Source organism: Anarhichas minor, unplaced genomic scaffold (assembly GCF_050575085.1).
Source record: "Anarhichas minor isolate MPS153535 unplaced genomic scaffold, ASM5057508v1 ptg000003l, whole genome shotgun sequence".
Lineage (NCBI taxonomy): Eukaryota > Metazoa > Chordata > Actinopteri > Perciformes > Anarhichadidae > Anarhichas > Anarhichas minor.
This window is the reverse complement of record NW_027466449.1, coordinates 5,880,264-6,024,442: the sequence shown is the minus strand read 5'-3', so window position 1 is coordinate 6,024,442 and position 144,179 is coordinate 5,880,264. Positions and strand designations below refer to the sequence as shown.

The window sequence follows — 144,179 nt, the reverse complement described above, 5'->3', positions numbered from 1 at the left end:
ATGTGACGAATCAATGGGCTGACATGGAATAGCCAATTAATATTAAGTAGGTGTAAAGTGTGTTTTTAATAAAATAGTATAGTTTGTGAAACGCTGCTTCACTGTGATGAAACAAAGTCCAGTTGTGACATAAATAAATCCTGCTCACCTTTAAAGGAAAAACAGGGAGCCTCTAAAAATGTTACCTGGTTGATGTCTAAAGAGGCAAATATTGTACTTTTTACAAGTAAATATTGCTCTTTTTACTGGAATCTACAACATTTGTAGGAAACATGGTCACGGTAAATACAAAACTGCTGGTTGACAGTCGTAGACCTTAAACGTTAGCTAAGTTAATGTTAACTGATATCCGCACGTGTAACGTACAAAACAAATATATGCCTTTCATTCATGCAGGCCTGGTTACGATATTCACGTTGACATAAAGACGGCCAGTCACTACTCTGACATTCAGGTTATATGAAAGTGCAATAACTGGACTGGATATTTCTTAAATGTAGCGTTAGCTAAAGAAACAAGTATTTAGCTTCCTGGATCCTGAGGCCTAACGTTACTATAGCGTTACACTGTATGTGTGTGTGTGAATATCCTGCTACTATAATTACTATTCACACATTCACATCACACATAACAATAAGTATTATTACAATTATAAATACGTAGATAAATAATAAGACAGGTTTTTATAACATGTTTACAACATAAAGAGGAAAGGGGGAGAAAAACCCGTCATCTTCCTCCTGCCTTTTTAAAATCTTCCCATTTCAGCGCCACATTTTTATTCCAGTACGTACGTTTATTTAACTCCTTGAAAAATGACTTTAGTACAAGTATTGGTATTGTTTGAAACAAATTTAAATAAAAATCTGGGAATAATCCCCATTTTGCAGAGCTCAGTCTTCAAAATGACTGTGGAACAATATTTCACCACATATCGAGTCTCTCAACACATAACATACATATTTCAACATTTATGTTATTCTATTACTGTATACATTTCTATATTTCAATGTACTGTATATAGTTGAGCTTTTATTCACAATATCTGTGTCAGTGTCTGAGTAAACATTATTCATATTCTGTGACAGCGGGTAGGTGAGCTGTCTGTTTCTCTCCACCAGATGGAGCGCTAACCAAATGTTTTAGTTTTTGGTGCGTTTGCGCTTGTTGCCATTCAGCGTAGATGATAACCAGGAAACCCTCATGCCAGCATTACAGCACACAGTAGGTGGTGCTGGTGGTTTATCACCTGAGTGAAGACCCTGTAAACTGCATAATTGGAGGTTTCAGCTATGAAAAGGAAAACAATCATAAATGCTTTAAATTTTTTTTTGTTGATTAACTATAATTAGTTGGCTTGAATTCATGAATTGCATTCATCATCACCTTCCTAACCGGTGTCCTTCATGAGTTATAGTAATAGCATGTTGGCTTGTTATTACTGGACAACATTCAAGTGCTTTAACTGTACTGGACTCTGACTGCCAGTTAGTTTCAGCTCTCCCATCCACAGTTCTGTAGCCTAAACATGACTTCAATGGATGGAATTCAACTCAAACGATTCACTTCCACCTATCCGTCATCACAACATCTCGGCCCTTTTTACTCAGCGAACGGAGTATTTGAATTCAAGCTTATCAAACGATGAAAGTGAAGAAATGATTTCCATGCAATAGAATGTGTTCATAACCAAAGAATTGTTATGCATTTGTCTCAAACTGATTGTAACGGGCTTCAATCGACTCTCAGAGGTACATTTTAATGTGGCCACCTCACAGTCGTATGGCTTTTTGCCGAGTCAGAAAATCACCGCTATGCCCAAGAGACAATTACAGTAATTTCCACAAAGATTGGACTGTAGGAGGAAAGCGGGGCGGAATCTGTGTGTGTGTGTGTTTTTTTGCATGTTTATGTCTCTGATGTGTGTGTGGGGGGGATGAGGGTCGTCATCATTGACATTCATTATAGTGAAGTCTTTGCCCTTTCACCTCTCCTACAGTTGCATTGGGAGGAAAGACCAGCTGATCTGACACCTCAACCAACATACATCCTAATCTAGATGGCTGTCACAAGGTACAGTAAGATACATTTATATATATATATATATATATATACACAGTATATATTACCACTAACAATTTGTTTCCACATTAGATATGCGATATCAGCGTGATTATCCAATTAATAAGACTATTACTAGGAGACTTCCTGCATCCTTGGCCTCCATTTGATATTTTCCAGCGTGGGCCACTGAGGGTTTTACAAGAAACTAACTATAATCCAGTCCTATTATCAGTTAGCGCTGCTTAATTCACTTGATTCGGTTATATGAAGCAAGCTTGCATTGATTCAACCAGTTGACGTTACATTAGTGACAAATCTTTGATAACATGCCGGATGCCATGCAGGCTTAAAGTGGAGATTAACACCATATTTACCTTTTGCTTCATTACATCAGAACTTTAAAGCTCAATTTTGATCACAGACTGATAGAAGACAATTGATTCTTCCTCTTTTTACTGTATATATATTTAATCCCCAAAATGCTCTATTCACGATTGAATGGTACAAGCTACCATGTTGTTGGTGCTGCTTATATTTCTAATGTAAGTAATTTGAATAGGAATCAAGAGTAAAGTATATATTAACCGTCAACCAAAAATACATCCAAGCATGTTCATGCGTTTGTATAAAGATGATAGCAGGTACCTTCCACACTTTATTGTTTGATTATAAATGCTAGGTTTAATGTTGTTGTCTAACAATAAACAGGCTCAGGCTAATCTAACAATGAAAAGCTGTGCGGCAGTGAGGGGTGAGGGTGATGTCACCTCACACCTGACCAGAGGACACAGAGGTCTGAGTGACCGGAGGTCGTTCTGTGTCAGGAAACCTTTGGAAAGCTCGAGGTAATCATGTGATTGTCTTTGAGGTCGACAATTCCTGGAAGTTACGCTTCAGTTTTTTACTTGAGTGGAAGTTTTTTTGGTGAGGACTAGCGGCAGGCCCTCTCCTCTTCTGAGTGTAATTCTGTTGGATTAAAGTATGACAACAACCCACTGTGTCTCTGACCCGTCCACCCTTCAATGTCTGCAGGGCTGTGTGCGCTCCCTCTAACGGAGCTGAACAAGTTTTACAAACTGTGATTAACTACACAAACTCATAAAAGGTAACACAGAAATATACTCGGGTGAATTAGCTCCAGCTACTTGCTCTCCTGTCTCGGTAATGAATGCTTAAATGCAGCCAATGTTTTTGCAGTGTATCGTATGCATTGTTCTTGATGAGGCCCTGTGGTACTTTAAGCCACAGCTAACGCGACATGTTGCCTTTAGCCACCCAATATCTCAAATAACCCTGGTAGAATCATGCAGACCCTTCAATGATGTTGATCTTTTGTATAATATCTATGTTATTGTCTTCTTTCACCTCAGGTTACCTGACAGCTATTATTGTTTAGTTAGGATAGGATAGTGCTTCTGTGGATGCTGTTTATATTTAGCGTGTGCCCTCACGTCTATATGTCGGCGTATGCGTGCGGCCATATATTGTAGTATGTGTGTGTGTGATGTTAGCTTCCTGAGGCTGATTACCACCCTCTTCCCAGCGCCTTGTTTTTGCCCGTCTCTCCGCCTGTGTGGAAGTTGTGTGGGCACCCTCTGGATTGCCTCACCGCCGAAGCATGCCGGACCCTGTTATCCAGCTATCCATCTGTGTTATTGATTTTTCTTTTCTTTTTTTTCCTTTTCCTCTTTGTAGAGTTTCATCTTTCCTCCACTTTTCTAAAGAACGAGGGAGAGCGAGAGAGAAAGGAGGGGCGAGCAAGGGGGCAGAGCAGAGATCTGAGAGCTGGTAGAAGAGTGGGGGGGGGGGGGGGGGGGGAGAGGAGGGCTGGAGCATTGGAGGAGCGGAGCAGCGGTGGGGCTTCTGAGGGTAGGGGTGTAAGAGGTTGGGTGGGGGGGAGTGGGGGGGGGGGCACTCAGCCTGGACTATGGATGAGCAGAGAGAAAGAGGCGCTCTTGAAGTGTTGGAGCTTTTTTCTCTCTCTCTTCGTTTCTCTCCATTCTCTTGGGAGCGCCCCCTTCCTCCTCCTCCTCCTCCTCCTCTCCTTCCTCCTCCATCCTGCTCCGAGGCGCCTCTGGTACACACGCTCCACTCGCCACCCCCCCACCCCCCCTCCTCTTCCTCCTCCTCCTCCTCTGCCTCTCGTTCCGTCCGCCTGCCTGCCGTCTCTCCTTCCCGGGGGGGCCTGGGCAGTGCTGGCGGCGCAGCCGTGATTTGCAGGAGATTTGTCTAAGTGAGAAGCAATTAGTGCGCCTAAGCACTGCTAATGTATGCATGCTGGGGCCGCCGCAGCCCCTCCTCCTCGGTGGTGCCAGGCCAGGCCAGACCAGGGCACCATTGGCGTTGTTTCTCCCCGTCTTCCCTTGTCTCTTTTCATCTGCTGGCCGTCATCTTGCTTTCACTCTCCTTCAGATGACCCGGTCCTCCCTCTGATTCACTTAGCGCCGTCATTAGTAAACCAATTGCACTGAAGTTTGTGTTATTTTCCGTGTCAGTTCATTGAAAGTATTCAAATGTATGCAACCGTATATATTATTTATTCCAGTCTAGAGGCTTCTCTAAAAAGTGGCGGGGTAGAGTGGGGTTGTGAACGTTTTACCTTGTAAACTCCGTTGAGGCTCATGAAGGTGATTTCGGTCCTTCATCTTCACCTACATGTGCTTCCATTGTAGATTCGGAGGAGGCTTAAGTACGCCTGGAAATTCAAGTCTATCACACACTGATGGTGAGTGGTTGCAGAATTTCAGTGCAGTAATCCTTACACTTGAGTATACACTTAAATGAACACACAAACACACACACACACACACACACAGATGCACACACAGATGCACAACAAAGTGGAACAGTGGTGGGTGGTAGGATTCCCTTTGAAACCTGCGGTGTAGAAAGGCTTGTTTGCGAGGGTGCAAGCGTGAGGGACGTTCTACATGCTGCGACTACTTGAAGATGAACTTTGGCCTTTTCTACACGTTCACTTTCTCTTACTGAGACAAAAACAAGATTAAGTCTGCTCATCTCTACGCCGCACTGACTGCCTTCCAAGCGTGAGCCTACATGGACCGTGGGTGGTTTTGGAGCGAGGTGCTCGTTAATTAAAGATAGGCTAATTACTGGCGCTTCTTAGCCCGGCTTTAGCGGCGCTGATAAGAGGATAATCCTGGAGAGAAAGGCGGAGATCGAACTGGTCCCCGGTAGACCGGGCCTCCTGCTTGACTGGAAGAACCCCCCCCACGCCTCCAACCCCCCCCAAGTATAGAATATTCGAGCAGGCTGCACTTCAGCAAGAGGAAGCCTACATAAAGGGCATTAGCCATTGCTTGTTAGACTGAGGGTTTCTGAGGCTATTTTAAAACTACATGCACTGGTTTAGCTAAATTTGGCTAATAAAAAGCTCGTAATGTAACAATGAGTTTTTGATTCCTGTATGGGATTTCTCTGGTCAGTTTTTCCCCAGTGAGGAAAGTCTTGAATTCAACATCCTCCCTGAAACATGTTTATTTTGTGCCTTGCTCAAAAAAACCACACGTGTGTGTCTGTCTGCTAATTTGGATGCTTGTTTGTGGTTCTATTAACTTGTTTGTCCATTGGAGCCTTTCGCTCATTCCAGATAGACAAACACACATGCGTACATTTAAGTAATCACATTTACAATCCACCACACACTCGCATGACTTAAAGGTTGCATGACCCGACTATCACTCACATGTCTTCAACCCATATATTTCTCATGGTGAGTTAGCCATTAGCACTCGCTGGGCTGTTCCCATATGCTGGGCCTCCACAGATCTATAATTCAGGGGTGGCAGATGTCCCCGTGCATTATTCATGAGTGCCGTTCCATGCCGGGCTATAGCGAGCGAGCCAGCGGCAGAACCGCCACACGGTCCTTGCATATAGGGGGTCTTTTCCATGTTGACCTGCGAGTGCGCCTTCCTTACAACTCCTCCTGCGAACGGACCGCAGTGAGCTTTTCAGGGGCCGAGAGCAGCAAGTTGCTCTTTCAGATGACAGAGAGCATCATGGGATTGGGAAGCCACATAAAGGCTGTTGATATTCTTCTGTTTAGTACGTATAGTTGTGATGAGGTCATGAATTTATTTTTCTTAAACCTAACCCTTTTTTAAAGGGTTAGTCCACCATAATTAAACAAAGGAAAACATGTTTCTCTCTTACCTCTTGTGGTATCTATAGCCATGCAGATAATTCCAGGTTTAAAGGTATCTTTCTCTAAGATTTCTGCTGCCATTCAGTTCAGTGGAGGTTAATGGAATTTAGTTTGTAGTCCTTACGGGATTGAAAAATTAAGAAATCATTGGCAACATGTCTTTCCATAAATAACCTCCCTGATAATCCATCAAACACTCTTATCAACAATTTACATAGAGATTGTTTTTGCAGTAGAAAATAGTTCTGTTAACGGTTGAAGTTTATTTTTTCTCTCCATCTCTTCTTATTTCACCTCGGACTGTGTAACACAGTATAGAATATTCTAGCTGCTTTGGAGCAGAGGAAGAGGTTGGATTTTGCGTATGTGCATGAGTGAGGCATCTACTCTGTAAATCACACCTACATACCTGGAGGAGACGGCAGCGTTGTGTGCTGATACCCTCAAAGAGTGGGAGATAAAAAACACACACACACACACACACACACACACACACACACACACACAGGCACCCAAGATCACAAGCTGCCGCCAGCGCCAAGCCTGGCCGGCGCTGAACTGGCAACCCGATACCTCCTCCGGAGCCGTGCGAAGGGGGAGTGTTGGTGTGGGAGAGAGGCTTCCATAAAGTCTGTCCCGCCGGTCGGCCGTAACCTGAGCTCCAGCAGACAGCCGCGGTGCCTTGCAGTCAGGCACGGAGCTGTGTGTGTGTGTGTGTGTGTGTGTGTGTGTGTGTGTGTGTGTGTGTGTGTGTGAGTGCGAGGGGATGGGTGACATGCTACCACACGCTTGTTACCACGCTTGGGATCAGGCCTATGTGTATATTACGAACACCCCCTTTGACTTTCTATCTTTTTCACAACTTTACACGCACACACCCTGTATTAAAATTCCTTTTCGCAATGTGTTAATACATCCATTCTTTTTCACATGGACCCTTCCTCTCCCTGAAATTGATACAAATGATGGAACCTTTGTCACTGAGCTTTCCTTTCCTTCAGGTTTTAGACCGTTTTCCAATATCTAGTCCCTCTTTACCTTCTGTGAGCGTCCCAACGTGACCGTCATCCAAAACATATAAGACGTCAGCGAGCAGAAAACTGCTGTCAGCTGCCATATTGCTAGCCGTTGCTGCCAGGGCGCTGCCCTTTACGGATGTGAACGTGGTGTGAGCTGGATTGAAGGGGGAGCCCGCGTGTGTGTGTGTGTGGTGGGGGGTGCTTGTCTCTGGCCTGGCAGAGGGACAGGAGCTTTTTGTGCGGTTGCAGTGGGTGAGGAGGTTAACTGAGCCACAGCAGAGCCAAGACGCTGCCTGGGATATTGACAGGTTGGAACCTGAGGGCTCCTGCAGGATAGGAACACACTGCCAGAGGCTTGGTTACCACCACCGCCTGCCTGCCTGCCTCCCAGGGAGGGAGGGAGGGGGTACGAGCTGGAAGGACTGGGTGGAGGGAAGAATCGGAGATTTAGTCTGCCAAAATGACAAGAAAAAGAGGATCATGGGAGTGGTTTGGCTGGGCTGTATGGTTACAGTCAGTATCACTATATTAATAAGAACACTTTTTTCTTATGGTGATGCATATCAGAAAATGTATGCAAAATCAAATCTTAAATATTTTAATTGATGTTTATTGCAATGAAGTGTGTTCAACTGTAATGCTTTACACCAAACAAAACTCTTAACATGTGTCAAGCAGAAACACAATCAGATCAAATCATCACAGTGTGATACACTGGAAGTCAATGAACGATGGCTTTAGACCGAAAGAGTGATGCGGAAAATTGGTGATTTAAAAAAAACAAAAAACAAAAAGCTTATTCCAAGCATGACAACGTTCACAGCGTGTAGTGAAGGATTCGTTGTTGCTCCATCTTTGCTGCTTTCGCGCAGCAAGAAGCTGAGTACATGGTCTGTGTGGTTCAGGGTCATTCGCCATGGTAACGGTGGACCAGGTCAGAAGGTGATTGGCTGAGCTGAGGAGGGTGCTGGCGGCTGTTTGTTGATCCTCTGATAGGGGTCACCTACCCCTGACCTCCACACAAATCAATACTGCCTCCTTAAACTTTCATTTGTCCTTGTTTGCTCGTGCTCACCTCCGATTGGGAGCAATTAAAGTAGAGTCTTAAAAAAACATGTTTGTAGCCTAAATTGAATATGGGAAGGGACGGGTTTGAGCTTTATTACTTCCTGTTAGTTGGGATAAATGCAAAATAACTGCATTATTGACGTGTATATTTTTATACAGCTCTCCTATAAACCTCTAAGAAGAGATTGAACTGTATGCATTTACTGTGTGTCAATATTTCATGCAGCATACCACACGTACGTTTAGACGTGAACTGGCATGGCCTTTGTATTGAAGTAGGTGAAGTTGGTAAATTTCCAGTCACACTATGATTTCAGAGAATGCTCTTTGTACTGTGTTTATAGAGAACCTGTGTGGTGTAGGGAGTCCCTCCAACGCAGGAAAGCCTTTGAGAAGCTCCTTCCTGTCTCTTCACCTCCTCTTCATTGCACTTTTGTTTCTCTCTCTCCTCTCAACCCCCTTGTTCTCACTTTCACTACCCGTAATCCCCGGTGTGGCCTACGAGGTTACTGTGTTCCTGTGCTGAGCAGCAGGGCTGTGTGGGCTCATGACTTCTTTTTTGGGTACCTCTTCTCCATTCTGGGGTCACCCTTTTCAACTCCTCCACACAGGGAATCACCTCACTGAAAGGCATTGGTGCGTAGTTACACTGAAACTGTACAGTCTTCCACAGTGTGAGGGACATGCAGTGCTGTTAGTTCCCGAAACTGACAGGTCAGAATACAATGCAAGCCTCAGAGCATCCTTGTTACCGTGTATCAGACTCAAGCTTCAGTACAAAAAATACAAAAATCACAATCCTCTGGTAACAGTATTTTGGAGGTACCAGACCTAGTGAAAATGCCTGATCCATGCAATCCATCACTTTTCATACAATGTAGGTTTTGTATTAAATGAAACCGGGACAGTTCATACAAATATAGACATTTCCTGTAAGAACAGTTCATTTGTGTTTATTTTTATTCCATCTATAAATAAAGTTAATTTGTGTAAAACTGTAGTAAAAATACAAGAATAAATAGATAGATAGAATAAAATTACAGAAATAATGGAAAATATAAAAATGCTGCCAAAATGCCTCTGTAAATATATAAATATATATATTTAATTATGCTATTACTAAATACATAGTAATGTTTTATGTAAAAAAATAAATAAATACTAAACTGAAAAGTCATCTAAAAACAGACCGCTAACAACATGTACCTGACATGCATCAGTACCTAGTTATCTAACAAACCGACCTTCTATCTGTGCCGTTGAGCAGGAGAAGCACAGGTGTAATTAATAACATAAATAACGACTGCATTCAATTTCGGTGACCCAGTTTCAGGGTCCTGGTGTTGTTTATGCTGGCTCACACTGTCGTGGCTTACTGGGGACACATAATGAAATCGAGCCGTCGTTAATGTTATTAGTGACGCCTGTTCTTTTCCTGCTATAAAGACTCAAATTGTCTGCTGTGAAAATGGTTTATGTAGATTAATAACTGATAGCAGAATTTACAGTCAGGAAATATAATCAAAATAAAATCATTTCCTGGTTAAATGACATTTTTGATTTTCATCTTGTCAGTCTACTTCGGTTCAATCTGTGTTTGTTTTTCACTTTCTAATATATATATATATAGACATATTTATTATTTTCATTTATTTGGAAATGTCAGAGACTAATATTGTAACTCTGGATATGATATCGCTACTCATTGACTTCTTCCTTTAGATCTGTAACCTACGGTCTGAGGACATTTAACTACATCACGGTTTGACTAAATGTCAGAAAACGGCTTCTTCTGGCCTGTTTCAGTAGATGTGTTGTTGATTGTGTATTTGTGTGTGTGTGTGTGAGTTAAAGTAAATGATCTCCAGAGAGTTTGGCTGTCGTGGCGTTGGGAGGGCTGCGTCGTGGCCGTGGCTGTGTGGAGCAGCAGCAGCAGCAGCAGCAGCAGCACAGGAAACGCGTCAAAGCGCTGAGAGCTAACTGGAACCAGATGTATGAGGCTGCCGGCCGGGGGATTCTCACCGTGGAACAAGAGCGTCAGCGGGGGAAGTTCACTTCCCCCTGACTGTCTTGCCGTCTTCTATGTCTGTATCTCTGAATCTTTTGTCTTTGGGTTGGTTCCTCCTTTCTCTCTGTCAAAACTACCTTGATTTATCAGTAGTTTGAGGTTAAAGCAGTTGAGAGACTCCGCAGCAGGAGATGAATAAAATAGCGATGGCCAAGAGAGAATATTTTCTCTTTTTGCACATCCTGCATAATCAAAAAGGCTACACCTTCCATTCTTATGTGGAAAGTAAATACTAGATGGTAGAAACATTGATTTGTATCGTTCAAAAAATACAAATATGCAATTGTTTTCAAGATTCGGTACGTGTGGAAGTTTTTAGTTCCAATACAAAATAACGGCTCATCTCACACGACTGATATAACTAGGCGTACTCGACCATTTCTAGTCTTGCTACCCCATGTCTTTGAAGCTCTCCATAGTGGGAGATGGAGTTGGCCTGCTTTCTATGCCTGGGAGCATTGCCTGCCCTCCTCCGCTTCACTGCCCCCTGACTTTCTCTCACATATACAGTTCAGACACACACGTGCGCATTTAAGCACACGTGCGCGCACACACACACACACATACTCAGGCATACACTTAACTTTCTCACTCATGCACAGCAATCATACATGGCACGTGCACACACATGGCGACCAATGCACCGCTGAGGCTGTATGCGCAAGACTCCAGCTGAGCCTCTAGTCTACCCAGGGCTGCTGAAGGCTCGCCTCGGTCTCACTTCAGTATCTCTGCCATTGGCGGATCCCCTAACACAGGCCACTAGGCAACAGAGACAACAACACACACCCACACACTCTCCTGCGGTGACAAATGTCCTATAATATCAACTTCGAACTGATAGACTGACTAACAACAACAACTTGGGTGGCGCTCTGAAACAAGACAACAATTACAGACCATAAACATAGGCCAGTGTGTTGAGAGCGTGCTTGTGGATGCATGTCTATCATTGGCAGTGAGATGAATGATCCATCACTGTTTGGTCAGAGCTATTTTCTTTTTCTTTGCCGCTTCGAGGTGAATCGGCGCAGCCTGAAGGTCCTCGATAGCTCTGGGTGAGAGCGGCTTTCAGCAGGCTGTTAGTCTTATCATCACACACACACACGCACACACAAAAACGCGCTGTCCCCTCTGACCCAGGCCGTTTCCTGCCCCTGGCTGATCTATTGGCGGATGCCTGCCCTGTGACTGTAGAGAACGAGAGAAAAAGAGGAGGGGAAAGAAAGTGTGTGTGTGTGTGTGTGTGTGTGTGTGTGCGCTTACGGCCTGTCCCAGCGAATCGATATCCGTCTCGTATCCCTGAGCTGTGCCTGACCCCTGGCCGACCTTGCTCAGCATTGGTGGTTGGAGAGTGTTTTTTTTTTTTTGTTGGGGTCTGAAAACGTGAGAGGCACATCGAGTTTTACCCCCTTGCTAATAGAGGTCCGGGGCCACGGAAGAGTGAAAACTCCTGACTTAAATGTGCCGGTCTGACGAGGCAGCGACGACGTATCTGAGAAATGGGGAAAAACAGGAAATACTTGGATTAGTTGCCATCACTTCACAGTTGGTCAACGTATAGTTCGAAAGTGTTTCCCCAGAGATTAGTCTGACGTGATTATAAACTGCAACAATGAATATCAGTAACGTATCTCTGCAGAGAGATTGTGGTTTTAAAGCTAGCAGTGGAATCATTCTTACCTACAGGAAAAAAGCAGAGAAAAGTTTACCTCGATTTTTACCTTAAATTTTATATGACCCTGTTGTGCTCAGGGCTGAGATACTAAAAGCCTCTCAGATTGTGTGTGTGTGTGTGTGTGTGTGTGTGTGTGTGTGTGTGCGAATACGTGCATGTGCCTGTTTGTGTGAGGCCAACATAGAACTTGCTTTGACGTTAGTTTGCTAGTTGGACTCAGCCTTGCGTGTTGTTGGTGCTGATAGAGGCTCCAGCTCCCGGGCTGAGTGGGGCTGCGGGTGCTAGCCGCCGCCGGCACTAATTGAACCCTGCCGCTAAGGTAGGGGGGGGGGGGGGGGGGGAGGCTGTCAGCGAGGGCGAGAAAAGAAAAAAAGAGAGGGAAGAAAAAAAAGCGTGGCGAGGGCGAAGTGCCCCTGGGGGGTTGGGTCCCTGCCTGCTTTTCGTTCTCCAGCTCCTTCCCCCCCCCCTCCCCGTCTAAATAGCCGTGCCGGCGCTCCAGGGCTTCCTGCGCCTTATCTGCTGATAATTGGGCACTGGAGCTCCACAGCTCGCTTATGAAATATAGATTCCTGACGGAGAGGAAGGATGGGGGGAAGGTGGTAGGTTGGTGGAGGGAGTGTGCAGGCAGAGAAAAAGCCCCTGGTCGTATCAGAGAGTGTGCGGAGCCTTGTAGGCTCCTCGTTGTTGCTCTGGCTCGTTTAGCAAGCACACCCCACCGTAGTAAGGGCGAAGGCCTCTGCGCTGAGCAGCCCACACTGTCACAGACAATTGAAAAACAATGCTTTGTTCCTATTGTTCGTTTGCACCCACAGGGTTCAAAGAGCTATAACTTGCGGGGGTGAATGCATGTTGTGTAGTTTGTCACCGAGCATGTGAAACATTCTCAAGCAATTTCAAACGGCGGAGACTCGCCCCATGTGTAACACAAAACTCACTACTCTACAGTCCGCCGCGCTCACAATTCTTTCTTCATACTGGAAATGGTGTGAGTAGCCTGCGTAGTTACGATGTCATTTGAATACCCTGATGAGGGTACAGTATGTTATGAAACTCAGTATTCCTCTGTGTACGAATGGAGGAGGATGTTTTTTCCTGCAGTGAGGTTGGGATGCTATTTGCAGTCTCATGGGGGAATGTCATTGGATCACAACATGGAGACCAATTCCCAGAGAGACAAGAGCAGTGAATACTCTGCTGGGTGCTCAACACATAGATCCCTCTTATCCAAGACTACTTTAGCTTTTTGCTCTGAATAAGGTTGTTCATTTAGAGTTTATAACCGTTATCTATTCTATTTAAGAAATATATCGTTACCTCAATAGTAAGGCAATACATTCTCAGCTGTCATGACTTAAGTCAGTGGGAGTTAGTCTCTCTGAATGCCTCTTTTTGGAATGACATTTATGTTGAAACTCTCTTGGATACAGGACCGAACAGCTCAAAACTGTCGTCTCATATACAGTAATCATTCAAAAGGCTGTATCGCATCAAAAAAACAGAGGTGTTTCTTGTCTTTTCCTCAGACCTATCGTCATCTGTCCTCAGATTCATTTTAAAATACACACCTGCACACACAGGTCTGTGCATGTACCAATTAGTTAGTGAGCGGTTGGGTTAATGAATAGGGAGCTACCTGCTTGGTTGTGGAAACGGGCTGGAAGGCTGAAGTTTTGCAGCACGGTGCTCTTAGAGTACAGTAAATGCACTAAATGCAGGCTATATAAGCACACTTTTTGTTTTGAGGCACTAGAAAAGGAAGAAGTGGCCCGGGCGAAAGCAATCTCAGGAGTGATTCCCCTCTGTAGTCTTACCTTTTGTGTATTTCACATTATCTTTTAAGCAACTCCAGCTCACGTCTCAACTGTGGCCAAAAGTCATAGAAACCTATACCCCGAGTAACGTCTCCATCATCGGAGTAACCACACGGGTTACATGTTTTTCACCCAAACCACCTTTTATTTATGGGTCACAAATACCAGCACTGTGTTACGCATTGATCTTGGCACGGACACGGCGCACTCTCTGTATCATTTCCCTTGGATCACTTGGGCCCTATTGGTCAATAGCAATTGCAATACCCGGCTCTACGGGCCAGACAAATTCATTTCAATTACAATTAGCATGGAGGCCCAGCGGCTGATTTATGGCCTTGTTTTCCTTTCCGTGCGTTCCCCCGCGCATTAATCACCCCTACACCGGCCCGTGTGATCCTCACTTCATCTACCTGCCAAGGCAGCCGCCCTGCCGTGCATTCCTGGATCCCCTCCCCTCTTCTCTCCCCTCCCCTCCCCAACCGTTTGACCGCGGGTAACAGTGGGTGTCCGAAACTTGCACCTGACTCAGACCAGGGAGCAGGGCTGCACTTAACTTAGTGCTGGGGCGTCTGATTGGCACTCATTTATCATGTGAAATGAACAGATGGTCTTTGGGGAAAAATGCATGAAAAGCTGTGGTTTTTTATAAGAACACCAAAATCATCTCAGTACAGTATAATTAGATTTACTTGAATTTGATCCTGACGAATGCAGCATAAAGAAATATTCCTGGTCTTTGCAAACACACATGCAGGACACATGCTTATATAAATACATAAATCAACAAATGAAAGATAAATCAGACGCCAATGCTATCACCTGATTAACGTTTACATTTTTATGGACTCTGGTCATGTGCTGCAGTCCAGAACGCAGGTCTGGAATTTTTCTGTCTTGACTGTGAAATTACGTTACGACACTCTTATCCTGCTTGACATTTGGTTCCCATCAGTTGGGGATTAGCAGGCCTATTTTGGATAGTCTGGAAACTGTTTGGGACAGAGCAGTGTCTCTCCACGCCTCCTGTGCTGTGTCGGAGGCTGAGTCATCTGAGGCTCGACGTTTCCACTGGGACAATGTACCAATCCTTGGTGGCCACACTCAGTCTTGTTTATACGGCCCCGTCCGCGGCCTTGTGGATCTGGCAGCAGCCCTCTTGCTTCCTACCTCTGTCCCCTTCCCTGCTCCTCCACCCTTTGACGTTCTACCTCAAAGGCTTGGCGTGTGTCTTTGTGGGTCGGGACATATTGACCAAGGCAATGGTGTCTCTGTGGAAAGCCAGTGAATTCAGAGGGCCAATAAAAACATAAGGCCGTGCACTGCTCAGGGCAGACTAAACATCTGTTCGCACAACATCCTGACTAGAGCTTCGCTGGTGGGTGGGCTACGTGCAAGCATGTGCATTGACTCTTACCTGTATGAACGCGGTCACCCCAGGTAAATGAAAATCAAGCCTAGATTACCCATTTTTATTGTGTTACTGTAAAGTTAAACAAGTGAAACCAGATGCAAACAGTGTAGAGCTTCTTTTTTAATCCGCTTCAATGATTGTAATAGTGTTAAAGGGATAGATTTTTTGTTTTTGTGGGGTTGTATGAGGTACTCATCCATCGACAGTTAGCGGGGGAATAAGAAACAACAAGGGAAAAGAATCTGGGTTTTATTAAATCAACTACAAGAGCACTTCAAGAACACTGAGGTAGATTCACTTTATGAAATGACTTCACATACATTAGCTAAATAAAGAGGACCAGCCTACACATTGCTGACAATTGACTTTGTCCCTTAGACAACTTACAAACTGAACTGCAAATCTCAGGTTTGTTTGCATCAGGTAGGGTGACGCACAAGACCGTTCACAATGTTGGAAAAGCTACTCGGAGAGTGCAGTGAGCTACCTCTCACTTACTTACTCGCATTAAATGAAGCTTCACTACACTGAAGCTACTCCTCAGGCAAGCTAGGCTACAGCATCATGGCTAAAGCAGGTTTTTTTATAGGTCTAATATAAATAAATAATCATTTCGTAAAATAATTAATAATATATAAATTAGTTGAATATACATTACATCCATGCACACTTAATTCTAACATCCATGGATAATCATGCACCTACCATAGCAGGTCCAGACACCTTACACAAATGTATAGTTTAGGCCTACCTCACTGTAGTGTATACATATAATTAAACAGAGTATGTTCATGGCCGTATATGTGTTGACCTACAGCCACGGCGGCTACCTGAGGATCAATTCCACTCCGTCCTCGCCCTGTGCCACCTTTCCATCAAGTAAACACAACGCTTGTGTGTCTATTCCCTGCAGCAGAGATCTCAGATGCATCAGCCTGAAGATTGGTACGCGATGTCATCGTTAAATGGAAGTGCTTCTGTCGGCCACTCAGACTTTACACGTCTGCATATGATCCTTAACAGTTTTATTTCAGACCGCAGCAGACAGCTCCGCTGTGCTTGAGCTTCAGAAATGCTTGGGGAAAATGTAGCTTGTGTGGACACTACCTCACTACTCGATCAATAAAACAGCTAAGCTACTGAGAAAAGCTATTTGATTTAGAAAACAGCGACGCTACTGAGAAATGTAGTTAAACTTGTATCGCTGCTACTTTAAGTGCTGCTACTGCCCAACACTGACGCTATATTTAGAATATTTGCACCGCTTCACCCCTGGCCTCAGACAGACATTTCCGACAGCTAACTGAGGCCTTCATATCAATCCATGCTCTCTTCAAAGCCACACGACTCCTTTGACAAAAACAGTAATTATACCTTGCAGAACACGGGAGTTGCTGGTTCACCACTGCCGCCATTGGTTAGTTCTGATTCCGATGGCCTAATAGTTGTTTAGCTCGCTTGCTAGATACGCATTAGCACTCGACAAGAACCGTTTACTAATGACGCACTCGTATCTATTAACGACATGCTTGATGTCTTATTGTAAAGGGGAAAAAAAGATATAATGTTTTTTAGTTTTTTCCCTCTTTAGATAAACCAGTATGGTATGAGTGTTGGTAAATAGAGCAGGAGACCCAACGGTATACGGGAGGATCCTTCCTGATTAAAGAGCTACTTAAAAAGAGAAAAAGGATGATACATCAAAAATTCACCAACATTGCTGTTATTCTAAAATAGCTTTTGTTCCTTTATGGTTTATAAATTATCTGTAAAGCACTTATAACAAGGGCTCTAAAAATATATTCCGATATGTAATAAATAAAATGTGACTAGCGTCGTGGAGTGTGAAGTGAATTTTCAGATCATTCTGAAGTGGTTTTGATTTTAAATTTACCAAGAATTCTAGTTTGACATATTTTCCTCAAGACCCTCTACTTTCCACATTTGTATCTGTACATTTATTGAGTAATGCAACACCATTTAAATTAATAATTCTTTAGATCAAATATACCAAATAGGGCATATATGAATCTATTCTGATCCATGCCACCCCTAATTATCACCTCAATCTTTACCAAACTTAACAGCAACACACATTTTCTGTGTAAATTGTGGTTTGTGGCAAACATAGTATTCATACTGATCTTTGGTTTGTCTTTTTCACAAGCAGATCTTTATCTACATCTAACCTAAATCAAATAATCATAAATATATATATATCTTTATTTCATATACTAGTTCAACACAAGTTATTTTCGATTTGGGTCATATTTATATCGGCTTGTTTGAGTTTTTAGAATCCATCTTGATTGAGGGTACGTGTGGATACAATGTTTTGGGCCCGCAAGGACCTCTGTTTTTAAACCCTTTTTGTAAAACGGTATCAGTCGTCCACATGTGGCACCTTTTTGTCCCGGGAGGTGGTGGTCTCACCTGACCTTGCTGTGACCTAAGCAGCCTCTCCTGTTTAACACCTGGGTGCTGAGTGAGGAAGTCCAGTCTCTCCCTCTCCCACACAGGAAGTTATTCCCCCGAGTTAAGACCCCCAATGCTCCAACATCACCGGAAGCCGTTGGATAAGCTGAGCATAAAATGTCGAGAGTGAAATAAATGTTGCCTCTCCTGCTTCTGAAGTATTTATGAGGATGTTCCACTAAGACTGAACTTCTCTCTCACAGACATGAGCATCAGCCCAGGTAGGATTCATTTCACCCACTGCAGCTTTAGGATATTCATGTTTGGGCAGCAACAAATTGACCTTTCAAATGAGCGTGGAGGATTTTTCTCTGATTCAAGGTGTCCTGGCGGAGCAATTTTCATATTGCACTGATCAAACAAAACTACTTGTCTCACTATAAGATCACTTCAAAAGTGTCTCAAACACCCATCTAATCAAGCAAACACAATTGTCTTTTGATTCATTAATCATGCGCCAACTCGCACAAAACCTTTCCTTTTCACAAACACACAAACATGTAGACGAGCATCGGTGCATACGCACATGCACACACACTTTTACAGACGGAGAGAATAAGCTACCCTGAGAGGGAGTGCTGTATTGGGTTTTCTTCAGGAAGTGCGGCTCCTCCAAAGCTCTGGTCAGATGAAAGGCGAAGAGCTGTATCGATCGGCCCAGAGCGGGGGTGGGGGTAGATGGAGCGAGTGGTGTGTCTGCCTGATGCAGGGCTGCCTGCCAGGCGAGGAGCAAGAGGCCAGAGGGGTACGGTGGGCTGAGAGGGGGGGGGGGGGGCAGCGAGTTGTCGCTGTGGCTCCGTGGCCCCGTGGCTTCACCATAACCCCCTGGCCCCTCAGTGGAGAATGAACAAACACACACAATGCCAGCACTAGTCTGCTGTTGTTGATGAGAGCTGTCAGAGAATGAAACTACATGGCTATATGAGAGAGAGAGAGAGAACATTTTTAATGCGTTTATCTTGTAGGACTCAGTATAATCTCAGCGGCTGTATACAAACTTTGCCTAAATAAAATTTGGATTTAAACAAATTTACCATTCAGCAGAAATCATTAAGTCTAAATAATTAGTCTGTTGTTGTCCCCCAACTACAGACTCATTTGATGGGGTACTACATGTAATCAATGATAACCTCAGTACTGCAAATGAAACGACCTTACACTCTGTACTCTTACGTCAAAAAATACAAAAGTTCTTCAGAAAAATACAAACGTTTAGTTTTATGAAAGTAGCTGACAGTGAAAATCTGCAAGTAGAGAACATTAAGCATTGAGTAGTCGCTCCTCTAGGTGTTGGATGGCATCGCCATGGGCACATTCTAAGTGAAAACCATTTTCTGGTTGGGCTGTTTAAATAAATAAAAGTTAAACAGTTGACGGACCATTATTTTACATCTCCAAATCATATGATGTGAGCAGCTGCTGGCTCATGTAGCAGCAGTGAAGTCTTATCCCACTGCTCGGTCTGTGACGACCCGTGTCAAACAAACCACACTCGGTGGAGGCTGAGGTTGGTTTGACCTGCGAATACACAAGTTGGTGTTTTTCACTTGGAAAAGACTTAGAAAATAGAGAAGTGCTTGCCTGTGGCATGTATGAATTCTCCCTCGGTGTCTTATCAGATTCATTTGAGCCGACACAGGACCATATGTGGACTCGGGCTGGGCGTGCCCGACCCGCTGCACTTTGTGCCCCGGGGGAGAGATCGGCCAGGGCGGCTTGCTAATTGAAATGTGTTGGCGACTCATCGACGTCTCGGCTCCGGTTTCAGGGCTATTTCGAACCGCAGTGCTGATTGCTGGTTTCACATCACACAGGGAAAAAAAAATCAATAGTAGCTGGGAGAGCGAGGGTTTATTCTTTGCAAGCAGACATTAATGCTTTGCAGAGGAGCGTTTGATATTTATCATTTGTCATTTCGGCTCTGCCGATCAACCTGAGCAGAATATATCTAAATTGCTGAGAGTTCCCAAAAAATAATTCGGTTTCAATGTCCAGATCCACAACAGCTTTCACAGGGTTGGACAGGCCAAGTAATTACGATTTTCTTTTTTTTTTTATTTCCCTCAAAACTTTTCTCGTGTTTTTTTTTGTTATTGCTTGTTTTTAACAGAGATAAACACTCTTGACCTTTGGTGATCACCAATGGGGCCTCGTTGTGGAGAAGTGGCTCATATGATTTACAGGGACTTTGATTGTGCTCTTTGGCGCTGCACGATTCAGAAGGCTGACTCTGTCAGCGTTTTCCGTCAGTGTGCACGTAGACCGTTTTTCTGTGTAGATTAGTCGGCTACTAACACTTTTTTTTGCAGTTCAGTGGACAGAGCATGGCTTAATTACCATCTTAGATTGAAAGACTAGTTTTAGTTTTTAGTTTTTTTAACATAATGCAGTGATACAAATTTTGGCACACACTAGATACCGTTGATTTTCTCAAACATCATTCAATGTCCGAGTCCTTACCACTTTGATCCTCAATTATTCTGCTATGCCTTTCACTAAATAACAGGATAACAATGTCTGCCTTTGTAGTGGTGGTAATGTCGGCCATTGTTTTGATCTTTTGTTGGATTCCATGGGCCTAATTTGGTATTAAGTTATGGTCATTAATGGCACGGCCCGTATCAATGAGTTCTGTTCTCATTGCATTGTTTGAAATCACTAAGTCGGATCTCTTGAAGGCTAATGTAGCCCACTATCTGGGCTTTGGCTGCTGGTGCTGCTACCCTTCAAACACAGAGTGAGCCCTTTGAAAAATGGATTGCGGAAGAGATAAGAAATAATTTATGTTCCTATCACTGCCTCGCACAAATATGGCGGGGAATACTGTGCCAATAACTCCCACAAACTCGGAGAGGCACGCTATCTTTTACTGCACAAATTATTAACGGTGTTGGGGAGGAAGGGGAGACGCTGTGCATTTTTTTTTGCTAGATAAACCTGGCTCATTGCTCGTTGAAGCTTTGAGTTCACCACAGCGCTTAATAATCAAAGATAAGGACCACTGAAGTGAAAACTGAATAAACAAACGTGTAGGATTTTTAATTTTCCATTATTCCCAGCCTAAAGTTTCATTTAGACAAAATGAGAAGCTGTGAAATCATTATTTTCTGTGCGTGTGTGTGTGTGTGTATGTGTTCGTGCACTGTCCATGTGCGGTGTGTTTGTGTGTGAACAGGGAATAGGAGGAGGAGGAGGAGGAGGGGAGGGAGTCCAAAGGGGAGTGTTGAGGGAGGATACTCGGGGTCGGGTGTCCGCTCGCCTCTGTCGGCTGGCGTTGACAGCTACAGACTAAAATGAGAATCCTCTTGGGCCGCCTGCCTGCCCATCCAGCAAGAAAATAAATCCCATGTGGAAGAGCCGCTGTGTGGGATCACAGACAGCCGCCTGACCCCCCAGATCCGCCGGGGGAGGCCAAGGGCGCCGGCACGACAGCATAACCCCCCTCCACTCCACCCCCCCCGCCTGCCCGCCAGGGTCTAATGTTACTCTGCCTGCTTGCCAACTCTGAAATTCTGGAGTTCGAGGACTGCGTTGGTCCCACACTAGTTCAGGTTTAAAACAGATATTTTTTTTTTGGGACATTTTTGGATGAGTGCTTGGGTGAAGATTTAGCTTAAGGCCTAGGTTATACCACAAAAATAGCACCAAGGTCTTTCTGTGCTTACAGAGCCATACACTGTTAAAATGTTTTGAAACCTAAAACGAAGGGGAAATTTGACTTAAACCTCATTGAAAGAAGGGGGCTGGTGCAGTCGCTGGTGTTCAGAGACGGCACACAGTGGCCAAAAAACACAGCCTGCTGAGCAATTAGAGACGCATACTGAGAATATAAAGTTTTGAAATACGATGTGGTGTTTAGCACCACCACCAGATGGAAGGCATTGTAGTGCCAAATTGAGTGCTTTCTCTTGTCAGAATTTCAGCTCTCTGATCAACATTGTTCCCCCTTCTAACGCATGATGTGTCTCCGTGTCTGCTAACTGCTAAGTACACTCAAAGCCCACAGACTGGATCCCCTGAAACATTTTCTGATATTAAATTCCACAAATTCCAATTTAGGAGAGCTAATCTCCCTCCAGGACCCCTGAGAAGTATCATGTCTAGATAAAATGAGAATGAGTCAGCAAAAGGTAGCGGGGGAGCTAATAGAGTTAACGAGTATTAATGACTACAACAGAAGCTTGACCTGAAACAAGAGATGTTGTCCAACTATTTCTGCTCCGATTGGCTCAAATAGTGCGGAAATGAGAAGTGGTAGAGAAAAACATTAAATGGTGAACCATGAAATTGGTCCACTGTAATGGGTATGCGATTCAACATCTTCATCATCTTCACAGATATTTGGTATTGCGTCCATATTGCAAATGCAGGGAGTAATTCTCCCTTTACGTAATAGCAATAGTGTGTCTTTCCCTCACATCAACCGTACCGTAGTGGCCGTGTGCAGAAGTCAATGTTCTTGAGCTGCAGCCCGGCAATTCTTGTACATCTCCAACATCCTTTGCCTCCACATCAATACAATGAAGTCAATGTTCCACAGTGTCTCCTCGTGAAGCCAATTGACAATGTGCTTTTTGCGGATTATCAAGAGAGATATTGAACGTATAAGCACTGTATTCAATGCCGTGAGCACCTCAAGTGAAATTCCATTCTTCTTCATTTGGGTGGTGATAGAAATCTCAAAATCGGGCATAGGCCTATCTCACAACCTCTTCCGGTCGACTAAAACTATATGCGTGGCTCGATAACAGTCAGTACGTGTATGAACACATATCAATGAGTCTTCGGCTAACTTCTTTGCAGACAATATGTCGCTTGTTCAGTCTGTGAACTGAACGGGACAGCTTGAGCCAGCAACAGACAGAACGTACGAATGAACCGCAAGTCGGGCGTACGAATAGTGGCGCGTTCACTTTACTGTTACAGGCTCCATGCTGAACTGCATTTGAACTGTGACGCAACTAATTAGCTCACAGGAGAACAATTGAAGAACTACACAGTCGGCGACGAAAGAAAATCTTTGAACCCGAACAGAATGGAGTGATCAGAGTAAGCAAAGAGATTTGTAATTTCCAGCAGATGAAACAGCCTTCCACTATGATGAGAAAATATGCACATTTCTCATTTGGGTGACGTGGCTCATAAAACTAGACTATGGCTCCTGAAAAGTCTATAGAAGTGGAACTCGTGGGTTAAATTCACACTAATTGGGATCAACCACCAGTCTTCAAGCAAAACTTAAGTTGCTTTTTTTCTTAACTTCCTCGTGCGACTTTATCGGCTCTTGGCTTTATTTCTATTGGGAGAATTGGACTAGAAGTACTGCGTAGGCCTCCTAAAGACATTCATACTCTGCTTTAAATAGTTAATTACTCTCGCCGTGTCTCTGGCGGTGTCTGGATGTGGATAAGGTTTGGGGGGGGGGGGGGGGGGAGAGACGGAGCCGCTTCTGTCTGTCTTCCTTTCTTTTTTTCCAGTAGGGGAAGGCCTATATATTTTGCAGCTCATGTCTGAAAGGCTGGCTCCAAGCGCCAGGGGTGGGCTCTCGCTCTCTGATGGTTTTCCAGTGAGTATTTGTCAGGTCAGACTGTGCACCGCCCGGCGGTCTCCGCTCCTCTCCCCGGGTTATTTATTACCTCTCTCCCCCGCCGGCAGCGCTGCGGCTCCGGGGCCGCTGCCAACAACGGCGCAGAGGCGAGGGCCGCGTTAGGGGGGTTCTCGTCGGACGACGAGGGCAAAAAGGAATGGACGTTAAATGCATTTTTTTTGAGGATGGACAGAGTTTCAGTCTTTATAACAAGGCGAAGTTTGCCGTCCTCGACATTTTTCGTAAACATCCTGTGTAGTTTGCAGACTGACCTCAGAACCAGGAGTGAACTGGTCTGAATTGTTAGATGTATGTCAAGTTCAGTCTTGTGTGTGTGTGTGTGTGTGTGTGTGTGTGTGTGTGTGTGTGTGTGTGTGTGTGTGTGTGTGTGTGTGTTTTTGTGATACCCCAAACTAGTGGCACATTGTATGGCTCAAAGAATCACCATTAGTGCTGAAATAATTACTCAATTAATTGATTCGTAGAGCAGCAGAAAATTAATTTCCAACAATTTTGATACTTGATTCATTATTTTAAGTCAATTGGTAGGATTGGCTGCATCTATCATAGTAGATCAAATATGTTTTTGTGTTTGTCACATTAAACAAGCAATTCGAAGTCAAGTTCAAATCTAAATTATGATGACATTTTTAGTTTTTACCAACATTTTATAGGCTAAATGATTAAGATATTAAGAACCTACAGATGAATCCATAATGACCATAATCACCATAGTTAATCACCATAGTTAGTCCATGATAATGTTGATCCATGGTACTGCCATACAGGCAATTTGCATAATATTGGAAATCAGCCATCTACAATATCTATAAAACCCTAACCCATATATACAAATCTAATTGTCAGTATCCTTGTTAAACGGAAAAATGGACGTCCAAAGTGGAAATAAAGCAAGGATCATTAATTTATTATTATTATCATTATTAGTAGTATTATTTCAGTTTCACTGAGTGAAACGGCTCCTTTTCAGTAGACTTACAGCAACACGAACACCATTTAATTTAATAGTTATACAAACATAAACTGTCAAAAAAGACAGAACAGTTGAGTTAAAGTATCTGGAGATATAGACGAAACATATCGTGATGTTGAAGACAGTGTAACATATCTGTATGTGAACATTAGTGTAATATTAATAACACAATGAAAGGAACCATTCTCGTCTCAATATTTATTATTTGTCTAACCTAAAATCTTAAAATGGATGATTTTATTTAGTTTCTTGATGGATTTGTTTTCTTCCGTGGATATTGAGGAAATCTGCCAATGCTACAAATAAAACATAAACTAAAAATGAAGAGGGTTTACTGATGGTTCTGGTGTCAGACTCAGAAGAGAGACTCAGAGTCCGGGTTTTGTGGACTCACCAGATTAATCACACTTGAAACTGCATTCAGGATTATAAAGAAACTATAATATGAGGAGACACCGGTGTCCCCGCAGTGAGTAGCTTGTATTTTTGTGTTTTGAGTAAAAGGCACCCATTTTCCTTTAATTCATCAGTCTTGCTGTGAACGCTAAAACCACACTTTGAAAAGTCATGTCATAGATATTATTAAAGACACATGTGAGATGTGAGGGACACATGAACAATGCACAGTAAGCAGAAGGAACTGACTGCAGTCATAGAAAGATACCCATTACTGTAATATAGTTATGTATTGATAATAGGCATTTCCTAATTTGTTTTAAATTCATGGGGTGTATGAGCAGGTGTGCGTCATGTGCTTAGTTTTTCTTTCTCTTTAGATACACAGGACTCTGCCACGCAGTAGTAAAATAAGTAAGAAAAGGTTGAGGTAGAAAGGTTAAATAAGGTTTCCCGATCACATCAAACATTCTTATGAACAAAGGCTGATGGAAAAATCGACTCTGTTTACGCCTAAGCGATTTTCGAAGATGGTGGAAGTTGAAGTGTCATCACCGTACAAGTTTGGGGAACCCCTCCGCGATGAGCCATCGAGAATGAGTCACGATCAGGGACGGGGACCGGGTGTAGGAGGGTTAGGGTGTCCCCTTTATGACTGGTTTCACCAGGGCTCTCCCGATGCTGCAACCTCCAGCCACCAACGCACACATCCGCAAGGTTTCCATCGAGACATTTCGATGTGGTGAGGGCTGGTTTGATAAAGAGAGACTCAAAGAGCTTCTCATCTGAAATGTAGTGTTCCACTTCCTAGAAATGGGTTTGTAAACATACGCCATAAAATGTCAGCGGCTCATGATTAATGTCACTGCTTCTGTTGAGAACACTCACCAACATGTGGGAAGTGACATTATTGTTTGGTTGAAAAATGTTGCCTTTCGATTTCATTTTTTTCCAGACTGAGTTCCCTTTGAAGGGGAGCTCTTGGATAAGTGATTTCAGGTCACTTTTTTATTTTTTTAGCTGTGAGTGTAAAATCAGTTTTGGTCTCTTTCTGATCCACAAACCCACTAATTCCATAACATTCCCTTGAGACATCACAACTCCTCAGTTCCAGAAGGAAAAATGTCGATCTTCGAGTCCGTCACTGTCTTTGGTGAGGTTCCTGGCGTGTGTTTTTGTAAATGTCTGCCGTGTCTGTTTGCCTGCCGGCTGTCGGCGTTATACCAGTTCTGGCCAGGCTGTGGTCTCTGGCCTTCCCGTAAACCGCTTCCGCCTGCGGTGTGGCGTGCCTCCTTCCTGTGTGTGTCAGAGGCAGTTTGGCCTGATTTATAGGCTCCTGACACACGGCGTTTTGGACCCCACCTCTGCTGCTGGAATGGCTATTCCATGTGTTGGTGGTGGATCCACCTGGGTGGTTCTCCACTGATGGGGGTCAGATGTGGTCCTGCTCACGAGCGCCAATAGCTCAGGGGAACATAACCTGCAGACAGTGTGGAGAGAAAGTGCCTTCAGAAAATGTGGTTCCAGGCTGAGGAGGTTTTACTTTAGTTAAAGCAACACGTTTGCAGCAACGGTAGCACGTCTTTATGATCTTTTGAAATATTCTGTATCTACACATGCTTTACCCAAACATGAAAATAAAAAAAGTCAAAAGATATTGATAAAGGTTAGCTTTTACTGTAAAGAGTTTAACTTGTTAACGTGACAGTGATATCTCAGGAACACCCGCAGAGAATTTCTTCAAATTGGGCACAAACGTCCACCTGGACTCAAAAATGAGCGGATTCACATTTGGTTATCAAAGGTCAATGTGAAGTCATAAAACACGTTTTTTTGGCCATAACGCTGATTATGACAATTTCACACAAATGTCTAATGGCATAAAATGATGAAGTGGCACAAGTGGACAGACATTGATGTAAACTGCAACACGACTGGTTTGCTGAAGCATACGACCGTGAGGCTTCTTCAAGTTTTGTGACATTGAAGTACAGCTTTCATGTAAAACGTTGACACTGTTAAACAGTTTAAGGCTCGCTGAAGTGGCTGCAGCAGGTGAGTGTAAGTTGGGGGAGAGAGAGAGAGCAAGGTGGTGTCCCTGTAAAACAAAGAGGCGGTTGAATGTAAACGCACCAGGACAACGTAAAACAAACTGTGTGTGGACCTGCGGCTGATGCCATAGGCAGATCATGGTGACCTCTGTAAACCTGACCACCTCTGTGATCAAAGGTGAAGGTCTAATCTAAGGCTGCTTCTGTTAGTATTTGGCTTTTAAATGACCATAAGTCATCAAGTTATTATTTGGTAGAATAGTAAACATGAAGCCATTTGCCTGAAAGCCAGAAGTCTGATATTAATGGTGTTTAAAATAATCATACATTAATTGTTATATTGGGGGGACTTTAAACTTCTAATAACTCAATGTTTGTGCTTTATACGTAAATAAATATGAAGACACGGGTTTTACAACCAGTTTTAGATTAATTTGCATAGGTGGAAATGACTGTTAACTTCCTCGTTCTCTCTAATGATGGTTCCTCCATTTTACGCACTGAAGCGCCGTCCCTCGCAGTCCCCCCTCCTCTCTGTGGCTCTCGCCGAGCCTCCGCTGTTTAAATGGGCCAAGTTGAGAAGCGGCGGAGAGTGCAAATCTTGTTTGGTCTGGGTCTGTGAACTTCAGCGTGACTTCAACGACATACACAGGGGTTAAAAGCAACTCTTTGCAAACTTTCAACTGTATTAATGCTGTGCAAATACTACTCAAGGATATCAAGCCCGGTATGTTCGGCTTGTGGTTCTGATTACTGCCATATGCCACATTGTTTTAGGTAACAGAAGAAATGTACTATTATCAGTTAATTTTTTTATTGTCTTCATTGGCTGTAGATTGGTGTCTTGGCCACGTGTAAACTCCCAATAACTGAATCGATGTGCGTTGTTTTCTAAGACCGCACAGCCGATTCTAATTTTTTGTATCTCGGTGAATATGTATATTAAAAAAAAATCTCCAGGCTACTTCTAATTTCCCCAAAGGCAAATAAATAAGAGACACGACGCGTAGCCGCGAGTGGTAATGGTCACCATAGGTAACATAATGTCCGGGGCTCAGGGCTCACCATGTCAGGTATTAACAGACCGAGTGTGATTAAATGTGGGAGGTAGAAGCTGTGAGGCTGGCGGAGAGCGCTGCTGCCGCTGCGAGCTGGAAACTACTGAATGGGAATCTATCCGGCAACTTCACCAGACCGCTGTCTCACGGCGACACGGGGGCTCTGCGTAAAACCAAGCGGCGCGTCTCCAAGTCTGGCTCAGCCCAACTCGCAGACGGAGAGGACGCTGAAGTTGGATCGGGCGAGCAGCTTTTCACTTGTTACCGGCGCTCGGCACCCACGAACATGCCTGCTATCAAGAAGGAGAGGCTGGATGGAGACGACATGGCATTGACTGCGTTCAACCAGTCCGAATACCTGGCCCCTTTAAATGCCACCGCTATCCCCGTGGTGACCCCGCATCCGCCGCCCTACGACCATATTTTCGCCCATCACCGTGCGTACTTGGGGCTCCACGACTCGGCGCTGCATCACCAGCACCTCCACCATCACACGGAAGACTTAATGCTGGAGAGGTTCTCCTCCATCCCCGACTTTCAGCCCTTCTTCGACAACGGGGAGCCGTGCATCGAGGTGGAGTGTGGGGAGAACAAGGCTTTGCTTTATATCAATAAATTGTGTCAAGGTAGTAAGGGACCCTCGATTAAATACAGGGGCGAGTGGCTTACCCCCAACGAGTTCCAGTTTGTCAGTGGACGAGAGACCGCCAAAGATTGGAAACGCAGTATTAGACACAAAGGTAAGAATAACATTCACTGTCCTCACGGTTCGTTGGAGATGGACACCTCACCATCAATTCAACACTTTTTAGCCGCCGCTTATTCTGGGTACAAAGTTGGGTCTCGTGGTTCGGTGCTGAGTTTTGGAGTGAAAGGGTTACAGCAATCGGTGCGTAAGGAGACCGATGAAAAAAAAGGCGCATACCCTCCGAGGCTTTGACACAGAGTTTGGGCTGCGACCATACACCAAACCGGGCTTTTTGGAGTAGGCTGCACTGGGACCGAGGTGAAAAGTTAGACATAGAGAATTCATCGCGTGACAGTTAAAATGTGTTTTTCCTCAATATGAGATGAATCGTTCTGTTAGGGTGCAGCTGCACTTTTACGCATCGCACGTTAGGTTCGAGATAGGCTATATTTTTTTAATTAGCGCGTTGTTTGTCCACTCAACGCCACAGTTTGTGATACATGTGATGTCTTTGCAAACAATATGTTTAACTAAATATTAGGCTAATTGTAAAGCTGCTCTTATCCACAGACGGATTTTGTAGGTATCTGTTCGTTTTTCCGGTACAATAACCTTGACAGCATTAATGCAGTGATACTGTTCCGGTGTTTTTATGTGGACCTTTTTAGCATAGTATTTTTAAACAATAATTCCGCATGGTGCGCCCCCCCCCCCCCCCCCCTTCCACACAAACTCACGCGCACACACAAGGTTACTCAGGCAGAACTGACACGCGTTAAGATGTGTTGGGGGAGGGTGTCGCCCCCAGGTCAAAAATGGTAGCCTAATAGTTTAATATACCGATTCCTATAGACAGATGACAGTAGGCTGCTGTCTCTCTGGCTCACAACACTTGACCTATGAATAGATTTAAACTTCAATGCAAAAAAAGTCTAGAGATAAGTGAAGTTGTCAGCAGAGACCGACTTCTTCAGAGTTCATGTGTTGATTGGAGGGTTTTTGACAAGATTTTGCCATGAAAACTTTGAGTCCTGAGAGGGTGGGCTGAAGAAAAGGGCCAATTCTCAAGCAAGTTGACAAATACCTTATCGCATGCTGTGTCATGGGGGAGATGAGTTTGATGGCTGGAGAGTATGGTTGGGATTTACTAAAAGCGTTTCTCTTGTTTGTTTGTTTTTCCAGGGAAAAGTCTCAAGACTCTTATGTCCAAAGGAATCTTACAGGTGCACCCTCCGATCTGTGACTGTCCTGGCTGTCGAATTTCATCTCCAGTGGTAAGAACATTGTATTGGTGTTACTCTGTGCTTCTAAAGTTAATATGTTAACTAGGAGAAACTCCGTGGAAAATATAGTTTTAGTTTGACTTCTATGCTGTCGATGTTCATTACATAGAACACGAGGAGTTAAAATATCCCGGATGGTTCATTGTGGTCGTCAAGAATTTATTTGTCTCATTGGTGAAGGTTGTAACTTGTCAAAGGGCACAATGCTCCCAGACAGCGCTGGAAGATATAGAAATATATGTGTGAAAACAAGTATTTGTGATTGTAATATTGTGGTAAAGCCTGAAATTAGTGTTTTTATAGTTACGCACAACAAATGTTTTTTATTGTTTTGACTTGGTGGTGATGACTGCTTGCGCTTAAAGTTATACAAAAATTTATTTAGATTTAGTTCAGCTGGTGTGAAAGCAGGACTAGGCATACTAACATTTCATTGAGACATTTGTGTCGTGTCGCCCAGCTTCACATACATGAAACAGTGGGTGAGTGTATGTTGGAGCGTTGTCTTTGTCTGTAACCTTGGTGATGAAGACCCTACAGGCACACATGTCAACTTTGATGGTAATGTTTCTCAGCATGAATATCAAATCCACTTTCAGCCTTTCACCGATGCTGAGTATCAAACAGCCTTTTAATTCAGAGGCATTGAGCTGCCCAGTGTGGCTGTTGGGTGTTGTTGGTCGGGCTCCTCTGTCCCATTGTATCTGTTTCCTCACCTGGCTGCTGAACTTTTGTTTGCCTAGTGCGTCCCTCAGGGCTCAGGCCAGGGGCACAATGCCAAACCTTGAGGCCTTGCAGGTGTGTCACGATTACAGCATCGCCTCTCTGTGTGTTTGTGTGTCAGCTTTGAGCAAGTACACTGCCGGCTCACCGTCGCCAAATCTGTTCACACAGGTGTGAGTGTGTGTGTGTGTGTGTCTTTGCGCACGTCTGTTTTTATCACCACAGAGCGCATCTGTCGTCGCTCCCAAGCACTAATCTTGAGGGAAGGGTGTAAGAGGCTTAGCGAGCTACTGAGCGTGGCTACTGCTGATTATTGTGGGCGAGGCACGCAAGGCAAAGGCGGTTTAGATAAGCCGGAGGTGTTTGAGTGATACAGGTAAACTGGTGACATTTTTCACAGCCACAAATGAAGACCTGTACCCTGACACATCGGGTTCAGCTAGGCGAATTGGCTGAGGGAGATAGGGTGCAGGGGAAACAAATAGTAGAAATACACACGTTTTCATTTTCACTGAAGGGTTTGAGCCATGTTTGCTAATGTTCAAGGCTCATCGCAGATATCAGTGATTGGCTTGCTAGGGCTTGTACAGTTGCACTTCAATTACAGCTGTAACGTAGTGAAACTTTGTTAGTGACGTAAACGGGGATATGAGAGCTTTAAGGTTGTTGTTGTTGTTGTAGCCCTCTCTCCTTCTCTTCCTTTCCTTGTCCGGTGCTGAAGCTTGAATTCAAACCCATCAAGTGAATACCACCGTGACACGTTCACACACACACACACACACACACACACACACACACACACACACACACACACACACACACACACAGGCTAAGTATGTTGGCAGCTCCGTGCGAGGCGGTGAGGGTGAGGTGGAGGAGGGAGGGCAGAGGGGATTGTATGGCCTGTACTGGCGTCTCCCTCTCTCCCCACTGACTCCCCTCAGGGCATGGCAGCCAGCACTCCCTCACTGATGAGCTCTCTCTCTCTGTTTCTCTCTCTGTCTCTGTCTCTCTCTCTCTCTCTCTCTCTCTCTCTCTCTCTCTCACTACACACCAACAAACACTACTCACTCGCTCACTCTCTCACTCACTTGTTCACTACACACTGTATGCCTGCCTACTCAGACAAATTACCTCATGCAGTCATTGATTTTCAAAGTTTGATGGCTGAACTTTGTGTGATCTTGTTTCGCTATCGGCATGAGGCAAGTGATTATAAAAAAGTGTAACAGCTGGTGGGAAGACTTTTCACCTGCCTGCTCAGAGCTCACGGAAGTTAATATGCTGCGTCGACTCGTTTATAACAACACGACTGTTGTTATACCCAACAGTGTAGCATTTAAATATATTGATGTTGTTTATCCACACTTATTGACACGATGATGATAACTACCTTTGGAGGTGTATTTGCTTGCTATTAAGCATGTTATGTGATTTCTTCACTTAAATTGTTTTTAAAGTTGCCCATTGGTATCTTTAGATGTTGCTTATTTTGGACGGCATGTCATTCTTTTTGCACGTATAATACTCAAGATTATGTATGCAAGTTTCTTTACTTGGCTCCGTATGTTTGTGTTTTTGTCTGTACATACTTATGTGTTAGTTTGTATCCGTGTCTCAGTACGTGCACGTCCGTGATTATTTGTACGCCCGCGATGGCTGGCTTGACTCGCCCGCTTGCTGTGTGCGCACATGTGTGTGTGTGTTCGTGCGTGCGTCTCCTCCCGGGAGAGCTGGGCTTCCTCTGCTCTGTTATTTCAGCGGAACTGGCGGAGGCCGGGAGGAAATTACACTCCCCTCCTCCGGCTCGTAAAGACCTCTTTCAATCAAGGGCTCCTCTTGCAAAGTGGAATTAAATACACACACACACACACACACACACACACACACACACACACACCGACATACATCATTTTACACAAACTTATATTCTATCTCGTCACATTTTCATAATTGTGTTAATGGGGAAAAAAGATAATTAAAATCAAAGTGCAACATATTGAGTGAAATAATAGAAGTTGAGCTGTTATGTGACATGGAGTTGTACCTACTGTCCACTGCTTCTGTTTCACGTGTTTGTGTGTTTGTGCCTGCGCGTGTGTGTTGCTGAGGTTATGTTGCTATGGTAACACCGGAATCGGCCATTGGCCCAGAAGTGTACGGAACTGGTCGCATCGAGTGTGTTTACGCACTTCTGTGTGCATCGGACACATTAGAAATTAAGTAAGACTCTGATGATATGTGCATTGTAGGGCTTATAGAGATCAATACGAATCGGAATATGTGTCAAACATGTAGAAATACAGGGACAGTCGTACACACGCTTTCAAAAAACTCTTTGGAGCCTCTTGTTGATTTTCTATCTATGAATAACTCGGTTAAAATAAACAGTTTAATAAGCCATTAGCTACTAGAGTGCATATCAGCAAGATGTCAGAGCTTAATGTACACACACTGTACATGCTCTGTGTGTGAGCTTCTCAAAGTGTTGCTCACTAAATGACTGGATGCGTGTGTGTGGACCCTGTTAACAGGCAGCTGAAATAAGTTGGAGCATCTGTCTATCGGGCAAATGCAGTTTATCACAACAAACCCAAAAGCGAGATTCCTCTGATAGTTAAATTCATGTTCTGTCACATCAGGCCTTTGCAGGCAGTAATGTCCATGTCATGAATGTCAGTTCATGGTTTTACTCATTCGTCCATCAGTACACTCAAACAGGCACACTTAATGCATACAAATACAGGATTACTAGTCATTAAATGCATTGGTGTTGTACAGTTATATGTACAGTTATATGATCATTTGCAAAGTTTATCAGCGATGTAGTAATAAAGTGGATAAATTCTGAATTAGTTGATCATCATATTCTGGATTTGTATTGTGTATTTAAACCATGGTAAACAAATTTAGCGTACACATTTATTGTGTTTATTTTTGTTTAATAATAATGTGCTAAAAAGTCAGCATGAGAAAGATTAAAGACGCATTAAGGCTACATTTTATAATGGTAGCATAAATGAGGGTCATCTGAGTTCATCTTCATTTTCCCTCCACAACCTAATTTATGCTCATACTTGTTGGGACCAACCCAAGAGAGAAGACATCAGTTGAATTTACCAACCACAACCTCCTGCTCGCCCCCACGTCCCCTGTGTTTGTCTGGGGGGGAGAGAGGCTCAGTCGTTACCTGTCCCCAAAGCTCCCCTGCGGAGGCCTCGGTCGGCCTACCCAAACACAGAGAGAAGAAGGGAGGAGGAAGGAGAGGGAAATAGGAGAGACAGAGGCGCGCTGGCACGCTTGACTGCACCGCCACTGACCTCCCAGCGCCGCCCAAGCAGCCCCCCCTCCTCTTCGCCGCCTCTCGCCCTCTGTGCACCTCTCCCCCTCCCCCAATGCTTACCCATCCCTCCCCCCCTTGCACTGTGCCGCTCCACTGGGCTGCAACTGCCCGCTCGGCTCAGCGCGTGGGGGCTGAGGGTGCAGGAGAGCATGAGTGTATGTGTGTGTCGGTCGCATGCCTGTCCGCCCTACAGTGCTTTCTCACTTTTTTTCTCTTTCTCTCACACGGCCTTGAACAACCAAGTGTTGCCTAAAGTCTGTACATAAATCACACACACACACACACACACACACACACACACACACACACAGTTATCCTGAATCACATTTATTTTGCCAAGTACAAAGTACATTTGCACTTATAAGAAGTTTTTCTTGATAATGTTCGTGCTTGATCTCAAGGCAAATTTATTGAAGTAGCATTTCTGATGTAATGTTGTTTGTGCAATATGTATGGGATTATGCGCATAATGCAGCATGTGGAGCCACTCAGGCAGTACTTTAATATCACAACAGAATCTTAACTACCTCTACATGACTTCCTCTAAACCAGAATTTATTCGAGAATTTTAAAAGAGTCGACTGAAAATATAAAAGCCAAGCTCTGTAGTGTGTTTTAGTTATACATCTTAAATGTACCCATCTGTACGGTAGAGTAACATGGCTGGAGACGCTCTCCATGAAAAATGAAAAATTCGAGTTTTTGAGTCACACCTGTTGACAAAAATGTGTGTTCATGTTGCTTGGTTGGTTGATATATCCTGTCACAAATGTTGAAGAAGATGTTGCCATCTTTGCTTTGAACTTGCAAAATGTGACACGTTGCAGTGATGGGCGTCACAGGAATGATTTTATGCTTGTGTATTCTGCCATCCCTAGTTATAGGATTTTACCTACACGTATATGTGTGTGTGTGTGTGTGTGTAAATATGGAATTAGTATACTGTATAAATGACCATACAGTGTGGCAGTACTAGAATATTTGAGTGTTTGTGGTGGAAGAATGCGTTTATTCCTATACCGCCTGTAAATGTCTATATGAGCATTATATTCTTACGACACAAGAGTTCAACATGTTTCTAATTTCATAGCTGCAGTTTATTTACAGCCGTTAATAATATTTTGCTGTTTTTGCTGATATTGCAGTAAGCTTGTTTCGGTGCACACTAATAATTTGATTATAACCAGATTAGGCAAATATAAGGCTTGTCACTTTTTTCTGTGGCCTGCACAGTATAGTGTGCCTTTGTCTGATTTCGTTCGTTGTTTTGATTCTGAACATGCACCAGAAAGGTCAGAAAGTGCAGCGGATGCAAATGGGTGTTTCTATAAACAAACATTGTCGTGGCTAGTGGAAGAAGAAGAAAACGGCTGAATTATTTTGGGATGACAGCAAAACGGCTTTCATGTCACAACTATCTCAAAGTGAAAGGGGTTGTAGTGAGGTGCATGGTAAATTAATCAAAGCGGAAACTATAAACACCAACCCAGTCTCTCCATCCTTCTTGTTTTGTGGCACTAATAAAGAGGTTTTTCTACCGGCGACTACACATCCTGAGACATTATCCTTCCTTTCAAACACATCATATTAACTTTATTATTGGGTTACTGGGGAAATCTGGTTACTATAAACCATGTAAACACTTTAATTAAACTATTACTTTAACCTGATTATCCACAGTAATCAGGTTTGCGTACTGAGCGATCTCAATTTGACGAAAGCTGACTGAATAGTCGCTAATCACTGTCTATGGGTGCACCTGTGAAAATGTCAGGACGTGTGAGTCAGAGATAAGGAGGTGTAAAGAAAAAGTAAGAATTTGAGTTTTGTGAAGAACTTGATCTCAGACTCACACAAACAGAGCAGGCAAATTGTTTTGGCCTTGTTATGTGAGCACGGTAATGACTGCTTCATCCCCTCCATCTCCCACCCTCCTCTTTCCCTCGCTCCTTCTCTGTCGTCTCCTCATTCCCCCTCCCCCTTTCCCCTACTGCTCGCGCCAAGTCGGCCCGCCATCCCGCCTACACACACACACACACACACACACACACACACACATGCACACACGCTGCGAGGTAACGGCAGACAGGCGCGTGACTCATTAGGCATTCGTCCCCCAGGGAGATTGCTGGGGGGGCGCGTGCGAGGGAGAGAGAGCGCCGCAGCTGCAGGAATGTCACGGCCGGCTACCGCTGTGTGTGTGTGTGTGTGTGTGTGTGTGTGTGTGTGTGTGTGTGTGTGTGTGTGTGTGTGTGTGTGTGTGTGCGCACGCACGCTAATGCTAGTTGGAGCCAGCGGCATGGCACTGCACCTTTCAGGAAAAAACGCAAGGAGAAAGAAGAAAAAAAAACAACACGTATTAGTCCTCTTTTTCCACCAAGAGCTCATTTAAAAGTCTGAAATAAATTTAGAGAGAAAACACTAGATTGCTTTATAATTCCTGCTTGAATTTAACGCCTTCGCTGGCCAATGTGTAGCTGTGATATTAGCCTGTATTGTTTTTCAGTACAAGATAATTTAGTTGCTTTTAAAACCAAAACCTTGCCATGAATTAATTAATTAATTACGCCACCCAAATGACTTAGAGGAGCATATATGGATGTTTAAACACATTGCTCGGCCCAGCTAATCACCACATTGCTTTTTGTTTTCTAAATATTTTAATATCCATATCTACCCCAGCGAATGTGTACAGATTATATGTTTTAGACTGTCTTCAATTGATTTAGTTGACCCAGATGACAGTGTATCCACTACTAGGCTGTTCAATTTATATTGTTAATTCAAGTGTTGTTATCAAGTTCAACTTCTAGTGTTATTTTCAGAGCATTATTTGTGTATTATATGAATATATGATGGGAAGTGTTTCTGAATGTTTTTCGTGTCTGCCTACTGATACGACCATTTCAATTGTCTGTCTAGATTGTGTAAAAAGTTGGTCATTGTGTCCCTATGCATGCGTGTCTTTTTTGAGTGTAGATGTGAAGGCCAGATATATTTCTTGGCTGCCAGAAAGCGTGGGAGGTGATATTCATAGAGGTGCTTTTAGTGGGACTTTTATGAGAGACTTTTTTCCATGGCTGAAAGGAGGTTGACCACACACAGTAAGGTTGCCTCAGCTCTGTGCGCATGCTTGCGTGTTTGTGCGTGCTCGTACGTGCCCGAACGTTCAGGCGCCCTTCCTTTGAGCGCCCTACGTGGGCTGCCAGGGGTGTGTTTTGCTTCGTGTTTTGTTTCGGAGAGCCCTCCCCCGTGCTGCGGAAGTGTTGCCGGAAGCAGTGGGAGCTCACCCCCAGTTCTGCGTCAGTGCCACTAAAGAAAGGATCGGGGCTTTCCGGGAGGAGAGAAGAGGGAGGAGGAGAGGGGGGAGAGGGGCTGTCAGCCTGGGTACGTCACGGCCATGTGGGTGGTTGTCTACACGCTCATACACACTCACACAGCCTCAGTCACGACTGGTCTCCGACAAACTATTCTTGTGTGCACTATTTTGCTGGCATGCTCCAAGTAAAATCCCCCGCTTTAGTTTGGAGGGGAATTCTAAGGAACAGGAACAGGTGTGTGTGTTAGTGTGTGTGAGAGTGTACATGCAAATGTGTGTGTGTACGTAGTGAGGGTAGTGTGCAATTTTATGTTTTCCCTAACGATGTGAAAACAGCGGTAATGAGACTTGTACTTGGAGGTGGAGAATTTGTATTTAACAGATGTGTGTCTCACAGATGAAACTGCATCATTGGAAAAGTGTTGTTCTGATGTGATGTCACGCTCCTGTTTCCTCCCTCTAATGCGCCCGGTTGGAGCCCCAGCAGTAACTTCCTACAGCGAGGTCTTGTGTGAAAGTAGCAGAAGTATCAGAAAGTGATCCACTGTCCTCAAACGCAGGAGCAGAACTTGTAGAAAGCTCCGACAGGAAAGAAGAAGGAGGAAAAAACCCTCTTTTCTGGCAAGGCACGATAAAAAAGAGAAAGGAGAGAAATGTGCAGAACTCTGTGGCCTGCTCATCCTAGGGGATGTTTTCATCTTTCTCTGTCTTCCACCCCCCCAACTCCTTTTAATGTCTGCCATTTGAGAGACTCCAGAGGGGCTGCACCTGTTTGCCTCTTGGCTAGGAGCCCCCAAATCCCTCCTCCTGCCCCCGCCTGCCACTCATGCTGCCGCGCTTCCTGGGATGGAAGGAGTGAGGGAAGGAGGGAGTGGGGAGGAGCGGGGTTGCGTGTGGTGGAAGGGATAGCTGGAGGGCTTAAAGGCGTCCGGGAGGAAGAGTAGAGATGTAAGCACAGAGAGAGAGGAGGGGGGGGGGGGGGATATAGTTTCAAATCCAACTCCACTCCACACCGGACAGACCTTACTTCTGTGGAGCTTTCTCTCTCTCATGTTTTGATTTAATTTCTGTATCTTTTTCTCACCCACTCTCACCTGTACAAAGCCACATCTGCTCTCCCTCTCTTCTCTGTTAACTTTTCTCCTCAGCCTATCCGTCCCTTGTGCCAATTTCCTCCCCCGGCTCAATCTCTTCTACTTCCTCCATCTCTGCTCCTCTACTCCTCTCCCCCTCCTATCTTCTCTCTGTGATAGGACCATGTTAATCTGCAGTGACCTCTTCAGGTCACATTAAAGGTCGCCCAGCTTCACTTCCTGATGCCCCTAGGGCCGCTCTCTCCTCTTTATCCTTTCGGTTCTCGGCCTTATCCTGGCAGCTTTGGAGCAAAATCAACCAACCACCACCAACCAACTTTTCTCCCCATCAGTTTGGTTTTAGAGTAAAAGTATACCGAACGTGAGTTCAGTGTTTTGTGCTGGTGCAAGAAACAGCTTGTTTCTAAAGGAAGCTCCTCTGTTAATGCAGATATACCCGGTTGACCTTTGGACCAGAGTACCTCTTACAAATGTGCTCATGAATTGAACTGATTTACACCAGGATGTTATTTAACACTGTTAATTAAATAGAAGTATATTTTGTTGTAGTAGTTTATCTTCATACAATTGAACTGTCTTAACTGTTAAGGTCATTTTGGTCAAGTTTGCATCCTTGTATCCCTTGAAGTGTCGGATGATTTCGACTGTTTATCAATCACTTCTGTGCTCTTAACAGGAAGTGTTATGTGTTACATCTGACTCAATGTGTGGATATATGATATACATTTTTATCAAATTGCAATCTCAAGAGCTACTCCACAATCTTTCGACATACCAATCATGGCAACTGCAGAAGGTACCCCTGGTTGACAATTACTGATTTAATGTATTTTTTTTACGAGGTGTTTTAGTAAGCAGGACAACAGAACACAAAATATCGTGTAAATTCTGCAAAGTAAAACCAAGATCCGTCTTGATTTGTCCAGTTTACATTTTCAGAGAGAACTCAATGTGCTGCAATACAAATACAAAGGGCTCTTGCAAATGATCAAATCCATAAAAAATGCCAAGCAAATTGAGGAATGCGTTCAACAATCTGACACGTTATACATGAATCCTGTTGCTAAAGTCTCGTTTTTTTTTTGTGCCTTGCTGTGCAGAACCGTGGACGTTTGGCTGAGAAACGCACCATCCCCCTTCCCCCCAACCGGGTGCCCAAGAAGGAGCTGGCCTCCATCTTCAGCAGTGACGACAGTGAAGGCAGCGAGCGAGCCAGTGGGGATCATGCCCACATCAAACAAGAGGACGAGTTGCATTACAGTATCATGAGAAAGAGGTGAGGCACCTGTGACTTCTATGGTCATGACTTCAATGTAGTTTGAAGGACAGCCCAAGCGTGTTTGATGTTTTGGTCCCATGTTGTTATACCAGTTGATATCCTAGACCTTTTAATTTAACTTCTTACATACAATATACAATGTAGCTTTCCTGGCATGAAAGTTAAAAAAAACAATGTTGCCAAAGCATTATTATTTATCGTAATGAGTCCTCTGTTTTGTCAGATTTTGTCTGAAAGCAGAAGGATGGAACTTTATATTTTTGACTCCTCAGAAGTCACTGAAAGTGATTTTTAGGATAGTTTAGAGTTGTTAGGGACACATTTTGAGATGAACAGACAAAGAACCGTGTTTCAAAAATAAACCTACAGCTTTTGCTTTGGGATGTCTTATTGAAGGGTGCGTCCTCCAATGTTGAATGTTTTAATTAGTTTGTTGATTTGTGTTTTGTTGCTCCTCCCAAGTCTCCGTGTATCTGTCGTGACTTGATATTGAAAGACTGAGTCACCTGAGTCACCAGCGTCTGCTTCATTGCATCCCATGCTGTGCTTGGCAGCGGTTTGATCACCGAGTGTTTGATATAAAACATTCATAAGATGTTGCTGTTGCGTTTTCATGTCATGTTATTGCACTTTTTCAGCCTCAGTGTAAAGAACGTTTTGAAATGGTTATGAAATAACTAGCTTTGGAATCTGTGATCACTGTGATATGCATTGTGCAGCACGATTTAAATTTTCAAAAGATTTTAGGGCTCATGGTATGAAATGACTAAAAATAAAACAAGACTTGGTGAGCCAGACTTAGATTAATAGGAGAAGTAGTATATGCTGCCTCAAAAACATGCACGGTCTCTGGATCCTCATCCGTCACACTAGTTTAGTCTTGTTGTTATTTTAATCAAATCAAGAGGGACGCAAAATTCTTGACAGGAACGTCTGTTTTGTGTCAGTGTTGCCATTGTTATTTTTGACAACTAGTTGGCATCAAACCATAAAAATACCACAAATGTTTTCAAAAATGTCAGTGGTTTATTTTGCGAAACCAAACAACGTCGCATCTTCGTGTGAATCAGTAAATTGCTGTTTGACAAATGGACAGAATGGATACAGAGGAGTGCTCAGGAGTTGTAGTAGATTGGGTTTGTCATAAAAATGTGAACTGCTTTTACTCAAAGCCTGTTTGGATTCAAGTGAGTAATCATGTTCATATCTTCAGACTTGCAAATACACACATGCAGGGTTACAGTGAGGTCACCACATTAAGATGAATGAAATAGTTTTGAAAGACGGCGCTCCCTCTCTGATGGCGTACAGTCTGCCTTGTTGGGATTTTTAAAAACATTATTTGCTCCTTTTACAATCATTAGTTTGATCCATTTTAAGTGACAGAAATTAAGACATTTTCAATATGGAATAAACTTGGTATGTACATGACAGACTATGGACAGATATAATGCAGAAGCTGTTCATTGATTAACCTCAGAAAGTCCCCAGCTGTATTATAAGCAGCTCGTCCAACCTCATTACAGGAGGGGATGTTTTTTTATGTCTCGAGACTTGCGTGTGACACGGCGGACAGCACGGCAACTGTGAAGCTTTAAATGGATCCGCTAACCTCATTTAAGAGGGCTTCCCCTCCCCCTGACACTTGTGCCGCTGGCGTGTTAAGATGATAATGAATTTAAAGAACACTTATGACTAATATGTCAGGCTTTTACCCTTTGAAAGGCGACGGACTCGCTGGAGCCGCAGCTCCGGTCTGTCCTGGGCATCCGTCTCAGCCCTGCTTTATCCCCCAGCGCGGGGTCTGGACGAACGGGATAATGGGATGTCCAATCACGGAAATGTGATTTCTATTGACCGCAGCTTCGTAAGTGAGTCGTAGAAGGGTCTTAACAAATTGGATTTGGCCAATGGATGTGAAAAATAAAGGGCCTCTGTATACATGTGTGAGCGTATCTGTGCTGTCTCATCCACACATCATCAAGGCTGGCGGCAGCACAGCGTTACCTACTGTAACTGCACTTTAATCGACATGGGCACATCAAAGCAGCAATTGTTTATCCAAATGTTTTTATCCTAACATAATTCTTCATGCAGAAAATTAACTTCAGGTGGCATTACATTAAGAGATACTTTAGACATTCAGCTCTGCATATAGATATTTGTTATTTTAGTTATAGAGTAGATTGTTTGGTTAGTTCAGGCGGCTGCTTTTGCATCAAGAGGATTTGTATGTCGGTGTCAACAAGTGCTGCTTTCATCGCTCATCATTCTCATCCGGACGTCCTCTCAAGTTCATTATACAGCGGTCCACCTTCTTTTAACCGGATTAATGTTAATATTCGCTGGCTCTAGAGACAATTAGTTTACTTGCTGCTCCATAGATCTGCTCTTGTCCTGCTGAGTAAGCACACGGAGTATCTAGAGACTGAAAGGCTGCCAAATGATCGTTATCACAATAAGTTCTGTACAGAAGCTCCTTGGGGTGTCGGAACCAAAGTCTAATTTAACACAACAACTGCAAGGTGATAACAAAATCTCGTTTTGTTATCACCTTTGGTGTTTTGCCTTGGTATCAGTGCTGCAGATTGTTTGCATCTGGCTTTCGTTAACACTGATTTATGGATTCATCTCAGGGACTAAATATTTAATACCGAACTTTTTACCGTCTTACTCGAGGGCAAAACACTACCTTAGTGTTTGTTTCAGTTGGCCGTAGATAACAAGGCTTTGATTGAAAAGTGCTGACTGAGAGTCTGGGTAATTACCCGGCAACCAACATGGATTTTATAAGTTACGCCCGCTGACGTCTGTCTTTCAGCTTTTGCCTTGTAGAAAGAAAAAATAAATCCACCAAACCAATTATTGTTATCAACATTCACCAAAACAAGCGAAAGCAGTTTTCAGTTTTGCTACTTGATCACTTGCATTATGCAAATGCTTCTTCCTACAAAAGCAACAACATAGGCCGACTGTCAGTGGCAAACACTGGGCCTCCCCATGTCAGGGCCATCTTGTCCTGTGCTCCTCCACTCAGCAGGGAGGAAAGCTGATCGAAACAAGCAACATACTGAATTCACAATAACCTGCTAACATCCCATCTCATTATTTTGGATTGGCGTCTCTGTCTTCAGCAGCAAGGTTATAGTTGGAGTCCTTGTGGGCGTACTTCTGATAGACCTGGTTTTAGCCTTGAATTGTCGTCTGCTTGATTGTGTTTCTCCAGTTTTACCCCCGTGAAATGTTTAGGAAGTGTGAGCTTTGGGGCTCATTGAGAGAAAACCATGGTGTGTTTGCTGCAGGTCCATGCATATAAAAGGCTGATTCGTAAAATTAGAAGCAAACGGAAGCTTACATTCATAAACATTAAGAATAATCTGATATTACTTCTTACCAGCACAGGGTTTTTTTAGTTTCTCTTTACAGCCTACCTATCTGCATGAAAATAGATGTTTTCATGGAGCAGCATTGGCTCGCATTTGTTAATAATGCTCTGTACTTAATCTGTGCAATAACCACAGAGAAGGAGAGACAGTGATGCTGAGTTAGCTGCTATTGCATTTGACATTCTGTCCTCTGGCTTTATTGAACAACTGTGTCATTGCCTTATGCCAGTAGGAGGTCACGGACAGTGTGAAATTACTGGAAATGGCTCTCCCCTAAAGCACTAATTAGTGAGCTTGGAGGTTTTATAGCTTTCTAGAGGAGCTTTCCGCTTCAAGAATTTTTTTGGCTTTGTTTACACGCATGGCAACCATGGCAACAGAGTCACAGCAATTTAGTAGTTGATTGGGCGTTGGCTAGCAGCTAACGTTGGTTGTTTCCACACAGGGAGTCAACGGAAAAAAAAAACACTGCCCTATCAAAACAGCAGCAACAAAAAGATAGTCAGCAGTATTCCAGCAATTTAGTCTGAGATTTGGCATTGGCTGGAAGCACGAGGTTCATCGTGTCCAGTGTTGACTGTCCATGTTCTGTGATACAGTATGTTGAAATGAGCTGGAGACATTAAGAGCTTTAGCCTCATACGGGATCTACAGTACAACAGTTTGCTCTTTGAAAGCTCGAAAGGATTACCTCACACTGTAACTACAACTTCCTTTTTTCATCCAAATGTTCCCTAAAACAGTTGATTTTTTTCAGAATTAGAAAAAGAAGATACAAGTAATAATGATGGCTCATAAAGTGTGAGCCAGAGGAGACATTAACAGTAAAACCAGCAGTGTGTGCATGGCTCAGTGCAGGGGAACTTAAATGCAACATGGCGGACTTACCTCATACTAGTTCTATTGTACTTTTCTTTCCTCCCTTGGCTGCCTTATTGACCTCATGTCAGCCTTTACAGCAGAAGAACAACAAGGAGAAGGGAAGCCCAAGTGAAGCCAGGCTACTCTTAGTTATTTATGTATCTATTTCTCTATTTATTCATTACCCCCTCTGCTTGCAGGGTTCCCAGTTACGGGTTGCCTTTCGATCCAACTGTGAGCAGCATGACAATTGTGTTTACGTTGCTTGTAGGAATCGGACAAAACATAAAACGTATATGGAAGAGATCAATATTCCTGCTTTAAGCTTCACGTGCCTAAAGCGTAGGCATTTCTTAAGTAAAAGACTTTCGTTATATTTTTTTCCCTTCAGAGCATCATAGAAACTTTACTCATTCCTTCTTTATTTCAGCATTTTGCCCAAGTCCATATTTTACCATGCTGTGGTTGTTGAATATTACATATTGCCTGGTACTATTTGAATGTTGCTGTGGGCCAACTGTGCAGGTTGGAGTTGGCTCTGTGTTCGGGCTGTTGTCTTGAGAGCAGAGGAGGGAACACAGTAAACCTGCGAGCACCAGATGTTCACAGTGCTTGCGACCTGTCTCTCTCTCTTCTCTGTCTCTCTCCCTCTCTCTCCCACTCCTCCTCCTCCACTCCTCCACCTTCACATCCCTGCTGTCTGTCTGTCAGCACTTTCCCAGTGGTGGTGTGAGACATGGCGTCAGGGTGCCTGGGCTGCCAGCTTCTGCCAACTCACACTGTGACCTCGAGCCCCGCCACCTCAGCTCCACGTGCCAATGCCACAGCGGGCCACTACTGGGCATTTACACTGAGGCGACAGCCTTTGCCAGGAGAAGAGTTTTTTCATGTTGTTTGGACCATTTTGAAAAGTAGCTCCTACTGTAATAGTAGAAGGGAGCACAACCTTTTCTTAACAAAAGAAAGAGCCCCAACAAATGATCTGGCAGACATTCAGTTTTTACTGAAATAGTTTTTATTTTTTTGGCTTTATCGAAACACATGATTCAGCAATACTGACTTTACTTTCCATCACTGTGAAAAAATAATTTCCATCATTCTGTAATATTGAGTTGCAGGGACTACGATAAGTGATAAGAGTATTTTGAATTCATAGACCAGAAGCATTGAAAAAGCAGTAGAAATTATTGTCTGAAATGTATCGAGTATCTAAGTTCCAAGCATTGAATCCATGGTCTGAATTTTAGACATTTTTCCCTCGATTCTTTGATCCGAAATGTGCTGACCTAAAGCAGTAAAGTTTCTAAGTTTAGACAATATATTCACTTTAATCAACCTTTATTTACCACGGATAAAAAAGGACTTAAAACATGATTATATTCCCCAAACTAAGGTAATGAAAAATGTATTGTTTTGGTATCGGCACCTAAACTTTAGTCTTTTAAATTGATAGCCAGCCCTAGTGGAAATGTGGTTAGTTATACAGGCTTTGCGGTATCATCTCAGTAATACTGCATACCAGTGGTATCCATGACAGACGTTGAGTATTAACACATATTAGTCTTCCGAGTGTCTGGGTCAGTGTGTCTGTCCTGTGGCCGGAGATGAGAGGTGCGGTATTGACCGGTTTAGGGATGAGCTGAGGATGAGATGATTGTCTCCGGCGTGCACCTGGGCGATAAGAAAGCAGCTCATGTCCTTCTTTGCTATCAGGCACGACAGCCACAATACACCCCCCAGCCCAACCCATCTCCATCCTCTCCGAGGCCCCCGTCCTTCCATGCTAACCCCGGCCCTAGGAGCTCCTTAGGGAGCGCTGACTCAGGTGACTGGGCTTTAAACACCATCCACACCCCCCTTCCTCGTCTTCCAGGGCTTGAGTGTGACCTTGCCTCCACCCAGAGAAAGAAGGGGGGAAGGGGTTGTGGGTGGTCAGGGATAGGGCTAGGACCTCATTAGCCCAAGCCGAGGCGGGACAGCTCAGGAAAAGTGTGCTAATTACCCTACTAACAATGTCCTTGCCGTTCATGGCTTAGAGCGGCTACTTCGCCACAGGATAATAACCCCATCACCTCTCTGAGAAGTTCAGGATGGCATTATCATGATCACTTTAAATGATGGACAGAGGGTGGTGTTATAACGTAGCTAGCTGGCTGATGGATTTGGCTGCAGTTTCTCACAGTGGAGCGTGTGGAACTGCAGTGTGTGTGATTTGTGCTTTGTTGTCACTGGGTGACGCAGAACATTATATGACTTTAAACCCTGCACCTCATTTTATTCTTAAAAAAAAAGCATTGGGCTCTCAGACAGACACAGATAGCTACTAATTTTAGCAAGTTACACTCTATAAAAAGAAGTCTATCATTAGTCTGAAAAGTTTGCAGTTACAGTCCAATCAAGCGTCTCCTTGCTTAGCAGCCGGCGGTGTCTGTTTTGTCTGAGACCGTTCTCTGAGTCATTGGTTCTCTGTGACTGAAAGGTGACCGGTGAGGCCGGCATTAGGCCCTCCGAGCTTTCCTCCGTCTTTTCTGTTAGCGTGTGGAAAACAGCTTGGCAACCGACAGCCTGACATTACAGCAGGAGCCTGTAATCATGGGACTGTAAAAACCCAAATCCAGCAGCCGCAAACAGTGTGGCCTCGTCATAGTGGTGGCAGCTAAGAACCATTCACCGCTTCTGTCCCATAAACTGTGCTTGCTGTGTCATACCAGACCCCCTTCATAGATGACTCTGCTTTCAATAAAGTTGCCAGTTACGCCTTTAATCGAGATTCCCACTGAGACGAGAGGATGCTGATACCAACCAACTGACATGTTTAAAACTGCATGTTTTAGGCGTATTATGTGGAGAAAATCACAGTGTACATGAAGTTTCCTGTTCATTTGGGCTTTGGGATGTTCTTCCATGTGGTAAACAGTAAATGATATTCAGACTGTTGCCTAAAACATATTCAACCCTGCACCTCTCCTACCACACAAGCTGTTTGCTATTACCTTGTAACTACATTGGTGCACGGCTGCTATACTCCTCTCAAACGCTAAGCACTTATTTCCCTTCATTGGGCCATTTAATGCAACCAGGATGGTAATCAGATTGCAAATGAAATTCCTTCATGACACGGTTGTTGTTTGAGTCTACTGGTGTGGGGAGGTAAGAAAGGCAGCTGGTGAAGCCTTTGGACAGGCAGCGTGGCTCCAACCAGATCTGGGCCTAATCTGTGAACCCACCTCCTGCTCCTCCTTTGGGTGCTGAAGGACAGGACAGAGGGTTTGAGAGACTCTTGTGGATAGTTTTGTTGTGAAGGGCCTCCTGTTGAAGTGCAGGCGCGACAGTAGAAGAGAAGACCCGAAGCCCAGTGTCATATAACCATATAACACAGATTCATTGCGTTGTCTTTTAGATATTTTATTACTAATAAGTAAGTAAGACATGTTCAAGGATTAATGGATATTTCTTTTTTCATCATCTTTCTTTAAGCATTATTCAATTGCCATTTTTCTCTAAAACAGCAGTTGGCGGCCCGAGTTATAAAGAGCCATAATCAGGTTTTAAGCTGCTAAACTACTTATGAGTTGTGAATATGTTCGTTAATACATCTTAGTGTGGAAGATGAGTAGGGATGAGACACAAAAGTGCTGGGTGCGGTAGTCTGTCAGAGTGTATTACACACCTCGGAGCTAAGAGCCGGTTGATAGGACGGCCACTTGTAGCTAGAGGTATTGTCTGTCTGGCTGGAGGATTTTTGTGGTAAATAGTGCATGAAATAGTATGAATTTATGCGCTGCTGATTTATCACACACTGGTTTGGATTGCGTTGTGGAATTAAGTTTCTTTGGGGCTGCTTTTAACTGTGTTTGTCCTCCCTTTCCTCTGTGTGTGTGTGTGTGTGTGTGTGTGTGTGTGTGTGTGTGTGTGTGTGTGTGTGTGTGTGTGTGTGTGTGTGTGTGTGTGTGTGTGTGTGTGTGTGTGTGTGTGTGTGTGTGTGTGTGTGCGTGCGTGCGTGCACTACAGTCGTGACAGTGACCTCTCTACAATCATCTCCAACCTGCACCACACCAGACAGCACGGCATGCCCGAGGACCAGTCAGCCTCCGACCACAACACCAGTACTGGACACACAGGTAGGACCCCCAGTGACGCTGCGTGTGTGTTTAAAGGTTTGCCAGGATGTTTTCTTACTTTTTATTTTATTTTAAATGTCTCTCTTTCTGCCTTTGCATTTAGACTGATGATATACTCCCCTTTACATCTCCTGTAACATATGTAAATGTGTCATTATCCATTTAATTTACCCTAATTTGTGTGATTTGGGGGAATTTAACATAAGCTTATTACTCATTCCTGGAGGTCGCTCTCAATTTGATTACTTAATGGTCTTCCCACATTCTCTGCCACACTTTTTGTTAAACCCCCTGTTTTAAATTACTTCTGAATAAATAGCTTTGTTTGCCATTAATCCAGTTTCTTGTGAGCAGAGGAACCGTGGTGTGCACGTGCTAAGAGCTTTTCTTACGGCTTACAGACAGAACACAGACAGCATTTAATCACAGCTATTTGTCAAGTAGCTTGTATGAGGATATTGTGTCTCCTTCAAAGACATATGTTTGTAAAACAGCCTCTGTGGATATCTCTATTCAGCAGTCAAGCTACTGTGCTGTACTGTACTGCCACACTGTACCGACTTTCATGACATACGTTTGTGTCATCTACTGTATCGCAACAAGGTATAATTGAGTGCAACAATGCTTCACAAGCAACCCGAACACATTATCATGTCATTGCATATTTAAAAGTATTATATTGTCAATACTTATTGAAACAGCTTTCAACTGATATATGTCACACTTTTTGGATGAGTGTTGTAGGCTCTTGTATTATTATTTTTTCCTGTTCAAAATGTTTGTCAGGATGTCTTTTCTCAAGGTTCAACCCATGAAAGTCAGATGAATTGAATTATAGAAATTATTATCAATGTAAACTGTAATAGTTTATCTTTTTTTTTACATTCTGTTGACTTTTGCAAACAGGAAACATGTAAATCTAAAATACTGATCATAAAAAAAAATCAGCTGAATTATAAACATCCCATTAGTCCCACATTTTAAACAAATACATTCACCCCTTATTAACAAATGAGTTGTCTCGTTATCAGTGAAGACCATACCTCGCTCCAATGGTGCCCTGGGTTTGACCCTGTCCCTTCTTATAACATTAGCCAGAGGCACAGCTAGAACCACAATCAGTCCAGACCCAACACCTCCATACCCTCTCTCTGTGTGCTCATCTCCTCTGTCTGCCAGATTAATTGTCCATACGGTGCCTGTGATATCAGCCGGGGTGGGTGGAAGGTGGAGGGTATTAGACTGCCCAACAGCCAATCCAGCCAGTGTCTTAAACCACGGTTTGTGACGGATTTCCACCCAAATACCGGCCTAATCAGCCGCTAAAGTTAATGGAGAAATCAGAGCCCTGAGTAGTTATTTCAATGGAAGAAAACACAAGGGGATAGAGGTGGGGGTTGATGGAGGAAAGGGTGAGCACAGTGTGGCCTACATCAAGGGGGGTCCAAGACCCTAAAATCTGTCCGTTTGAGCACTAAAGGGAGATTTAACAGGCTGCCTAAGCTGCTCACTCTGCGTCCGTAAACAAGTCCAATCCGATCAGCCACTGGCTCCAACTCTGTCTGCCAGTGAAATTAGACGCACACACGTTCAGAAACGCACAATTACACACAAATAACACATAGTTATACAGATATGTGCCAACGCAAAATCAACACATGTTTAAATTTGCATCCAAATAAAGGTGGGTGTAATGTGTATGAATTTTTAGAGCAGTGGATTATTTCACTTTGAGATAAATGAGACAGTAAACGCAGCTTGCTGTATAATACTGTGTTTACTCTGTTCTGTCAGTCAACTCCCCAATTTGACTTATCCTCCACAAGTCAGTCTGTAAACTGTGGACGGAGAAAATGTGAGAGGCAGAGGAGTAAGATAGGAGAGAAATTAAGGATAACATTAAGGAAAAGTCTGCAGCAGAGAGAGACCGAGATGCATTGATGGAAGAAACATTTGGAAGTGCAGAGAGAGAGAGAGAGGAAAGAGAGATGAATGAGTGCGGTGGTGGTATCAGGGGAGGGCAGGCGGCAGCGATGGCGGCGGACGTCTCTGTGTGTTGTTGTGTGTGTGTGTGGGTCAGGAGGAAAGGGAAGCAGGCTTGCCGGGTCGTCTCTGCGCAGTAGTGGGCCGTTAATTAAATCTGAGGGACAGACAGGAGGCCTGCCTCCCTCCTTCTCTTCTCCCCTCCCTCCCTCCCTCCCTTATTCGCTCTCTCACTCCCCAGCCGCTGGCTATTCAGAGGCTCTGCGAGAGGGGGAGGGAGGGAGGGGTAGAGCCGGGGCGCCGACGCTGAGAGTCTGGCTGCCTGTGGAGACTGTAAACCGTGGTTCTGCGGTCAGACTGGAGACTCAAACGGGCAGATAAGGTGTTTTTGGACCGCCACTCTCTCTCCCTCTCTCTCCTCAGCTCCCTACACTCAGACTCCCAGAGGCAGTTACTGTGTGTGTGTGTGTGTGTGTGTGTGTGTGTGTGTGTGTGTGTGTGTGTGTGTGTGTGTGTGTGTGTGTGTGTGTGTGTGTGTGTGTGTGTGTGTGTGTGTGTGTGTGGTTGGGGGTTGTAGCAGTGGTTTGGGGCTTGAGCACATTTTTGTGTGTGCACCTTTCCGTGTGTGGTTTTAAATGCCTGGTTTTAGATGTTTGCTTGCGTGTGAATCTGCCGCCCAGCATGTTTGTGCAAGACCTGCTTTCTCAAACTGATTGTGAGCGAGGATCGCTCTTAAAATATTACCAGCTAGGTATTACTTGATTAGCATAGAAAGGCAATTCTAAACAAAAGTAAACACTCCAGGATTTCTGATATTAGCTCTGTCATACAGAAGCAAAAAGGGCAATGGGGGTTGTAAATAATTTAAAACATCCCACTACTTAACAGGAATGTAATTGCACTGCCGTACCATAATGCCTTCGCAGGGTTATTGTTCATAAAGACATGTTAATGCTTCTGTCAAGAGATAAAATTCACAGGTGCCAAAATAAAATGCTGAGTAAATAGTGAAAATTCAAATTTCTTCTTTTAAGAGCACTTAAAGGAAACTTAATTTAAGTTTAAATCCAGAAAGTAATTTGTGTTTAGTTAGATATTCAACATAATTATTTGATGGTGCCTTTTAAATTTTATTAGCCTTTAATAACCTGTGACCTTCCTCGAGCACTGATTTGATAAAAAGATTAATATGTATATTCTGGCTTGAACTTTCGGCTACCAAAAGCCACTGTACTGAAGAAATGTTTTATTGTAAGGTGTAAGTTTAACACCGTTCTAATATTACACTGAGGGGGTTCATTTTCTCTCTTTGCTTGTTCGTTCCATTTTGACATGAAAAACTCAAAAGTGACTTGTGCTGTACAAATTATAATTTTAAAGTCATTTGTTATTTACAACTTTTTTCCAAGTAACTATCACAACAATAGATGCCCAGAAACATCTCTTCTTCACTACATGTGCATGAGGTGATCTTTACAGGAAGTACGTACTGCTGTACCCGACAGAGGGCCTATAGAGCAACAAAAATAAAAGCTTGCATAAATAGCCACTAGGTTTAGTTTTTATTGTGTTACATAACTATACTGCATTGCAAAGGGGACATTTATTTATATGTCCCAGATTCTCACGTTAAGGTCAGTCATACGTTAGTCAGTTGACTAGACGTACAAGTCTTCCTCCGTGATTTCCTTTCTCCTTCTTCTTTAGTTGTGTTCTTCTCTCTCTCTTTATTTCTCTCTTCCTGTTGAAAATATATTGAACATGACAAACAGTGGACCAGTGTTACTGTGTGTGTACATTTGCACGTGTTGGAGGTGGCGCATCCTCTCCTCAGCGTGAGCAGAAGCGTGAGCAGAAGCGTGAGCAGAAGCGCCGCTCTCCCCATCCCCATCCCCATCAACCACCCCCATCCCCCCTCCCCCCCCCTCCTCTCCCAGCTGCATCGGCCTGTAAGCCAATCAATGGCAGGGCTTTCAGGGCCGGCGGAGGCCCCGGCGCACGGAGGGGGGATCAATAAGTTATTAGCACCATTCTGTCAGCTGTAATGTGGAGATTGATCGGGGGGCTGCGGCTGGCGGCCCACCCCACGTCCCCGCCTGTCACTCCCCCCCTCCTCTCCGCACAGCCCCCCTTCACCGGCCTGATAAAGATGACAGATTAACGGAGTAAGAGAGGAATTAAGGAGTCTGGCTGTCTGAGCTGTCACCACGCTCCATGGGATGGAGAGTGGAGAGGAAGAGGACTAAAGTTTGAGGGAGGAGAGGAAATCAGAGAGTAAAGAGGAATGCCTGCCTGATGGTTCGCCCTGGTGGTGTCACATGAAAGAGGAAAGGGTTTAATTCCTGCTGTTTCCTCTTTCTCTATCCGTCCCTCTGTTTTCATCCCTCTTTTCTCTGAGTGGGAGGAACCGCAGATAAGGAGGAGGTTAACTAGCAAAGAGTAACTGAAGCAGAGGCTTGAATATTGGGTGGTTGAAACAAAGTTAGCCTGTTTTTGTTGACCAGGAATGATAAAAACAAGGGGCTATATCATAGCAGCTAATGCTGTTTTAACTTCATTATTGCACTCTTTTGATAGTAAAATCACAGTCGACTCCTGACTCCATAACCATTCATTCTTCAGCAGTATTAACAAGCAGGTGGTAGGGAAATGCTCGGGGTAGCAAACTTGACTGTAAGCAGTGTTAGTGGGAGTAAAAGTGTTAGCGTAGACGCTAGCAGAGCTCAGGGTTCGGCATTAAAAGGGAGCGCCGGTGCTCTAAGAAGCCCCATTTAATTGGCTTTAAAAGCTTTCCGCCCTCAAATCTCTGGCCCTCGGGCACTCGCTCAGGAGACGCAGTGTCTTGAGTGAGGTCGGCTCAAGAGACGACTCAAGTGTGTGTGTGTGTGTGTTTGATCATGAGAGAGGGTGTGTGTGTGTGTATGTTTGTGTGTGTGTTAGAATAGGGGGTCTAACTAATGGGGGTTCTCTCTTTCTTTGTTAATATTCCAGTAATAAGAGATCTTTTTGTGTGTTTTTTTTTTTTTTAAAGAAAAGTACTAAACATGATTTAAAATGAGAAGAAAAACAGAATATAAAGGTTCTGACAGAAAAAGTAGAAATTATGAAAGACATTCAATATGTGTGTCTATGGACTTGTCCATTAGCGTCCCCCCTTCCGCCTTCCGCCTTCCCTACACTGTATCCTTAGTATGGTATAGGAGTGGATCTCCTCAGGACCTGAGAGGCAACATCAAACACTGGATCATTAGTGAACCTCACTCTCTCCCTTTCTTGTTTTCTCACTCGCCCTCTCATCAACACCAGGGCTCCTTCAGCAGCCCAACAAAATCCTCTGAGTCCTGTCTAAATGTCTGTCTGTCTGTCTCTCTTTCCCGTCCCTGTCTATCTGTGTCTTGTTATAGTGAAGAAAGAACATAAATTTGGGTGATAGGTTAAGGATTAAAGGTGAGACTCCACTCCAGCTTCACTCCTCTGTTGATGACTGTCCATGCGTTGCTAAGGTGGACACAGAAGTGGACACATGACAGAAATTGCCAAATGTTGTTTGCTTGGGTATTGCTACGAAATTACCTTTTTTTTTTTTTTTTTTTTTTTTTTGTACCTGTTTCTCCACACTGCTGTGCAAATGATGAAAAATTGCTTTGTTGAAAAAGAGAGACAGAGAGAGAGAGAGGATCCATTCTCCTTGAGGGGGAGGGGGAGGGGGGGGGGGCACTCCCCATCCTTAAAAATAAGCACCGAGAAGTGAGAGAGAGAAAGCGAGAAAAAAGAGTAAGAAGGGAAGCAGTTGCTGCTGTGGCTTGGCTGTCTGTGTGGAGGAAGAAACCGAGTCAGAGAAAAAAAGTGTGTGAGAGAGAGAGAGAGAGAGAGAGAGAGAGAGAGAGAGAGAGAGAGAGAGAGAGAGAGAGAGAGAGAGAGAGAGAGAGAGAGAGAGAGAGAGAGAGAGAGAGAGAGAGAGAGAGAGAGAGAGAGAGAGAGAGAGAGAGAGAGAGAGAGAGAGAGAGAGAGAGAGAGAGAGAGAGAGGACAAACAGAAATGACAAACAGCCTTTTCCTTCCTGCCGGCACTGCATGCAATGTGCTCTGCATCCCCTCTCTCTCTGATTAGGCCAGTATTGATTTGAGGTGTGTATGAGGGGGTTGGAGGTGAGGCGATTGGGTGGGAAGGAAAAGAGGGATGAGAGGGGAGGAGGAGGAGGCAGTATGGGGGGGCTATAATTGTACACTAGATGCTCCTCTTTGGTGGCAGGGGAGGAGGGAGAGGGAGAACAGGGATGAAGAGACGGAGGCAGGGAGGGTGTAAATGGGAGGAGAGAGAGAACTCCTAATGGGAGGAGGTTTTAAACACACCAAGAGGAGAGAGAGACAAAGAAATGAGGCAAGAAGATCAGAAGTGTGTTTATGAGGGGAGGACAGCAACAGGAGAGAGGGGAGGAGGAGGAGACTATCTGTCGTGGAGGTACAAAAACTAAAAATAACACCTGATATAGACATAATGTAGGCTGAGAGTGATTTCCCAAGCAGCTGAGAGGCTCTCGTGCACTTAAGTTCAGTCAGAGCCTTTTGTGCCAACATCTGGAAAAAGAGAAGAGAGAGAGGAAGAATAGTGATAACACTTTAAGACAGACTGTTGGAAAGAGACGTTGGAGGAGACACAGAGAGACGGAGCCCTCCTCCCTCCTTCAAATAGACAAAAACACGCACACACGTGAATGAGCCAGGCAGATCTGTCATCCACGGCGGTGCAGGCCCCCTCTCGTATCTGACAGAACAAGCAAATCACCAGATGCCCGTGGCTTGCTTTACTTGCTCTCTTTCTCTCTACCCATCACTTCTTTTTTTCTCTTTGGCTGTTTTTCCACTTCCTCTCTTCTAAATCTGCATTTCCAAAACAGCCGCCATGTATACAGGTAGGCATAGAGCAGAGCTTCAATATCAAGCTTTTACTTTGGCCTTTTTTGCTTACCGCTCTTTCTCTCTTTGTGTGCTTACAGATGACCTTCTAGGAAAGAGAAGAAGCTTCTCTCCCAACAGCAGCAGCGAGTGTCCCTCTGACAGCAAGAAGTCACGTAGCGTATCCCCCAAAGGTAAGACCATGCAGAGTATTTGTGACTTTACAGATGTGCTTGGACGGACATTTTCTGACAGAAAATAAGTGAAAATTGTGGGAAAGACGACAGGATGGCTGAGTTAAAGTCAAAGAGAAAGGATGGAAGCTGCAGAGTGAAGAGGGAAACATGAGGTGGTACTGGTTTAGCTGCTGGTGGTCAGTGTTAGCGTGATACACATCAAGTCACTAAAGGGTCACTTCAATTACCAAAACATAGTAGTTTTTATCTGCTGAGCTTTGTCTGCTAGATTCTGCTGCTAACCCAATACGATGGATGTTTTGAGCACCACAAAAGGAGAATTTGTACTGCTGAAAACATTGAGAAATTACATTTATAAAAACTCTTTTTCTTCCCATGTAAAATAGCGGAATTCCTCTGGTCACTCAACAGGCCTGACTGAACAGTTTTCATTTTGTGACTACATCTCTGCAGTTGAAAATAGTCCCAATTTTAACAAGAAAACAGAACATGAGTGGTAGGGAAATGCCAGGGGTAGCTCCAAACGCAGAACACAAAGTAATATAATATCTAAATGTTATAATACCTTAGATAATGGCCCCTGTTGATTGAATCATTTTTGCTGCTGATTCCTAATATAAACTTTATTGCCTTTTCATCTGCTCTCTATGTGACATGGGAACAACATAAATAACAAATCTTAAAAAGGCATACGTTGGCAAGACAATTCCCCGCTGTAGCGCTGCAATCCGGTCGCCATCCTCTATTATTCATATTTTCCCTCATGTGGCGAGAAACCAGGCGCCCAGCGTGGAGCCGGCACAGCCGTCCCTCTGGGCTCCTGAGGAAGACTTCCTGACTGATGCATTATACAGCAGGCAAAACCGCGAAACCAAGGGCAGCTCACCGCACATCCAGTCTCATCTCTGGAGACGACTGAACAACATGTACACACAGACACACACACTCTCCAGGAGCATGTGTAAGCCAAACATAAAAAAACACGTACAGTGACACAAATTATGTTATTTTATTATGGTTAAATTCAGTGTGGGGGGAGGGAGGGTAAGTGCAGATTAAGCTGTCGAGAGCTCAGCCTGAGCCTAGTGTTGACCTTTTCCCCCTGGGTAACCTTTGACCGACAACAGCCCTGCCTGGAGCCTCTTTCTCTGAGTAGAGAAGCACTCATTCCTGGCCATTATAGTCTTATTTAGACACAACTCAGCTTCTGAAAGATGCATGGGTTTTTATGTGGATGTGAGTTCTGTGTGCGTGTCTGTGTGTGTACTAGGGCTTGGCTTCCTCTTAAGGCAAATGGGGCTTGTGTGTTTTTATTTTGACGTTGTGCTCTTTTGCCTGCGTGGTTAGGTTTTTGGCTTTTAAAGCAAACAACGACTGTATATGGCTTGCAAATATTTTTTATTTTCTGTATATTTGCATGAGGGAGGGTGACTGATAAAGAAGACTCTGTGTGTGTGTGTGTGTGTGTGTGTGTGTGTGTGTGTGTGTGTGTGTGTGTGTGTGTGTGTGTGTGTGTGTGTGTGTGTGTGTGTGTGTGTGTGTGTGTGTGTGTGTGTGTGTGTGTGTGTGTGCAGCCAGAGAAATGAAGTTAAGCCATTTCAAATCATGTGTCTTAACCTTGAGCTCTATCCACATTCAAACCCAGACTCTGTACCTGCATGTGTGTTTCCTTATCTATGCATGTCTTCATGTCCTCCAAGTTCGGCGACAGACACTATCCCTTAATGACTAATGCAAGTCGTGAAGTAAATTGTGAGGGAGGGAGACGGAGTAGCACAGCGTAGGAATGGAGCAGGAGAGATTGGATGCCGCTGTGTAAATGATGTCTGTTTTTCTTTCCGCTGCAAAATCGCCACCCCCTGCTGTGTTTAGAGAGCGAGAAAACTTCAGACAGTCGCAGACTAGTTGCGTGCACACACATACACATACACTTGAGGACCTTGGGTGGATTAGCTAGAGCTTGACAGTGGAGACAGAGATACTTGCATGCTTGCTTCCTCCACCACCACCTCCAACCCACCTCCGCTCCTTAGCGCCACTCCTGCTCGCCTGCCCGGGGCCAGGCTCAGGTTTCAATAAGAAGGAGGGTGGTAAAAATAACCCCTGCTTTCCTCTGCTTCTCCCTCCTCCTCCTCCTCATCCTATTTCTCCCTCCTCTAAGTCCCAAAACACCTCCCCATATCCCCCACCAACCATACCTTAGATCATGTTACTATTGACAGAGAGAGGGAGGAGGGAGGTCAGAGAGAGAGATTAAGTATGGGGACTGACAGCGAGATGGATATCATACACCACATGACCACACACATGATGGAAGAAGCGGGGCCTTTTTTTGTAGTCTGCATAAAAAAATATTTAAAATACAATACAGCAAAACAACCCTACTTAAAACCTTTCACCTTATGCAAACAGTAATGCATAATTCCGTGCTTTCTGTCAGAGCTAGCGAGTTCGTGCTAGGGTCAGGCTCCGACCATTAACAATGCATGGTTGTATGTGTACAGCTTCATCCAAAGGAGTTTCCAGTCCATCAGGGCTGTCTTTGCGTTCTTCTTAATGAATAATCTGTGTACAAGCATGTTTTTCTGGCTGATATTTGAGGAAGCATTCGCGACAGAGTGCAGTAATAATAAAATAAATATGCAAGACAGAAAGATAATATAATTAATTATGGGTAATTCTTTGGTATGTGTGGTTTACAATGGTAATGAGTGCATTCTGTGGTGTTTTTTATTAAAACGGTGTAAGAAATTATTTTTATCCTAAAATTACCAAATTTACCTCCACCCTGCAAATTGTGAATCCGTAGATATCTCAGTGCTCAGAATGACTCAAATTACATTCTGGTGTTTAAATAAAGAACATTTGGACTCACTAGTATTAGTTTTTGTTCTTCTCTTGTTTATTTGGGGTAAACAGATAAGTATACTTTGCAGGGTTGCTAAACTGTAGTGTTCTGTGTTCAGTTCAGTGATCTCATGAAATGGGATTTCGGGTATTCAACTTCAAATTTTGCAAATCTGTGACCTCTGGCTTCTGTTTGAAACTGCGCAGTATCGGGTTAGTAGTTATCCCCTGAAAATGTGGATATTGACAGTCATTGATATAAGTGTCCCTCCTCTCTTCAGAGAACTCCCACAGCCCGGTGGTGGAGGCAGGCGGCAGCCACGGCCACATGAGCCCCGAGGAGCACTACAGGCGCATGATGTCATCGCTCAGTGAGCAGGGGCCCTATGAGGAGCAGCAGCAACGGCTCTACCAGCTGGCGAGCAGCATGGGTCTGCCTGGCCACGGTCAGTCCACGGGCTCTGTATTTGTAGGTGTGTGTACGGTCATCATCATCCTCACTGTCATCATATTGGCTTTCAAATATCTCTCATTTTGTTACACCTTACTGTATATACCTCAGTGCACAGTTGATTTTTATATTCAGAATAGCATTTCCTGCTCTACAAGTAAGAATCGACTGATGAAAGATCTAGAAGTACTTTTCCTTTCAGTTTTTTTTTTTTTTAACTTTGAAATAACTTCAGAGTTTGTTTGAAGTAACTTGCGATTTACTTCAAACAAAAAGAGTTTCCTGTGGAAGCACTTCACCAGCTTCTATAAAAACATCTCCTCCGTCACCTGTCACCAAGTCACTGTGATGCACTGTGTTCAGGGTAGCATGTTAAGGTGTGCCACACTGCTGCCATTGAAACCCCAGCCATGGAGACGGCTGACATTTCTATTTGCGGTGCTTGCCCACCCAGTGTCAAAGTGTCACTCTGGGTGATTTCTGACCACCCTGGCCTCCGTTGTTAACAACACCCACAAGGCTGTGCATGCATCAACATTGCGATTGATCTAGGAGCTTTCATTGGCTGCCTGCCAACCCTCTAAATCTCCCAACACCCTTGAAACCACCAGTGTGTCCCAGTTTTTCTCAATTTCAACAGTCACGTAAAATTGACTGGTTTTAACTTGAGAGAAATGTAGTTTGATTGGGAAAATTAGAAAATTTGCCTCGTTTGGATTTTATAAGTTGGCCTTATATTCGTTTCAATGTGCCTGCCATTAAATGCTAACCTATTTCTCACATTTTTGTAAAGAATGTAACATTAAGTCCTACCAGTCTTTATGAGCTCTTTTGCAGTAGCATAAATCCAATTGATGCCCTGGCCGACTTGTAGTTTGAGCTACTTTTATTTTTATTTGATTAGTAATGATTTTTAATTGCTGGCTGCAAATCTAGGGGGCGAAGCCTATAAACGCTTTAATTGCCTTTTCCTCGTGTCTTAGAGGAGTTAGAGGGAAGATGCAGTGCATTGTGGGGGTTTTTATGGCCCAGGGTGCAGTCTGATCACTGGCTTCCTTTCCCAGAAACCTTGCTGGTATGAGGAAGACGCTCTGGCGCAATATAGACATACTCGATCCCCTTCTTCACTTGCACATTCCAAATCGTTTGATCATTTCCGCAGCGTTCTTTATTCTGCACACGTGCATTCCTCTTCCAAGCTGCACTTAAAAGCAATATATGTGCAGAAGAAGTAGCGAAAGAGGTGAGGAGAAACCAGGAATACAAGTCCAAAAAACCTGAGGAGAGAACTGGGCAAAGAAAATGAGGGAGGAACAGAGTTGAGGGAATACTTTCTCCCAGAGCAAGAAATAAAAAATAAAAACACATACATACAAGTTCATGGTTTATTAATAATGCTAGGGTCACACACATACAACTGCCATTTCAAACACAAATTCATGGTAAGATTTCCTCTTAGCGATGTGTGTGTTTACATTTGCTCTTGTGTTTGTGCGTTTCATATTCTCTAAACGAATGATGAGCCATGGGCATCAGAGCCACGCCTTTGGTGTTGATAATATTACTTTTCTTCCACACCTGGCAACTTCCTCCGTCTATCTACCGACTGCTTACAAGTTTATGTAGAAAACTCAGTATAACACTACCTTCACGTCCTCCCGTCTGCCAATTAACAGTCGGAGCTTGTTAAGAAACTAACACTCTCACACACGAACAATCCAGGAGATGGGACAGATGGACGGCTGTTTTGTCTCTTGAGAGGCTGACGCGAATCACTTCAGCGAGAGCCCCTTGACATTGACCTAGTCTCTGATGGGGCCCTGTGACCCCCTCCTCCCTCCCTCCTGGGCCCCCATCACCAAACATCTCTCCTACACATCTCCATCTCCAGCATTGCTTTCATACTCTCTCCCCTCATCCTCCTCCTTTTCCTTACCCCCACCTCCAACCTTCCCTTTAGCCTTGGTCCCCGCAGAGCATCCTTTCATGTGTTTGAAGTGTCGGGCACAGAAAATTAGAGTGTGTGTGTGCGTGAAAGAAGCAGGGGTGAGGAGGAACTCTGTGTTCATGTGTGTAGATGTGTAGGTGTTGTTTGAGAGGTTCTCTCTGAACCTAATGGGCAAAAGAAGAGTAGGGAAGGGGAGTGGGGGGCTGAAATTGGGGTTGGAGGTGGCAGGATTGTAGAAATGGCCAGGAGGGCTTTCCCTCCCTCTTCATATGATGAAAGGAGAGTGAGGGAGAGAGAAAAGAAAAAGAGAGGTGGGGGTAGATATCCAGATGAAAGTGAAGGGAGGGGTGGTACGGAAGGGGCTTGTGTTTCGTCTTCTGCAGTTTAGTGTGATTTGCACTCAACATCTCTTTATCATCATCATGCCAAAGAGCCTGAAAACTCCAGCACGTGATTGGTGAAAGTACTGGCGGTTAAAGACATTCAGTGTGACAAACTTGCCACATATGTACTGCTTGCTTAGCCTATACTGGCTGAACACCTCTTCCTGAAAAGAGACTTCATTTTCTGATGTATGGTGCATTTTAGCGGATGGTTGTCGGTCTTTGTGTACCAAATCCATCACGAGGCTGGCAAAGCTGCATCAGTGCGGCGCTCCTCTGCATTCTCGCGCCGAGAAAAACCCGGCTTAACCGAGGGGATTTAGGCCCAACACCAGGAATGATGGCGGGGAGAAAAATGGGATGGCACAAAAGAGGGATAAGCGGAATGGGTCCGAGTGGTAAACTGGGACCTCCCAAAATAACTCATGCAACGGAATATATGTGTATGTGTGTCCTCAATTAGGACTTTAATTTGCAGATGAAGGGACTCTCTTCTTGTGTTCTAGCAGCTGCAACACCAAGAGTTTTAGAGGGGAAATTCTAAATCTGAGTACTTACTCTGTGTGTACACACACACACACACACACACACACACACACACACACAGTCTGAAGGTTAGAGCCCCAGGTGACCCTGCTCTTCTCAGTTCACATGAAAGAGAATTAGAGAGAGCGGGGCGGGGGATAGAGAGAGCAAAATATGGAAGCAGTGTTGGAGTGAAGCTTTACAAACACGCATTGGATAAAACGAGAATGGAATAAGATGAGAAAGGGCAGAAATAATAGAGAAATTACATACATTTTTATTGAGAAATTGTCAAGATACTTTTTTATTTTTAAATCTATCAAAGCTTAGTTTGTGGCTTGGGTCGGTGGGGTTCGACTGGTTGAACTGGACTCAAAACCTTCGTGTTTTTCTGGCTCTGACTCTGGTTAAAGTCAATTTAATAAGCACAGTATTACTCAACCTGTGAAAAAGGTTATATAACATAAAGTCTGCGTTACAAACTGGACGTGAAGCGTTTAAAAGACATGGATGTTTACAAGGCAGGGAGAGTCAAGAGAAAGACGCTGTTGAGTTGCATTATGGGAATTGCCGGTTACAGTGTTTTAGAGCTTGACTAATTAAAGTCTGCAGCCTAAAGTTAGGGTTTCTTCCATGTTTCTATGTTGGATGCAATATAGTCTGGATATCTTGGGCTCTGCAGAATCGATCTGTGCTATCCTTTACAAATCTGTTCCTTGGAAGTCCCCAAACTTTATGGAAGTGCAATACTAAACCACTGGAGTACCCCTTTAACACAGTCATACAAAATAATTGGTGAGGTGGGATTGTGACCACAGGAAACTCGTAGAGGTCAGCTCTTCCACCCTGTCACCCCTGCACCGTGTATGCAAGTGCACAACAGACTGTGTGTGTGTTTGTGTGTGCGCTCTATGGCTCCAGTTCCCCTCTGGTCCCTCCCTTATCTCTCCCAACCCCCCCTTACCCACACACAAACCACACATACACACACACACACACACACACACACACACCCTTGTCTGCCGCCAGCCGATTCCCCTGTGGCCTGGCGCAGCAAACAGATCGATACACCGGAGCTAGGCCGCATTAATATCTGTCGCTTCACCCCCCCCTCCCCGGCGCCCACTCAACTGCTTCAGCACACACACACACACACACACACACACAGTCAGGCACTCGCATGCAAGCACCTAAATCACACAGACGCACACAAACACACGTCACACCCGTACCGGCGGCGGAAATGGCCCCTAGCTCCCGAGGGATCTGTCTAATTAAAAAAGAGGGGGAGGCGGAGAGAGAGGATAGATAGATTGAGGCAAGGAGAGGGAGGAGAGAGAGAGCAGGATGGATTTTTCTCTCATTAGAAGCCATGTCTCCTGGTGTGGCCTGGCCTGGCTGATAATGATGAGGCCTCTTCTCCTACGAGAGCGAGAGAGAAACGGGGTTGCTGGGGGAGAGAGGGAGAGGAAGGGAGGCGGTGTGAGCAAAGAAAGAGATGAAATGAGGCGAGTGGTAGAGGGCAGAGGGTGGAGAGAGTGGGCAGGCAGAGATAGAGGGAGAAGGTGCGGAGGTGGGGAGGGGTAAAAACACTTTGCCCCCGATGTGTGAAGTCATTTTTGGCTCGCTTTTACAAGAACACACCTTTTCATTTTTCTGCTTCCTCCTCTTTTTTTTTTCTCCTCACATTTGCTTCAAACTGGTCAGCTCAGTTCCAAAGTGTGACAGATGGACTTGAGCGCTATGTGCTAATTTCATACATCTCTACCAACATGTCTGTTCTTGTTCGGTGTGTGTGTGTGTATGCGCTTATGCGTGTCTGTACGTGTACATGGTGGCGACTGTGGCTGAATGGTGACATGTAGTGTTAAAGCGCTTTGAGTGGTCGGAAGACTAGAAAAGCGCTATACAAGTACAAGTCCATTTAGCATATGGATGAGCTACCGGCATAGTTAGCCCTCACATCCTTCACTACAGGACAACAAACACGTCTTTAAAGGATGCTTCACTTCTACTATTTTGCCCGAAAACTTGTTCACGCTTAAAATAAGCCATCAACTACAAGCTGGTGAAATGTATAGTCAGTAGGATTTTCCTGAGTTTTCTGGTAAAGCCTTTGCATAGACATGAGCCGCTGGATACTAAATTTGTTTTTATCTTCCCCTCTCTGTCTCCACCTCAATCCTTGCCTCCCCTCTGCTTTTTTCCTCTCTTCTCTCATCAACTTAATCCTTCGTCATCTTTGTCATATCAACTCTATCCTCCCATCTCTCCGCCTCCACTTGCTTTGTTTTATTGCCCCTTATTCAGATATGCTGCGTGCTCGCCAGGAGGCGTTGGCTGCGGCGGTCAGGAATCCAGCGGCCTTAGAAGCTCACCTGCCCTCGGCGGGCAGCTCCTCTTCATCCAGCCAGAGACGCAAGCAGGGTCTGCCGCAGCACCGGGACGCACATTACACTGACAGGTAAGAAACGGATGCAGACACACTCACTCGCAAACGAAATCTCTACGTCAGGCCGACCATATCTTGCAATTGAAACGGCAAAGCTGCCGTGCTTGCAATATCCGCATTATTCATCATTAATGAAGCCCAACACCCACATCCTCCTCACCCACCCACACACACCCACACACACACACACACACATATACTGCATACGAGGCCCCAGTTGATGTGAACACAAGTAAATGTGGAAATCACAATGAAACGATGTTCTGTTTTTTCAGAAAAAGCTTGTCAATGGGAGAAATAGTAGAAGGAGTTAATCACCTGCCAGTTAGCTTCACCAACCGCTGCACTTTTCTTCCCATTCTTCCACTCATTCCAAGCTTCCTCAGCAAGATCTGATCTCATATTTGGCTTTTTCATTGTGCTGCAGTGCACGTTTGTGTGTGTGCGTGCGTGCGTGTGTGTGCATCTCCACATACATGGTTAAACTAAGGATCCAATAACCTCTTGGCTACCACTGTGGAGCTGCACGCCTGCATCCCCGGCTATTCCTCCCTCCTCTCCCCCCAGCGCTGGCCCCTGCGCCTCCCAAACAAAGCCGGGGGCAGCGGGAGTGGGCGGGTAATTGCTTGTCGATTATTTATGTGGCGCGGGGAGAGGCGGGGGATCGATAATGGGCCGGCGGTGCGGCAGCAGGGGAGGGAGTGTGTATGTGTGTGTGTGAGACATAGAAGGGGGTGGTGAGGGGTAGGTGTGGGGATATAAGCAGGAAGCAGAGCGGCCAGGCGCTATGTGGTGCAGCTCTGGGAGGCTGTGGGTGTGTGTGTGTGTGTGTATATATATATATATATATATATATATATACATGTGTGTGTGTGTGTGTGTGTGTGTATTGAGGTGAGGAGGGGGGGCTGATTATCCGCATGTGTTTGTTCCATTTTTCAAGCTGGCATTCTGCATGTATGCTCATCTATGCGAATTGAATTTGGGTTTGTTTATGTGAATATGTCTGCTTATTATGTGTGTGTGCATGTCTCTGTGCGTGTGTTGTGTGTGTTGTGTGTGTGTGAGAGAGAGAGGCCAGTAGCGCAGTGTGTGAATGTGGTCAGTGAGCCGCGGCTGTTCTCCGACAGCACAGAGTAATTAGCCACACAGGGCGAGGGAGAGTTAACTAGGCCTCGCCCTTCCTCCCTTCCTCCATCTATCTCTCACTCACTCCGTCCCCCTCTACCTCCACCTGCCTCCTCTTCAACGCTTTTACTCTCAGCATGTTTTTGAGTGGATAAAAAAAGAGGGGTTAATAAGGAAAATGTTGAAGTGCCCTTTCCATCACTTGAACCATTGTCTAATTGAGTGAATGCAACAAAAAAAGGGAAACATACAAAGAGTGATGCAAAACCTGTATAATGTTTCACCTGTACATACTCACGCACTTTTGCTGTATGTATCCACATACTTTCAATACTTAGGCTAATCTTAGAAAGACTATTTTACAGCATGAAAATCTTCATTCAATCTTACATTTTTTTTGATAATAGTGTGTTTTGTGGCAAGAGTTTGGGAAGGGCCCCTCATGTTTCAAAATGACAATCCCCCACAAAGAAAGTTTGTTGTGGCAGAACTTGTTGGCCTAAATAGTGTCCAATCCAACATCTTTTGGGTGAACTGCATTGTAAAATATATGCCAGGCCTTATCACCCAACATCAGACCCTGACCTCACTAATGCACTTGTGACTGAATGGGAGCCCTGCAGCCAGGTTTCAAAATCTTGTCGAAAACCTTCCCAGAAGACTAAAGCCTGTTGTAGCAGCATATTAATGCCAATAGATCTGGAATGAGATCAACGAACTTAAGTGAGTGAAATGTCCAAATGTGTGTCTAAATGTAAAGACTATACTCAACTCCCATGAAATATACAGAACCTGCAAAAAATAGAGACGGAGAAAATTAAGAAGAGACCTGAGAGGGAAATGAGTTCAAAGTGAAAAAAGAGAAAATTAAAATCGAGGTAATTGGTGAATAAAAGCGGAAAACTGAGATAGTATTAAAAAGCCGAGGCTGAAAATGTGAGGAAGCTCTCCTCCTCTCTAACTCTCTCCGTGGCTCACCTTTCCATCGACCCCTCATCATTGATTATCTGGGGCCCATTAGGGCCCATTGTTAAAAACAAATCATTAGGGCTGCTCGATGGGCTTAGAGCCTGGCGCTCCATTTGTCTGGCCTTAAATGGCAAAGCTCACCAAGCATCTGCAAGGCAAATGGGGGAAGGATGGAGAAAAATAAAGAGAGAGAGCGGAAGTGGAAAACATGGGAGCTTAAAATGGGGATGAAGAGAAGGAAGCAAAATAGAAGAAGAGAGGAGATGGCGAGAGGACGAAGTGACGGAGAGAGAGGGAGATAAGGGGAGGGAGGGAGCGAGCGAGCGAGAGAGAGAACGAACGAGCGTGGAGGGAGCCTCATCCATTTTAATGAGCTTCCTGTGTAAATGTGTTCCTGCGGAGAAGGAGCCGAGGGCGGCCGCGCGGCGCTCCTAATCCCCCCACGCTCCCGTCATTAAGGGCAGCCCTGTCACACACACACACACCCCTACACGCACACCAGGACACACACTTACACAGACACGCATACACACTCACACTGCTTGGGCTTTTGCAGGACGGGACTGCTGTCGCCACTCTGACAGGTCGTCACACACCAGTGAATTCCCCAGGAGCCCCTGGCCTCACTGCAGGCAGAGAGAGAGAGAGAGAGAGAGGCAGAGAGAGAGAGAGAGAGAGAGAGAGAGAGAGTGAGAGAGATCATTTTGCGTGGTTATGAGCCCACCTTGCATTTGTGCCTATTTTCTTTTTTAGATATTTTCAGGTCTCATGCAAAGAACTAGGTGAGTGTTTTACCTCATCTTTTTATAGCATGTTAGTGGTTTGCCAACAAAATGCACAGATAGGGTAAAAAGAAAATCACACACAGACAGACAGACAGACATGTTCACACACACTCACACACTCACACGCACACACAGCCCCAGAGCAAAACGACTAATGTCTGCCACTCCTCTCTTAAAATTGCCTCCTATAAAAGGAGGGAGAGATGGAGGAAGGGAGTGGAGGGGAGTGTCAGACGCACACTCTTTCTCCCCTTCTCTCTCTGTCTCTCTCACTCCCCGTGATTAGGCCTAATTATGGTGGCGCAGACGCCTGGCAGCCCCAGTCATGCAGCTTTAATTGACCGTTATTCATCTGCGGGCTAACGCTAGGCAAGGGTAGGCGGTGCAAGGAGAGGGAAGAAAGGGAGGAAGTATCAGAAAGGGGTTTCGGGGGGGGGGGGGGGGGGGGATGAGTGTTTGGCATGCGGGAGCCATGGTGAGGTGGATGGGAGTTTTGCGGGCGCCTTAGCGTAGCCTTGTGGAACTGCGCGTCGCAAGGCTAATTGCTAGCCCCGAGGGATTAGGCCAGGTGATTACACACTGGGCGGTGTAATTACATAAGCAGCGGCGAGCGGGGCCCCGGCTAGCGGCTCCGGGGTCACGCGCCGTAGCCCTCACCCAAGATTAATTGGAGCTGCCACTGGAGTGCGAGGCACCGCCGGAGAGAGCGGTTATACGATTAGCATTAACATTTCAACGGCGGAGGCGATCGATGAATGGTCCCCCCCCCCCCCACACACACACACACACACACACACACACCACTCTCTCAGTACTGGCTACAGCCCCCCCCATCTCATCTCATCTCTCCGCTCTTGTATGCGTGCCCTCCCTCCTTGCAGTTCCTCCCTCTCGCTCCTTTTCCCTCACCATTTAGTGAGGCAGGAGACATGCAGGCGCTAGCTAATTTGAACACAGTTGCAAAACAATATTTGCGGTTGCATACGTCCCAGTGTTGGTTTAGGTTTTGTTGTTTTCCTCAGCTTGTGTCCCGTATGCTTTTGTGCTGCGGCAGTCACACACAGCTGAGCTCTGATTGGTGTGATAGCAGCGGCTCAGGAGGAGAGCAACAGAGAAAGAAGAAGGAATAGCTAGTGAGCTCAGGAAGGGCACTGGAAACAGCTGTGGTTTGAGACACAGAGCAGGCGTAGAGCATCATCTTCCACACATGACACTTTCAAAGGGTCATGGTGCAGATGCCTCACTCTTCTGAAAGCTTTTCTTCTTTCTCAAAATTATGTTGCTGTACCCATGAAGATCTGCACGAAACTGAGAGGAAAAACTGCGAAAGGGAAATAATAATAGAAAGGATTACAGTGAACAAAGAAAGAGGATGAAGAAACAGAAAGAAGGACGGAGAGGCAAGACAAAGCTGGGGTAAAGTGACAGGATGAGATGAAGTGATGAAGAGGGGAGAGAGAAAATACATCGAGAGAGGTGAAAGAAATATAACTGAAGGAAAATAAATGAGTAAACAAGACAGATGTTTTTCAGAGGTCATAGAAAAGTAGAGAGAACAGAAAAAAGATGGTTCAGAAAGAACAAGAGACGGAGAGAGAGGGAGCAAGGTGAGAGGCGCTTTTCCCCCTCAAGGAGGACAAAAGACGAAGCCAATAATGGAGAGGCCTTTTCAGAAGCAGAGGTTGCAGGACGCTCCATCTTTTCACCAGTTTCAATGCAACCCAGAGAGTGAGAAGGAGAGAGGGAGGGAAACGGAGAGGAGGAGGAGGGCGTAAAAAAGGGAGAGAAGAGAGGAGGGATGAGTGTTAATTAGAAGGTCCTTCAGCCCGTGGCCCCGGTCAAGACGCAGGGGCCGCCCCAGCTGTCGGAGCATGACACACTGGCATTGTGCATTCAGCCCTCATTATGTGTGTGGGTCTTGAGGTGTGTGTGTGTGTGTGTGTGTGTGTGTGTCTCTCTGTGTATATGTCGTGTGTGTATGTGTGAGGCGACAGGGGAAGAAAAGGCTGCAGTCCAGGGTACAGCAATGGCCAGCGGCACTTGCTGCGGCGTGACAAGACTGATGAGGCACTGGGGCGACATGGGGGCCCCTGGAGCTCCACTGATAAAAATACATTGCATACATTGGTGTGGCAGCAACCACACACGCACAAAGAAAGAATTGAGACGCACTTAATAACTATTCTTGTTACGGAGGGAATCGCACACTATACATCTCTCCATGCTTAATGCTTTGGGCATAGGAAAGCATCCAGTGAAATCCAATTTGAACTTAACGTTGTCTTTTATCATATTTGTGTCCACAGAGAACTGTCCCACCCTCCACCCCTACTGTCCCCACCAACTGCCCCTCACATCGCCTTAGGACCTCACCTGCGGCCTCCCTTCCTGGGCATGCCCTCTGCTCTTTGCCAGGCCCCTGGTGAGTCATATATCACGCTAAGGCTAATTATTAGTATAATCTAATAATTAGTACCAATGGGGATGCATGGCATGTATATATACTTAAAATAAATGTATATATACTTAAAAATATATATACTTTCACATTTACACGGCTATGAAGAGAATGTTACATGGTTCTTTATCAAACCAGAGGATTAATTTATGTTGAAATGTCATGAAGTTACGGTAGTTGCAGGATATTACTTTAATAGCATTTCGCAGTTTTTTATGCTGACTATCTTTCAGTAACTTTTAAACATGATTTCTCAAAGATTTGCATTTTTCCCTCCTGTTTTTTAACATTTGGGAGCTTCCTTGTCACTTGTTAGATTTTTGCTTACAGGTATGTCTTTTCTTGCTGTTTCTATTCACAGGTTATAGTTTCCTTCAACCAGCTCAAGCTGAGCTCTTTGCTCGGCAACAGGAGATGCTGAGGAAGCAAAATCTGGCCAGGTGTGTATGTGTGTGTGTGTGTGTATGTGTGTGTGTGGGAATGCTACAGTATGTAACAATAGTGCAATTATGGCCACCGTGTAAATAATAACGGCTAAAATCTGTGTTTTATGGGTTCATTGTAACATGAGCAAAAGAGAAGCTTCAAGGTGGGACGTTTTGTTTTGAGAGGGCAAACTTGTGGACACAGACATGTTTTTGATATACTCCCAGAAGCAGTGTTGTGAATGTGAAATACTTTACATTTGTAAACATTTGGCCTGTACGTTAAAGTCCCTGTGTCTTTCATTGTCTTAGACTTGAGATGTCGGCAGAGCTGCTGAGACACAAAGAGTTGGAAAGTCTCCACCAGCGACAGCAGCAGCAGCAGCGTCTTTTGGGCTCTGAACCTTTGGGAGCTCTACCTCCTGGCCTGCCCCCCGACCATCCAGCCCTGCGGAGCCTCCACGACATCCCAGAGGGCCATCCGCTCCGTGAGGAACTGGCCCGTCGCTCTAATGCAATGCTGGTGCTCCGCCATGGGGCTGCCACGCCACTCCCAACCCTCAACCACCACCAGCATCAACAACCAGGACCACCCTCCACACCCAAAGACATCCAGGCGCAGAGATCTAACACTGGCCCAGATGCCGAATTCAGGAAGGCCCCCCGCAGGGCCCCCCAGACGCAGCTCCATGCTGGGGATCACACAGAAGGAAGAGAGAACAGAGGAAGGTTGGGAGACAGGGAGGTGCATGATGAAGAGATGAAGGACTCGGACAGTGACACAGAGATGTGTGAGGAGAGGCGGGACAGTGTCGCTGCCAAGTCGAGCAGGAAACCCAGGGACAGGGAGAGAGACGGGGGTAAAGAGACTGGCAGCAGGGTGTGTGACAGTGCCAAGGAGACTGGAGAGAGCTCAGGCAGACTGAGTGCCCCTTGTAGTTCAACAGGTACGGAGTCACCCAGTCGCCACCTCTTCACCCCTGGACTGGGCAAGGCTGATGTCAAGTACCACCTGCCACCTGGGTTCATGCCACCCCTGCCTGCTCTTCACACCCAGTCACTGCCCTTCGGATTCCCCTACGCCAACCCCTACTTTCACACAGGTGAGATACTCAGTCACACACAAAATACACATAACACACACAGCCGACATGTGAAACCAATTAGCGTCAGGCTTTGTGTGTGCGTGTGTGTCTCCAGTGTGGAGACCTCTCCCTGTTAGTGGCCATACATCTGACCTCAGTGTGATCTTATGCACACCACCAGCAGCACAATCACGTGGGCAGAAAGGAGTAAAAAATCCCACCATGATCAGCTTACAGGGATAAGTCATGTTTTTTGTAGTAGAGTTCTATGAGGTACTTATCCACAGTAGATGACTGTCGGCACACCCCCAGTTTGGAGAAACGGACAGGAATACCAACACAGATACTTCTGTGGGAATCAGTATTTTAAGTGTAGGCTATATTTTAGCATATTTTCACCACCAATCAGTTTGAACTATGAGTCCAAATGGACGTTTTTGCCAAATTTGAAGAAATTCTCTCAAGGTATTCCTGAGATATCACGAGAATGGGACGGACATAAGGTCACAGGGACCTTGCCCTTTGACGTTTGACCACCAACATCTAATCACTTCATCCATCATGTTGAGGTTAGGCAGCAACCTCCACTTCTGTTCAGTGAAGTCAATGCAGAAATGCCTTAAACTTGGATTCTCTCTACTGGCCATGAGGGAGTAACACCTCTGGTTGCATAAAGAAGTCAGATTGTATGGAAGTCTATGTGAAAATGACCCTACTTGTCACTTGATCTATCACCTCAGTAAACATTGTGAGTTTGAGTCTGGTTTGAAGTCTTCTTCAGTACAGCATGATGTTCATTTAGTACAACACTGATAGTCATAGTATAGTATGTCATAACAGTTCTGAAAGAGTCACAGTGTAGTTTTTGGAAAAAAGTCAAAATATATGTAGTATGTTAATACTATAGTATTTAGAAAAAAGGCATGAAGTCAAAATACTGTATGTCGCAAAAAGTTAATAGAAAGTTGTATAGTTTATCAGATAAACTGATTAAAAAGTCATAGCATAGTATGTAAAAAATATTCATAGTATAGTATGTCAAAAAAAGTTATAAAATAGTCAAAATATAGTATGTTAAGAAACTCGTACTATAGTATTTCGAAGAAAGACATAAAAAAGTCAAAATATTGTATGTTGCAAAAAGTTATTGAAAAATGTGTAGTGTAGAATGTGAGATAAACTGATTAAAAGGCATAGTATAGTATGTTGTAAAAGGTGATAAAAGTCTTTTTTTTGTTAAAAAAAGTCAAAAAAATGTTACTATACTACGTCAATTTGAGTGATAGCAAATTATGTCCAAAAAAGTCATAATATACTATGTCCAAAAAAGTTATTAAAACGTCGTAGTATAGCATGTCAGAAAAACTGGTTATGTTGTAAAATGTGACAAAAAATCCAAAGTATAGTATGTTGAAAAAAAGTCATAAAGAAGCTTCACTGTAGTTTGTCGATAAAACTAATGTATGCTGAAAAAAGTTATAAAAAGTCATAGTATTAATATGTCGTAAAAAGGGATAGAAGAATCAGAATCAGCGTTTTTGGCTAAGTATGGGCACATTTACAAGGAATCTGTCTTTGTTTTTTTGCATCTCTCTCGATGTACTTCCACAGATATAGAAATAAGAGCTAGGAACAGAAAACGGACAAATAGATGAGAAGGATGGACAGGACTGTAAGGTACTCAAGTAGCGAAAACAAGTGTCGATATATAAATGTTACATAAAAGCAACAATAGCCAACAAATGACCAACAGTAAAATCTAAATAAAACAACATATACAACTTCTATATACAAGTTCTGTAGGTTGTAAACAATACAAAGTGCATTAAAATAAATAATGAAAGGATGTGCATGGACTAGGTGATTGTGTACAGTATGTACATGTAAAGATGTCTATATATTGTATATACAGTTTTATGATTTACATTGAGTGTGACAGATGATATGTACATATTAAAAACATATATATATATATGAAAAACTGTGAAATTACAATATATAATGGCAGCAGTGGGTATTTTAGTGTTAAAGGGTCATTGACAGTGTATGACTGATTTAACTAGTCATCATAGTGACGGCCTGCAGGAAGGAACTGTTCTCGTGTCGGGTAGTTTTGACGTACAGTGTTCTGTAGCGCCGACCAGGTGTGATGAATCCTCAGTGATATTAGGTGTACGAGTCCTTAATGGAGGTCAGACGGGCACCACTGATTTTGTCTGCAGTTGCTGTCCTGTTTGGTGGCTGATCCGAACACACTGATGTATGTGTAGAAAACAGGCTGGATAATGGCAGTGTAGGATGGTGTCAGCTGATCCTGAGGCAGGTTCAACTTTGTGAGTTGGCGCAGGAAGTGTACATCATCTGCTTGGCCTTTTTCCTGATAGTTTCTATGTCGGAAGTCCGCTTCAGGTCCTGGGAGATGGACAAAAAAACATTAAATAAAAATTGTTATTGTTATAAAAGTGTCATAAAAAGTGTCACAAAGTCAGAGTATAGTATGTCATAAAGTCATAGGAGCGTATGCCGAAAAAAGTGATAGTATAGTTTGTCGAAAAAGTCATGAAGAAGTCCTGAAGAAGTCATGGTATTGTACGTTGAAAAAAGTGATCAAAAAGTCTTAGTTAAAGTTATATTCTAGTATGTTAGAAAAAGTGATAAAAAAAGCTTTCCTATTGAATGTCATAGTATGTCAAATAAAATGAAAGTATTGTATGTCTTTGACATTTTTAGGGAATGCGTACTTTAGTATATCATGTCATAAAAGTTTAGTAGTAGTATTGCATACCATATTAAAATGTTGTCAATAAGTGTGTATATATATATACATATATATATGTATATATATATATATAGCATATCATAAAAATGTTATTAAAGTCATAGTATAGTAAGTAATAAGAATTATACAAAAGTTAAAATAAATCATGTATGGTATTGCACTAAAGTTTCATAAAAAGTCATAATATAAAATGTCATTAAAAAGACCATGAAGATGTCACAAACATTTTTACAGTTCAGTATGTCATAAAATGTAAAACAAAGTCCTACTACATCACATAGAAATTCATAATATAATATGTGATTAAAGTCATAGTTTTGTTTGTCATAAGGAGTCATGTTCACATGAATATGTCATAAAAAGCCATAAAGTATGTCCAAAAAAAGTCAGTATAGTATACCATGAAACAAATCATTAAAAGCGTACCGTACTTTCCATAATAAAGCCATAAAAGGGTTATAGTATAGTATACTATAGTATAGTATACTATTGAATTAGTATAAATATAATCATCGGAGCAACCTTTAGCTCACCTGCTAGAGACTGCACACATGTTGGCCGGGTCCTTGTCACTGGATTCAATTTGGAGCTGCAGCCCTTTGCCTCTATCTCTCTCCCTCTTTCCTGTTGTCTATTATAATAATAATAATAATAATAATAATAATAATAGAAACAACTTCATTTATACAGCAGTTCTACAGCTGCACAAATTAAGGAAATAACCCCCCATGTCATAGCGGCAAAGATGTTCCAATAATATGTCTATTTTGGTTTTAGGAGGGTATATGTATGTAGATTCATGTGTAGAGAGTACGGCATGTCATACAAATGGAATTACCGCCGTTGTATGCTTCTGCGAACCAGTCAGCCAAGTTGCAGTTCACGTCCATGTTATCACCTCGTCGTTTTATCCTATTAGACATTTGTGTGAAATTGTCATAACAAGCATACAAATTCTTGAATTATGGCCAAAAATGTATTTTCTATGTCAGCGTGACCGTTGACCACAACAATCTCATCCGTTAATTCTCGAGTCCAAGTTTGTGCCAAATTTGAATTCCCTCAAGGAGTTCCCGACACTGCGTACCTCCCACGGTTATCGCTGGCATGGAGGCATCGACATATTTTGAGCTGCATTTTTGAAAAATGTTGGCCGTACATTTTTTTTATTTTTTATAAGTCTCTCCAGGCTTTCAGTTTTCATGTTCTGCATCACTATAAAAAATGACAGCAAGATCCTCAGTCTTAATAGCAACTTTGTTATATTGACACATCATTTTCACCCGCTGCTGCTTTCAGGCTCTGTGGGAGGTCTTTTCATGGATGGGGAGGACTCAGCCACAGCAAACCCTGTGGAGGACATCAGCAAGTGGAGTGTGGAGGACGTGTGTGGCTTCATAAGCAGCCTGGCTGGATGTGCTGAATACACACAGGTGAGGACATAGAAAGAGGGAGGAGAGAGGAGAGAGAGAGAGAGGAGGGGATGGAGGCCAGGGGCAGGCTGACTTCTAATCACAGAACAGTGACCATACTGCACATATTCTGTAGTACTTTCTATGGCATTTATGGTAGAAACTGCACAGAACAGTTTGTTTCTACGTTATTGTGAATGTGTGTGGTGGAACGACTGGTCATGTTCTTAATTGCAGCCGTATTCGTGGGCTTTGTGTGAATGAGTTAGCAGAGCATCTACACCTGTTTGTGTGTATTGCGCATATTGTTCCAAAATGAACTATCCAAAATTTGAACCTTATGATAAACTTCAGCTATTTTTTTCCCCCACTCACAATGGGTGTGTAACATTTTGGAATAGAGCCACTGTTTTCTAGGTCGTGTGAATGAATACGTAGTTCGTGTGTCGAGTGTGTGTATATATGTCGGGGCTGTGGCTGAAGCGGCTGTCTCTCCGCCAGGTGTTTCGGGAGCAGGCCATTGATGGAGAGACATTACCGCTGCTCACTGAGGAGCACCTGCTCAACACCATGGGACTAAAGCTGGGGCCTGCGCTCAAGATCCGCTCACAGGTACACACACCACAGAGCTGCGTGTGGACCCGTGTGCGTGTCTGAATGTGTGTTTCTGTACATAGACAAACTGCCAGTGTAGCATAGATGATTCCCGTCAACTAGCCAGCCCCGCAGCCTCTCTTCTACTCTCTCTCTGTTTGAAATACAGCATTAGTCGTTTATACAATACTCAACAGGCTGTACTGACAGTCGTATGGTCTCCTCTCGTCTCCTCAGGTGGCGCGACGTGTTGGCAGACTTTTCTACATGACTGGATTCCCGCTGGCGTTCCCGTTTCCGCCTTCTGCCGCACTGCGCCCCCCAGAACGTGATCGGGACCCCCTGACAACGCCATCTGACACCCCCCTGCCTCTCTCTCTATCCCTGCCCCACAGACCCACCTCGACCAGCAGCAGCTCCTCTCCATACAGCGGCCCCACCCCAGGGTGCTCCTCCCCCAAGCAGGAAAATGGTAACGGCTCCACGGTAGTGGGAAGATACGAGGCCAAAACTCCTTCGTAGGAAAGGACAGGCAGGGGTGAGGAGGCCAAACTCAAACTAACCTGACTGGGGGAGATTGACTCCCGGGCCCTGTTTGCCAGACTCGCCCCATCCTGGGACCTTGACGCTGGAATTTAGGGACAAGTATTGGACTGGAATAAAAGACAACTGTACCGTATCCAGCAAAACAATCAGCTTATGAGTTCCTCTGCATTGGTTGTAGCCGAGCAGAATGCAAACAAACTGGGTTGGAAGGGAGACACGAGAAGCACCAGAGGAAAAAAGGGAACGGAAAAAAAAAAGAGGAAGAGGAGACAGCTGGTCACAGACAGCCTGCCAAAAAAAAAAAAAAAAAAGGAGCGAAGGCCTGCCACAAATGTGAAATTCTTGCAAGTCAGATGCTAGCGGATACTCTTCCTTCCTTCCTGGGCTGGAGGAAGCTCTGCTCCCTCTCTTTCTTTCTCTTGTCTCCGTCTCTGTGACTGCTCTCACCACAAGCCCTGAAGAACCCAGGAATTAAAAAGAGACGTCCTCCCTTTTTGTCCTCTTCCTCCTTTCCCTAGCTTGTTTCCTGAGGCCCAACAGCAGCGTGGAGCCGTCTTTTATGAGGCTGGAGTTGAAGCATATGCCGAGCGGCACCAGATCTGACCAGCTCCCGCTTATCACTGCAACTATGCATTCCACTGTCCCGATACCAAAGATGACCGGATGTGTGGGATTGAAACCATGTTTCACAACGTGTCTCCTTTTTCTTTTTTTTGCATCGATGGTCACACAGGAAAACTGGTCCAACAGGGAAAGGCTAGGCTAGTGCCTCATGTGATGTGACACAGGAAGAGCTGTCATTTACTGACATACAAATGATTAAAGAAATGTTGGTGAAATGGACACGCCTTAATGGTGGCTATGGTGTGTACGGCTTACGTCATTGTATGCTCGTGTTGACTACTGTGGGAGGTAGGAAAAACATGCAAAATTGTACAGAATCATGCTTAAGATGAAAAATATCCTGAAGGTTACATACGTGGTACTTTTACTTTTTGTTAAACGTAGTTGCACGAATAAGGTTTTCTTTACTGAAGAAAAATGTGACTTGCTGAACTTTGGTGGTACTTTTTGTTCATACTCTTTTGTTCTGCCATTTAAAAAAAAAAAAGTGTAATATTAAAAGATGCTCCGATCTTGAATGCTACTTCAGCATATAAATATGAGGAAAAATATTTATAGGACTTTTGATGTAGTAGATAAAGCAGATTATGATATGTATTATAATTAGCCCTTAAGATGGATTCCAAAGATACTTTAACTTTGTTTTCTCTTGGTTGCAGGGAAAGAAAGGCACAAAGCTCTTATTGCAAATGTTTGGAATTTATGGATTTTTTCTTTTTTTTTTAACTACGCAAGCAATGAATTAAAAATGGTCTCTAGATTTCCCTTCGAAAGTTTTGTCTTCATCCTATTTTTCTATTCACCCGACAGGTGAAATAAATCCTAAAGAACTTCCTCTGCTCTCTCGTTGTTTGTGTGTCAGACGACGTATATACACGCCTTTTCCTCCTCAGGTGTTTGTGGTTCTTCTGTAAAAACATGCAAGAGGGAGCATGCGGTCTCCTGATGTGTGAAGGGGGGGGGGGCACAGATCTGGTCAACACCAGCTGTCAGAGTGTGAGGTTCAGCCACAGGCCGAGGCCTCTTTTGCCTGTGGGGATAAACCTGACCCTCCTCATCCTCCCACACACATACATGACCAGAACCAGCCCCCACTCACACGTACCTTCCTCGTTCAAAGAGTTTAGACTAAAGCAGTATCCTACACACACTACTGGGACTTCCCCTCGCTTTAGGCTGGGCCTCTGCACCACAAGGTTCTGTATTCACTGAAAACGACTACAGGGGAAAAAGTGACGACACAAAAATATTTCTCAAATCTCCATTGTGGCATTTAAATCCATGTCCGTGCATGCAATGGTTGTACACACAACAAAGGCCGCTGACACCTTTAAGTTTAGTGGTGAATGCTGGTCGAAAGGTGCAGTAAAGGGGATACGTTGGGAGTGGGAAAGCAGTGTCTGAGCATGTGAATACACAGAGAGAGAAGACAGTAGTCAGGGCGGGGGGGGGGGTGGGCGAGGAGTTGGCACAGAAACAGACCAGCCTGTGTTGCTGCTCTACCACCTGGGCAGAGAGTCTTGGCACACCATCAGACGACACCCTGCCAGCCTGGCACAGCACTGCTGCCTCAGGGCTCAACACCCGCCTCCCTGTACCCCTCCTCTTGGCCGGCCCGGCTCTTAGCTCTCTCCAAATAGCCCGTCCTCACAAAGCCCGAGGCTGCCTACAGGTGTGCACGTGTACGGAGGACACAAATGACTCGTTTCAGGTGCACTTATGCATCAACGTGCATGTAGACGCTTCAATTAGTTTACATCTTTAATAAAAAAAAAATTAAAAAAATCAAGGGATATAATTGGATTTATTAAATGTCCTTTTTTTCAATTTCCAATCTTAATCAAATTACATCATGAACATGTTTTTACTGTACAGGTGAAGTAATACAAAATTCAAAAGCAATAATATTCTAAATATAGATGGTTGATAAGGTGGAGAGCTTGACTCTGTGCATCCATGAGCCTCAGTCATCATCAGACAGCTCCAGGTCCTCCACCAGATCATCGTCTCCTTCTGCCAGCTTTATCAGAGCAGAGGAGGACAGCGGCTGAGGAACCTTGGAGGCCTCTTCGTCCTCATCTAGAACAGAGACAGGAAGCACTTAAACGTCACGTTGAGCCACACGGGAATGTATGAAGTATGGCATGTATCAAGAGGTAAACATTTTGATAATCTGTGCACATAAGTAGTCATTTTAAACGAGAACAAGTTTATTAATGTACAGCATTTTTAAAAATTTGAGCTTCTCTTAAGAAGACATATCCTTAAATTATTACAACTGTGTTTCACAATAAATGTTTTACTTCCCCTCCACACCGTTATTCATACAGTTCTGATGATTGAATGTTGTGCAAAATATAAGTGCTGCTTTGGTTTATTGCACTTTCATAATTGGTTCATCTGTCTTTTCATTGGTAAGTCTATAAAATATCAAATTGCTTCTTTTGTCCCACCAAACAGTCCGAAACCCAAAGATATTTATTTTACAATAATAATAAATAAGAAGAGCAGCAAGTCTTCAGATTGGACAGGCAGAAATCTTGGGATTATTTAGCAATATTTCCATTAGCATGTCAAAATAGTTGCTGATGATTTTTTTCTTGATTGACTAATTGATTAATCATCTAAACTTTGCAGCTCTACAAAAACGATTCCCGGCTTTAGCCCTTATACCTGCTAATGACTGTATATACTGTAATACGCTCTCATCTGAACACTACATTAATAAATGCACCGTAGAAATGTTTGAAAACTACACATTTGCTTCAGTATGCTTATTTTTGGGTATTGAGATTGTACAAACCTGAGTCTCCGCCCTCCTCGTCATCGCTCATGTCAGACGGATCAACATCCTCATCATAATCATCATCATACCCGCGGCCCTTTTTCCCTGAGGAGAGACAGTGAAAAACATTACGTTGAGTTTTGTCTACCGTTACTTTCTTTAGACATTCCTACGTTTGCGTTGGTGCATCGCTGACGTCTGAGGACTTTGGAGACACCTATATGTGGGCCAGGCATCAGAGGCAGCTGGAAGTGTCTATTTCCTCCAGAGATGGAACTGAGAGTCGATTACAGACGCCGTTGCTGCTGCACAAACACCCATGACAGTTTACTACCGGCAATTTCAGACATCTTATGCTCACGGGCTAAATATAGCAAATGGAGATAGCAGGCAGGTTGCACGGCTACGAGGATGATGGGAGAGTCGTGTGTGTGTGTGCGCACTGGAGAGAAGTTGGGAGTTTGTCTGAATTTATGTTGCGGTATACTCAGGGTGCAGTGTGTGTGTGTGTGTGTGTGTGTGTGTGTTGTCTAGCCAAAGGGACAACTGGGGTCCACAGGCTTTGAAGTAGAGGTGTGATGAGATTCTGGGGGCGTAGAGGAGAGGGAAGCAAAACAGAGCTACTTCCTCCGTCCGCTACACTGCACACGCACAGTTATACAATAAGTGCACACGCATAGATAAACAATGTCTATTAAAACACCAGGTACTTCTCTTCCTATCTGAATTTACGATGAAAAAACGTACTATCGCCATCTCCCACTCTTTGATGCTCACATGGTACGAGCAGACTTCAGTAGTACCTCAGACGTTGCCCCCAAATGACCTGGAAGATATATCCCCCACACACACACACACACACACACACACACACACACACACACACACACACACACACACACACACACACACACACACACACACACACACACACACACACACACACACACACACACACACACACACACACACACACACACACACACACACACACACACACACACATCAATCTAAATCATCAGCCCCCTTCTCTCAAACTCCCCCTTTTTTCCGGAAGTGTGTGCGGCCACAAAGAGCTTTGGTGAGCCGCCCAAAAGCTTTTGGCTCTTTAAGACTGGACGACAGGGTGGTGGGTGTGCGTGTCTTTGTGTGCGCACGTGTTGCGAGGACATGCGGGGGCAGCTGGTTGAAGCCCACAGAGCCAGAAAGAGAGAGAGCGAGAGAGAGAGATAGAATGAAAGAGGGAGAGGAGAGTGGGAGCGGCCACCTCTGGGCTGGTTTGAATTAGGAACCCCCGCTGGGATCCAAGCCTGTACTTCCTGTCGGGGGGGTTTGAGCTCGTATGTGTGTGTGCAAGGGGTGGAGGAAAGACGAGCGAGAGGGAGGGAGGGGTGGATGGAGAGTGAGAGGCGGAGGCTCGCCGCTTGCTGGCAGCTGCCCATTCGTTTGTTGGGACTCTCCCTACAATGAAGTCCAGATGCATTAAAAAAAAATGAAAAAAATCCCCCTGCCGCCTACTCCTTTCCTCTGTGACCTTGCGGAGGGCCTTGTGCTACTTGGAGCGTGTCCGAGTGTAAAGCTGGAAAAGCGAGGTTGCAGCTGCCTGCGACCTGTGGACGACCCCAAGAGGACGAGTTCTGTGGCTAAAGAAAGATCAGGCTCATGGTTCTTCTCTGCAGAGACACACAAATCATCTGATAAGCAGAGATTTTCTCTCGAGTTTGATTTTTTTTTTTATATTTAATTTGCAGTTCCTCAGAAACCGCCTCTGTGGATGTTTTAATAAGTTGGAGCCTTGCGGATTCTGCTTTGCAGGTGATCTGCCTCATGTAGCCAAACTTTTAAGATAGTGGCTGATAACAGCCTAGGAATAAACTGTCATCACCTCTTTAACTTCGCTTATGCGCCGCAGAACTGCAGGCTGTAACAAAACACAGCCCCCTAGAGGCCAAGACATCATAGCCTTCTGTTCCACAAGTAAAACTCCTCAGCAGGCGAATTTAAATGTGAGAGTGTATTTGCGAGTCAGCTTGCCTTTGATTTTGAGTTCTCCGTCATCTTCGTCCGATTCGCTGTCGGATTGAAACAGATCCTTGAACTCCTTCTTGTCCTCCACCTTCTTCTCCTGAATCTTCTTACGTTTGATCTCGGGGAGGTCCAGATCCTCCATCTTTACAGAACACAAACCCAGCAGGATAAATACACAAACCGGTTCTGCCAGTAAAACAATCCACTCCATAGCATTACTGATTCATGTAAGAAAGCTACTATTGTGAGTAACGGCGGCATTCATAAAGAAAAAGCCAAAAGTGATTCAGTAGGATGAGGCAAATGTTTGTGGTTTGGATAGTTACCCTTTCTTTGCCAGAGATCTCCAGCTGGATCTCCTTCTCCCTCAGCTTCTTCCACTGGCTGTAGTACCTGCTGAGAGGAGTCCCCTCCTCCTTCATCTGCTTCTCCCAAGCCGCCTGACAAAAGAGACAACATTTTTGTTAAAGAATGTATGGTTGGCGTGTGTGAGTGGGTTTATTTCACGGTGCCGGAGTATGGCGGTAGTTATTTCAGCAGAATCTCTTAAGAGGAGCCTTTCAGCAGTTTCATTCAGGTTCCAAAACGATGGTAATAACAAGTGGCCTTCCTTCACAACTTTACATCAAGTGATCCGGAGAAAGTGATGGACAGACGAGTCAGTGGTAAGAGTCAGAAGATGTGGAAAAGACAGATTGAAGGTGTCTGAAATGGGAGACCTGACGATCTTCTCCAGCCCCTAAAGGTCTGTGTGGATGACATCGATTAGGCCCAATCACATTATCCGACCACCAAATCCAATAGAGAAAACAGGCCGCGGCCTCTTGCGCCCGTTAGCTTAACACATTTACCACAATTTACCATGCCGCTATTAAGATAAGTGACGTGTGCACGCGCACACACAAAAAGACAGGATAACAAAATGAAACCAGAAAAAGCTTCTCAATTCAGCCTGGACTCAAAAACTAACAAAACAAAACATTTCCCCGTAGAGGCGGCAGAGAAACACGAGAGACATCAGAGTGGAACCTGGGCGGAGGCAGGGAATCATTAATTAGGCTAGCTCTCAGTTTGGGTGACATCAGCAGGGGGGGGGCTGTGGCCGGAGGGAGGCCGTGGCCTTTTCCACAGCAGCAGCGAGGCTGTCCCCTCTCCTCCGCCTGCGGTGACACCCACTGCTGCCCCGATGCCAGGGAGGGGATGCCATGACGACAGCCTCGGCTGAGCAGAGAGCCGTGGCGACAGGAGCTGGCGCGGTGCCGTGCTGTCTGTCTGTTGTACTTTGTTCTCTCACACTCACACACACACACACACACACTTACTTCCATGTGTGTACGCACACACATTTTCTCATTAGCTCAATTACACAAAGCAACCTCTTTAATTTCATCCTTAAACACTCTTAAATATTAATCAGCCGTACATGTCAAGACTCTCAGGAGCAGCAAAGCCACATAAAAGCACGTTTGTGTGGACAGGTAGCATGAAGAGAGGGCGAGTCAACACAGAACACACACTAATGGCTGCTCATTAAGGCAGAGGCGGCCCTGGTTCAAAAGCACATAAGAGCTTCCAATAACCACAGGGTCATTGTTAACCAGGCTTAGAGTTACACAGGGAAGTGGCCTCCATTATCAGTCGCCCACCGTCGGGTTTAACAGGCGACGGCCTGCTGTGTCCGGTTCAGCTGGACAAGAGCCCAAATAAGAAATGTGAACGGTTACCATCGCCATGCAACTGGATCACACTGAACTCTTTTTGATGATTCTTAAAACCATTTATATAAGACACACCTACATGTTAATGTAACCAGACATGACTAATCTAAACATGTTGTATTGTTGTGTAAACAACTGATATTTAGACAATCATTGAGTGAAATTTCCACAGTATGTCATAAAAATGCAATACAAGTACTAATTACTAATTTATAATATGTCATAACTATTTTTTGTATAGTATGCCATAACAAAATGTCATAGAAAATGTCATAGTATAGTATGTAGGAAAGAAAGTCATTATGTGTCTTAAATGTCATAAAACATATTTCACAGTACAGTGTCATAGTAGCAAGCCCCTAAATGCAATACAGAAAATGTCATAGTATAGTCTGCCACGAAAATGTAAAAAGTATCAGTAGGTAAATGTGTAGTATGCCATGAAAAACACAAAAACTTCATAGTATAAAATGTTATTTTATCCCATTAGACAATTAGCATATGAATTTGTGCGTTATGTCCAATATTTTAAATGCGGTCAAAAAACGGTTTTCTTGCCCTACACAAAGGGAGGCAGGCACAGAGGTCGTGTTAACCAAATATTTTCGGTCATTGACAGAATTGTTTTTAACAATGACGAAAAAAATCTAAAGGCCGTCCGTCATTTTGTTTAGGGCCAGTGAGGCCACTAAACACTGCAGCCATTGTGTATTCAGCTGTGTGTTGACATGAATGACCAGATTCTCTCCAGTACCTTATAAATGCAAATCTAGAAGCTTGTTCTGTATATTAATTCTTAAAAAAAACACCCCTTTCAAAACCTTTAAATAAGCCTGTCATAAAAAAAAATTAAATGTTGGGTAATAATAGATTGACGGAATTTTTACGCCAAAATAACAGACAAAGAGAAAGTGTATTTCAACCACTTGGCACGAACTGACTAGTTATATTTAACTCGATTAATCCAATGGATCACTTTTTCAAATAGAGGAGTTTGAGGATTTTTTTAGATTCAAAGCTTCATTTGTAAACCTCAATAGAAGCTTCAGATTTAAAAAACAAAAACATTCAGTATAGCCCAACTTAACCGTAAATACAAGAAGTGATTCAATACTTTTTAGAGTAGAGAATACTTTACTTAAAGGACTGAAGTCAAATGGTTCAACGCTGAGTATTTAATTAGAAAGTAATGAACCTTCGCCTTTTCTGAGCTCTTTAACTAAACTGCAATAGCAAAATGCAGTCACATGACCAAATGAGTGGCGCTCAGCTGATGAGGAGCAGAATGCTGCAGTAATATTTCAACAGAGTCTGGGCCACTGATTCTGTGTGTTTAGTTCTGATCACTTTTGAGGCAACATACCTTCAAATGCATGAAGCAAGCGGAACGCATGAGGCTACAAGGGTGAACCAATAAAACAGCTCGTAGCAAATGATAATGAAATGACTTGTCCAAGTGTAATAAAAGGGTTTCTCTTAATAAGTAGAATAAAACCAATTGTCATACATATGACAACGGTAAATCAGAAAACATATTGCAGCACGAGTCAATAATTATGACTCACTTTGACTGCATTGTGACCCACTAGATCTCCTTAAATCTTGAGCTAACAACACACGACGGGCTTACATAATCATAAAGCAACAGATCAATGCATACAGCTTTTACAAGTCAGTTAAAAAGTGACTGCAATCTTTGATAATAACACCTGATTTCTGTCTGAGTTCATCTATAAATGACTGCGTCTGTTTTTCTTATCTTTTTGTTTAAATGACCTAAGAAAGAGTAAATAGTAAGCAGCTGTCACCAGGTGCTGTGATTGTGTTCATTTTAGGTCTTCTATCCATTTATAACAATTTTAAACCATTTTTTCTATTAGGTTACATTCTGACACGTTTCACATTATTATATCATATATTATTATTATTACCTAGACTCATCTTTGTAATTGTGTTTGGACAAAAACACAAACGTATTATTTACTTATATACTTATTAGGAACAGAAGAGCCAAACGGACAGAAGAGGTTAAATAAGGACTCTGGAAAGGCAGCCTGTAAAATCAGGACAAGACAGTCCCTGCCCTCCCTCCCTCCCTCCCTGCCTCCCTCCCTCCCTCCCTTCTTTCTTTCACACACTCACCACAGCAGTGGCATCGGCCACTCCAAAGGCAGCCTTCTGTCTCCGTCCTGTGATGTGGCTGCTGTTCTCCTGTACCTTTTCCAGCAGCTGGCGAATCGGCTTGCAGTAATTGGCCACTTTGCATTCCTTCAGGAACGCTTTCAGCTGCGGGGACATGGAGGGGGAGTATGAGAAAGAGGAACCCGTGTAAAAAAAACAACCAAAAAAGAAAACCATCCAGTCCACCCATACGGTGCATTCAGGCACAGCAGAGGGTTTGTGGTTGTTTTCCCCGAGGAGAGGAGGTTCAGCCTGGCAGATCCTGAATCATTTATTCAGACAGGTTTTAAACTCTGGGAATTAGTTTAGACTGAATCAATTCTGCATCACCTGTGTGAGTGTGTGTGTGTGTGTGTGTGTGTGTGAGTTACAAGGGTATGGGGAGATAAGACAGACCTCGGTCATTCCAGGATCAGTTTAAAGGTGGTGTTACCTGAATGACGGTGGGCAGGGCGAGCTCTGGGAACCCGATGGAGCTGTGCTGAGTGTGGAAGTATTCCAGTATGAGGTCATACAGCTGGTCAATCAACCCGTCCTAAAATGCAACAGAACAGCAAGATTGGCAAACAATACTCATCCTTAAGACATGCACGTAAAACGTGTTACTGTGCACCTATATTCAGTACATCACCGAGAACAAAACACATCAGGACTGATATCCGTGTTAGCATTTCACTGGTTGACAGCTTAGCTTAGCTTGTTCCACAGCTCTGAATCTCTGCCCACATCTCACTTCAGATAGGTCAGGTGTGCCCACTGATGGTTGTTTCTTCCGGTTAAAGAAGCAATCAGAGCTTAGAAGGAGTCATTAAAAATGGGAATGCATCTTCCTACAAAAACATGTTTTTTTTTTTAACTTAATGAAAATCAAAATGAAACAAAATGTTGAAGAGCATGGACGAGATCGACGCAGCTGTACAAGTGGTTTTAAGTTTACGCCTAAAAACAACAACTCCTAAATCAACATATTACTTTGATCAGCCAACGATGGCTCCCAGCCAACGATGGCTCCCAGCCATCGCTACCACAGGGTCCACTTGAACTGAAACAGGCGGTTATGTCACTCACTATTGTTTCGTCGGTGCAAAACAAAACAACTCCGTCCCGTAAACATAAACATGTCAAGACTGAATGAAGTGAAATGGCAATTCAATCTCCAGTCGTACCAGGCTAAGTTAACTACGAATGGGCCCAATACATATTCATGAAGCCATAAAACATGCTGGACTTAAAAGAGATTGATTCGAATGTAACTGACAAACCTACTTAGCTAGAGCAAGCCAACACATCATCTACATTACTCGACACGTACATAGTTGCCTCTTTGTTCATACAAATGCAAGATTTTCTAGCCTATGCGGTCTAGTAAGCGTTCAGGTTTAGAGAGATCGGTGCTCGTGTAGTCAGGTCTGCTGTGCGTCTATGAGGCAGGGGTTCGTGGCAGCTACCCAGGTGACAGCGGTGGAAATAGCCCAAGAGAGCGGAGTGTAGGGGATAATCCCAGAGGGCCGTGCTGCAATCCTCTTGGCTGCAGTGCTGAGCGTGGTGACAGAGGGACAGTTTAGAGCCCTGACAAGGGGCTTTCAGAGCTGCCCTCAATCCCCTTATGTACACACGCGGCTAACACGCAGTGGAAGGGAGCAACGTGAAAATAACATTAACTAAGACTTCAACCACTCATTTGATCAGCCGCTGCTGCAACAAAGATCACAAGCACCGACACAAACGGGAGCATGCACCGGGCGGCGACGCACCAGAACTGTAGACTGTCCCACTATCTCCCCTCACAAGTGGTGGATCTTACCTTATAGGCTTTCTCCATTAGGTTGATGTTGCTTAGCTTCAGGATGACTGCAAAGTTGATGGGTTTCTTGCTCATTCGCCCTGGTTTCTTGTTGAAGTCCACCTGTTGGACGATCTATGAAGGAAAGACAATGTTGAATTCAGACCCAACTGCTCAGAAATGCTCCATTTTCTTGGTAGTGTAGTGAAATGCATACTATGAGAACAAGGTGGTACATGGACCCAGAGCCAGTGCAAAACACGGGGGCAACATCTGACCTGATAACCGTAGTTTACTTTTGTGATTATTGTTTCCCCAACAGTCTTTTGGTTTGTATTTTACAAAAGAAATGACTCATCCTCGACCTGTTGCCCAATAATCTATGTAACTAATAAACTCTTTATTAGAACTTCCATATTGCTCCTACTCGGTGTCTGAATTTAGCATTTACATACATTTAATAAAGCTACATTTTCTTCTTCCCTGGAAACATCACTTTTTCACAAGTTCAACATAAGGAACCCAATTGAACAACCACCATGTATTATCAATTATCATTCTGCACAGTTAATTTTACATCCTGCAGTGTTACTGAGGCGACACATTTCTATCTTACTCTGTGAAAGTACATTCTAGCCATTGTGTGGGCTTTTTGTCTACAAGCTTTAGCTTTCACATCTGCCCACAATGCGCAAGTGAATTTCTGTCTTGTATTTGTGTATCAAGCTATTTCTGACTCCCCGTATCTCTGAGCATTTCTGTGCGTTTGTGTGTGTGTGCGTGTGGTCGTTACTGTGCTCAGTGTGCGGAGCAGAGCAACGCTGCTGGCCGGTGCTGTCTGTACAAACATAGGATGTGGTGGCGGTCTGCGGGGGAGCCAGGGGGAAGTGGGAAGGCATGGGCCAACCCTGGTGCATGCACATACACACAAATGAATACACACGCGCGCACACACACACACACATATCCACGCACAGCTAGTGAAGCAGGAAGCTCCAAATCATACACCCCCCTTGGAGATGCGAGAACACACACAGGCACAGGCACACAGGAGGAAGGGGCTGCTTCTACTGCTCTAATTAAAACAGTAGCAGCGTACCTCAGCCTGCCTTTAACAGTGCTTTAACAAGGGGAGCAGTAAGGGAGAAAAAGCACAGGAAATATCGTGCGTCACAAATAACCACGGTTTGCTGTTGGGGGGCTAGGGGAGGGGGCTCCGAGTGTGTATACGGGGAAAAAGAGGTAGAGAGTGGGCCATAAGCAGGGAGGATGTGGTTTGCACAGCGTGTTAGGACCAGCGTGTAAACCACAACCTTTATCGCTTTGGTCAAACTGCTGCATGCACACACACACACATTTACAAACAAACACACACAACAGGCATGCACTGACCAATCCCAGCGGGCCAAGCTAGTCGCTGTCGCCAGCACACCGCTCTCTGGCACATGACAGCACCGCCCCACGGCATGCATACACACTTGTACACATTCGCACACAAAAGACACACCGACCGCACGATCACATGCGCAACACCTGACCCAGAGAAAATGTTGTCAGTTGGTGACCTGTGATTGGTCTGATAACAAAAGGTGTGTGTGTGTCTCTCTCACACACACACACACACACACACACACACACACACACACACACACACACACACACACACACACACACACACACACACACACACACACACACACACACACACACACACACACACACACACACACACACACACACACACCTATCTTTCGATGCGTTTCCCCCTGAACTCCTTCAGTTGTGGCCGTTGAGACCAAAATGCATTTCAGACGCCACTGATGTTTTCCACAGCAAACCACAGACGGAACATTTCATCACACATCTACTTTTTTTATTGTTTCCGTTTGAGACAAAGACAACCAACTGACTTTTGTTTATTTTGCATAATTCAAAAGCATTTGAGGTCTTTCAGTTGAGTTATAAAAACCATTTAATCTGCTGGAAACCTGACACAAACTGTATTAATCCCGTCAGATCCACATGTATGCACTGTGACTGCTGGTCACTGGAGATGAGGTCTTACCTCCAAGAGGAAAGGCAGCACGGGTACAAATGTGTTGGTGCTGCCGGACAGCAGGATGAGGGCTTTGCAACAATGCATCCTCAGAGGGTAGTATCTCGATGTGGGCACCAGTCTGTTCAGGAGAAGAAAACAGTGGTCAATGTCTCCACCTGCTGTTGGCAAAATGTACGGTGACATGGTTGTTTTCACACAGCTCCAAATTTCAGATTAAACACCTTTAACAAATTAATGATTTTAGACTTTCGGGGGATGAATCAGGTAACTACATATAGTTTTGTTCAATAATATTGTTATATGTAAGCAAAATCTAATTTTTTGCAATTTAGTTATCAAAGAGTAGTGATAAATGTCCTGAAGGCTGGGTAGTTCAGTTATTACCATAAGACAGTCTTAACATTACCCTCTATGCGTGAATTTCCCGCACCACTGCAGTCCTCGTGCCTTATTTGTTGATTTTTGACAGCAGTCATTCTGTCACTCACAGTTTTGTCACAGAAGGAAACCCTTTATTCTCAGTGCCCATCGGCACCAACTTGGTGTTTAGTGTCTTGCTCAAGGACCCTTCGACATGCCACGAGGAGTCGTCCGGGATCAAACCGCCAACCTTGTAATTAATGCACGACCTGCTCCACCTCCTGAGTCACAGCCGCCCCATAATAAGAAACAAAAGAAGCCCTGTGTTAATGGCGTCTTACTTCATGTACTAATGAGCTAATAAAAGGCTCGTTTGATAGATCCATGAGTTTACGGGTTTATCGGACACCCAAACTGCACAGATTTCTTCGTTTTTGACAAAAATGAATAGATTTTTGTAATTTGGCAGGTGCTGAGATGTATTTTGAAAGTTTATTAGATGATTAACAGAAAATTAATCCACAACTTTTTTGATAATCACTTAATTTCCCTTTCATTTTTCAAGCAAAAATGCCAAAAGTTTGATTGTTCCAGCTTCTCACGTTTGAGGATTTGCTGCTTTCCGGCGTCCAACATTAATTTTAACCAAATATCTTTGCACACAATTAGTTGATTAGATAAAGTGTATTTATCACGCTAAGTGTATTCCACTGATGTTGCAGTTAGTATCAATTGTGTGAATTGTGTGTGTTTTCCCACTGCAAGTAAATTTTCCCGCTCTACGGTTTGATACTTACAAAATGAAAAACGTTACCAACAGCAAAATACCTTCACTAATCAAACCCATGCTCCATTTTATTACAGCGGTGCTAATGTCAAAGCTGACTAATAAAGACTAATAAGCCCATTCTGATATCACACCTACTAAGTGTATTTCACTGATGTCTCATCGCGGGTAACTCCAGCCTGGAGTACAAATGTAAAACTTTTTCTTTTTTTATTAATGAATAAATATGCATCATATCTCAATCTGCATCGTAACCAGTAACATTTCTGTCAGGTAAATGCAGTAGTACAATGTTTTCCTCTGAAGTAGAAGTACACAGTAAGTAGTATACCGTTGAATTGCATACTTTTCAGTGCTTTTTACGGCCATTTCGGGGTACAATCAGTTTGAATAGTAAGATAATTCAAAACATTTGTCCAATCTTAATCTTATGTCTAAACATCATTTTGAGTTTTTAGCTGTGTTGGGTCCTTTTATTTGGGTGCCCCAGGTCCAGGTTGTGTGCCCTGGGCTGCGGTCGAAAAGTCCAAAAATGACCTCCTAACGTCTTTTCCTAACCACTTTTCCTTGACCTCTGTGGAAAACGTCACTGAGTCAAGGAGAGTTCATGAGGAGTTAGGAAAAGACAACCGTGGCACTTAGAGAATCTGACTCCACGTTCACTAAGCTACGTAATTATGATGCGACGGCTAATATTCTATCTAATCTATCATAAGGCCTAGCTTGTTTTTTTTTTTTACTGATGCTTTGAGAATTTGTTTATTGACAGTTTGCTAAATTTACTTTGTTTAATTTCACATTATTTTTTTAACTTATTTGTTACTTTTCAAAGTAAATAAATACATATAAAATGAAACGAAAGAGTTCTCACCGTCTATTCATAAACATGAATCTGTATGAAAATAATTGTTAAACATGTGCAAGATAAGCATATCGTTTGTTTTCATGGACGGCTGAATGGTGCGTCACTTTAAATGTTGCCGCCACAAGGAATTGTGGGGCGGCATTATCTTCTTTCCTTTGGTAAAGGAAGGTCCAGTGTTTCCTTTGCTAAAGGAGCTAATAAAGGAAGCACTGAATCACCTTTCCTTAGCATTTAGAGAATTCGAACAGCTGTCATCATGGCAGACACTTAGATACTTCCGGGTCATTTCACTCCGTTAGGAACCTTCCAAAGCAAAAAGGACTATTCGACCCCAGCCCTGGTTTATTTTCCCGTGAACTACACTGTCGGCGTTTCTGTCGTGACTAACACACAACTATCTCACGTCAGGTGCATTGATCAGGACCCAAGGAGGCACAGTGTCATGTGTGAAGTTGTTGGTATGCATGGTTCTGGGGAAAGCAGCAACACCACAGGACAAACATCCGGACCGTTCTGAACAGGCATGTTTTAAATGGGCGACTGCAATAGTGTGCGTCATTCACAAAAAATACAGAACTTTTGACCAGAAACAGCTATAAAAAAAAATGTCTGACTGCTTCATTTCAGACACTATAATGGATTATTCACTCAGTACCTCTGAAAATATCACATTTTTGCAAAACTTTATTACACGCATATGCAAGTCATAAATAATAAAAATGTATATAAATATACTCACTTCACGGTGCCGATTATGACTTGGCAGAGCGGATAGATTAGAGGCTGGAGTACATCACTGGGGTGCAAGGTGCTGAGGACCCGACACCAGAGGTACAGACAGTGGATATACTGCCAGTTATACACCGACTGGTACGTTTCCTACAGAACACACACAACGACAGTCGGTTAGTGTCTTATTATAGGTGCTTAAAGGTCTATGAACCTCCATAAGGTCTGATCTCTTGAGTTCTATTATGTTATCTTATTCTTCTTATATTATCTTCTTGATAATGTGCTTCTCTTAGGAGGATAATATTAATAATAATAATCAGGCAAAAAAAGTTGTGCAGCGGCCGCATGATAGTTTATGATATTGTAATTCATTCCCATGCATGCTGCTCAAGAGTATTCGCAGTGACCGGCTCGTCTGCCGACAGCGTGGGTTCTCTCCCCGACACATTCCTGCTTATAACGGAGCTAAACAGCTGTTTTTGGTGAGAAACTTGAATAAATACCAGAAATATAAAATAGATATTAGAAAGGGAATTATGACCTGCTTAACTTCCTAACACTAGCTCTAGGCAGCTTATAATACATAATTAAAACAATAAAAGTCAGGGTGATATTTTAACCCATTTACTTCCTAATCATTTGAATTGTGTGTGTTTATTCGAATAACCACTATAGATGACAATAACAGAGTATAACATTAAGACGGTTTACATTGACTTTGGAACAGTTGGAATTACTTTTTGGGATGTTCCTGGACAATGGTAAAAAAATTTAAACAAAGAATCTGCCTAGAAAATTGCAATAGGTACATCGCTAAGAATAATGCTTTAATCACTCGTAAAAATTATTAAATATGTCTTTATATGTCAAAGTATGCCTCTTCAAAGCTTTCATACGCAGACCGTCTCCCTGAGCACATACACACAGTCTAAAACCAACCTTTTTCTTCATGGTCATGGCGTTCCTGAGGTGGATGGCTAACTGTCGGATGTAGATGAAGGCGTGCTGGTAAGTGGCCTGCGTGTCCAGGGAGTACATCTCTGTGAGAGTTCGCTGCATGAAGTTGATCATGGGCAGTGCAGTGGGAGATGTGAACTTACAGTTTTGTACATATGAAATGTACATTTGCTGCAAAGAGAAAGAAAAACATCATAAGCAGGACAAATGAAAATACTTACTGGTTCTACAAGCTAGGTGTGCTTTTAAGCATTTGGAGTAAACATCAAATTAAAAAGAAAATTAACTCTCTTTTTACTTTCTAGTCTTTCAAGAAAACATTCTCAGTGAATTCTGGTCCACAGTAAATCCCGGTCTGCTGAATGCGCTTCTATTTCTGTATCACTTTGCATTCAGCTCACCTTGAGAATAGGGTTAAGATAAGTGTCCTGCTTGTGTCTGCAGATCTTGTTGAGTGCCAGGAAGGCGAGAACCCGACTCGTCTCCTCCCCTGTACTCCACTGCTTCATCAATTGCTGCACACAAAGACATGAGACGGCTTATAAGCAAAAAATTACATGGAAAACTCTTTAGCAGCGTTAAATTGAGGACGAGATTCCACGCCATTCTGTGATAATGTACACGTTACCTTGACCAGGTGACGACACTGTTTGGGTAGAGAAAGGTAATACGGTACGAGCTGGTTGGCGTGCCGCAGGACTGCACTGATGACTGTAGCCTCTGTCAGACAGGATAACAGCTACAGGAGGAGAGTGAGACAAAAGAGCCGTAAGAGGAAAACAGAGGTTAATACAGGGATGTTTTCAGGACGCATCGTGGCATGTACAGCTTGGTTATAAATCGATTGTTCTGTGTCAAAGAAAAACATGTATCTGCACTTTCTCTACTGCATCTCATCCCGTCCACCTCCCAAGAATATGAGAGGCAGAACTCAAGGGAAAAAAAAGCTCAGACAGACAGAGAGACACTTGAATCGAAGAGCAAAACAAACCTGAACGACTCCACCGAGATACATCTTGATGTCAATCTGATTCTTCTGCCACTTTGGACTCGACGATGGGAGCACTAGCCTGAGAACAGAACAAAAGAAACAAAAGTGAGAAATTAACCATCTTTCCACAGCTATATTAAGACTATAAAGAGGATGCAATTTTAAAAAATTTGACATCCGTTTCATACTTTTTTTGGTCTTTTTCTGGCTTCAGGTTGAGCATCCTCTGCAGGGCCGCATTAATATCTCTGATACAGAACAGGACCAGGGCGTTGAACACTGCAGACAGTACAGGGAAAGAGATATTTATGCATATTTCATTGTTTTTTATCATTCAGTAAAATTCTCTCAATTCAATACATTCAGATTAATCAAATATGTCGCTGTGTATTAACGCTGTGTGTTATGGGGCGACTGTGGCTAAGGGGATAGCAGGGCCGCCTTTCAATCAGAGGGTCGGTGGTTCAATCCCCGGCTCCGGCTCTGCTAGTCGCATGTCGATGTGTCCTTGAGCAAGACACTTAACCCCAAAAAAATTGCTCCCGTAGCTGTGCCTACGGTGTAGAAATGTGATAGACTCTGAATTGTAAGTCGCTTTGGATAAAAGCGTCTGCTAAATGACTGTAATGTAATGTAATGTAATGTTAAAAATAATCACAAACAGTGCCGTGATGAGGTTGTGGAGTCTGTCAATGTCTCATTTTTATCACATCTGGTTGTTTTGGTTATTGCCGAACCCACTGCTGTTTATTATTATATGAACTGCTACAGTGCATATAATAATATACAAAAAAGATGAATGTTACAGTAAACAAATACATTGAATAAAAGTAGTAATATGCCGGCTCTTCTTACTGTAGTAAAATTTATGAAACTGTGAACACTTTGGTAATGACCTAATGTGTCTTTGATATCGCCTCAGTGCCGAAAGCTGGCATCAAATATCTGGTCAGATTTATTAATTTCTGATATCCAGAGTTCCAAATGTAAAGCAAAATTTGGCGGAGTGCATTTCATTTAAAGCTGCTATACATTGATATATTTATAATAACAAATATCACAGGGATGATGCTGTAATTCTTTTATCAAAATGCAACAGTTTGAATTCACATATCAAACATGGTATCCTACCTGAGCTGTCAGCAACTTTGTATCGACACTGAGCCCCTCCTTCGCCCTTGGTTGTAGCCACAGCAGCCTTAAAGGCCTGGGTGACTTCTCTGAAGAGACGGGGGTTGGGTTCCTTCTTCATTGCAGCTTTCCAGTCTGCAATCATTTTCTCTGTGACTTTGATGGTCTCCACTGCCTTCTTGGATTTCTTCGAAGCTTTCTGACCCTCGTTATCGTCTTCATCATCTTCATCGTCGTCGTCACCAGAGCCGGCCTCCTACATGCAAACCACCACAGTATGAAGACCCTTGTTTTCACAAATTAACTCAATCATTACCTCACACCCCAGCAGCCCAGCCCACCTCCAGTGCAGAAGGCAATTTGTGATACTTCTTCTCATCCTCATCATCAGAGCTGTCTGTGTCGTCAAAGTTTAGGAGCGTTTGGTCGTTTGCTTGCAGAAACTTGTAGAACTCTGGATCTTTGTTCTGTAACCTGGACAGCTGCTGCTTGTGCTCATTGGCTTTACCTTTTTTCCCATCATCCCTATGGGGAAAAAGACACCCACAAAAACACAAGGGAGTTGCTCGTCTGTCCTCGATAGATTTTCATATTGTTATTACCATCACTACAAAGATACAGTATATACACAATATAAATGACACCACATCAAAAGACCCACGTCGTGAAGGCTTCAGGTTTCAGCTCTTTCTCCTTGTTCAGTTTATTGAATCCATTCTGCTGGTCAGTCTCTTCATCAGATTCACCTTCACTGGCAGAGTTCAAACCTGACAGCATGAACTCATCCACACTGAGGTCTTCTAACTTCCTACAAATACAAAACAACAGTTCAACATATAAGTTGGCCAACATGTGTGTGGGGGTGTATACATGATACGTTACGGATTCCAGTATCAATTCAAACGTTTTTTTTTTTTTTTATGCTGCCAGCTTGTCGGTTAACAAGTCAAATCTTATTAAACTTTCGTGAAAATCCTGTTTTCATCAAAGAGAAACTGAACATGTAGCTGGTGTTTGATTTAAGCTAACGTTGGCTGCTTCCAAGAACACCTAAGCTAGCGCTAACAGCATGGGAGGCTAACACACTTTCGCACACAGTGTTAGCTAAAACGAGTCTTAAAACCTTACAAATACACGGACTAGACAGACAACACTTACACTTATAAAAACAAAACATATTTTCAACTCGTTAATGCTCTAATTATATTGCACATAGTAAAGACAATCTCTACATGCCTTTTCTGCTTCCCTGCCATGCTGGATCCGAAACGTGACTACCTCAAACATCAATACCCACAATGCCCCTGTGCAAAACTAAGCGGTTGGTTTTATGTTTCATGGGTGCCAAACTGCTAAACCGTAAAATAGTTTACAAATGTAATATAATAATCTTATTTCGTTTGATCCAACACTGTATGGGAGTTTATGTTTCGTTTTTGATAACGTTGGTGTATTACAGCATAAAACATGTGACACTATTAACACTTAATCGAACCATAAATTGAAAAAAAGCAAGTCGGCGAGCACCGCAAACTCGATATTTCAGTCATAACTGGGTCCAAGAACAAGCAGTGTTTTGATGCTACACGTGATTTTGAATTAAATGATCGGCTGTCTTCACGAGATACAGGCAGCTGTAGATTCGCAGAGCAGTGGGGTTTCTTTTTCATTCATTGTCCATCGCGTTACGCAGCCACAAAGCTGGGTAAGCTCACAAACAGGAAGAAATCATTGCTGTCATATCGACACCGACGACGGTTAGTGTGGTGAGTCCTGCTTTTAGCTAACGTTAGCCAACCAGCCCATACATTGGCGATACATTATGACTTATGATGACAGTCGTGACTTTTATTTTATCCTCATACAAACTTATCACATTCACAGTTTCAGCGCATGTATCGCCTTTAAAACTAGCGTATTATAATCTGTTCATTCTTGAACACCGAGTTTATGTGTTTGTTAGATTTGGTGACCGGGCCAACCGGGGCGGGGCATGGTTCAGGTTCTGACCAATCATGGCGCTTCTATGTCAAACTCCGCCTCTCGCGCTCGCTAGGGCTCATTTATTGAACGCACTTCCTGACTCTGACCAGACAAAGGGGGGCGCTTAAGGTCGTTTATGTCACGTCGAATAGTAAACAAACAACCATTGCAGACGTTTGACATGTGCGCTTAAGAAATAGCTTCCTGTGCATTTCTAAACGTGCAGCCTCCGTCCTTCGGCATCATATTTCAACAGCAGGAGCAGTTGCTACTCTCATCTCCAGCAGTTCCAGCTCCACCTTAACATACGATGTCAGCTTTCGTGCAGTTCTTTTGCATTGACGTCAACCACATACAGCACGAAACAGAGGCTTTCTTCATATTTCGTATGCTTGAGTCGAAATATGGACAGATATCCAGACACTGGTGCTAGTTTTAGACCAATCTGACTGCGACAGTGGCTAATTTATCGCCCATCACTTTGAGGAAGACACTGCGTCCAAGGATACCCGCAACACATCCACCGGTAAAGAAATGACACATTCATTCTCTCTATTGCTGTTGCAGCAGCTGTTATTCAAAATAGATGGAGTGGGGGTTGGGGTTTATGTAAAGCACACAAGGAGGCTGTCAATGAACAGAAACATCCTTCAGGCGTCCAAAAGAGATTACAGTGCAGCGTTTTGTGTTTTGTCAAGGAACCACATAGTCTTTGGGTGGAGAGGGGAGAGAAGATTTTAAGAGACAAGCCTGGGATGAACGGGACAAGTGCTTTACTCTGTTAGTTTTAGCTGTGGCAATTGTGTTTTCACTTCTGCCTCAACCTCCTCTGTGTACCCATGTCTCCATTTGCAGCATTGTTCTACGTTATTCCCTTGGGCACGAGAGCAGATTGTCCCCTCAAAGAGGAACATGGTTTTTGTGGTCCATTGTGTTTCAGAAAATGGGACCTGAAACTAGTCGCCAGGCAGCTGTGGTGACATTTGATATGTTCCTCAGTGGAACAGTGCAGAGTATTTTCAGTGCCTCTGAACAGATGACAACATAATTAAGATGCATTTGTTCTCAGTGCCTTGGGGTATTTGGCCGGAAAGACATGTGAAACTCAACTTCATCACAATAGATGTGTTGTTTTGTTTTAGCCTGAAGCGTTGCATGTCTTGGACTTCCAACTGATCAATATTGTTCACTGATGAGGTTGTGGTGGCTGCATATTTGTTCTGATAAGCTTGTTATTGTCACAAACAACCCACTATATTTACAAACCCCAATAATGAATTTAAAATGAAAAGTAAAGCATCAGTAGAGAATAAGGATATTTTAAAACAACACACTATGTGGACGCTCTGCATCAGAGGAGTTCAGAGGCTTTACACTTCAAACCACTCTTATCTTCTGCTCATATGTTTATTTCTCTGCCCTTGTAATGTATCACAGCATCCAATTCAGTATATTTGAGTGAAAATATTCTCTTCCTGAAGTCTGTTCTAGGCCGGTGATGTTTCTAATTCAGTAACTTCATTCAGTAGTTTGCCTTAGTGCATCCTAAATATTTATCAGACAACAACTTCTAAGATGCTGCCTGACGACGGTTATGCAACATTCTGAAGTGTGTTCTCCATCCGAGAGCAGGGCGGATGAGAGGCTAACTCAGGCTACATCCTACTCCCACCCTGCATACCCGAGGCTGCAGCTGGGGTAAGGTGGGTGGGGTGGGGTTTCCACAGCTAATTCTGGTGCAATTAAACTGGCCATTGTAATACGGAGTCATTGTAATAAGATAAACTAAGACTGTCCAATAGATGACAAGCCAGCATTGAGAGGATTCCAGTTTAAGTTTAAGTAATAATGTCCATTCTCTATTGTCATAATGTGATTTAAGCAGTCTTGACACTGAATGTCAAATAATTAGGCCAGCCAACCTACTACACTTTGTAATTGTACTGAGATTTCTGTCATGCTGGTAGGCTTCCTGTCATAGCTGTCAGGTTGGGTACTATAACAGAAAAAACAGGTACAATCATTGTTCAGGACACCTGTCATAACACCTGCCTCCCAGCAGATCAACTAAGCTCTCGCAGGTGACATTTTTTCACAATGACAAGACATTATTAAAAGTTAATGACACTGGTATTAACACACAGGAAAATGTTTTTCTGCACGTTTCAGTTGCCCAGAGTGCGGCCCAGGCAAGAGCCAGCGACCGCCACATCAGGCACCATGATGGAGGGGGGCATGCAGCTGCTCAACCGCGACGGCCACAGCATCTCGCACAACTCGAAGCGCCACTACCACGACTCCTTCGTGTCCATGAACAGGATGCGACAGCGTGGCCTGCTGTGTGACATTGTGCTCCATGTCTCCAACAAAGAAATCAAGGCGCACAAAGTGGTGCTGGCATCCTGCAGCCCCTACTTCCACGCAATGTTTACCAGTAAGTTCAGTCCACACACACTGCCTGTCTTTGCTTTGCTTTATCCCCAAAATCCATGAAGCCCAGCATGTTGCATGCCTCAGACCCGTTAAGCTCTGACATCAAACATGCTGCAAACGTGCATCATTTTGCTCTGTTGCTCAGAGTTTGATAACACAACACCTCCCGTGTGCAGTGAATGCCACCTCATCCATTCAGCAGCATCATCGCTTCCTTTCAACTCTTCCTGTCTGGGGCACTGGTGGTCAGATGAGGTGTGTGTGTGTCTCACATTTCCTCCCAACACTAGACCTTTTGTGAGGGTAGATTGTGTCTCCAGACACTCAGTTGTCTGGCTTTTAGTCTCAGCTGCAAGGCTTCCTCTCGTCTGACCAAGTCACTAATTGGCCCATTTGAACAGAATTTGCACATCTTTCATGATCATCCAAACAGCAGCATCACAGCTCCCCTTCAGATATTGTGTTTAACCATGTTTAAGTCAAGACTGATGCTGCCTGACGCATTAAAAGAATGATCGCAGTCACTTCGACACAGTGAGGCATACTGGTTATAATTCATAGGAAAAATGTAACGGCTCTATTTCTGTGCGGTCATGCAGATGAGATGTCGGAGAGTCGGCAGACCCATGTGACCCTTCATGACATCGACTGTCAGGCTTTGGAGCAGCTGGTCCAGTACGCCTACACAGCAGAGATTGTGGTCGGGGAAGGCAACGTGCAGGTGGAAGATTTCAGATTTATAGACTAAATTAGACTTGTACTTTGACCCCATTCATCAAACTGACTCAGTGTATTTCCACCTGTAATTGCACGCTTTCTAGACGTTGCTCCCGGCAGCCAGCCTGCTGCAGCTCAACGGGGTGCGGGACGCCTGCTGTAAGTTCCTCCTCAGCCAGCTGGACCCCTCCAACTGCCTGGGCATCCGGGGCTTCGCTGACACGCACTCCTGCAGCGAACTGCTCAAGTCAGCACACAAGTATGTCCTGCAGCACTTTGTGGAGGTGTCCAAGACAGAGGAGTTCATGCTGCTGCCACTTAAACAGGTAAGGGCGATGCTTTCTCTGTCTCCTGCTGTGTGTGAATGAAGTAGTTTTAAAGGTGGCATATTCAGAGTGGGGAAAAGTTGTTGGTAGATCCATATACTAGTAATGGCTCCCTCAGTTTGCCAGTCATTTGCTCAATTGATTTAGCAGTGTTGTTATATATATGGTTGTACTGACAGCCTCTTAGTGTGAATGTACGTTGAGCAGGGTGTTCCTAAAACCTAGAAACTATGCTGACTGAATTAAGGCAGTCAGGTGTGGGATGGGTTTGTGCTGATGTCTAAATAAATAAGAGAACTGCATCATCTTTGATGTTAAATTGTGTCTGTATCAAACAAATGCCTTGTCAGGTGGCAAAGAATAAAGTTAAAATGAAAATAAGCATCACTTTGCCGCCATCTTTCACACCTCTATAGGGAACAATCCCCACTGTACTAAAGAGTTTGTGCTTCATGAGAGTAAAACGCTAAGCTTCAGTCTCTGTCCGTGGCCTTCAAAGCCCTGAGACTGAATCTGCATTGGGAGTGTGAATGGAGTGTCCATTAAAACAGTCAAAGTTAAGCTGCATAAAGGCAGTCGATTGCCTTTGGCTCATCGTCCCATTAGATCTGCAGCTGTTCCGTGTCTGTAGTAAATCTGCATCAGATCTCGATTTATGTACTGGACGCTCGAAAGGACTCTGAGCTCACAGAGATGTGAATTATGTCCCACATTTATGTCCATGTTCTGCGAAGAAAGTGGCAAGGCATGGCAAGGTTGTGACTAGTCTGATTTGGTGATGCTTCCCCGACGTAGCATCACATGCATGACATTGCAAAGACAACGAAGGATGGATGCATCCTAATTATTGTGTCGTGGTCAAAACCCATTCATACATCCCTCATTCCTGCTGCCACACTACAAGGAAGGTTATTACACAACCCCCTCCACATACACACAATCTCTCGTCTGAGTTAATGCGATGCAGTACATGCAGAGGTAACTCCCTTACCTCTGCATGTACTGCATCACATAACCCGCGGGGCGGGGCAGTGGCAGTATTTTCCTGTGTGACTGTGGATTAGGGCAGGCTGTTCCTGGCAGGCTGTTCCTGGGAGGCTGCTAACTGTTGCGCTGATCTGGCCAGGCTAGACAGCTGCAGCAGCTGGCTGCTCAGGCCCCACCCAGCCCTGCCAGCTTTGGGTTCATCTGGGAACAGTGCCAGCCAGCCACTCAGACTGCAGCACTCGGTGTGCTACACACATACACGTAGCGGTAGCAGTAACTTAAATATATCACTGACCACTACACACACACACTGACCGTAATATAACACACAGGCATTATTGTGCTTTGCCTTATTTTGAATTGAGGGATTCTGTTTGAGTGTCATTTTGATACGACGCGGACTAAACAGAGCGCTGCCTTTCCCTCTCAAATATCAGTCTGGATAAAGTACAACAAATGAGAGGAGAGAGAAGAGATGCAACAGTTCATCAGACAAAGTCAGGTACAATGTGCAGTAACTAATGCTGCCCTTGGCCAATGCTATTTACTTCCTGTGTGTCAATAGGTTTTTGGGTCAGGGAGCTTTTAATGTCACTGTTCCTTTTTCTTCAAAAGCAAATTCTGCTAGTGCTTTTCTGATGTTCACAGTTGAATTAAAGGCACTGGGAGTTTGAATTTGGGGAAGTTGCTTTTGTAAAAGATTATATAAAATGTCTCTGCCTATCTGCTTTGTCTTGTCCATCCAGGTCCTGGATTTGATCTCCAGTGACAATCTCAACGTGCCATCTGAAGAGGAAGTGTACCGGGCTGTGTTGAGCTGGGTGAAACATGATATAGATGGACGAAGGCAACATGTACCCTGGGTAAGGCTTTCTTACATATTTCTATATTAGTTTTACCGTACTCTGGATAAAAAAACACCTCATCACATTTCCTCCTTTCCCTTCTCCTGCCCCTGTTAGCTGATGAAGTGCGTGCGGCTGCCACTGCTGAGGCGAGACTTTCTGATGAGCAACGTGGATACAGAGCTGCTGGTGCGACACCACTCGGAGTGCAAGGACCTTCTGATCGAGGCTCTCAAGTACCACCTGATGCCCGAGCAGAGGGGAGTCCTCAGCAACAGCCGGACGCGCCTGCGACGCTGTGAGGGTGCAAGCCCTGTGCTCTTCGCCGTTGGTCAGTGTGCCCCCGAAGGTACCCAGTAGGGTACACCTAGGCCACACTTTGGGATTTTTGTAGCACTGTCATTTAATGGCTTAAATAGTTTCTAGATCTTAAGAAGATAATATGTCATATTTTCTCAAACTGTCACTATATTCTGACAGTAGTACATGAGACAGATAATCTGTGAATAAATCAGGTTCCTCTGGCTCTTGTTAGTGCTTCTAATGGCATTTGCAAGATTCCACCGTGCCCAAAGGAAAACAACCAATCAGAACCAAGGAGTCTCTACACAGTGACAATCCCCACCTGTGAGACTTGTGACCGCCGATCAAACTTTAAAACTAGGCAGCGCTGATCAAATATTTTCAGAAACATTTTGTTGTACTGTTTAGCTGTAAAATGAGAATGTTTGCTTCAGTCAGTAGGCGGTGCTACGTTCTGGCTTGACTATATTCTAAATTAAAATATATATTAAAATATGAAAATATTCGATCATGAAAAAAAGCTGCACTTCGGGAGTCACACATGTCACTTTCATTCATTTAAATGAAATGTAAAGTTAAATTAAGCTAAAATCATCCCAAAACTTAGCAACTTGGAAAAATCCTCTGAAATGATGGCATACATTGGCCAAAATCACTTTGTTGATTTTATAACAATAGATTTTCATATTTACTTCACTGCTTGACGTCAAAGCATTGTTCTTCACCATATTGTGTTTGTGTGTGCGTCTGCAGGTGGCGGCAGCTTGTTTGCCATCCACGGAGACTGCGAGGCGTATGACACCAGGACGGATCGCTGGCACATGGTGGCTTCCATGTCCACTCGGCGGGCACGGGTGGGCGTGGCAGCCATTGGGAACAGACTTTATGCCGTTGGAGGGTGAGTGTAAGAACTACAGCGTTGACCTTTGATCTAGTTAAAAAACGAGTTAACCCACCATCTCTTCTCAAACACTACATTGTACGATGTGAACTAAACCTGATTATAAAAAAGAAAGCTTTGGCAGGTGAAAAATGTGGATGATTTACATGGAAAATAATGAACGGCTTCATCCTTGTGCTCCTGATGAGCTGTTAAGTGCTTTCCTCAATACAAATGCCTCTTCAACTTGTCTCGGACGGACATGGATGTAAACTGCAACATGACTAGTTTTCAGAGAATTTAAGGCAACATGCTTCCACGTCAAGCATCAAAAAGCTGCTTCTGATTCATTTATATCCACGCCTCCTCAGGTATGATGGCACCTCAGACCTCGCAACCGTGGAGTCCTACGACCCCATCACTAACTCGTGGCAACCAGAGGTTTCTATGGGCACACGGAGGAGCTGCTTGGGTGTAGCCGTCCTGCATGGCCTGCTGTACGCTGCTGGTGGTTATGATGGAGCCTCCTGCCTCAATAGGTACAGACACTTTTTTGGTGATGAATGCTTAAACATCTAGATACTTTTAAGCTACATTTGCTACATTCTTGGATCTTCTGTTGCTGTTTTTTGTAGTCTTGATGTTGTTTTCTAGGCCGGGTCTCAAAGACAGCTTCTCTAAATAAGGCAGCCTTTCAGCGTCATTACTATGAAATCAAGCAAGTCTTTCTCTTCTCTTTCAGTGCGGAGCGTTACGACCCTCTGACCAGTACATGGACCTCGATTGCTGCCATGAGCACCCGTAGGAGATATGTCCGAGTAGCGACTCTAGGTAGGAACTTGCCAAAAAACACAATATCGTGAACATGCTGTTCTACTGTATGTTTATGTTTCACTGTTTGCCTTTTAATGTTTGAAATCAAGAGGGACGTACCATCTTGGTATTCGACTGCTAATATTTACATTCTGAGTGTTTACGCCCTTCTCCCCTCCAGATGGCAGCTTGTATGCAGTGGGAGGTTATGACAGCTCCTCACATCTCGCAACAGTGGAGAAATATGACCCCCAGGTAAACGGCATGCTGTTCAATTTATCATCAAAGTAACTTGTCTGTTGCCAGGATTAACTGAATGTGGAGACAAAACCATCCACTACGAATGTATCTATGACCCTGTGACCAATGCTCAGTCTCTTTATGTAACGAACAGAGCAACACGTGGACGGCTATTGCCAACATGCTGAGTCGGCGCAGCAGTGCCGGGGTGGCCGTGCTGGACGGCATGCTGTATGTCGCAGGGGGCAATGACGGCACCAGCTGCCTGAACTCTGTGGAGCGGTTCAACCCCAAGGCCAACACCTGGGAGGGAGTGTCCCCCATGAACATTCGCAGGTTAGCGGGCACCCGGAATTCATACAAAACAGAATAGTCAAGTTCAGGTCCAGGGACCAAAGATGTCTCTCAAAGCAGGTATAGTATGTTAAGGAAAGAAGTGAAATCAACTCTTCAAACCGTGAATAATGTGACAAATCCAAAATTTGTAGCTAACAGGGCAAACAACGTTATTAAATGAGACACACCTCAGCCATCAGGAGGCCTGCTGCGATGATTTAGCTCTGTGGAAAATCTTTACTCTTCAAGGCGTACGATTTGGGGCATTTGGATGTCTTCCTTACTGCCTAAACCTTCTTACGGCATAAACATCAAATGACCTATTTTCAGTCGGCTCTTTCTTATTTCTTAGAAGAGGAAACTTGTCCTACGGGTGATCATCAAAGCACACACTCACAGCATTTTACCAATATAAGATCTGCATCAGAGAAGGGGTGATTTACAGATGTAGCAGTCTTGCATTTGAGAACACATCAGCAGATTCACTTATTCCCCAGGCTCCTTGACACTCACACACACACACACACGCACACACACTCTGAGACACACTTTGTGTGTGAGTCAGTATCCTGTAGGAGCAGGGAAACCTGACAACAAGGGACTATGCAGCCCCATGAATAACCCATGTGTTAATCAGCTGTGTGGCTTTGAGTGCTTTTCTTATCCAGTTGCTGAGAGACTCCATTTGCACAGTCCAAAACATTTCGCTGTATTGACCACTAATCTATCACTCTTCAGTTTTACACGTGCCAATGTGAAAATATTGTAGAGTAATTGTCTTGGCCAAAATAATCTCACTATATTGTGATATGACTGTAGCATGTAAAAACGTATTTCTCTTAGATGGCAGAAAAAAGATCTGTTGTGTCTTTTTATCGTCCCAACAAACCATTGCCTTTTCCACTGGTCTACTGCGAAGATTAATAATTAAGGGAAGTATTGTTGGCACTTCCTGGTTTCCTCAAACTGTGTGGCACAAAAGGAACTCACCATTGTGTCCACTATTAGTTAATGCGATAATAATGAAGCTTCAGTATTTTCTAAATTCTAAAATATCAGCTATTGTCCCATCTGTGCATCTCATGATCTCTTTTGTCATCTTTCACTTTTTCTACACAATCACTGATTATGTTCATGCACCGGTCTTGTATTTTTTGAATGTAATACAAAGCCTACACTGCACCCACTCTAAATTAACAGGTGCTGGCTTCTATAATAAATGCATGGAGATAATTATTCACTCCTGATAAGTGCTCCATAAAGTAATTTGAACATGGCATATGCAAAATATAGCTCTACAAAACATGTTGGATTTATATATTGAATTTGATTATTTCCTCCTTCCAGGAGCACCCATGACCTGGTGTCTATGGATGGCTGGTTATACGCGGTGGGAGGTAACGATGGCAGCTCCAGCCTCAACTCCATCGAGAAGTACAACCCACGCAGCAACAAATGGGTCGCGGCCTCCTGCATGTTCACACGGCGCAGCAGTGTAGGCGTGGCTGTCTTGGAGCTGCTGAACTTCCCACCACCCTCCTCACCCACCCTCTCGGTTTCCTCCACCAGCCTTTGACACGGGGTCACCGCTTGGCTGACTTCAGCCTCTGCTGCTCCAGCCCAGACTGGCTCTGGGAAGAAACGCAACTGCTCGGTTTGAGACTGGGAGGAGGACGGGAGTGCACAGGTAAATGGATGGAGGGGGGGAGAAGAGAAAGAGGGAAGATGAGAATAAGGCTCCTGTGGTCATTAATATACAGTACCCTCCAAAATTAGTGGCACTCGTGGTAAAGGTTGGCCAACCATGGTTTACAAAAAAATTACAATGTAATATAAACATTTTAAATGTGCAGCACCCAAAAATATTCCACAGGTAACTATTAATTATCATGAACAGTTAAGGAACAACTTATGATTCCTGAATGATCCAACACAAGATATTACATTTCTAGTTTTTTTATGGTCACACCAATCTGGCTGCTCTTTACGAAGTTTTCCATTAATTCTGGACTGCACTGTATCTGGTCTGGACGCCTGAAACTGCACCATACGGATGCCAGCTCCCACTCTCTTCAAGAGTCTAAAGATGTGCCTGGATGTGTTAGCATGTCCTCGAGCTCCCGTTTTTTTCTCTCCCACCACTCCAGTGTTTGACACTTATCGTGAAACACGCTGGACACTTCTGTCATGCGTGATATAAATGTTTTTGGTTTGATGTTGTTACTTTTATTTTGATGTCAAGATTTTTTGCAATAATGTAAAAAAAAGAAGAAGAAGAGAGAAACTGAATGACTTTACTTTTGGAATGTAGCTTTTGACTCAGTATACCATGCATGTTTACGGTTTGGCATTGACTCCGAACAGGAGGATAAAACGTAGTGCCGCTGTGCCACACTAGGTGGCAGTAACAGGCAATGTTATAAACCCTTCCCTCACTGCAGGACAGCATGGACACAGACAACAGAGAGAAGTCAGCCCCTCAGAACTGTATACGAGTTTGATCCTTTTTTTAATATAAAATAGAGAAGAATTGTGTTTAACTATATGTATTTATAAAAAAGAAAATTATAAATTCTAATATATTCTGTTTTAAAGTGAGGAAACAGATCAGACCTATGCCTATTTAAGAGTGTTTTTAATATATTTATTTAGGTGTGTGATGTGCATATCGTCAATTGAAATGACAAAGAGAATGTCTAAGGGAGAGAGAGAGGTTGTTGTTCAGTTTATGTGCATTTGGAGTTTCTCTCGGTTAAGAGGACTGATTGTTGCATTTCGATATGCAGCATTTGATTTACATTTCTTAATGTTTGTTCACTGCCACAAGCATGATCACACTTGAAACTGTACCTTTTGTCTGCTACATTTGTGCAAAAGGCTTTAGTTGCTTGCAAAACCTATTGACCAGTCAATGAAAGGACTCTATATCGTCTTAAATTATTTTTAAGCGGACATGAAGGTGGATATAATCCTTGGACACATGAAAAGTTTAAAATGACATTAAAGCAGCAAGTACTAGTTAACCTACTGTATACCAACACTTGACACTAATGAGTAATGCCGTTGACACTTGGTGCTGTCATATCTCCTTCCATACATTATCAAGTGTGGTGTCTTGTTCTATTACCTCATTGTTGAAACGGATCAAACGCTATTGCAACAAAGTTGAACTAGAAACAACTGTACAATTATCTGCAGATATACTGGCTATCCAACGTGTGGTGGACGACTTGGGAATGTCACCACTGAACTTCCATTGTCTAAAATAAATGGATTACCTTGAGTCTTCGTGACGCAATTAATACCCGGGTTCAGTTCAGATGTTATGTAGCGCAGTGATACTAATCCAAACTTCTGAGAAGTTGCCTTTTTTTTTCCTTTTTATTTTGAAGGATTTTGTTGATCCAATTCTGTTCATCTCTAACTACCTTACTGTTCATTTGTTAGAGCGGACCCAGTAGAATAGTGGCTGTGATGGTCTTATGGAGAGTCAGGGCCAGACTTTAAGAGGTGTGCACACAAAACCACATAAGACTTTGGCCTCCATTCTGCTGATTGAACTGTAAATACAAAAATTGTTAATCTTAAATCCGTTTGTGCAATTCCAATGTGACTGTAGCTATTTTTCAGTTTGTGTTCGATGTGGTGATAATTGTTTATTTATTATATGTTTGTTATTTATGAGGAACTTTAAAATATTGAATTTTGCACTATTGCGAAATGGAGCAATACACTGTAAAAAAAATGAAATAAAGACGTTTTCAGATGTGATAACTGCCTTGACGAGTTTGAACACGTGTAAAAACTGGGTGGGACAAAATGTAATACATCCTGGAAAGTTTATCCCTGCATCTGCAAAAATGCCTCACTGTACTCACTATGTCACTCTGGATCAGAGATGCAGCTAAATGCCCAATGAAAACACATACATACACACACACACACACACACACACACACTTAAGCTTGTGTTGCTAGCACTGGTTGTTGCTAGGCCCACTATACACCATTTCTTGGTACCTTCCCAACATACTCCTCTTTCATAGTGATCTCAGCAGACAGCTGAACACTCTCACTTTACCCTTCTTGAGCTCAGTCACATGGCATTCACACCTGTGGCTGCCTCTGCTCACACTGAAGCTCACACTCTCCCAGAACACATAGAGACACAGGCCAAATATACACAATGCAGAACACCTACAGCTTTAAAAGGGAGAAAGAAGGCTACAACTGCACATTGAGCTACTTCAACATTTTTTGAGGACAACAGGGGAAGAAACATCTGTGCATGTGTGTTTGGGGCTTTGCTGTACTTGAGGTGTTGGACTGCAAAAACAAAAGTATGTATCGTGGTTGCATACAGAGGTGGGAGACACGACACACAATTTACACAGTGTCAGTTCTGTTTGTAATGAAATGTGGCAGAGGAGAACAGATTCTCAGAAATCTAAAATAAATAACATGCATATTTGTTTCTTGTACAGCAGACAAAATCAATCGCACTGTCCTCAGAAAATTCTTAAAAAAACATTCCTGAGGCATAATCCAGTTCTTCATTTTCCATTCATATGATCTGTTATTAACATTTATAAGCTCACTCAAATATAACTGAAAAGATAGATTGAGGGTGAAGTATCACGTGTGAGTTAGGATTTAAAGGTGTGCGTGGATTTGTTTTGCATTTCCATGTCTCTGATTGCTGTAACAGTGAGCCGCCTCCGCTACTATGAAGATGCTAATGATTTTACAACCTGTCTGGATAAATGTGCTCACTCTGGAAGAGCGGCTGTCCTCCCAGCATTCCTGCCACTGGAGCCTCTCCTTTTTCCCCTGGTGTCAGCCTCTGCACAGCCCTTATCTGGCCATGGAGATGCGGTCACCCTCTCTGGAAGGACTGAAGTGTCAATCAACCTACTGTTAGAGGCCATACACAATTTTTTGACCGACCACTTAAAATAAGACCGGGCCTGAAATGGAAAAACTCTCAACCCCACCAAAGTATTTATGACTGTACAGCTCATGGAAGTGTAATCAGAGTAGAAATAATGTGGATGGCCATAATGCTCATGCAAGGACAAGAACCAGTGGTGTGCCCAATAGCAGACCTACAGAGGATGGACAAAATAATTGAAACGCTTTACAGCACAAAAGCCATGAAGTAGCAACTAGTAAAGATCCCAATTCAAAAGGAAGATACTCAAGTGAGCTATTTTAAAAGGGGCAAGATGTTGCCAGAATTGTAGTTTGAAACATTCAAAAATGGAACTAACATCAACAGAATGTGAAGATGTTAGACTTAGAGTGTCAAAGAACTATATTGTGTTGCAGAGATATCTACTGAAATCAGGGTGCTGACCAGCTAGCCCCGGCCTGTCCTGTCTTGTATAGTAAGTCACTGTAGCGTCCAGTCTGCCCTCAGTCCAACATGAGAGGACGACGAAGTAGAGCAGCCCCGAGGGCTTGTCAATGATGCCTCCATAGTCCTTATGGGTTTTCATAGCGTAACGAGAAAACGACTCATGTTTTCATTTTGCCCTTCCTGCCTTCCCTTAACCCAATAAACAAACTATCAAAATGTACACGGACTGTACAGCCGCCATTAGTGGCACAGCAAACACAAAGAGAAAGTAAACAATAAGCCAACGCCACACGTGAAGATTCGAAGATAGCAGAGTTATTTTGAGCTTCAGCAGTTTGGTCGTATTGTCGGCCTGCTGTTTGTTGGTAGTTGGCATTTTTTTAAATAACTGATGACTGTAAATTGAGACTGAATGGACACAATCGTAGAGGTGAAATGCTGCCCCCCATTCTTTGGAGCATGTGGCTGGACATTAGACATTGCACCTTTAGTTAGTGTATCAATTAATATTGTGTTTCTGCTTGGAAAGAGGTTTGACAATTCCAACAAAACAATTTTGAGAAGATTTTCAAGATAATGTAAGGCAACATACATAAGGACAAACATGCCAGATAGTAAATTATCAAATGTGTCAACACTACAAAGTAACGGCACCTTACTGTCTGCTGAACTTCCCTCGGTCTCTTTGTTGTCACCTGTCTTTCTATCTTGCCATTGCCAGTCGACCCTCGTCTCCCTGCATGCATGTCTTTTATTGTTGTTCTGCTGTGTCAGACTGATTTATATATTTTACATACTCTGTATGCTTCTATGTTTTGTGCTTTGGCTCTGTATTTAATGTCTAACAATGCAGCATCATTTTGTCTTTAGGCCATGTCTCTATTAACATAATTATCCCTCATTTATTTGCTTTGCATGTGTTGTTCTATATGCACCCCTGTGTTGCATGTCTAGTACTTGACAATGTAGTATAAGGGTGTCTTGAATTATGTTTCTACTTATATTAATATTGTCTCTCCTTTTATTATTGTTTCTGCATGCTTATAAAGGATAAATGATGAATAACTATCATTTTAATCTTACATTCTGTTTTTTAGGGTGACTTTGTAACATCTGTCCAGGAACTACAGATGACAAATAGCCTCTTGGCTGACTCTGGCGCATTTACAGTGATGTTTTATTAATGTCTCGACCAAATAAACCAATAAATTGAAAAAAATGAAATACCAAAAAATAAGAAAATGAAAATGATGGTATAGTTAAATTCCAAAAGAATTATCACAACACAAGACAGCAGCTCTGTTTGTTAAAATCAAACAGTATTTACAAGTGCACCCTTAACAACACCACAAACTAGTCTTAAAAATGAGTACTGATTTGAATCAACACCTCTGACAGTCACCACAATACTGACCCCAGTATATATAATCATGTTGGTTTAACCCGTGTACATTAGTTGACCTTATTTACCAAAATATTTTGTATACATCCATAATATATGAATTTATCTAGATTAAAAAAAGGTCAGCTCAATATCTGCAATATCTGTAAAACATGGTTTTACTGCAGCAGTCACACCTTAGTTTTTTTCCTTTCTTTTTTTTAACGGAAACCAACAGAGATCCAAATCACGAACCTCGTCCAACATGCTGTGACAACACATCCCTGTCTCATTGCTGACATCATCAACTTTTGTTTTCCATGGTAGTGAAACTAATTGGATCCACTCAGTGTGTGACCTCCAATTTCAATGACGTGTGTGCATTTCTGTATTTGTTGCCTCAAAACTCAAACAATCTTATGTTTGGTCGTTTCACGGCTTCACTATGATCATATAAACTTCGTGCGATCTTCATGGGATCTACTGAATCAAGCAGTTGAAATAGTTCATCTGACTTTGACTGATCTTGCCTTCAAAGGAGGGCCGGGGTCCAATTAAGATTCCTTTATGGTCGTCCTGTGTGAGAACTTTGGCGCGTCAGAGTCTCTGTTGGACACCTGATGTTGGGGGCCTCATATCCAGACTCTGTTTTAGTGGCCTGAGGTGTGACTTTAGCACCGCTGCTCTCACCAGCTGAGTCTGGATAAACACAAGCGAGTGAATTCTTGGGGAGAGCCAAAGTTCGACCCACCACACAAGGAGAGAATGACATTATGAAAATGGCCTCTACGTCTCTTCCTTGGAACAAATAATAAAATGAAACTGGCAGATTCAATTTGAAGGAAACCCCAGAGAAGTATAATTTACATACCGTAGGTACAATTAGATATGGTCTGATTCAGAAAGGGGCTCAATTTCATACATTATTGTGGTGAGCACAGACTGGAAAACTAAAACATACTAAAGAATAAAGTCCTTTAACTTTTTAATGGGAAACTATGTGGGCTGTTTTAGGAAACAGCTCATTCCGGAACTGTGACCCGCACAATATGAAACGGAGTGGGGAAAAAAGTGAATGGACTGTTTATCTTTTTAGATATAGTGTTGCTTTTGGCAAGGCACCCAGTATTTCTCTTCCCGTTGAGCAATGTGATGCAAAACTGTAGGAGTGAGATCTACAGAAGTTGTTTGAACTAACCCACAAAGTGAGTTATCCAACCCACTTGCTGCTATTCAAACTAAAGTCTATGGTCACACTGGAGTCCTGTAAAGACTGCTTGAAATGAGCTAGTTCATACAAGCCCACATATGTTGCCCAACCACGTCCAAGTAAAGAGTTTAGAGCCATTGAACAGCCTCACTTGAAAGCTGGACCAATAAGCCGGTCATATAGGGGGGAAAGACGAGATAAACAATAATATGGGGAAAGCGGTCTTTCACACTTATAACACAGTTCCTCTGAGTTGTTCCAGTTAAGAAACAAAAAATGATGGAAGTAGTTGTGTCAAGAATGAAAAAAAAGAGAGCTTTGACGAGAAGTTCCCATCCACTTATCAACGAAGGATTATTGGCTTCAGAAAGTCAGACAAGAATGGTCAGATGCAGCTTCCCAAATCCTGTCATCGAAAAGGTTAAGGGAGAGCAGGTTTAAAGCATTTAAGATGAGATGAAGATAAACATGTTTCTGTATTTTTGTGCCAGATTTATAGCTGTCAACCCTCTCTGGGTTTGTATCTGATTAACTGTAAAAGTAGCTGCATTCTACCTGACGATTGTAATCTTGGTGAAGTAGGATGATGCACCTAAACTGAAACATCAACCTGAAACTGGATTGACTTCACGGTAAAAAAATCCCAGGTTGTTTTGTTCCAGGGAAAGTGAGTCACCGTGATGTCTGCAAGTATTAGCAAGTTCATCTTGATGATGCACAACCAAACTACAAATGCGTTTTCCCTTGAATATAAATGATTACATAATTTTAAACTGTTAATCGTAAAATAATTTGATTTCATTCAACTGAAACAACTACCAGTGATAAGGAGGATTCCCCTTAATAAGGAGTCAAAGATATGATGCTGTTATATATATATTGAGTTGCAAAATCTGTGTATTTTTTTACCCCATACTGTTTTTGCTTTACACGATGTCCCCAGTGTAACTTAACATGGAAACACAGGATTTTCCCGGATGATGTAGCGATCTTTTGGGTTTGTGTTATAGCCACCAGTGTTAAATCATTTCCACTTTGTTTCTGAGAAATCACGTTTTACCATTTTTTTCTTTTGACCCTGAAAAAGACCCCAAAAAAATGGTAAAACGTGAGTTGACCCTGGTTTCATTTGCTTGGTAAACGTGTTAATGCATCGTATTGACAGTCATTTTTACATGCTGCAACAGAATTGTTTGTATCTCCTCAATCTCCCCATCAAATCTTTCTTTAAAGGAGCTCAATAAAAAATCATATCTATTGAGGCAACACGGCTCTCAACATGTCGACGACGAGCCAGCAGCTCACAGCTAACGGCGCTAACAGTGCAAACAACGGCAACAGAACCGCTCGCAGCCTCATCAGAGCCGGGCCGCTAATATCAAACATGTTTTGATATTTAGGAGTTAAATTCTGGAGGATAACTTCAGTACTTTCCAAGCTTCACCATGATGGCCAATGAGAAAAGCCGATGCGTTAAATAGTGTACTAGCTACTGCTGACAGATATCAAAACTGACAGAAATCTCACTCAAGAATAGACAACCCGTGTTGAGCGCTTCTCCCCAACCATTTCTCATCAGGACTCGTTTAGCCTTGTGCTTTTTTCTCTCTTCAAAGCATCACCACAGAAAGTTGTAGCGCCATGTCAGTCTCCATTTTGTTTACATCTAATTCCCCATGAGATCACATTAGAGAGATCACGTGAGGTGGTGCGTTGCTCTTTCTGGCACAATAATCTTAATAATATCTTGTAGAGTATGATGTCCCATTATTTTTCAAATCTTGTAGTGTGTGCATGTTTGAGATAAGAGAGGAGAACTGTGAAGATTGCATGTTCGATTCAACCCAATTTCGAAACCTGTTAGGATTTTAAAACTCTGAGCCTGCTGTATTTACATTCTATGGAATAAACCTCACTCAGTGCAAATCATGTGAGTGGCAGACATCACGTCATCACATCAAAATTAAAACAGGTCAGGTAAGTTGCTTAGAATTCATCTGATGATGTGATAACAGACATTGTCTTTAGTTGCCTTTATATCTTGTTACTTACCTAGAATTTACATTTAGATTCACCACATGCAATTCAATTAGTATTCACCATTGATTTAATTACTCGATCTTTTCATGAGCTCTATAGCCCATCAGACTGGGTTTTAAAGATCAATAATACAGTATTTCAAGGAATGGAAGGTGAAAACGACTACTCTACAGTTGATTTAAACAAGCAGACGACTGTTGTTGCCTCCTCAGGTGTGTCCGTTGAAACAATCCGGTTAAACAGGTTGGCATTACCTGACAGCGAGCAGGCTACGTTTCATTTTATGATGACATTACAGCAGCTCACCACAGACAATGACCTACTTATTGAGCAAATGCAAATGATCATGAGTGTTTGACTCCTCCGTCTGATTGATAAAACCACTTGACACTATCCATGTTACATGTTTTCTAGCATGAGTAATGAATGTTGCAACCTAAAACCTGTAATTATTAACTTAACTCATAAAACGTTGACAAGGCAAAGTAAAACAAGGCTAATTTGGATTATCTTCACACTTAACTTCATATGATGTTGGCTGTATTATCAAATTAATGTACGTTATATTAAACATCCCTTGAGAAGAAAATGTAAATACAAAAGCTGATTTTAACTACTAAAAAGCAGCAAAAAATGATGTTAGGCTCATTTTTAGGTGGTGGATATCTCATTTAGGAACAAACTCCCTACAAGACAAGAGGTGTATGCAAACAAGAAGCGTTTGCATACACCTCTTGCCTTATGAAAATTAGAGCCTTTGAATATACAAACGTCCTGTTTAAACTATTCACCCTTCCCAGTCCACTGACAGACAAAAGGCTAAAGACAAATACTCCATACCTGATGACACCATACGTGACACCTGATACATTTACCTCAGAAAAAAATCACAGTAACGTTTTGTCCATTTTTAAAATCAACAGTTTGTCCTCTTTTGAAATTAGTAAAGCAAAAACAACAAGGGAGCCAACATAATACAAGACTTCCTAGATACTTAAGTTTCAAAATGACACTGACGTATGTGGGACAATAATAAATAGACTACTTAAGTGGTCAGGCATTTTTCATGTCTGGGCATGCCAGTGGAAGCTCCCATCTTCCCCTTGATTGACACACACCATCCAGTGTGTTTAAGTGGCCACGCAATGCAGCCATGACCCGACGATGAGCTCCATTTGGCTCATGGAAGGTGTGAAATGGCACACCTCTCTCTGAACCCCCCGGTCTTTGTTGTTGGGATTGATTTACCAGACAGAGGCCACTCACAGAAGGTGTGAGTCCCACTGGATATTCACCACACACACCCACACACACACACCCACAACACACACACACGCACACAAAACACACACACACACACACACACACCCACACCCACACCCACAACACACGCACATGCACACAAAACACACACACACACACAAAACACACACACACACACACACACACACACACACACACACACACACACACACACACACACAACATACACACACAACATACACACACAGCCTGTGACACAACCCCAAACTCCTCCCCTCTTACGCAGACACACTCTCACCGGTCTGGCTACACAGCCCTCACCCTGCCTACTTCTCCCTCACTACAAGTCTAACTGCAGAAGGGAGCACACTGCACTCTATACACTCATCAATTACAGAAGGAGTACATTTTTTCTTCAGAGCAGCGTAAAACCCTTCAAAGCACAGCAGCATGGGGAGCAGCATGTCATGTGTCCCCCAGCACAACTTCAGATACTCCAGCAAGAGTTTCATACGCAGAAACAGGTAAGGCAAAGCCAACTTGTTCAGGTATTCTTACTGTACTACAGTTGTCAGTGTGTTTCAGCTGGAAGGAATTATTGGTATTTCTCAGGATTTGAGCAGTGGAGTTAGACAGAGGTTGGGAATTTTGCGAGGCCAGGGTCAGGATCATATGGTAACACAGAATAGTCCCGGAGTCGTGCCTGAGCGGTGCCCGTCTGGCCAACGGTGTCAATGATCCTGTTACCATTTGCCTCCTCTTTGCATCCTTGTGAAGATAATCTGCCAGCTGTCACTGACCCTGGTTTCCCTCCAAAATTAGGACGTGACCCCATTCATCATGAACATATAAGCAATTATTGTTAATAGCTGATAATATCTGGTTTAAGACACCTGATATATAAGTTAATGGCTAGTAGTGATCTGACCTGAAGGCTTTGAACATGAATATAGGAGCTGAATGACATACATGGGTTCTACTTGTTATTTTATGTAGTTTTCTTTAATCCTACTGGATTACATGCCTGGGCATGTTTCAATTAGTACAGCCCACTCTGCTGGACTACCGCATCTGATTCTAATTAGCCTCTGCTCCAGTCTTCACCCCTGTGCTGTGTGATCATTCAGGGTCTGGTCTTGTCAAATGTGCCGTGTAGCTCTTGATTTTCAAATAAAAGTTGAGGCAAGGCCACCCTCTACAACCCAACGGCTCATGCTTGAACACTGATACACCTTTGGGTCGATGGCTCAGCATGGACAATACGTTCAGTGTTCAAGTTTCCTGGGTACCCTACGAACTCATTGTGTCGGTGAACAGGCCAGGCTCAGGTATTCCCCACAGAGAAAAGGAGTGAATGCCACAGCGGTGATTTGGAGAATGTTGGGTGTGCAAATCCACTACATGTCCATTATCTACATTCCTCTTTCACTTTGCAACTGTGGACTGCATCAGGGTGAATGGTCTTCAAATGTTTCTCTATGCATGGGTTCATTGTAAAACATGGATGTAGTGGAACAGCATCAATCACTAAACACTAATCAATGATTGTTGCTGGACATGGACTTCCTGATTAGACAGACCTTGATTCCCACCATGCAAACAAAAGCCTGCGTTGTTGCACCGAGGACACTGACACATGTATGTGCAGATAAGCAGATAAATTGCAAACGCAGTCCTACAGCCTTATCATTGCAGCGAGGGAGCTTCCTCATAAAGATGCGACACTAATGGTAACAGATGAGGGTCATGCAAAACAAAGACGGCCATTGAATGCTGATTTTCCTAAGCATACCCTCACTATCAGAAACACTAGACCTGATTGTTTTTAACATTTAAATGGGTGGCATTGATGGAGTGAGGACAAAGGAGGGGGCTCCGGTCAAATCTAAGACATGAGACACAAATTATCATCGTCATTAATCTGCCGTGAAAATTGAACTCTATCAGTGGTGCAAGGTTCAGTGTGTGACTTGATTACTATGGAAAAAAAGGGGAAACACAAATCCTAATTTAGAAATACAACACGTGAGAAAAAAAAGACATATTTAGATCAACTCTCCATCTGACAAGAGTAGACAACTCTACTCCCATAAACAGGAATATTCCTTGTTGACACTGAACTGGAAAGTGAACTGAACAGAAAACATAGAATAGATTGTAAACATTGGAGAGTGAGTGTCAACACGTGGTTTTCCTCTGTTTCTGGCAGCAGTCGCCTGTTTCGCAAGAAGAATCCCCAAGAGGGACAGGAGAAGTCTAACAGCATCATCAATATCTTGTGCACTGTCACCCCAAGGAAGGTAAAAACCTCCATCAACTCTGAGCATGACACTCAAACATCTGCATCAAAGCTGCTCTCCTATAAATGTCAACCTATGTGCAATTTGATATTTATTTCCGTCTCTGATTGATTTCAACAGCAGGTTTATCTGGTTCATTTATGTCACGTCTATACACTAACATTATGACCCGTTGCAGGAAATGTCCCATAAAGATCTGCACGCGATAGACAAAGTAAAATGGGATCCTGCGTTCCCTTACGACCTGGCCAATGGCTGGAAGAAGAGCAGCATCAATGTGAAGAACTACGGACGAATGATTCACAGCTCCAAAGTTCGTTTCCGCTTCCTCCACTGCCAGGTGAGTGGAACAAAATCACTTTGACTATGTTGAAATAGCAGGACAGCAACTCAAATAGAACAAAACTAATGCTGCCCAATCCTCATTGTGGTTAATGAGGTCTTCGAACAAAGACCAAGCCTACAATGACACATCATGCCAGTCATCTATGTGAACAATGTGAGTGTCCAAACCAAAAAAAAAAAAAAAAGAACACATGGAGAATAACAGGATGTTGCTCTGCGGCCACCAACTACACTGAAACTCGCTGCCGGTATTGACGTGGTGGCTGGCTGTGAATAATCCAAACCTTTTTTCACAAAGCGGACCACAGCCTGTGTTTGGACATGCTCGCTTCTGTTACGGTTGTGAAACATTTGCGAGAGAAAACCTCAGGGTAGAGAGAGTTCCTCTGATCCCAGAGACTGATAAGAGGACACACTGGCTCCTCACTGTGAGAATTGCAATTTGGCAGCGCTGTGACGAAACAGCTCTGTCAAAAACGACAAAGAAAAGATTGATTGAAGGTATAGCGTCATTACGGCAAAAGAACACATTGTATCATAACAGAAAATACGACGAACGCAGGAAGGAATCATGTATTACTAATCCATACATGTATCACTAAAGAAGCAGGATTGACTATTCATCACATTTTGTGGTCAGTGAAGAATCCTTAGCCAACCTACCAAATGATGATAAAAGAACAAAATGTTTCAGTATGAAATAGATAATAAGACACATCCCTTGGTAGGGATCTCATATATGACTCTTTCCTCATCTGAGACAAACATCTGAACAGACATTAGAGTACAACATGGGCTTCCAGACATGTGCCTATGTGCAGGCAAGGTTTAATCTCATCAACACTAAACCAGCTGATTTTACAGATTAGTTTGCTAATTCAAACTGTGAAATCCGCTGCTGTACTGCTCACACTGTATGTACATTTTTACAACACCGTAAAACAAGGATTGTAGTGTTCTTATACACAGACAGGACTCATTTTTATGAGTCCGCATTACGGCAAAAATCTACTATCACGATCTAGGAAATGTCATATCTGGATAACGATATGTGTCCAGAGATAGCATGTTTTCTGGTAATTCAATAAATAAATAGTCTATATGAAATAAACACATGGTATATTTTCTTTTCTCCTGTGTGAATGAAATAGTTGACAAATGAAAAGCACAGGGTTTTTTTTTGCAGTGAAAGAATGAATAAATATTTCCAGCTATACACCGACTGTGTTTACATGCAAGCACACAAATACACAGTAATCAGATTAAGACAATAGTTTGATTCAACTACACTGCGGCATTCCCAAAAGCATAATTATTTTCAATTCAGATTTCAGATCAGAAAATTGAGTTAGTATGTGCTCGTTATTATCAATTTAGATGATCCAATTGTGTATCACGATATATTTTAATATATGATTTAATTACCATGTGATTCCACTGAAAGACGATGAATTATCATTTTGAATTATTACCTAATCTGCAACTCTTTCACTTTTAACGTTGCTTATTATCTCTACAGGATATACATGATTGCTACCTGGACCTCTTCCAGACACACCTTCATTTTGTCTCCAACAACACAACTGGACTGACATACCAGGTGAGTTGTTTTTTAAAAAACTTTAACAAACTAATATTATCACAATCCTTCCTTTCAAATCGAGGGTTCCTAAGTATCAGCTAGTTTCTCTGGGTTGGTTTTTTATAGTTTTATTATTCCTGTAGGGCAGAGTTTTATATTATGTCATCATACCTTTTGACATGTGTACCCTGTCAACCAGCGTTGTGTTGGTAAACATGACGATGCTTCGTCACCCATCTCATAAAGCATGAGCAGCCATTAATCACGGTTTTACTGTGTCTGTTGAGAGCTCAACTCCATGTCAATAAGAGGCAGCTCAGCACCTGCGTACAGTATTAGTCAGAATATAGATGACGGCAGATGTTAGGCAGACATGAATACATCATCGACTTTCAAGGCTGACCTCAGCGTCAAGGTGATTTGTTAAAATTAAGAGGTGAACAGTTGGCTGAAATAGAGCAAGGGAGATGTTGTATAGGCTGCTTTTGGTGTAACAATAAGATTTTCTTTTTTTTTTTACAATGAATCATGATAGAGCTTTTTGTTGTTTTGTGTGCAGGGAACTCTTCCGTTGAAAGAAATCACCATCTGCAACCTACAACAGAACTGCAATCACAGCCAACCCGAGGAATTCGCCTTTCAAATAAATGGTAAGTTTGACAAGAGAGGATACAAGTGGGTGTTGGCATAGAGCCCTGGAATGTTGTAATCATCCATTTTGGGTTTTATTGGTTGTGTTGAATTTAGCTAATTAATCACGCAGACTGAAAACCTAATCCAGAAGTGGCCGACTTCTAAATTAACTGACAGAAAATGAACCAAAGCTGAAGCGAGAGTCCTGGTATTTTTGCTCATATTTATGTCACTTTAATGATTATAATGTGTCACTATTTTTTTCCCCTGGCTGGTGGTCTGCTATGTTTGTCCCTCTCATCATTTATGGATCAAAGTAAAAAATCTCTCCACTTATAAAACCAGCAAGAAACCACACGCTATTTTCAAACTGCAGCATTTCCTATGTTATCACATTCCAGTGATTCAAAGGTGCCGCGACCCTCTTCCCCTCCACTCAACCCCAAGACTAACTAGAGCCGGGCCCCTTCACCTCTGGTCAGGGGGCAAACCGGCCTTAAAGACCCCGCTTGTTAGACAACAGGTGCACTTTAGTCAGCCCAGCTGTTGGGCAGGAAAGCTCAGCTACCGCTCTTAGCCTTGTCACCGCATTTAATCTATGGCACATTCCAAAAACTGCTCAGGATAATGTCCAGTGGAAACGCCACTTGAACAAAATGAATCTGAAACTTGACTTCTTTTCACTAAGGACAAATAAGCTGCTGTAGTGACAAGAGGGCTTTGGTCCTTGCCTGGGAAACAATACATCAGTGAAGTCAGGCATTAACGTATAATGAATTACTCAGTGAAAAAATGAAAAGTCAATCCCAGTCATGAAGCGTGTAAGGTTTCTATGTTTATGTTCCTTTATTCGTTATTATCTGACTGAAATCTGAACACAGGTCTGCTGTCATAATATTGATACTCTGCTCAAATTTAACTTTGCAATTTCCCGGATCAAGCCTGTTATTTCGTGGTATTGTATTGCAGTTGTTTTCATTGTTCCGTGTGAACCCTTATTTACTTTATGGGAGGCGTCACTGACAGTAAACGTACAGAGGAAACATGACGAATTTCTGAGTCAAGTTAAAGATCTCATAGAGACATTTCCTCCTGCGTCGTCCTTTCGCTCAGCTGAGAATATGATTCAGCTGACGTGTAGAGTGGGGAGTTTTAGAGAGTGACGAAGCAAGCACAGCATGAGAGGGTCTGTTTAAAATTCCCGGAAGCCTTCAGATGTTTTGTGTTAAGGCTGTGAAAGTTAGATAATGATAATAACCTCTGTAAACTGAAAGTTTGAATGAGAAAGTATCTCATTATGTACTTCCTGTCCTAAGACTTTTCACTTCATTTGAAATGTGGAAAAACATAACTTTCCAAGGGAGTGCTATACGGTCAAGATCTAAATTAAGAGCTGGGATGAATAGAGGGTCAACAGATGAGTCCAGAGTGGCTGCTTATTAAGGAGCAGTCTGCAGCCTACAGTTCCTGACAATTACAGCACAAAGCCACGGGGCTATCTCTGCTGTTTATCTCTGGTATGTGTGGGACGGATAGATAGAGAAGGATTCCAGCTCTTTTCATCCCAGGGCCTGTTCATTCCTCCTGGGTAAGCAGTTTCGTGGGAGGAAGAGTCTGCTGTGATTTTTAAATGCCAAACGAAGCAGGTCAAGGGAGATCTTCCACGAGAGGTCTTTCATGTGGTTTACAGTCTTGCACATGTGTAACCATTTATTGTACTTGTTGCACAGCGTGCTCTAAACAGCCGGATTGTGAACACCATTAATGATTCACCACCACGGCAGAAAGGCTCAGAAAGAGAAGCCTTGGTGGCACTTTCCCTTTTTGAACTTGTGATCTTTTGCACCCTGCAGGTGTCAGCCTTAACCCCATCGTCGTGTACTGTTCCAACCAAGAAGAAATGGACCTGTGGTTTGGCCTGCTCAAAGAAAACATTGAGGCCAATGGGGGCACTCCAATTGTACACGAAAACTACACCAGAGTGAAAGTAAGTAACAATTTCTTTTGAAGCCCCCTTGCTCCAAACAGGCTCCAAGTTGCATACAAACTGGCTCCTGTGCTGCAAAAACATATAATATCCATTTCCAAAAATTCAAAAAAGCACTTGAGTGCAGCCATCTTTTAATCGACCAGGGGTGGATTAGCCAGGAAAATGCTTTGGCTTCAACTAGTTCTGATAAAAACAGGGTGTGTGTGAGTCAAGTAGGTCACTGCTGGCTCTCCCTGAGGCCTGGATACTAGGGAGCGGCATTGACCGCATCACAGCCCACATCAAACGAACCCTCACATCTGTAGAAGGCTAAAATGCTGACTCCACACCCACAGGTGGGGTAACGGCTGATAAACCACATGACCCTAGATGTGTCACAACAGAAGAAAACAACTGAACTGATGATGCATTTATAAGCCACAGCTTAGATGCCTCAGGAGACAAAGAACTGCCATTCTTAGAAAACAAATCAAATTAACATGTTTAATAAATTAGCTGAAGGGCAAAACTCTGTTCATATTTATCTTGTTAACGATTCTCCCCTGTGTACCTATTGCAGCTAAAGCAGAACGAGTCCCCCGAGGGCAGGGAGGAGCTGAGGAACTCTGTAAACAGAGAGCCCATCCACGAGTGGGAGGGCTCTCAGAGGGACAGCCTGGGCACCATCACCTATGTCACGAAAGTCAGACTGCAGCACCTGCCCTGTCAGGTAAGACATCACTGCTGCTTATCAAGAGTGAATCACTCGGACCGGTCAGACGCAGTAAAACACAGTATCTCTGCTGTTGCCTATTTATGGAGTAGAGCAGACTGTAACTCATCATGCACACATGTTTTCCAACTATGGGAATTTTGCACATGATGACTCACATAGTTTTAAAATTGTGCAACACACACATTACCTTGACACAATGAAAGGAGACAGTGGACAGGGTGGAGTCCGTATTTTGGCAAATGGTACCTCTCCTGCCAATTTAACACTATTATTTATATTTTCCTGTCAAGGTGTAAGACAGCCTCAGACACCTGCAAAACAACTGTTTAAAAGCATGACTGCTTGCTAACCTAATCACAGATAGATATTGCTGATACAGCTCCACATAACTGTCAATAAAAACAGTGGTCATGACACGGCTTGCATGGATATCCGGAGTTAATTCACTGTGGGAAATTGCGGCAGCCCGATTGAAGTGCGTGAGATTTAGGGCCGGGGTGTGTGAGAGGCATTTGCCCGGCTCACGCAGTGACTCGACTCACCTCACAGCTGGAATGTCAGCTGTTTGTCCAGACACACCCTCCTCCGCGAGGGAGAAGAAACATAAACTGCCGCACCTTTAAATGCCCCCCTAACTGGTTTGACTAACTGTGCCTCTCAACTGAGTATTAAAGGATGATTCTGGTGCTTTTTTAACACCAGGTCTCACGGTGGCCTCTTGTATTATTCATAGTCTTATCTTCACACAGTCAGACTGACTGGAATTACCAGGGCTTGTTTTCCTTCCTTGAGAAGAAAGCATTTGGTGCTGTTCTTTCTTGTAAAACATCAAAATGTGAAAACATTCCAGAGAAAGATTAATCACTTTGATTGGCTGTAAGTTTCTCTTTTACATTATCGTGCCAGACATGGGAATTTCACATAAAAGAGAAATTGACTGAGTTGTCTTCTTATCGTCTTAGGATGACTTTTGATATCATAAAGCTTCATTTAATGATGAAAAAACACATCATAGGAAATGGTTAACTGGGGTCCCCAATAAATAACAATAGTATTATGGATAAGAATAACATTGTTCTATTATTGTAAGCTTATTAGCAGGTGTAATCTTGTGTCCACAGGAACAGAGTGACAGACTGCTGGTGTTGTACCCATCGACGCTGATCATCCTATCAGAGGAGAATAATGGGCTCTTCTATAAGGTACCACTGACCTCACTGACCTTTCACTCTTAAAATTAATCATATCCTGAGCTGTTTGGAGACAGCATGGCTGCATCAAAAACTTGTGTTAAAAAGTCATTATGATTACAGGGGAAGCTTCCACTTAACATGATTACTGTGACCACGCCCTGCCAAGACGTGAAGCCCAACACCTTTATGATCGAAGGTAAATACACTGAATCAGTGAGCTGCTCTACTGCCGTCTCTTTAGCACACTGGCATTTGAAAAGGGGATTTAAATGAGTGTACATTCTTATGCATGTTTTTACATACTATGTGGCCTTTGCCATGAATACGCTTGCGTCACAGAATGTAACCCTCCATGAATGCACTGGTTTTATCCCCAGTGAATGACAATCTGACTGTAGCACATTCCAGTGACCGAACAGACCGAATGACAGGCTTTGTCCCCCCCCCCTCATCTCTTTCTTACCAGGGAAGCTGATCAACCCCATAGTGGTGTCGTGTCTGGATAGGGCCGAGTTCTGCAACTGGATCCAGCATTTCAAAAGTGCTGACGTGCCCGTTCTCAGCCCCCCGCCCCCTGTGTATGACATCATCTACACCCCGACGCACAGAGAGGTGAGGCCCGCCCTCTTTTCTTTCAACAATCACAAGACTCAAGTATGAGGACAAGTGATGAAGACAAGCAACGTGGCCCTGCCTCTTTTGTAAATTGACATTCAATATGACTATGATTTATGATTGACAACTTCCACAAACACTACTGCTATTAAGTCAACAGTCCAATAGAAGTCTAATAAAAGACACCAGTCTGATGCTCAGTGGTTCTCAGACAAATATTTTAACTCCAGTATTTTTTTCATAATAGGCTCCACAGTTTGACAGGTGGAGTGGAAACAGCCATGGACGCACTGAGTCTCTTAAGTTCAGCCATTCCCCGAGTGGATGTGGGACCCACAACCTTCAGTTACCCATCCATGAAGACAACCCTCTCTCCCCGGGATACACCGAGCCCCTCTGTGTAAGTCACCTGTGTGCTACTTCTCAAGTTCAAGTATTCTTGAACTGATAAACTGAAGCAAACATGCCAACAAGACAATATTTGCACAGATATGAATGTGGTAGGAGTTAGTTGTACATTGCTAAAGAAAACCGTGTGTGTTTGTTTTGGTGGAGCTGAGCAGCAAGACCTTTCTTTCACAAAGTTAATCATTAAGCAAAGACCAAACCGCTCCTGTTACAAAGGTTTAGGTGATGATCCTCAGACCTTCCAGTTAAAACAAGTCAGTAATTTCCCCCGAAAAACATAAAATCAACTTTTCAATGTCGGGAAATAAGAGGCTCTTACGGCACATGTTAATTAAGCAGTGAAAACTTTGCTTGTAAACTTCAGTCTCTTTAAGAAGTACTGACGCACTCGGCATTATCAGGACTATTGACCAAACTCCCACAGGAGAGGGGCTATGTAGGCCGACTGCCCATCCAATTAGCTTAAAGTGGAGAAGGCTCGGTGCCCAGAAGACATGTTGTTCAGCTCCTGACCTGAATCACCACCCTCCCAATTAAACTGATGGATGCCTTTTTCTCTCGCACTCAGACGACTGTGTTCACTAAAAAAACACAAGATGATACAGAAAACTAATGCTGTAGAGAGGAGAGTTCATAATACCTGATGCCATCTGTGTTTAAGACACAACTCTCAGCTGACTTTTGCCCTGCGTTTGTTTGTTTGTCTCTACAGTACAGCTCCAGTCGTCCCTCCTCGACTGAGACTGCCCGCCTGGGCAGCCGGACCAACAGCGTGTCTTCACACACAAGGCCAGAGCGCGACCTACGACCTTTGTCACAGCGCTACTCCTCCCCCCAGCGCAACTCCTACCTCCAGCCACCTGAGAGCTCAGTGCGGTCTCAGGTCTACAGCACACCCTACTCTGCCCTGCACCGTGCCAGCCCACAGCGGCTGGAGAAAGCCCCGCTTGTCAAGGTAATTCAGTCTGGCGTCTCACTCACTTGATAACCGAATATTCCCCTTGAGACTGTTGACTTATTTTACATGTCATGTGAGCAGTAACTAAAATAGACACGCCAAGCAGTCGGCTGAGAGGGTTCATACGTATGGTGTCAACAAATGGGGTAATAGTTGCATTTGTGCAGCCATGAGGTTGAAAGATCACTCTTCTCGATGGGGCTGTGATGAAAGCTCTATTATAGTTCATAAACAAAACCTAAGCCTCCAATCAGAAAACATTTACTATACTTATCCCTATCATCACTATGGCAGTTAGGAGTTCAGTTTTTATACAAAACACTGACTGCTGAAAGATTGCTGTCAGATTGCTGTCACACCGGCACTGCTGCAGATCAGGACTGGCATTGGTCCAACACCTGTATTTTGTAATCGGATCCTACAGTGTGGCTTATGCGATTGCCTTCTGTGAAGAGAGAGAGAGAGAAATACTGATAGAGACAAAGAGACGGAAAAGGGAAAAGTGGCAATTGATTTTCCTCTCATTGTTCAGTGTTTTAAACTAACTGCTTGAATTTTTTATGATCAGTCCAACAGCTGGAGCACCCCTCAGACATCCCTCAACTACTCCCTGAACGCTCCACAGCGCCACTCGGACATGTGCGCCCCCCGACAGCCATTGTCGCCCCTGTACGATGAGCCCTGCAGCCCCGAAATCTACTCCCTGAATGAGGCCCGGCCAGTGGTAAGTGGGTCAACGATACTGGATCCATAGGTTCAATTTACACCTGCGCAGCCTGTCCGATATCAGACAGCGCACAGCCACACACGTTCAGTGACAAAATAAGAAAGATTAGTTAATGCAGAGACTTGGCCACATGCAGTAATCTAAGATTGCTGTAAATGTGGGGGGCTCATTCATGCATGTAAGACTGAACTATTACTAAATCTAAATCCATAGACGACTTGTTTCACTATTCTTGGTTGAATCACCTCAAACCAGCTCAGTTACATTTTGATTATATAGCAAAATTTATTCATTTCAGTTTTACCCTTTTTAAAAAAAACTACGAGGTGAAATTATCCTCCATGTTCATCATCTTAACTCCCGTTTTACATGATCATAGCTTCCCTTCTCTGATGCATCTCCCTCTGTTCTTTAGCAGCGAAGCTGGCAAGAGCCAATTCAACACCACCACCACCAGCAGCAGCAGCAGGGTGCCCAGCCCTTACCCTCCTACTTCCAGCTCCGCACCCCTCCCATGGGGAGGCGCTGCAGGAGAAGCCTGATCCTGACCAACTCCCAGGGACAGACCCTGGGCCTGGAGATGGAGACTGCTCAAAGCCAAGCCGAGCAGAGGGCCGAGGCCGTGTCGAGGCTAAAGCTGCTGCCTGCGCCCGGCCAAGTTCAAGAGCAGGTGAGAAACACGGAGATACTCATCTCCCAGGACACTCTGGTTTCTGGAATGCTGTGGTACAAAGTGCAACGGTTATGCGCTGTATAGTAGCGGAGCTTGTGTATATACTTGTTCTGCAGGTGATATTTGAACAGATGCCACAGATGAAACAGATATTTTTGGGAATGTAAGAATGTTTGTTATAGCTGATCACGGGAAGTAACTGGTTTGTTTTCACATCTTTTCATAGATCCTCCTCCCGTTGAACTCTGTGAGGAACACCCCTCAAATGCCTTATGGTTACTCACCAGGTAAGAACTGAAGGCATGCCTTCAGAAACATCTCAAACATGCCTGTTTGTCAATAGTGTGCCTGTGTGCAGAGTTAATATATAATATATATGAAATAAATTATTATATGTTTATAGTCCTAATAAAAAAAGAAACAATGGCCCCTGTTTTAAATCGTAGCTATAACACTGTGGCGTCATATTTCATAGTTATGGAGGTCATCACTAGCAGCCGCCTTCCTAAATGCCACCAAGGACACAGGACATTGCTCACACTCCATTACACCTTAAATTAAACACCGCATGCTCTTTGGATTGATTGAACTCTTGGGTCTGTCAGCAGCTAGACAGAAGGCTAAAGGCTACAGAATTGAAAGTGCAGGAAATGCGTAAATGTGCTTAGTGCAGCTCCAAATGCCACTTGTGCAGATGTCCCATGTGGGGGAAAGCCCAGTGTAAGAGAACACTGTTTCACAGACAGGGTTTACTCCTGCCCTGTGATTGACAGCACACAACTGTGCAGGGTTACACTCGTATCTACGGGCTCTTTTAACACAAATGAAAACACCTCTGTCAGTTGCACTTCACTTTGATTTCACACTTTACTTCTAACATGTGCAATGACCGCATCATTTCATCTGACAGGTTGCATATTGCTACACCATTAGAAAGAAGACGTGAATTGTTGTCCTCCTCCTGTCGGCATCCTTGTGACATTACTGGTTTTACAGTGAGATTATATGTTGGTACGAGGGCAATCCCCACCACATGTATGTCGGGACTGTGTCCAAGTTTATTCAGTCAGGGCGAGGTTTGTCTTTCATTTTTTTGAAACTAAAAGCCTGGGAATCTTCTCTCGCTCTTACAGATCACAACTCGTACCTTGAACACACAGAACCAGATGACCAGGAAATGGACTATGACAACATTTGGGGGTATGACTGTGATACTGGAATGATTCCGCCAACGTCTGGAATTTCGCCACACTGGACCGGATTAGACTCTGGGGCCAGAGGCCTCGGTGCCATGGCAACCCAGCAGAGATGGTCATAAAACAAAACAATAGCCCGGCACTCGTCTGGACGTGTGCAAACAACAGATCTCTATCAGAGGGATAGTAAAAAAAGCCAACTAGCACAGCCCGTGTTGCTCCTGCTGTATACAGTATGAACCAACATGAACTGCATTGTTAGATGTTGAGCAGCCAAGCAGAGGAAGGATGAGTGCAGGAATGAAGAGGAACGGGCTGAAGAAAAAAAACACTATGAAAGTAATTATACACAGACCGACTTGTTCTGTTTAATATGTAGCATCCAACAGAGAGGACAGCAGAGTCTACTGTGTAGCTGTAACGTTATTTTTTATTTATGTATTATGAAATTGCACTAAAGGTTTCATATGTAGTGCAAAAGCAGTATTTTGTAACATGCTGTCCAGTTTACTTATTCTTCTTTCTTTCGTCTTTATTTAGAGCTATAAACGACATTCCATAAGGGCTTTATATAACAACGGATGTATATTTTTGTAAATTTTGTAGATTTATTATTTTATAATGCTGCATTATCAAAGCAATTAGATATGGCTTCAACCGACCTTAAGGGTGCTAATATCACTATTACTACTGCAGTACTGTACTGATACCTGTGTGGCTTCCTTTTTTGTATTTTCGTTTGAGGTGTTTATTTATATTTGGAAATAAAACTGAAAAACTTGTCAACAACTTTTTCTCTGTTTTGTTTTATTCTAATGAAACTCTTAAAGTGGCTATATCAATAATGTCACTTTATCAAATCACTCATCGCGATGAACCTACAGATTTAACACCTGAATGTGAAGCTCTGCAGCAGCAGCTGTTTTCCCCAAAAAAACTCTACATGTCCTGTACACTACCTGCTCAGCACCAGATCACAAGCAGACACAGTTTATCACCAGCTGGTGAACATAGTGGAGCATTTAGCAGCTTAAGAGCCAGATATAGTATTTTATTTCATTTTACTTATTCGGGAGATTGTAGAGACCAAAAACAGAACGAAGTGTAATGTAGCTGGATGTGTAAATATGCAACTGTTTTAAGTTAAAAGGTGATTATATGCCTTTAAATTACAAAAAGTACTTAAGTATATTGTTTGCTTTTCAGGTCTGAAATTCAAGTCTGAGTTACTCAAGACTATATTTGGACATAAAAAGTACTGTAAAGACCCCACGCCCCAAGTGTATCAGTGACATTTTGAAATGCTTAACCAAGTCGTAGCAAGCGCCGTTTTTCAAAATCTAAACAAAATCTAATCCGTTTAGTGTTTGTGCTGTTAGAATACTGTCACAGCTTCATGAGCGGCAGGACACTTTATATTTTATGGCTCAACGTTGCCATCTGCTGGAGAGAAATATGCATGATCCTTGAAGGGGACAGGATCTCCTATGAATACCCTGCAATGGTGTTGAATAAAGCACATTGTATTGACCCCGCTGCTTATAAAAAAAAAGGCCACAAAGGTTGCTGATCGCTTGTTTAGACGTGTGCCATAAATAACAAAGTCCAGTTTCCATTCTATTTCTCACATAAACAGACGACAACTTTCTCTGTCAGAGACCATTTCCTCAACATAGACTAAAGAAATCACAACAGTTACTTTCATTAAATATCGCACGGTTAAAAAACAGTTTGCTCCTGTCTGCTCAGCAACACCTGTATCAAATGACCCTCCTGATGATATTAACCGGTGGCCTAATTGACAGCAGCACTATGCCCCCAAGTGGTGGGAGGTTGTACAAAACAAAACAATGCATTAATAGCACGTATTATGTTAATTCATACATTGAACTAATAGGTTTACTGAAAATCAATTATTGTAAATAACTTGAAAACTGCAGCTCACTCAGCTGTGACTGTCCAGCTTCTTACGTGGCCTTACGTTGCCCTCTAGTGTTAACATGTTTCACATTCAGGCCTGAGTACTTTTGGAACTGCAACTACCACAGAGACATTGTTTACTATCGTCAAACTGAAAGACAGCGACATCTCACAGAGCAATTATATGACAGAATACGTAACGGTCATCTATCAGGAACAAAACGCCCTTCATAAAGTATAAAAGTGATACTGGCACAAAATACAATCCCTAAAAATGATTATATACTTTTATCAGGGTGTGTTTTTGGTCGTTTCAAAAAAACTGCTATTAACTGAAACCCTTTTCCGTGTCCATTCAATGGAAAGATCAATAAAACTCAAGATCCATAAAGCGATTATAGTGCAAATACGTCAAGCAAACATGTAGCAGCATATCAAACACTTCACAAATTCCATGACGGACTGAGGTCTTGCACTGGCTTGCTTCAGGTGTTCAAGGAAGAATGTTTCACTTTCAGCGTGACGTAATTCGAGGCGGAGACGTCAAGAATCAGACGGGGCGGTGTAACTCATGTTCTTCTCTGCCGCCTCCATCGTGACGTATTTACGCAGGTATCGGATGGCTGACAGAGCACTTACATTCGCCAGCAGAACTGTATGAGAATGGATATTAAAAGTGAGTCACATTAACCATTCAATTCATCTATTCGCATAAAGGTCACTTCTATTGCAGTGCTTTGTTAATTTTACCTCAATATTTACTGGCAGACACATTTTCAGTCCTTAAAAAGCTGAAATAAACTGATTTCAAAAGGAAATTCAAAGTCAAAAGTCAAATGATAGAAACATCGTGACAGATTAAGCAACTTTGTTGTTTCAGTCCGTAAAAAAATCTCTAATAAGTGAAAACCTGCAAATCTGGCTTTTTAAAGTACATTAATACTGCATACACATACCAGCCTTCCAGGTGTCTCCAACTTGTGGGTTTGCAGTCTTCAGTACCCACGAAGCAAATGCAATACAAACCAGACACATGTCTGACTGTCTGAGAGGCAGAAGGGAGGCATCCAACCCTTCAAAGAAAGTGACAGATTATCATAAAAAAACATATTAAATCCTTAAGTGTGTCACATAAAATGCCAAAAACCATCCACACAGAGGTCCACTGAGAGATCAAGGGTTTTATAATTGGCACTAACACACCAACAACTGAGCACAAGCCCCCAATATTATGTTGGCGCTTCCTGTTCAGTCACACTGTGACCCGGTCAATTCCCAGCCCCTGCACAGATTACTGTTATGCAAACGTACAAGGCTGCTTGATGCTACTGATATTATAAATTATGACTCGAGTGGCCTTGAAGATAATCCTAACTGGAAACTGCTGAACATCAGGTGGTATATGAGTAGCTTGTAAGTTTTTTTTATTAATTACAGCTCAGGGAAAGTTTAAGAAGAAGGATTTACACAAACAAAATGTATTAAAGGCATTTTTAATTTCCTTCACAGCCAAACAAACTACAACACTCTAGTGGGAGCTTCGAGAGGACACTCATTGATGAAGTCAAGTCATCACGTACAGCCCCTCCTCTAGGTTTTCACCACCACGTGCCTGCGATCCGGTCAATGTCCTCTGACAGCTGAGGTAAGAGAGTCCGTCCCAGCTGACTGAGTGGATGACATATCCTACATTACAACTGTCCATGTGTGAGGAAAACACAAGAGCTTAACTAAGAGAGGTAGGATAGATTACTATTAATACACACTATTTTTGAATCCAGCAGGGAAATATGTACAGGTTTTGATTTTAAAAGTTTTTAGAGATATGCATATACAACTAAAGAGTCAGAGCTATCCGTGTCAGCTTTGTGATAGACCGGCAGCCTCCCAGGTTTCACAAAGATAGTCTGTTAGACTGGTTGATAGAGTTAGATCAGCCTTTATTCCCTTTTAATTTGTGGTTAATAGTTTCACTTTGATGCAGTATGAAAATATTTTACAGGACTTATTTCAATGACTGTAACAGCATATGTTAAACCTTAATTCTGATATTTAATGACACATCATTGTGTTCATTGTGTGAAACTGGACTTACTTGGATTCGAAGCAGCCGTCTGTAAGTCCTCGTGTCTGAAAGGCTGCTGGCACAAAAGTGGATCAGGAAATATCGCGTCTTGCTTTCCCAGAGCATTTAGAGGATGAACTGTCCTTCCAAGGGATCTGCCGCTTTGCCTCACAGGTACACGAGATAGAGGGTTTGAGAGAGTCTGCTTCTGGACTGTAGATCCAGTTAAACGAATGTTCCTGAAGGAGAATGTGGTTTTCCAAAAAAAATTCTGTCTGAGGTCGCGGTCTGTGAAGAAATTCTCATATATGTCTGTTGAAATCGGAGATGCGCTTGATGCATGGTTAAACCTGGACACCACCCTCACGGGACCGCCTTCTTCTTCATCAGATTCCACAGAGGACTCGTCAGAAGAAGAGGATGCAAAGAAGTGATCATAAGCCTCAGGGAACTGTAGATATCTGTTAGCTGAGCGAGAACAGGAAAAGATGGGAACCAGCTCGTCTTTGGTCCGGTCTTCTGCAGGGATGAGAGGGTAGAAGAAGCTTTCGGTATCAAACTCAGAGAAGAAATGGTCATAAGTTTCAGGGACAGAATTTCCATCAGTGTAGCAGGTGGTTATGTTATCTGGGGCCGGTTGGCTGGGAACTGATTTCTTTCCACTGAAGAGATACTGCAATATATCTGTGAGGGATATTCTGTAGCTGTCCGTCGATAATGAAGCTAAAGACTCCATGTCTTTTTGTTGCTTAGGCATGTGTCCATCAGTGAAATACTCTACTTTTTGTAACGCTCCCTCGTCTAAGGTTTGTAAAGTTTGGACTTTCCTTGTGTATCTCAAAGACTCTAGATTATGCATGCTTACATTTTTAGAAATCTTCCTGAGGCACGTTTGAGCACCTTCAGAGGGTGTCAACGTCACATTCTCAGGGTGAATATCAGCCCCTAGACTCTCCCACATGACACCGCTTGAAGAGGAAGAATTGGCTGCTATGACAGAACCTGAACTTGTTTCTATAGAGTTAGGATGGCTGGGTGTGTTTTCATTGGTTCGTTCAGACTCATCCAGTTGAGTAAAAAAGCTTGAATCCGTCACAGCAAACATGCTGGTCTCCTCACTGTCCTGTAAAGGTGGGAGGGAGCTGGGTGGAGCAGCTTTGCTGATCATTCGTAAACCCAGAATATCGTTTATTGTCAGCATCTCCATCTCTCTCCAAAAAGAAGACATAGCGAACACTGAATGCTTTGAATCTGGTGCCTTTTGAGGTTCACATTCTGCTTTAGATGTTGTGATGACGTCTTCTGCTGTGACCACTAAATCATTTGAGTCATTTGATACAGACTGGCTTTTGTATTCAGATGTGCCATCTCCTTCCTGGTGGTTCGCCAGCATTAGTGATGTTGTTTCTCCTTGATCTCCATGGTCATTTTGACTGACAGATAAACAAGAATTTCCTGGCATGTCTGTGATATTTTCATTCGAGATTGCCGTGACAGATTCTGTGTCCAGAGTGCAGCAGGATGATACCGGTGTAATATCTGAAGGACTTGTTGGTAAGTCTTCACACACGGACGGTTTGGTTTCTCTCTGACCTTTGACTATGATTTCACCAGACAGAAGGGGGTTCCCACTTTGAAAAGCCGTTATTTGTGATGCTGCGCAAAGTTTGGATAATGTGTGAGGCACCAGTGGATGTTCGGTTTGCTGTGCTTTATTATCTATATCAAAACTGGTGGGACTTTTAGCAAGAAAGTGTTTATCAGGCAATGCATTGCTGGTATCTGATGTTGATTTAGCAAAGCCCACTTGACTGGAAATCTTTAAGAACGGACAGGCTCTAGTTTTGAATTCCTTGGGTTTTGTGTCATCAAAACTGCTTACAGACAGAGGAAAGTGAGTCCTTTCCAGTATAGATCTATATTTGTCTCTGTCTTGACAGTCAATTCCCAACTGTTGTTGGGGCTCAGCTTCTCTTTGACACAGTATGTGCTCGGCTCTGCCGGAAATTCCAGCCTCCACAGCCAGGACCGACTTAGCAGCGGATAGTTTGTCATTTTGGCTGACTTCCACTGCGGGATCCTTTGACTCTGCGCTTGATAAAATACTTATTGATTTGACCTCTGCTGTACAATATTCTGGATATTGTTCGTCTTCACAACAAATGATAGAATGATTCATTTTGTCAGACTGCTGGAGACTCCATGCATGACTGTCCTTTCTTCCACAGTGTGCCGTTTCTGTGGCCAGGTATGATTTACCAGTTACACCGTCACTAATTGAAACTGGCCACCCAGTTGATTCTACGACATGTAATTTGCTGCTTGGCTGCAAATTTGTTGCCACATTACCGCTGTTGTTTGGTGCTGTCATTGCACTGTCATCGGGTTGACTCGAGGAGTTTACTGACCTATCATTAGCTGCACTGTTTTCAGCCGAGTCTGTTGCTTTACACCTGCCCTTTCTTACGATGCTCTCTGGTAAATATTGGTATCGATTGTAGTGAGCAAGATAATCTACTTTGATCTCCTTAACAGATGTATTCACTGGGAGATTACTGGTGGCTGAATAACTAGTTAATGATGAAATACATTTTTTCTGTGGTTCGTTTAAATAGGATAAATGAATATCCTCAGATAAACCTGTTCCTCCTCTCCATGCATACTGTTCCTCCTCTGAATCACTCCGCTTGACTAAAACCTGCCTCTCATATCCATGCACACCGTCAGCTGGCTCAACACTGAGTCGTCTCTTTTTCCTTCTCTTTCGTTTGATAGAGGCAGATGGAGACGATTGTTGGCTCGCGGTTTTGTTGGTGCGCGTCGCGTCCGACTGTAAAACATCTGCGTTTTGGTCTCCCTTCCTTTTAACATGCGTCACTATTTCTAGATTACTTGATGAATCAGTGCTACACTTTTTAGAGATAATTAACTGACTTGTCAACACATCTTCCCAATGAACATCATTCAGGGGTGTGCACGTTTCCACTGTTGTCACACTGTCAGTGTGAGGTGTTGTTTCTGAGCAGACAACCGCCTCCGGTGAGTCATGAGACTGATTCAGCTGTGTTGCCTCATTTACTCTGGTTTCTGTGCAGGCCTCCTCTCTGGTGAATAACCTCGTTTCAGGGTTTGCTGATTTGTTTATCTGGAGCACGAAGCTACTGGCTGCAGGTCCGGGGGAAATCTTGGAGCCAAGCACGTCTTTTTTTATTGTGTTTATGTTGCTGATGGCGTCGACGGGCTCTGTGGTCTCTTTGCCAACTGCTGTTTCACCGCTGGCAGACAGAGAGTTTAACTTGGGGATGTTTTTTGGCCAAGAACTGCTGCTGGCTTGTTTCCCATCACTAAACCGCTCCTTCTCCTGTATTGCCTCTCTGTTTTTTCCATCCCTCGCTTGGCTTGGCTCAGTAAGTTTTTCAGCCTCTGTGAGATTTTTCAGTCTTTCAAAGAACATATTGACAGACTGCTGGTGTATATCCTCCTCGCTGCCAGAGAGCACGCTCTCCATTCCACCGACAGCGTGTTTGCTGAGGTAATGCTCCACAGGAGAGCCCTCGCAGTCTGGGGGGCCATCGATGGGGCGGTCAGCCTCTAAAAGGCCTGCTGTTTGGTCGACTTTCTGAAGCCTCTTAGCAAGAATGGACCCTGTGTCATCAATGTCACTCATCCCCGAGTCAGCACCTGCTAATGAAGGAGGAAGCAGGTTGCACTCTTCGCACTCCGCAAAGAAGCATTCCCAGTCCCGGTCACAGATCTCCACGCTGTATTCAAAGTCCTCCATTTTGACTTTGCAATATAACCTGCAAAAATCAATCAATAGAGCTTTATTTCAAAAGTAATCACTGGTAAAAAAAATTGGTTATTTAGCTATAACATTAATTAATTAATAAACGCTCAAGAAACATAATGCAATCAAAAATACAAAAAACTGAGCTGTCACAACCTCTTTAAAAGCCATTTGTGGAAAAAAAAAACAAGCATGCTGATTTTTTATTTTAAGCAGGTTTTGCAGCACAATTATTCTAATATAATAATATAACTCGTATCATTTTTAGCAAAATGATCGAATCTAATCTGATATAATATACATCTTTTCAAGGCCGCACTTAAAACTAGTGAACTGAAAATATCATCAGTTAAATAGAATGTAAGTATTTGGAAGCATGACAACAAAAGGAACTTTTCTCTTTAATAATTCTAGCTGTCTGCATATGTACTTGTTCATCCATGCAGGTTTCCTACCTGTCCTGCTTCAGCTGTGACCCTGGTCTACAGGAGGTGAAGGTCTAGGAAGGTCTGGAGTCTCAGCAGCACCATGTTGTGTGTCCTCTGGTGAGCACCGCGTGATTTGATAAATATAGAGCGGCGCTTCTGATCACGTAATAGACGCAACGTTCTTACAGCAGCCATCTTCAACAGAGGCATACAGTTTCAGAACCTTAAATAGACTTTCCACGAGCAAACTGCTCAACTGGATACGCAGTATTTTAGATGTTACTATTGTTTGAGTCGGTGCACATAGCTGTAATGTAGCTGATCCAGATCATTCAGCAGACAGATTTAATAATTCTATATCTGCTGATTCGATCAGCCCCTCTCAGCAGATGCCGGGGGGGGGGGGGGGGGTCATGTGAAGTGTGTGTCAGTCAGCTGATACCTCACTGCTGTGATGTCATGGGGCGATAGTGGATCTGAATGTTTCCAGACACTGCAGGAGGCCAGAACGCTCGGGGGATGAGACTGGAGCTGCGTCACGTCGACTCATGTGACCCACCTAAATGACCAAAGGAACCTTTAATAAAATCATATTAACTTAATTTGAGAGAACATTAAAAGTGTTTCTACTTTTACGAGCAATAGAAGCCTCTAGTTCACTTACATGCAAATGGATCTCTGTGAAAGAGGAGATGTCTTGTCTAGCACTTCAACTTTTAAAATAAATAAAATAATTTGCATATTTATAGATTTCGAAACTCGTTAAGGCTCATCAATTTCTTATAGTAAACTATCTGGTCTGCAACTGTAAATACTGGTATGTCACTAAGCTGTCATCTACGACAATAAGACACCATATTTGGGACTGTAAATGTTTAGTAGTTGTTAGATAATGGATTATTTTTCCAGAAGGTAAGTGGTCCATTTGAGACGTCTTCCTATTGAAAGGATAGTAAAGACAACAGAAGTTATGCCAGAGGATATACAACCCCTTAAATTACTTTTTTCACAACCTGGCAACCCAAACATTTTCCTTATTAATGCATTATTGCTGATCTATACAACAAATGAACATTCTGGTGAGCAATGGGAGACACGCTGAAATGATGGCACAGATGTCAGGCTAAACTAAAAGGCTGACTTTCTGCTTGAATGTGAAATCTACCATTAGGGAGGACGGCTTATCTGAGAAGGTATTGAGCCTTTGTTTACAGCTATCAGTAAGACTTAGCAAAGACAATGTGATTACGGGGCCATCTCTGCTGTCAAAGTGTCAATGACTCTAGATACCAAGATAACCTATCAGTCCTGATCTCATTATCAACTGTTAAACTGTACTTAACAGATGCATACAGAGTCTTATTTGCAGTTGAAGGTATTGATAAACAATGAAGGCATCCCATTTAGAAAAAACAACAACCTCACCATATATTCTCCTGATCGTTGACGGTGCTTTCGTGAATTAGCTTTATGAAAAGTGGTGAACTTGGAAGATTCTTCACAATAAAAGTCTAAATTTTGCAGTATGCTATTAAGCTCACAGCACTTAAAAATGATGAAATTTGGGTAGCCCAATTCATGCATTTGTAAAGAAACACATCGGCCAGATTTTCCTTCACATCGTTACTCTACATTCACAATTTGCATCTCACACTTTCACAGGCTGTAACTACGGCCTTTATTTGCCTAATTTTCATCGGATATTTATGAGAAAACAGACCCTCTAATTAGCCAAACCACGGCCTGGGCTGTGTGCCCAAGAGCCCTCTCAATTCATCAGCTGTGATAAAGGCAGACAAGCCAGGGCCTGTGTGGCTTCTGCACCTGGGGCAGCGGGCCGTTTTGACACGGGTGGGATTCTGTTTCCATCAACAGGATTAAGCTCTTATGAGTCAGTTCTCGGAGTTAAGATTGGAATCTGTTTGGGCTGCTTCACAGTGGCTTAAGCGACATAATTTCACCCTAATTGTTTACCATGTCGGCCCCGGCAATTCAGCGTCAATTAAATAAAGCCCAGTAAACAGACACATTCAGCACCAGCTCAGTGACATGACGTTTAAACAGAGGGGAGTTTGTGTATGGTCCCGTTACCAAGCATCCTTAGTTGGTGGCATCTTATGTGTCAAACAGGGGTGCAAAGTCTTAATTATGGTAAAGTAAAGGGTAGAAAAACAGAAAACGGTAGACAAAGTCTACTTTGTCTCCTTTTTTTCTGATCTTTGGGGAGTGTTTAGAAAGCATTCAGCCTGTTTTGCTATTTACGAATGCCACACAGGTTGATGTAGACTACTTGCAGAAGGGCTTAACTACTAAGAGTTAGACAAAAGTTCAAAACAATGTGAGACAATGAGAGGAAAGACATTTTCCATTACACAACATTAAGGTGTAAAAGAGTGAACTCATGATTAAATGTTTAAAAAGAGATTCCCTCATTGTCCGGGTTAGTTAGTAGTCATTGATTGAAATGTAGTTTGTGACACAGCTTCTGTAATTTCTCTTTTTCAGTGGAAATGTGCTGCAGTATCTGGGGCTAAATGGAGCGAGGAAAGTGTGTTCATCTCATACAAAATATAAATCAAACAAATGATTTCCTTGTATTTCAACATTTAAAAATGATGCCCTTAACTTGCCTTGTTTCGATATGATCAATTATTTCCTGCACATTAGCCTATTATACATTTAGCTCCTGCTTCTTGCATGACTTTATTAGGTGGACATGTTCCTTGTCTCTTGTTTTTTTAAATCTTCTGTTCAAATTGAATCCAACACGTTTATACCGTTTGAATCAAATATGCATCCGTTCTAAATGAGTCAATGCATGCATATATAATAAAAACGCACTATTCGTCCAAGAACACTTTCCATGCATAGACTCGATTACTTTCGCACAGAAGCAAAGGTGCTCTTAAATGTTTTAATCGTCTGTTTCACAATACCAGGAACTAGTCTAGTCCCACATTGTGGCCTTCTGGTTCACTTGAAGGCACTCAAACGTCACCGACAACATGATAGTATCAGTGCTCGAGCTACTTGGGAGGTCATGTCAAAATCCACCAAGTCGACTCTGCAGTATTTAGACTGCAACACAGATTATTAGAAACAGACTCATGTTTCATGTTTTAACATGATATCACATTAGAGTGAAACATAAATGAGGCAAATGTGTGTTTTGGGCAGCTACTGCCTGGAAATATTAAAATAATTGAACTTACTGAGTCCTCACTGTGCTTGTTGACCGTGAGACGACGTCGACAACGTCAATACAGGAGAGCAGTACCTCCTGTCAACCACAAGATGGCGACCACCAACAACCAAACCGACCGCTTAAAGATCCACTGGTGTCTTTCAAGGATATTTAAAGCGTATAGCCTAATATATACTTATATTGAGTTATATATACTCAAGTACAAGTTACTCAGCAAAATGTACGGATGAATCGGCAGCGAGTATCACAAGTGAAAGTAAGCCACGCAGCCATGACACAAGCAAACAGGTGTTTTCACCTGTTTGATTAGACTTCTTGGACGTGGAAGAGTGCAGGCTTGTGTGCTTGACTCACCTGACTGTTAAATTTGACCTGCATCAATTTTATTAGTGCATGCACTTTGGTAAGCTTATTAAATGCGACTTTGGTTCCAAGATACTGTCAAAAAAGCCAAAAAAAGATCTGTGTGCAGGACTTTTAATCGACAAAATAACTATGTATAACTGTCAGCTGAAAAGTACTATATTTAAGTAGAACATAGCATGAAATGGGAGTAGGCTAGTTAAGTTAAGTAGGGTAAGTATCTAAAAAATGTACTTAATTACAGTACTTATTTTTCACTATTGTAAATGGAAACATCAGGCTGCCTTTCAGCGTGTGAAACAAAGGCACTCAGAAACAACACATTAAAAATACATGCACCCCTCAATTCAAACAGGATCCAATACAATTATAATTAGGTTATAATTAGGTTTGCTAATCTCGGCTGTTATTCTAACCTAAATAAGGAAATGGATCATTCTCTAAAAGCGACCTTTTTAAGTGGTAGAAAACCCAGTTTGGCAAATGAGAGGCCAATATGTGTTTTTTTTTTTGTATAATCTACTCTTTTCTATAGTTTGAGCAGAGAATGATATCCATCTAATCCCATGTAATGTTATAGGCTATCAATAATATTTTCTTCTCTCCATATTGTTTTTGATATGAAACTGACCACTCTTGCTGACAGCTATATGGAATATTTAAACTTACAGCTGCACAAAAGATTCTTTCATAGTGTGCCGAGTCCTCGTTGGCTACATTCACAAATCCAATGCTCGAGTCTTTTTCCATCTCCATTGCTGCCTTCCCCCTCACCATTATGCATACAACCACTTCATTACACATTAGCTAGTGTCAGGGTATTTTTAGACCTCCACATATCGGGTCAAATTCTTCTTTCAGTTTCCATGCTTAAGGCTGTCTGACTCTTAGCACATAACACAATTTAGCTCATTATCGCCACTTCTTCCCTTGAAGTGAAACAGCTGAAGTGATTGTAAAGCGAGACGACTCAGACCTACACATTAGCGAAGCTGAACAGAGCACAATTAAGGCAGCAGACGCGTGACATCAGCTATGTGCCCGAGGTGTGTGGTGACCCTGGCTGAGTCTGGTCCGTCTGTGGTCTCTGTCTGTCCGGACCACATACAGCCCTGCAGGCCTCATCAGCTGGGTTGAGTCGTGAAAGACGGCCAACACCATTCCCTTCATCTGATTTGAACAACAGATTTCGATTGTTATAGTGACAATATTAATATCTATTGGACTGTGTACATACATTGAATCAAAGTTCAACATGCATTAGCTCTTATCAGGCATTCATTTCCCTTCTTCTGCCACATGTTGCATTACAAACAAAGACCATGAGAATCTTCCAAAAATGCAATTTAAAGACCTGAACCTTATAATCATATCCAGTATTTTATTGTGTTTATCCTAACTTTTAATTGTTAGTCTTACTTGATTTCCTCTGGTCCTGCAAAAACCTAATTTTCACACAGGGTTTGTAAAAGTGTCATCTAATCTAAAACAAAAGTGTAGCTTCAAGCCTGCTACTCAGCATCTTTGTCTATGTCCATGGCCACCATTGGACTTATCTTTATTTATTTATTTTATTTGTTAATTTAAGTAAGGCTTGAATTTAATTAAAAGTTCTTTCATCCTGGCAGGTTTGTGCTCACTTTCCTTGGAGACCAAATAATACCCTTCCTTCCTTGTCTCTGCTTCTCTGCAGACGGACTCCTGAAAAGCTGTTTACCCTGGGTTAACCATACGGCGAGCCGTGTGAGAAATCATTCTTCTCTTGGTGGACTTGGTGGGTTAATAAGTTATCTGAGGACAAAGAGCTGACAAGCCCACCATCACAAACCGAGCGATGGCCTTCCTTCCTTTTGCCTGGGTCACTGGGGGTTATCAGTGACAGGGGAACAATAGGAAGTGGTAAGACCAATCACATCGTAGCACTGTCACTCACCTCCTGCATGCCTCCACACAACTCTGCAGAGTGCCGCTGCATGGGAAACAGAGCTGTCCGTTCACCGCTCATAACACGTGATACACTCAGGCTCCTGTGCTGTCACCACTTTAACCACGTGTCACATAACATGAAACTGTATTACTACTGCTCACTGTCTGAGGCTGACAACAACTAGGGCCTGACAATGCATGACCCATCAACAGACGTTAAAAACGAATTAAAGTGAAAGCAGACTTGTTGCTGGCAGAATTATGAGTTGCAAACATTTCTAGAGCTATCTCTAGAAGTCATCTGCAAGCGTATCTCCATTTCTTTTTATGTTTCACAGTGTGGATCATGATCATTAGACCTTACAGAGCTTTTACTTATGTGCAAACAGCAGCAGTGAAAAGCAACACAAGTACAGAGAGTGCTGCAGGGATGTGGTATTTTTGTAGGTCAACCACGTTAGCGTCACACTGGTTCCTTGGACAAAAAGATGATTTCCATTGAATTATTGCAGAAAATAAGCTCTATGGCAAACAAATGTTTACGATACTTACACGTTTTGATCAGCAAGATAATGAACACTATTTTTATGATTTTTGTAGCGTGATGCAATCAACCAAAGGCAAAAGCTAATGGTCGCATGAGTGTAAGTATACACAACGAGGTGGTAAAGGTGGACTAGTCAGCGTGATGATGTTTTGTATAGTCTCATGCAGCCACTTGTGAGTAACTGCCTTTTTTAAGACATGTAAGAGCTTCACGAGAGGGGTAATTACTGACATATTTAGACAAAAAGTTAAATTCTCTAAAACTTGGGTACAGACATTTCAGGCATCTAACCAAAAATATATGAGGGGCCTATATATGATGAATTGTTGCAGATTAAACAACTCACTACAATATAAATTATAGTAGATTCACCTTGACCAGCTACAACATTTGGGTCACGCTAGGTACTGCTTTCTGCACCTTGAGTACCTTTACTTTTGATACTTACATTCTAATAATAGTTCTTACTCCCATGGCTCTCATAGGCAGGCTGCTGCTTTCAGCAAAAAAACTTTAAAAACCCACTGAACACTATACCTGCATGACACTAAACCACAGACAAATGCAGTTAGACGCTAGATGGTGAACATTATGTAGCATTTAGCATTTAGAACCAATGTTTGATCTGAAAAGATAAACTGTGTCATTTAAAAAAGCTTCAATAGAACCACACTGTG

At 43.3% G+C, this 144,179-nt stretch overlaps 4 protein-coding genes and 1 long non-coding RNA gene across 15 annotated transcripts; 3 read left to right on the top strand and 2 right to left on the bottom strand.

Annotated features, from left to right (window-relative positions):
* Positions 1–27,806: 27,806 nt before the first annotated feature.
* On the top strand, positions 27,807–77,268 carry samd11 (sterile alpha motif domain containing 11). Of its 6 annotated transcripts, none has more exons than XM_076095014.1 (13): positions 27,807–28,591; positions 29,722–29,813; positions 39,402–39,577; positions 47,839–47,948; positions 54,928–55,020; positions 58,152–58,316; positions 63,488–63,641; positions 68,818–68,933; positions 69,331–69,409; positions 69,707–70,497; positions 74,558–74,691; positions 75,172–75,282; positions 75,502–77,268. In XM_076095014.1, the coding sequence occupies exons 1-13, from the start codon at positions 27,892–27,894 to the stop codon at positions 75,784–75,786; spliced, it is 3,006 nt and encodes a 1,001-aa protein (XP_075951129.1). In that variant the 5' UTR covers positions 27,807–27,891; the 3' UTR covers positions 75,787–77,268. The 6 variants fall into 6 exon arrangements, with proteins under 6 accessions (XP_075951129.1, XP_075951141.1, XP_075951122.1 ...); XM_076095007.1 differs by having other exon boundaries at positions 27,809–28,591; positions 58,152–58,343; XM_076095042.1 differs by lacking the exon at positions 27,807–28,591 and adding an exon at positions 29,414–29,607 and having other exon boundaries at positions 58,152–58,343.
* Positions 72,174–76,654, bottom strand: LOC142953039 (uncharacterized). The gene is made up of 2 exons (XR_012954763.1): positions 73,792–76,654; positions 72,174–72,891 (listed from the first exon to the last, which is right to left on the bottom strand). It is a non-coding gene; the product is annotated as an uncharacterized LOC142953039 (long non-coding RNA).
* Positions 77,269–78,219: 951 nt separating the features above from the next.
* Positions 78,220–95,967, bottom strand: noc2l (NOC2-like nucleolar associated transcriptional repressor). 2 transcript variants are annotated; one of them, XM_076095055.1, is made up of 18 exons: positions 95,473–95,967; positions 95,153–95,336; positions 94,812–95,067; positions 93,869–93,959; positions 93,681–93,759; positions 93,318–93,428; positions 93,091–93,204; positions 92,672–92,860; positions 91,740–91,879; positions 89,477–89,629; positions 88,995–89,106; positions 86,951–87,064; positions 85,580–85,681; positions 85,108–85,251; positions 81,574–81,687; positions 81,254–81,389; positions 79,238–79,324; positions 78,220–78,513 (listed from the first exon to the last, which is right to left on the bottom strand). In XM_076095055.1, exons 1-18 carry the CDS (start codon positions 95,661–95,663, stop codon positions 78,398–78,400), a joined length of 2,433 nt encoding a protein of 810 aa, XP_075951170.1. In that variant the 5' UTR covers positions 95,664–95,967; the 3' UTR covers positions 78,220–78,397. The 2 variants fall into 2 exon arrangements, with proteins under 2 accessions (XP_075951170.1, XP_075951177.1); XM_076095062.1 differs by lacking the exon at positions 89,477–89,629 and having other exon boundaries at positions 95,473–95,951.
* A 462-nt stretch (positions 95,968–96,429) lies between these two features.
* On the top strand, positions 96,430–108,448 carry klhl17 (kelch-like family member 17). Of its 5 annotated transcripts, none has more exons than XM_076095089.1 (13): positions 96,430–97,320; positions 98,427–98,492; positions 98,964–99,228; positions 99,827–99,948; positions 100,049–100,270; positions 102,004–102,120; positions 102,220–102,451; positions 103,159–103,303; positions 103,657–103,824; positions 104,028–104,116; positions 104,280–104,353; positions 104,493–104,674; positions 106,022–108,448. In XM_076095089.1, exons 3-13 carry the CDS (start codon positions 99,015–99,017, stop codon positions 106,248–106,250), a joined length of 1,794 nt encoding a protein of 597 aa, XP_075951204.1. In that variant the 5' UTR covers positions 96,430–97,320; positions 98,427–98,492; positions 98,964–99,014; the 3' UTR covers positions 106,251–108,448. The 5 variants fall into 5 exon arrangements, with proteins under 5 accessions (XP_075951204.1, XP_075951210.1, XP_075951187.1 ...); XM_076095095.1 differs by having other exon boundaries at positions 98,427–98,497; XM_076095072.1 differs by lacking the exon at positions 98,427–98,492.
* A 7,928-nt stretch (positions 108,449–116,376) lies between these two features.
* plekhn1 (pleckstrin homology domain containing, family N member 1) lies at positions 116,377–129,452 on the top strand. The gene is made up of 16 exons (XM_076090938.1): positions 116,377–116,450; positions 118,136–118,226; positions 118,405–118,566; positions 120,091–120,171; positions 120,713–120,803; positions 122,640–122,773; positions 123,336–123,485; positions 124,613–124,693; positions 124,805–124,880; positions 125,151–125,296; positions 125,547–125,699; positions 126,420–126,662; positions 127,234–127,389; positions 127,808–128,062; positions 128,292–128,352; positions 129,199–129,452. The coding sequence occupies exons 1-16, from the start codon at positions 116,377–116,379 to the stop codon at positions 129,381–129,383; spliced, it is 2,139 nt and encodes a 712-aa protein (XP_075947053.1). The 3' UTR covers positions 129,384–129,452.
* The last annotated feature ends 14,727 nt before the right edge of the window (positions 129,453–144,179 follow it).

Bases quoted from the DNA above. Each gene is read 5' to 3' on its own strand.
- plekhn1 (XM_076090938.1), top strand. From the start codon at position 116,377: ATGGGGAGCAGCATGTCATGTGTCCCCCAGCACAACTTCAGATACTCC. The intron at 125,700-126,419 runs GTAAGTCACCTG...TTGTCTCTACAG, and splicing joins GATACACCGAGCCCCTCTGT to TACAGCTCCAGTCGTCCCTC. The intron at 127,390-127,807 runs GTAAGTGGGTCA...TCTGTTCTTTAG, and splicing joins TGAATGAGGCCCGGCCAGTG to CAGCGAAGCTGGCAAGAGCC.
- samd11 (XM_076095007.1), top strand. From the start codon at position 27,892: ATGTGGGAGGTAGAAGCTGTGAGGCTGGCGGAGAGCGCTGCTGCCGCT. The intron at 55,021-58,151 runs GTAAGACCATGC...TCCTCTCTTCAG, and splicing joins ACGTAGCGTATCCCCCAAAG to AGAACTCCCACAGCCCGGTG. The intron at 58,344-63,487 runs GTGTGTGTACGG...CCCCTTATTCAG, and splicing joins CACGGGCTCTGTATTTGTAG to ATATGCTGCGTGCTCGCCAG.
- klhl17 (XM_076095072.1), top strand. From the start codon at position 99,015: ATGATGGAGGGGGGCATGCAGCTGCTCAACCGCGACGGCCACAGCATC. The intron at 99,229-99,826 runs GTAAGTTCAGTC...GCGGTCATGCAG, and splicing joins CTTCCACGCAATGTTTACCA to ATGAGATGTCGGAGAGTCGG. The intron at 102,452-103,158 runs GTACCCAGTAGG...GTGCGTCTGCAG, and splicing joins TGGTCAGTGTGCCCCCGAAG to GTGGCGGCAGCTTGTTTGCC.
- noc2l (XM_076095055.1), bottom strand. From the start codon at position 95,663: ATGTTGGCCAACTTATATGTTGAACTGTTGTTTTGTATTTGTAGGAAG. The intron at 89,107-89,476 runs GTGAGTGACAGA...TCTCCTGAACAG, and splicing joins TTTCCTTCTGTGACAAAACT to ACTGGTGCCCACATCGAGAT. The intron at 85,252-85,579 runs GTAACACCACCT...ATGTCCCCGCAG, and splicing joins CCCTGCCCACCGTCATTCAG to CTGAAAGCGTTCCTGAAGGA.